The sequence below is a fragment of the Eubalaena glacialis genome, chromosome 2 (assembly GCF_028564815.1).
Source record: "Eubalaena glacialis isolate mEubGla1 chromosome 2, mEubGla1.1.hap2.+ XY, whole genome shotgun sequence".
Lineage (NCBI taxonomy): Eukaryota > Metazoa > Chordata > Mammalia > Artiodactyla > Balaenidae > Eubalaena > Eubalaena glacialis.
The window spans coordinates 27,912,359-28,055,696 of record NC_083717.1 but is presented as its reverse complement, the minus strand read 5'-3'; the positions used below and the strand labels follow the sequence as shown (position 1 = coordinate 28,055,696).

The following is a 143,338-nucleotide window of genomic DNA, read 5'->3' as shown; positions in this document are numbered from 1 at the left end:
TAGGAATTTGTCTTTTCTTCCAGGTTGTCCATTTTATTGGCATATAATTGCTTGTAGTAATCTCTCATGATCCTTTGTATTTCTGCAGTGTCAGTTGTTACTTCTCCTTTTTCATTTCCAATTCTGTTGATTTGAGTCTTCTCTCTTTTTTTCTTGATGAGTCTGGCTAATGGTTTATCAATTTTGTTTATCTTCTCAAAGAACCAGCTTTTAGTTTTATTGATCTTTGCTATTGTTTCCTTCATTTCTTTTTCATTTATTTCTGATCTGATCTTTATGATTTCTTTCTTTCTGCTAACTTTGGGGGTTTTTTGTTCTTCTTTCTCTAATTGCTTTAGGTGTAAGGTTAGGTTGTTTATTTGAGATGTTTCTTGTTTCTTGAGGTAGGATTGTATTGCTGTAAACTTCCTTCTTAGAACTGCTTTTGCTGCATCCCATAGATTTTGGGTTGTTGTGTTTTCATTGTCATTTGTCTCTAGGTATTTTTTGATTTCCTCTTTGATTTCTTCAGTGATCTCTTGGTTATTTAGTAGTGTATTGTTTAGCCTCCATGTGTTTGTATTTTTTACAGTTTTTTTCCTGTAATTGATATCTAGTCTCATAGCGTTGTGGTCGGAAAAGATACTTGATACGATTTCAATTTTCTTAAATTTACCAAGGCTTGATTTGTGACCCAAGATATGATCTATCCTGGAGAATGTTCCATGAGCACTTGAGAAGAAAGTGTATTCTGTTGTTTTTGGATGGAATGTCTTATAAATAACAATTAAGTCCATCTTGTTTAATGTATCATTTAAAACTTGTGTTTCCTAATTTATTTTCATTTTGGACGATCTGTCCATTGGTGAATCAACTGTCTCTTATTGGAGTTTCCTGTTCTCTTCAGCCAAAACTCAATGTGACAATGCAAGTTTCTGTTGTATGCAAGGCACTAGTACATCACAAGAGATACTAGATGAGCAGATAGACACAGATCCCTTCCTTGTTATTCAGAGACTGCTGTGCATGCAGTGTGGGGTAGAATAAGTGAGTACAAGTCAAATTCCACATCCCTGTACCTTGATGTGGATGAAAGGAAATGCAGATGAGCCAGAGAATAAGTGACATGAAACAGTACTCTTACTGAGAAACTAAGGCTTTGGAGAAGCGTCCAGTGCCAGACCTGGGGAAAGTGTAGACAGCTGGACATCCATGATGCTGAGGAAGCTATCAGTGATTCAGGGATGAATCAAAATTACTCAAGAGCCCATGTGAAGAGGCTCCCAGTGGATAAGGATAGGACAATTGTAGCTTCAGAAAGGATGATAATTCAAATGAGGAAACCCTCAAATATGGTGAAGTCCATGAGTTCAAATGATATTAAGTCGCAACCAATTGCTCCTCTGTGGAGGATGATAGAGAATCCATTCATTGTCCTGAGAACTAGGAAATGTAGGAAAGAATCAAGCATTGATCCTCCCAGGTGGACCCAGTGGGTCATCAAACAGTCGATAAAAGAAGCCATCTCTTTACAATGTTGGCTACTTGTGGGGGAAGGAGGGAGCCGTCCTAAGATAATTGGGCCACAGCAAATGGGCAGGGCATCTCGGGCATAACGGCCAAGTTCTCTTTCTCTATGAAAGACCTGCCTTAGGATAATTCATTAGTCCATATATTCATTTTGTGTGTTTGTTGTACCTATGTTCTATTTTATGATGGAACAATTTTTAGAAAATATGGCAGGCTCTTGCAAACCTATGCAGATAGTTTTCTGATTTTTGTGCATCCTCCAAAAAAAATGTATAATTCACCTGTGCCTACAGTTTCAGCTGGACGTTCCTTCTCTCGGCTGTGCTATGATAATACTTTCTGTTGTTTCATCAGTCAGCAAGGTCTATCTTTTCCTTCCTTCACCCGGGAACTTTCAAATTCTCCCACAGGGAGGAAGAACTCATGGGACCTTTATTTCTTCGGGCTGATGAGAGCAGAGTCATCCCTTGACAGGCCTGGGCTTAGGCGGCCTCGTTTTACAAGACCGCCCTCAGCAAATGGCCAGCTGCCCTGTTCCCAGCCTTCACCTTGATCATTTTGTCCCTTTGCCCCCAAGTAACCCAATACCAGTCTTCAGAGTACATGTGTTCTGACTGAATCCTCGCCCTTGAGTCATGCTATGTCTCTTGGCTGGGTGTCATTACAAAGCCACGTCCCCACCTCACACCCACAGCACAATTGCACCTCACAAAGGACCAAGGTCAGCCCCACAGCCCGCACTCCGAGCATGAGGGCGTGATGATTAAAAAGAAGATATTCTCATTGGAAGGAGATTTAAAAAAGGGACCTTTGTCTCTCTAACAGAATGGTACCAGAATGGTACCATCCTCACGTTGGAGGATAATGCCATGGCACCTATTATCTATGAAAGAAAATTGAAATGTGACCACCTGGCCCATGGTTTTGACCATGAGATCATTCGAGGTCATACCTGAGAAACTTCTAAGACCTCGTGTGTCTAACCGCGGGGCCCAGAGTGATTATGAGCAGCAATAGGGTCAGACTAACTTCTTGCCAAGTTAGATCGCAACTGCGGACGCTGTGTTTACTGCACAAAAAGTATAGCCATCTGCTTGAGAGGCCTGAGAACCTGCTAACAGCGTTGAGGGAAATCGGAGGAAGCCGGCCTTGTGGGCGTTTGGGGCGAGGAGAAAAATCGAGGGACAGAGCGGCTCCAGCGACTTCCCGGAGGCCACGCAGCTCTCGCCTTAACAAATAGAACCTCCGGGTTCGGGCGCGGAGCACATTAGGATAAAGTGAGATTGTATTTGCCGGCCTCTCCTGATGCTGCCTGTTACTGCCACCTCCAAGGGACAGAAGGCATCCGCCAGTCAGGTTATGACCTGTGATGTTGAGATTTCTCTCCTTCCTGTGCTTCCAGGATTTCATTTCCAATCTCCTGGTTCTAGGAGAATGGAATCGTTTGTTTTTCCTGACTTTACTTTCCCTCCTTAAGTATAATGTTTCGTTTCCTTAATGACAATTTGCAGCTTTCTTACACATTTTGCCCAAACAGTTTTGTCTTATAATCCACATTTTCCTCCCTTCCGGGCAGAACGTTTTTCATACCCATGAACACAAAACCTCACCTACGTGAGCACTCTCTGTAAGCAGAAATCTGGGGTGCTGCCCTAACAAATCATAAACCTAGACTTAAGAGAATTCTGTATTAAGCCACTTCTTTTTAATTGAAGTATAGTTGCTATACAATATTATGTAAGTTACACGTGTACAATATAGTGATTCACAATTTTTAAAGATCATACTCCAATTAGAGTTATTATAAAATATTAGCTATATTCCCCATGCTGTACAATACATCCCTGTAGCCTATCTTACACCCAATAGTTTGTGCCTCCCACTCCCCCACCCCTATGTTATCCCTCCCCCCTTCCCTCTCCCCGCTTGTAACCACTAGTTTGTTCTCTATATCTGTGAGGCTGCTTCTGTTTTGTTATGTTCACTAGTTTGTTGTATTTCTTATATTCCACATATAAGTGATATCATGCAATATTTGTCTTCCTCTGCCTGACTTATTTCACTTAGCATAATGCCCTCCAAGTTCATCCACATTACTGCAAATGGCAAAATTTCACTCTTGTTTATGGCTAATATTCCATTGTGTATGTGTATAATATATATATTACATCTTCTTTATCCAGTCATCTGTTGATGGACACTTAGGTTGCTTCCATATCTTGGCAATTGTAAATAATGCTGCTATGAACACTAGGGTGCATATATCTTTTTGAATTAGTGTTTTGGGGTTTTTTGGATATATATGCAAGATTGGAATTGCTGGGTCATATGGTAGTTCTATTTTTAGCTTTTTGAGGAACCTCCATACTGTTTCCACAGTGGCTGCACCAGTTTACATTCCCACCAACAGTGCACGAGTAAACTGTTACTTTAATGTGTGATCTAGAAGAAAAGGAAGAAACATGATCCGAGAATGCGTGACAAGGAAATCTGGGGAGAGGCGGGTGAGTGGACTTCGCTGAAGGGGCAAAAATGTAAAGATGTTTGTGTCCCACGTGAACACCCACCAAATGGAGACCTCAGCAGAGGAGGATTTTAATTCTCAAGTGGGTAGGATTCCTTGGTCTGTGGGTACCAGCCAGCCTCTTTCCCAGCCACCCTCATCTTTGCCCAGTGGGCTCCTGAGCACAGTGGCCGAGGTGGCAGGGATGGACTTCCCTCCCCAAGGCTGGTCTGGCTACGGCCACTGCTGAGCACCCAATCAGCCAGCAGCGGAGACCAACACTGAGTCCCCGATATGGCACCACTGCCCAGGGGAGGCTGGTTACATTGGACCACTTCCCTCCTGGGAGAGACAGCCCTGTGTTCTTGCTGGAACAGACACTCAGCGGAGATATGGACTAAGCAAGCCTTCCCTGCATGCAAAGCTTCTGCCGAAACTACCATCTTCAGGCTCCCAGGATGTGTCGTCCATATCGTGATGCTCCAGAGCATTGCGTCTGATCAAGGAACTCACAGCACATCCAGGGCAGTGTGGTGACAGGCCCTGCCACGTGGACCTCACAGGTCTGACCGTGGGTCTCCCTGCCCTGGGCGTTCCAGGCAGCATCACACTGTCCACCTCACTGATGACAGCACGGCCAGCAGGACCTGTAAGCGGCTGACGGCAGGGTCTCTGGAAACCCTGATAAGTCTCAGGCCTGGCAGAGGATGGATGATAAGCCTCACAGACATCCCTGGACTTGCAACGTGACGAGGTTTCTGGAGCTCTAGAACCCGGGGCTCACCCAATTACAGCCTCCAGGACAAAGGACTGTAAAGGTGCATCATGCAATTCCCACCAGTGGGACAGAGACAGGCCCTCGGAGGCCTCTTCCTGTTGTGAAGACGGCACACACAGCGTTTGCCAAGTCGGGGGCGGGGACGGCGTCCATCCCTGGGTGGCGTCCACAGCGAGTGCCTCGGGCATTTCCCCAGGGTCCCCAGGGGCAGGCGCTGTCAGAGCAAGCACACGGACCCCTAGGTCCTCATAAAGGTCACGTGGTGTCGCATGGGCCCGCTTGGTGTTTGAGAGCAGCCCCTGGAGGTGTGGGGACCCTGGAGCCTGGAGGGCGGAGCTGCCAGAGGACCTGTCGCCAGGTCCCAATTTGCAGAACTTAGCTTCACGTGGATTCAGTATGAATCTGAAAGAATGACTTTAATGTGTCTTCAAGACTCATCCACCCAGAATTGACTTCCAAAGGACATTCAATAATTTATTCACCAAGAACTGATTTTACACTACCAAGGGCCACTTCCGGGGCACACAGGAGTGAATAACAGAGCCTCTGCCCGCAGGTCTAGGATCACATGAGCAACGTAGCACCTGAGGCTCATGGTTTGAATCCCTAAGGTCATGTAGGGCTAAATGCTCAATGGCTCCTCCTTGAAACTTTGACCAAGGCAATTATTTTTCAGTGACCATAAAAATGCAACTTCAATCTAGGATTTTTAGACTTCCTGGAAAGTGTACCCAATGATAGTTGTATTATTAGCAGAGATGATTATCTAACAAATTGGGAAATCATCTTGTGTAGTTAATTTATGAAGAAATTGCTTTCAGGAACTGAAAGTATGATGTCGGCATAGTCTAAAAAAAATACATCAGGACAAGAATGCTAACATTGAAAGAAATAATGGTAATCTCTGTTTATTATTGTGGTAAAATATACATAACATAAAAGTTACCATTTTAATCATTTTTAAGTGTACATTCAGTGGCATTAAGTACATTCACATTGTTGTACAAACATCACCACCATCCATCTCCAGAACTTTCTCATCTTCCCAAATTGAAAATCTGTCTGCATTAATTATCGACTCCCTGTTCCCCCCTCCCCCAGACCCTGGCCCCCACCATCCTACTTTCTGTCTCTATTACTTGACTCCTCTAAAGACCTCATGTAAGTGGAATCATACAGTATTTGTCTTTGTGACTGGCTTATTTCTCTTAACATAATGTCTTTAAGGTTCATCTATGTTGTAATACGTGTCAGAATTTCCTTCTTTTTTAAGACTGAATAATATTCCATTGTGTGTTTATACCCAATTTTGCTGGTCCATTCATCTATTAATGGACACTTGGGTTGCTTCCATGTTTTAGCTATTGTGAGTAATGTGACTATGAACATGAGTGTGCAAATATCTGTTTGCGTCTCTGCACTCCATTGTTTTGGATAAATATCCAGAAGTGGGATTCCTGGATCATATGGTAATTCTATATTTAATTTTTTGAGAAGCTGTCGTTCTGTTTTTCACAGGGGCTGTACCATTTTACATTCCCACCAGCAGAGCATGATGGTTCCAATCTCCACAACCTCACAACACTTGTTATCTTTTGGTTTTTGTTGTTGTTTTTTGTAGTAGCCATTCTAATGTGTGTAAATGGTATCTTATTGTGGTTTTGATTTGCATTCCCCTAAGGATTAGTGATGTTGAGCATCTCTTCATGGCCTCATTGGCCATTTGTATATCTTCTTTGGAGAAATGTCTATTTAGGTGCTTTTCTCATTTTTTATTTGGTTTTACTTTTTGTGTTGAGTTAATAATGTTAATCTCTTAACATACATCAAGACCCTATGATGACTTTCCAAATATTCACTCATGAAAGATTTTTATTTAAAAACTTCTCCCAGGGAATTCCCTGGCATTCCAGTGGTTAGAGATCTGTGCTTCCACTGCAGGGGGCATGGGTTCGATCCCTGGTCAGGGAAATAAGATCCCTCATGCTACGCAGTGCAGCCAAAAAATAAATAAATAAAATTTATAAAAAATAAAATAAAAACTTCTCCAAAAAATCTTAGCTAGGAGTTATGAAAGCTTACCTTTATCCAGGGAGAATTATGTAACCTCAAGCAAGTTCACATGAGGTAATTTAACATTCAGTGCAGTAAATGCTTAATTCCCTGTGTATAAGGTCAAAACTATGAAACAATTTTTCTGTGACCAGAAATGCCCTTTTTTGTGATATAATCAAGACAGGAACATTATCTACAGTGGTCTCTCCTGATTCCTCAAAAGAACACATTTTCTAAAACAAAGCCTGGGGTTCAAGATGGTGGAGTAGAAGGATGTGCGCTCACTCCCTCTTGCGAGAGCAATGGAATCACAACTAACTGCTGAACAATCATCCACAGGAAGACACTGGAACTCACCAAAAAGATACCCCACATCCAAAGACAAAGGAGGAGCCACAATGAGACGGTAGGAGGAGCACATTCACAATAACATCAATTCCCATAACTGCTGGGTGGGTGACTCACAGACCGGAGGACACTTATACCACAGAAGTCCACCCGCTGGAGTGAAGGTTCTGAGCCCCATGTCAGGTTTCCCAACCTGAGGGTCTGGCAACGGGAGGAGGAATTCCTAGAGAAACAAACTTTGAAGGATAGCGGGATTTGATTGCAGGACTTTGACAGGACTGGGGGAAACAGAGACTCCACTCTTGGAGGGCACACACAAAGTAGTGTGCGCATCGGGACCCAGGGGAAGGAGCAGTGACCCCATAGGATACTGAACCAGACCTGCCTGCTAGTGTAGTATGGTCTTCTGCAGAGGCGGGGGGTGGCTGTGGCTCACTGCGGGGACAAGGACACTGGCAGCAGAAGCTCTGGGAAGTACTCCTTGGCGTGAGCCCTCCCAGAGTCCGCAATTAGCCCCACCAAAGAGCCAGGTAGGCTCCAGTGTTGGATCGCCTCAGGTCAAACAACCAACAGGGAAGGAACCCAACCCCACCCATCAGCAGACAAGCGGATTAAAGTTTTACTGAGCTCTGCCCACCAGATCAACACCCAGCTCTACCCACCACCAGTCCCTCCCATCAGGAAACTTGCACAAGCCTCTTAGATTGCTTCATCCACCAGAGGGCAGACAGCAGAAGCAAGAAGAACTACAGTCCTGCAGCCTGTGGAACAAAAACCACATCCACAGAAAGATAGACAAGATGAAAAGACAGAGGGCTATGTACCAGATGAAGGAACAAGATAAAAACCCAGAAAAACAACTAAATGAACTGGAGATAGGCAACCTTCCAGAAAAATAATTCAGAATAATCATAGTGAAGATGATCCAGGACCTTGGAAAAAGAATGGAGGCAAAGATGGAGAAGATGCAAGAAATGTTTAACAAACACCTAGAAGAATTAAAGAACAAACAAACAGAGATGAACAACACAATAACTGAAATGAAAAATACACTAGAAGGAATCAATAGCAGAATAACTGAGGCAGAAGAACAGATAAGTGACCTGGAAGACAGAATGGTGGAATTCACTGCCGAGGAACAGAATACAGAAAAAAGAATGAAAAGAAATGAAGACAGCCTAAGAGACCTCTGGGACAACATTAAACGCAACAACATTCGCATTATAGGGGTCCCAGAAGGAGAAGAGAGAGAAAAAGGACCAGAGAAAATATCTGAAGAGATTATAGCCGAAAACTTCACTAACATGGGAAAGGAAATAGCCACCAAGTCCAGGAAGTGCAGAGACTCCCAGGCAGGATAAACCCAAGGAAAAACATGCTGAGACACCTAGTAATCAAACTGACAAAAATTAAAGACAAAGAAAAATTACTGAAAGCAACAAGGGAAAAATGACAAATAACATACAAGGGAACTCCCATAAGGTTAACAGTTGATTTCTCAGCAGAAACTCTACAAGCCAGAAGGGAGTGGCATGATATATTTAAAGTGATGAAAAGGAAGAACCTACAACCAAGATTACTCTACCTGGCAAGGATCTCATTCAGATTCGATGGAGAAATCAAAAGCTTTACAGACAAGCAAAAGCTAAGAGAATTCAGCACCACCAAACCAGCTCTACAACAAATGCTAAAGGAACTTCTCTAAGTGGGAAACACAAGAGAAGAAAAGGACCTACAAAAACAAACCCAAAACAATTAAGAAAATGGTAATAGGAACATACATATCGGTAATTCCCTTAAATTGAATGAATTTAATGCTCATTCAATTGAATGGATTAAATGCTCCAACCAAAACACACAGGCTCGCTGAATGGATACAAAAACAAGACACATATATATGCTGTCTACAAGAGACCCACTCCAGACCTAGGGACACATAAAGACTGAAAGTGAGGGGATGGAAAAAGATATTCCATGCAAATGGAAATCAGAAGAAAGCTGGAGTAGCAATACTCATATCAGATAAAACAGACTTTAAAATAAAGAATGTTACAAGAGACAAGGAAGGGCACTACATAATGATCAAGGGATCAATCCAAGAAGAAGATCCCTTTAACAATTATAAATATATATGCACCCAACATATATAAGCCTCAATACACCTCAATACATAAGCCAACTGCTAACAGCTATAAGAGGAAATCGACAGTAACACAATAATAATGGGGGACTTTCAAACCTCACTACACCAGTGGACAGATCATCCAAACAGAAAATTAATAAGGAAACACAAGCTTTAAAAGACACAATAGACCAGAGAGATTTAACTGATATTTATAGGATATTCCATCCAAAAACAGCAGATCACACTTTCTTCTCAAGTGCGCACGGAACATTCTCCAGGATAGATCACATCTTGGGTCACAAATCAAGCCTCAGTAAATTTAAGAAAATTGAAATCATATCAAGCATCTTTTCTGACCACAACACTATGAGATTAGAAATCAATTACAGGGAAAAAAACGTAAAGAACACAAACACATAGAGGCTAAACCATACGTTACTAAATAACCAAGAGATCACTGAAGAAATCAAAGAGGAAACCAAAAAACACCTAGAGACAAATTACAACGAAAACACAATGATCCAAAACCTGTCGGATGCAGTAAATGCATTTCTAAGAGGGAAGTTTATAGCAATACAAGCCTACTTCAAGAAACAAGAAAAATCTCAAATAAACCATCTAACATTACACCTAAAGGAACTAGAGAAAGAAGAATAAACAAAACCCAAAGTTAGCAGAAGGAAAGAAATCATAAAGATCAGAGCAGAAATAAATGAAATAGAAACAAAGAAAACAAGAGCAAAGATCAATAAAACTAAAAGCTGGTTCTTTGAGAAGATAAACAAAATTGATAAACCATTAGCCAGACTCATCAAGAAAAAGAGAGAGGACGCAAATCAATAAAATTAGAAATGAAAAAGGAGAAGTTACAACAGACACTGCAGAAATACAAAGCATCCTAAGAGACTACTACAAGCAACTCTATGCCAATAAAATGGACAACCTGGAAGAAATGGACAAATTCTTAGAAAGGTATAACCTTCCAAGACTGAAGCAGGAAGAAACAGAAAATATGAACACACCAATCACAAGTAATGAAATTGAAACTGTGATTAAAAATCTTCCAACAAACAAAAGTCCAGGACCAGATGGCTTCACAGTGAATTCTACCAAACATTTAGAGAAGAGCTAACACCCATCCTTCTCAAAGTCTTCTAAAAAATTGCAGAGGAAGGAACACTCCCAAACTCATTCTATAAGGCCACCATCACCCTGATACCAAAACCAGACAAAATACTACAAAAAAAGAAAGTTACAGACCAATATCACTGATGAATACAGATGCAAAACTCCTCAACAAATTACTAGCAAACAGAATCCAACAACACATTAAAGGGATCATACACCATGATCAAGTGGAATTTATCCCAGGGATGCAAGGATTCTTCAATATATGCAAATCAATCAATGTGATACACCATATTAACAAATTGATGAAGAAAAACCATATGATCATCTCAATAGATGCAGAAAAAGCTTTTGACAAAATTCAATACCCATTTATGATAAAAACTCTCCAGAAAGTGGGCATAGAGGGAACATACCTCAACATAATAAAGGCCATATAGGACAAACCCACAGCAAACATCATTCTCAATGGTGAAAACCTGAAAGCATTTCCTCTAAGATCAGGAACAAACAAGGATGTCCACTCTCACCACTCTTATTCAACATAGCTTTGGACGTCTTAGCCATGGCAATCAGAGAAGAAAACGAAATAAAAGGAATACAAAATGGAAAAGAAGAAATAAAACTGTCACTGTTTGCAAATGACATGATACTCTACATAGAGAATCCTAAAGATGTCACCAGAAAACTACTAGAGCTAATCAATGAATCTGGTAGAGCTGCAGGATACAAAATTAATGCACAGAAATCTCTTGCATTTGTATACACTAACGATGAAAAATGGCCAAGAGAAATTAAGGTAACACTCCCATTTACCATTGCAACAAAAAGAATAAAATACCTAGGAATAAACCTACCTAGGGAGACAAAAGACCTATATGCAGAAAACTATAAGACACTGATGAAAGAAATTAAAGATGATACAAACAGATGGAGAGATATACCATGTTCTTGGATTGGAAGAATCAATACTGTGAAAATGACTATACTACCCAAAACGATCTACAGATTCAATGCAATCCCTATCAAATTACCAATGGCATTTTTTACAGAACTAGAACAAAAATCTTAAAATTTGTATGGAGACACAAAAGACTCCGAATAGTCAAAGCAGTCTTGAGGGAAAAAAACGGAGCTGGAGGAATCAGACTCCCTGACTTCAGACTACACTAGAAAGCTACAGTAATCAAGACAATATGGTACTGGCACAAAAACAGAAACATAGATCAATGGAACAAGATAGAAAGCCCAGAGATAAACCCACGCACCTATGGTCAACTAATCTATGACAAAGGAGGCAAAGATATACAATAGAGAAAAGACAGTCTCTTCAATAAGTGGTGCTGGGAAAACTGGACAGTTACATGTAAAAGAATGAAATTAGAATACTCCCTAACACCATACACAAAAATAAACTCAAAATGGATTAGAGACCTAAATGTAAGACTGGACACTATAAAACTCCTAGAGGAAAACATAGGAAGAACACTCTCTGACATAAATCATAGCAAGATCTTTTTTGATCCACCTCCTAGAGTAATGGAAATAAAAACAAAAATAAACAAATGGGACCTAATGAAACTTCAAAGCTTTTGCACAGCAAAGGAAACCATAAACAAGATGAAAAGACAACCCTCAGAATGGGAGAAAATATTTGCAAACAAATCAATGGACAAAGGATTAATCTCCAAAATATATAAACAGCTCATTCAGCTCAATATTAAAGAAACAAACAACCCAATCCAAAAATGGGCGGAAGACCTAAAGAGACATTTCTCCAAAGAAGACATACAGATGGCCAAGAAGCACATGAAACGCTGCTCAACATCGCTAATTATTAGAGAAATGCAAATCAAAACTACAATGAGGTATCACCTCACACCAGTTAGAATGGGCATCATCAGAAAATCTACAAACAACAAATGCTGGAGAGGGTGTGGAGAAAAGGGAACCCTCTTGCACTGTTGGTGGGAATGTAAATTGATACAGCCACTATGGAGAACAGTATGGAGGTTCCTTAAAAAACTAAAAATAGAATTACCATATGATCCAGCAATCCCACTACTGGGCATATACCCAGAGAAAACCGTAATTCAAAAAGACACATGCACCCCAATGTTCATTGCAGCACTATTTACAATAGCCAGGTCATGGAAGCAACCTAAATGCCCAATGACAGACAAATGGATAAAGAAGATGTGGTGCATATATACTATGGAATATTACTCAGCCATTAAAAGGAACGAAATTGGGTCTTTTGTAGAGATGTGGATGGATGTAGAGACTGTCACACAGAGTGAAGTAAGTCAGAAAGAGAAAAACAAATATCGTATATTAATGCATATATGTGGAACCTAGAGAAATGGTACAGATGAACCAGTTTGCAGGGAAGAAATAGAGACACTGATGTAGAGAACAAACGTATGGACACCAAGGTGGGAAAGTGGCGGGGGGGGGGTTGTGGTGCTGTGATGAATTGGGAGATTGGGATTGACATATATACACTAATATGCATAAAATGGATAACTAATAAGAACCAGCTGTATGAAAAAGTAAATAAAATTCTAAAATTCAAAAAACAAAACAAAGCAAAAAAAACAAAACCTGGCAGATTTTTTTCCTAATTATCCTCATAATGGTGTTTCTGTCCAGCCATTTGTACTGTAGCTCTTCAGAAGCTGGTTCATGCCGTTTCACAGTCTGTTACTCAAGCCTCCCAAGCTCACCCAGGTGGTGAACAGGGGAGTGGACACTAAGCCTGGTCAGCTGGGATGAAGTCCTCTGCCCCTCCCATGACATCGCAGAGCTCTGAGCGCGACACTCATTCTGTGCTTGTCATTCCTGCCCCTCCCAGCCCATGAAGTACCACCCCCGTCCTGTCTTCATAAACATGTTCAATGTTTGTGAAAAGGCCAGCGTGCTCCAGAGAAAGAGAACCAACAGGATATACTGATATCTTTTTTTTTATATGTATATATAGAAAGAGATTTATTTTAAGAAATTGGCTCATGTTATTGTGGAGACTTGGCAAATCTCCCTCAGGATGGGGGAGGCCAGAGGGCTGGAGACAAGAGCAGAGTTGCAGCTGGAGCTCAAAGGCCATCTGCTGGACAATTCCCTCTTGGTCCAGGGAGCTCAGTCATTGTTCTATCCAGGCCTTCAACTGATTAGACAAGGCCCACCACACAAGGCTGGGGGGGCACCTGCACTACTCAAGGTCCACGGATTTAAATGTTAACCTCACCCATAAACAGCTTCACAGAAACATCAAGAATGTTTGACCACATTTCTGGGCACCATGGCCCTGCAAATGTGACACATGGAATCAACCATCATAGCCAGCTAAGAAAACAGTCCCGTCAGAGAAATCACCTACAACAAGGGGGAAAATGGAATGTAAAAGCAATACCCACACAAACGTGGATACACTGAGTTGTCTTTATTTATTCACCTATTTCTGTGGCCTCTGATTTTCTTAGCTGGACTGAATGACCACAAGGAAACAAGCAGAAGGGCATTTGAAAGGAAAGGAAGGCTCAGAGTTAGGAACCACCCAAAACCCACATCCTTTAAAGTGTGATCCAAGATGTTTTTCCATCTCGGAAATGAGTCTTGCTTCCCCTCCCCTCCCCATTTCTAATTTAATTTTCCACAGATTCAGGAAGTGGGAATTAGAAAGGGAAGAAGACAGTGCTGGTCCCTCATCCAGCTGCGTGGGACGAGACAGGAAAAAAAACTCAGTTCTGTCCCCGGCTGCAGTGAGAAGTTGTGTAAGAACAGGAGGAATTGGGCAGTCCGGGATTGGGATGGATGCTCCCGCAGCGCCAGGCAAGGATGCTCGTCTGATTTAGTGCTCGCTCTCTGTGTAACATCACTCCCTGAGCAGCCGGGGTGAGGGGAGACGGGGTCGGGAAGGGCAGGGAGAAAGGGACGGGCACTGCTCACCGTTACACGCACCTCAGCCAAGAAATCCACACAGTAAAGCCACATCTTGCCTTCGTAACATCTGGAAATGAGGGAAAGTCATTTTCAGCCCCTAAAAGGGGTGGGGCTGCCCAGAGCCGGCCAGGCTGCTCCACCGCTTCAGTAAGACGCGCATGTCTTGGGTGCAAAGATACCCAAGCTCAGCGTTGACATCTCACTTGAATATTTATTTTTTTAACCAACTAAACCTATTTCTTTCATTTTCTGTCAGCTGCTCTAGAAGGAGAGGAAAAATGAGAAGGACATCCACAATTGAAAGCAAAAAAAGACATGGAAATTGGGCATGGACCAACCTTCCAGAGTCTTGTAGATTTTGTGTGGACCTAAGCTGTCTACAAACCATACGATGATAGACTGATGCTGCCCCCCAAAGATGTCCATGCCCTAATCCCTGGAGCCTGTGAGCGCAGGACCTAACGGCAGAAAGGACTTTATAGGCGTGATTGTGTTAAGGCTCGTGAGATGGTGAGATTATCCCGGGGGATCAATGTGATCACAGGGGCCATCATGGGAGAGAAACCAGAGAGAAGCAGCTACACTCCCGGCTTTGGAGAGAGACGGGCCCTCAGCCACGGGAAGCAGGAGCCTCGATGCCGGGAAAGGGAAGGAACAGGCTCTCCCAGGGCCTCCAGAAGGAACCACCTGCCGACTCCTTGGTTTTAACCCCGTGAGACCCACCCTGGACATCTGACCCCCAGAACTGCAGGATATGAAATGTATGCTGTTTTAAACCACTGAGTTTGTGGTCATGTGTTACAGCAGCAAATAGGAAACTGATACACTCACCTGATACCAAGGAGGAGCTAAACAGCTTCCCACGATGATCTGGGCACAAACTAGACCAGAGCGAGGACTGCGAACACCTTGGAGTGAGCCTGGTGGTGACCTCCAGCCGCAGCAAGTGCTGGAAGTGACTTGGGTTGGGAGCAGACTGGACACAGCACCAGCTCCACCAGCTGCAATATCGCGGTACCCGTAATACCTGTCATGGTTCTGTGGCTGCTTACCTGCCTCCTGGAGACTCGCTCCTGCCTGAGAGGCAGTATTGTACTGTGGTTGACATCGCCAATCCAGGGCCAGATCTGAGTCCCAGACGCACCTCTTCCTAGCTGTGCAACCTTGGGGCTTATTACTTAACCTCTCTGTGCCACGATTTCATCTTCTGCAAAATGAGGAAATTAATGTGACCTGTTGTAGGGTCAAGTTTCATTTTCTATCGGGGAAAATTGCTCATTCCTCCAGGACTGGGGAAAGTGGCTAAAGGCATCCTGGAAGTTTCCACCTCCCAGGCACTGGTTCCAGAAACAAAATGCAGAATAAACGTGACACTCCTCAGAGGAGTAGCTTCTCTTGAGCAAGCATCACTGACCCTATTTACAAGTTCCCCGGGTCAAAATGACACTTATCCCATCATCTCGCACAAGGGCCCCGGGAGGGAGCCAGGGTCAAAAATATTAATAATTGTAATAACGGAAACAGAGATTTTGTTCTTGCTGCCAGATTTTAGTTGGCTCTACATTGCCATTGTATTACATTTAAAATGTAAAAATGGTAAATTGTTATAGTCTATCCTAAAATAGCTCCATCCGCATGTTTCCCATTAAGCCAGATGTGTAAGGTTTACTGGGCTTCACTCTCATTTAGAACATCAGATAATAGCAGTGAACAACAATGACCCAGAACACCAACATTTAAATAATTTAGAACCTAAGGGATTGCTTACAGAAAGATAAAGGTATTGATTCTTTACAGACATGAAAGAAGTGCTTCGTGACTTGAAACATAACCTACTGCTTTGATTCCTTTACAGTCTTAACCACCAACATTAAGTTCTAGAAGAAACAAGAACACTTACCTTACTGGTTAATTGAACACTTACCTTACTGGTCAAATTGCTGAACGCGCATCCAAATGGAATGTGTTTCCTACCTGAAAACTAATGACACAACCGATAAACCATTAGTACCTAAAACTCCGTGTTGGGTGACGGTAGCAAGTCAAGTTTGCGACGGCTCCGACCTTGGAAAGTAACTTACAAACTAGTATTGGATATGATATGTGCATATTACAAAGTAAAATATAATCACCAAAAAGCTGCACAAATGTTAATGTAGCTCCGGAAGAGGAAAACGGATCTTGGAGGATAAGGGGGAGGTAGACTTAAATCACCTTATAGAACCTAAGATGCAGTGGTCTTTCCTTGGAACCTGTCAAAGAGTGAAAATATAAATTGCTGCCATCGATAAATAATGTGTTATTCCACAAATACTTTGGAAGATATTTTGAACGTGATCAGTGATGTGTCTGGGGAGGAAGAAGAGACCATCAATATGGTACCACTCCTGCTCATCCACACCCAAGAGTGTCTGTTGCCCAGAGATGCTGCCCCTGTCATTTACGGAGGCTGGTGGATTAGAAGAATGGATATCTCATGGCTCAATTATTTACGTGCAAGAAGGTAGTTTCCAAAATTCCTTGCTTTTAGCCATACTTTTTTCCTACTCTTTTTGCCTTATTAATACTTAATCAGTTGTTAATTAATAGCTACTTCCAAAGGGCTACAAAAGCCCAGGTGCCATGCTGGATGGTTAGTGCACTTTCTCTCATTATGTCAGTAGCCTGACAGGTTGGCTTATTCTTGCTTCACAGACAAGAAGACACAGGGGCAAAGGCAGTTAAATCCGTTTCTGAAGTTCACCCTGCTAGTAAGTGGCTCAGCTAGATGCCAACCAGACTCTGACTCCAAAGCCCAAGCTCATTATCTCTAAATTATTATTATATTTAAAAATATGTTGGGCTTCCCTGGTGGTGCAGTGGTTAAGAATCCGCCTGCCAATGCAGGGGCACAGGGGTTCGAGCCCTGGTCCGGGAAGATCCCACATGCCACGGAGCAACTGAGCCCGTGTGCCGCAACTACTGAGCCTGCGCTCTAGAGCCCGTGCTCCGCAACAAGAGAGGCCACCGCAATGAGAAGCCCACGCACTGCAACGAAGAGTAACCCCCCGCTCGCCGCAACTAGAGAAAGTCCGCGGGCAGCAACGGAGACCCAACACAGCCAAAAATAAATAAAATTATTTTTAAAAATTAAAAATAAAAATTTAAAAAAATAAAAATATGTCATTGGTTGTATGGGGAGGTCCTTGAGAGCGGCCGCAGAGCGTGTAGCTGCTGCTCGGGCCAGACTGCCCACACCTGCCCCTCCCGGCGGTGGTCGTGGGCAGAGTCACGGAGGTCAGTCGCTCAATGCCCTTGTCTAGTTAACGGGGACTAACAGGACCTTCCTCACAAGGTTATGAGGATGATCATAGGAGTTAGATATGCTTAAAGGGCTTGGCATAGCGCCTGGCCTGGGGCATCACAGTCGTTGGGAAACTACTCAGCACGGCGCATCCCAAGACCACACTTAAGTTGACATCGTGTGACTGCGACCCAGGACTTGCTGTGCTGAGCTTCTTCAATAAAAGCTCCCCAAACGGGGCAATGTTATTCTGAATTGTATCATATTAGTATCTGCACAGTATTTGTTGGGTGTGACTTATAAACATAACCAACACAAGGGGAAAAAAAGATTGCAAAAGAGCAAACTCATGAGTTTGCTTTCTACCCTCGATAATGGATACAGCCCGTGTCTCCTAGCACAATGTGGAGCCCTTGGGAAAAGACCCTTAAAGGATATAAATTCTTTCCTGGGTCAGTAAGTATGACAGATATTTAGGAAAGACTCTCAGTTATCTCAAGGTCAAATATATGAGGCATCTTCGTTTAACAAAGTAGAAAAAAATGAAGATACAGTAAGAGTTTTAGTCGGAAGTTCCTCTTTGTCACAGTGTAATTTTAAAATAGCTTTGTTTTAATAAGAGAATTTGAGGAACCTGGAGGCATCGAGTGAGTCAAAGTGACCCTTTTCCTCCAAGGATTAGGAAATGTAGTGAAGCTATCATTCTCCTGTCCTTTCTGTGTAACTCTGAATTCCATTTTATCACTGTGACTAAAATAGTAAAGCTGAGAGTGTGAACCTTCAATGTTGACATTCTCAGCTTCCCCTTCTAAAAAAATTTAAAAACTTGAAATTAATAAATAGCAAAATTCCCAATGTTCTCAATGATCACATCAGAACCCAACCACTCCTTTAAACATTAGACTGACTGTTCCTAAGATTTGGGGCATTTTGTGTGTGTGTAGTTTTTTTTTTTATAAATTTATTTATTTATTTATTTTTGGCTGTGTTGGGTCTTCGTTTCTGTGCGAGGGCTTTCTCCAGTTGCGGCGAGCGGGGGCCACTCTTCATCGCGGTGCGCGGGCCTCTCACTATCGTGGCCTCTCTTGTTGCGGAGCACAGGCTCCAGATGCGCAGGCTCAGTAGTTGTGGCTCACGGGCCTAGTCGCTCCGCGGCATGTGGGATCTTCCCAGACCAGGGCTCGAACCCATGTCCCCTGCATTGGCAGGCAGATTTTCAACCACTGTGCCACCAGGGAAGCCCCTGTGTGTGTGTAGTTTTAAACCAAGTCATTCTTTTAGGACTTTTTCCCCTCCCCCCATTTTAATATTTAATAAATCAATTTTTCTATAAACATGGGAACTTCATGTCCAGAAGGAAAGCTCAGCTCCAAAAGGCATTCATCATGATTCAGCATCATCTTAAAAAGATTCCTCAGAGGACTCAGAGTAATAATTAATTCATGTCTCTCTAAGGCAAATATTGCCTTCATTAGACCCAGAGAAACACTTAGGGCTGAGTAATGATGGTTTAAAAAATAATGCAGTGTATTTATATAACACAACTTCCTCAGCCAGAAATTGTCTTCCTGAAGTCCAGATTCTTTAAGGGGGATGTTAACATGAGGCTTTGCATTCCTTGGCACCAAATTCTTCACTGCCAACAGCCAAAGTCAACCCAGGACATCTAGAGCAATTCATTTAAGTGGAACTTCATGAAAACAAAAAACAGCAAATTATTCACCATACTCAATAGAATACGAGCCATAGAGACATTAAAGCGACTTTGGTTCTATTTACTCAGAACTTCTCGATAATCAGGGATCACCTTTATCTACTGTTACTCAGGAACATTCTCTCCTGGTCAAGGCTCTGGGTCCCACTTAACTCTCAGACCCCATCAAACTGAGAAGTCTACTTCTCCTTTCAAGGTTTTTATTCCAAAATGTAGTCTGTGCCAATAAATATGTTCCAAGTATAGTCTGTATATCCAGTTGATTTGTGCTAAACTGTGCTCCTCTCTGATATGTTCTGGAAGATTTGGGACATGGCTTATAGGAATAATGCATCTCTCATCTGAGTGTGTGCCCTCTGTTCCCCTTGGAGGATTTGTTTTCTTCTTTCTGCTGTGGCAACGGGTGTGGGGTTTCAAGCTCATTTTTACTAGAAACCACTTTTTACCTAGAAGAGGAATTAAGAATGAGCCCTTTGTTTGAGTAGCACTGTGACGTGTCCTATGTGATAACACCAGACTCTCTCTCTCTCTCTCTCACACACACACACACACACACACACACACCCCAGTACTATTCAAGAACACCGCTGTTTATTTCAAGCTCAATGTCATGTGTGTTAAACACAATTATAAAGCATCTGAGACTTGATTATATTTACACTTTGGCTGACCAGATGTATAATGAGAACCATTCACTAGAGGACTCTACGTAACATTATTGCTTTAGCATTACAAAAGAGAGTTTCAACATAACCATGATGAATGACTACTTTTTTTAACAGGACAACACCATCTGTGCTGAGAAGCGGTCAACTTCTGAGTAAGGGAGATTTTTCAGCAAATTTGAAATTTAAGATTCTGAAATAAAATACTGTTTGTCTACATTTACAAGTGACTGATGCTATGCATTTATTGTAATAAATTCATGGCTGTGTAAGTTATTTCCTGCTAAGGGAAAATATTTTGTACAGATATATTATCTTATAAATGCTTAAGCAATAATGAGCCATTTCATTCTCAGAGCAAATCTGTTGGAGCATAAGATACAGAGTTCCATAGCCTCAGCCTTAAGCATTTCTGTTTGAATTTAACAGAGCATCCGTATTTTAACATCTTACAGAATGCATTGCTCACATCTTTCTAGTCTCATTTGTACATATTTCCCTTGTGAAGAAAGAAATACTTTCTAGAGAAATTTTAAAATTCAGGTTTTATTATTATTCAGGGATGGCGGGGCCAACAGGTCAGGAGACCCTGTCCTTGACAAGATGGTTTTCTCCTTACAGCTCCAAGAGGAGAGGGCAGGCCACACCAGCAGGGCCATGAGGGGGGCACCAGGGTAGGTGGGGAGGCAGAGGGAGGGGGGATATGTGCATGACAGCCAGGCATGGAAGGGCAAGTAGGCTTAGGATTGGCTACTTTGAATAATTTCGGTGGGTTCTGACTAGAAGGGGCCAGTTGTCGGATACCTGGCCCTGGGTGACTAGGGCGGGGGGAGAGAGGCTGGGCATCTAAGAGCTCAAGAAAGGGGAGGTTTGGGGGTTGGGCTCTGAGTTGGTTGGTTTGCAGACAAAAGGCACAGTCCCAAGCAAATCCTTTCATACGTCTAGGGATCAGCTACGCTGGGGGGTGCCTAGGGTGGTCATTTCTTCCAGGTACCTAAAGCCCCATATGTCAAAGTATCGGGAAAAAAGCATGCTTAACACAATAAGGAAGAATGAGCGTATGAATCAAAGCCGGTAAGGATCGCATCATTTCAGAGCCTTGGGGAATAAGGCTTCCAGAAGAAAGGAGGAAATGGAATTTTAGTGAATGGCAAATGGCAATGATACACAAGCCCACAGCCATGGAGGTACCGGAGGGGAAAACAGAACAAATTAGCAATTCAGGATAGTGAAAGTATTTGTATAATGCAGTTTAGAATCTCAGACTCTAGAACATTCATGTAGATTCATAATGAAGGTCAGTACATCAGAAGCCACAAATATCAAATAGTGAGGAATAAAAAATTTTGTTTTCTATCACTCTCTCATAAAAATAAAACAAGTAAAGGTAGATCATGAATACAAGATGGTAACCAAATACCATCTGTTCAAATATAGATAACTCTAAAATTATGGTTTATTTTTAAGGCTTTGTTTATCAGAAATTAAATGCTGGGGAAGGACTTTTCCAGAATTGCCAGCTAGATTCATGTGACCCAGTGTCCAGGGTCCAGGATCAAGGGCCTGGCTGGGATGGAGGGTGGACAGGGTCCCTGGTGGGTGAGAGCCCGGCTCTGCTGTCAGGCTGTGTGGGTTCTAGTCTTGGCTCCTTCGTTACTGCTGTGTGGCCACCTGAAAGTTTGTAGCCTCTCTGAGACTCAGCTTCCAAAGTGATAAAATGTGGGTCCTGAGATCCCTGCTTTATAAGAGGGTGATGAGGGTTAAATAAATTGTTCAAATTGTTCAAACCAGTGTCTTGCACACAGCATGTGCTAAATAAACTTCAGCTCCACTTATATGGCAATAACACAATTCTAAAACCCCTGGGAGATTGCCTGTGTGTTTTTAACTGTCCATCAGGTGATTCTATCCTGCGATGAGCAGATTAACTAATGAAGAAAGGGCCATGGTGAAGGTTCCAAGGTCAGAGTGAAGGATGCTGCAAGATCTGAAACCAGAAAGAGGAGAGAAACCAGCAAATTTGTGCCCATGAGCCCAGCATTGCACACGTGATCTCATCCAATGGCTTGGTTACTGCTGATAAAATCTAGGGGCTTCCCTGGTGGCACAGTGGTTGAGAATCTGCCTGCTAATGCAGGGGACACGGGTTCGAGCCCTGGTCTGGGAAGATCCCACATGCCGCGGAGCTACTAAGCCCATGAGCCACAACTACTGAGCCTGCGCGTCTGGAGCCTGTGCTCCGCAACAAGAGAGGCCACGACAGTGAGAGGCCCGCGCACCGCGATGAAGAGTGGCCCCCGCTTGCCGCAACTAGAGAAAGCCCTAGCACAGAAACGAAGACCCAACATAGCAATCAATCAATCAATCAATCAATAAACCTTTAAAAAAAAAAAAACTAAAAATCTCCAAGGACCAAAAAGAAAAAACAAAACAGTGAAAGGTGGTCCCAGGGGTCTTCTATAGATGTTTTTGCCTAGATGTAAAAGCGCATTTTCTAGTTCTCATCTTTGTTTTAATTATTTTTTGACTGCGTTGGGTCTTCATTGCTGCATGCGGGCTTTCTCTAGTTGCAGCGAGCGAGGGCTACTCTTCGTTGCGGTGCGTGGGCTTCTCATTGCGGAGGCTTCTCTTGTTGCGGAGCACGGGCTCTAGGCGTGTGGGCTTCAGTAGTTGCAGCACGTGGGCTCCGTAGTTGCAGCACGTAGGCTCTAGAGTGCACGGGCTTCAGTAGTTGCGGGGTGTGGGCTCAGTAGTTGTGGATCATGGGCTTAGTTGCTCCGCAGCATGTGGGATCTTCCTGGACCAGGGATCGAAACTGTGTGCCCTGCATTGGCAGGTGGACTCTTAACCACTGCGCCACCAGGGAAGTCTCCATTTTCTAGATTTTATGGAGAAGCAGAAGTGGTCACTTTCCAGGGAAGGAAATTCTGCTCATTTGTGAAGTCAAGACAACTTTCCGCTTTCCTGGGAACTGTGCAACCATGATGAATTGTCCCTCTTTTTTATCAATTTCTAACAATTACCTTTTTCCCTTTGTACCATGAAGCACATTTTTTAACATTTTAATATCTCCAACTCAGGATCCATAGTACAACCAGAGGCCTTTTTATTTGTTTGTTTGCGGTCAGTACACAAAATAGTGCTTCATTGTAGAGCAGATGAAAGTTAAGAGTCAGTGAAATGCAATTTGACTGTTGTGACTCATAAATGAACACAGCCAGTTTACAAAAATAAGAAACTGAAACTTCAGCCAAATTTCCTCAGAAAACTTGTATCGTGATGGGTTCAAAACATGCTATCATCCAGGAGAAAAGAGCAAAATAAGACTCACACTGCTTCCTTTCAAGTGTCTCTATCAATCCTAAGACACCCCAGGAATGTGGCACTGGGGAAAGGACAGACACACGGATCAATGGTAGAGCACAGAAATAGAGTCACACTTATATGGCCAATGGATTTTCAACAGAGGTGAAAAGGTGATTCAATGTAAATGGTGAGTCTTTTCAACAAACGGCTCTGAAACAGTGCAGCATATTCACTGCACATGAAAAGAAAAAAGGATAAAACTCAACCCTTACCTCATACCACATACAAAAATTAATTGTGAAATGGGGTTAGATAAAAAAATATCTTAGAGATGGCACCAAAAGCACAATCATAAAACTTCTTAAAAATTTATGAACTGGACCTCATCAAAAGTCAACAGCTTTGATCTTCAAGGTAAAGGCTGGAAGAAATTATGTGTGAAACATATACCTGACAGAGGACTTGTATCTACAGTTTATAAAGAGTTCTCACAATTCAATAATAAGAAAACAAACAACCCCATTGAAAAGTGGGCAAAAGATTTGAATAGACCCTTTGCTAAAGGTGATACACAGATGGCAGATAAGCATATGAAAAGATGCTGAATACCATTGGTGGTTAGGGAGATGCAGTTTAAAACCAGTAGGAGGTACTTCTACACCCCCTCAGGAGGGCTAAAATGTCAAAGGCCGACTCTGCCAAGTGTTGGCGAGGATGTGGAGCAACTGGAACTTCACACGCTACTGGCGGGGCTGTAAAATGGTAACATGGTGTGACCATTTCGACAAACAATTTGGCAGTGTGTTTAAAAATTAAACATACATGTCCATATAACCCAATCATTCCCCTCCCAGGTAATGACCCAAAAGAAATGATAGCAGATTCCCACACAAAGCCTTGTACACCAGTGCTTACGGCAGCTTTATTTGTAACAACCAAAGCCTGGAAATAACCTCAACAGCCATCAACAAGTGATGTCCATACAATGGAAAACTGTTCAGTAAATAAAAAGGAAAGAGCTATGGATCCATGCTACAGCATGGTTGAATCTCAAAATCATAATGCTCCGTAAGAACAGCCAACAAAAATAAAGTACATAACACATTATTTCATTTGCATACATTTCTAAAAAATGTAAATAAGTCTACAGTGACAGAAGGCAGCTCTTTCTGTGAGGTTGGTGGGGGTGAAGGAGAGAGGGCTCAGGGAAACTCTTGGGGTGATGGACACCCCATCATGTTCTTGACACACACAGGTCCGAACTCATGAATTCATGTTATCAATAAGTGAAGTTTACTGTGCTTCAATGATGCCTCAGTGAAGCAGCAAGAAAGGAGAAAAGGACAAATGCTATCAGAACAGCAAAGAATCAAACACATTTTGTCCTTTTTAAGCCTCAAAAATATATGATAAGGCTTTACCTTCGAATTTGAAGGTAGACAGATTCATATAAAATACTGAGCTCAGAGGTACTTCTATAAATCTTACTGTCCTAAAAAAAAAAAAGAATAAATTCTGAGTTGGTTACTATTTATTTCAAATCCACACTACGTCTGAGGAAGTGCTTTGTATTGAAGGGAGAAACACCACGTTACCTAACGGGGACCCATTAATCCCTGACTACGTGGGAAATAAATTCCTTGGAAATAAATGGATTTCAAGTCTATTCGTTAGGGAAATTATTCATTCTCTTCTCATTTTTTATTGAGGTATAATTGATGCACAGCTATAAGAGGAATACATTCTGGGGATCTAATGTATAGCATGGTGACTGTAGTTAAAACTGTATTGTGCACTTGAAATTTGTTAAGAGGAGCATTTAAGTGTTCCTCTAATTTTTTAATCAGGGAATCTATATGACTGTCGAAAGGGCTGACTAAGTCTCCACATCCACAGTTCTGGGGCCATCATGCGGAGAGGAAGAAGAGCCCAAACGTCAGAGGTCTGCATGTATCTCTGTTAGAGGAAGAACAGGGTAAAGATGGAAAAGGCTGTAGGGGATGGCAGTTGTCTAAAGCTTAGGGGTCTTCTATAAAAGCTTAGTGATGAAATTGCTTCTCACAATTTAATACGCATAAAATCACCTGGAGAATGAAGCCTTAGAATCCGCATCTCTAACAGGCCCCAGGGATGTAGATTCCCAGGGCACAGACCACGCTTTGAGAAGCAAGGCAGTGAGGAGAGATGGAAACAAATTCCAAAGGGTTTTTTTTAATATCTTGAGATAAATCCAAAGAAGAATGTAGTATTACATCACACACACACACACACACACACACACACAGTTTCTCTGACTGCAGTGAAAAGCTTTGGCTAAGCTTAGATCTTAGTGTTCCCAGCCAGACCGAGCTGGGTCAGGAGACAGAATCTTGCCAACTCTCCAGAAACCAATGAAATCCCCTCTGCTTGTTCAGGATTTTACTTTCTCAATATTCAGTCATGGTACCACTTATATAAAGCTTATTTATTTGAAACTGATTTTCAGGTATGTATATATTCTCTAAATTCCAACTTGTACTAGGGAGCAGGGTAAAGATGACGTGTCTAGATTCCTGTTATTCCCAACAATAGAGATGGAAATGCACACGCAGCTCAGCTCCCATTCCAGAATGAAGGTTCAGGTCCAGCAGCACCTGGGGCACTGGGTCCCTGTGGGACGCTGAGCGAGTACAGCCCCGTCCTCAAAGAGCCTGGCCCTGTGCTGGACAAAGGCGCTTAGGATGAAGGGGCATTTTCCCCTGTGGACACGGATGCCACGTCATCCTGCTCTGTGTCCTACTAAGTGGCCCTGTGGGGCCTGGTCCCAGCCTTCAAAGAGTAACAAGAAGACACCCAGCGGGAAAGAAGGGCCGGAGGGAGGAGGAGAGAGAAAGAGAACAGATGCACCATCTCCCACATCCGTGCGGGATTTCCAAATGATATTTTTAACAGATTTACTGAAATATCATGCACTGAAACCATGTTTTACAAACCATGAATCCCACAAAGAAAGGAGTCTTATGTGACTGTCACACCTCTGGAGTGTTTCACAAAACAGCAGTTTTCCTGCTAAATGTGATGCATTCATATATTTTCTATCTTCCTTCTTTGCATTAAAGGAAACACCGTGGTCGCCACCCCCCGAAGCTGATTCCATCGCCCAGACGCAGGGGTCCTACCACCTGCAGCGGACTTGCCAGCCCTTCCCTGCTGCCTGAAAAGAGGCCCCGAGTGTCCTGGCCTTGTGACCACGGGGGCTGCAGCTCCGGCCTGTCTAAATGTTCTTCTTCCGCCCGTCCCAGCCTCTGGAATCTGCGCAACACTGCCCCAGATAGACTCCTCCGAAGGGGTCCAGGGCAGGCTCACAGCTCCAGGGTTTGGCCATACAAGGAAGTCCTGGGCAGGGAGGGCGGGGAGGACGGGGCTGACAAGGCCTCCTTGGCAGTACACACCATCTTGCTCCGGTATGTTTTCTGGTGGAAAGTCAGAGGCTCTCACTGAGTGACACCTCCATCCCGCTTCTCCCCCCAAAAAGAGTAAAGTGAACCACAGGGTCTGGAGGGAGGAGAGGGTGGTGTATTAATTTCAGCACCTCACTGCCCAGTACTGCAGAGGTGACAGCCCGGGTCTGTCCTGGCCCCCAGGGTGAACAGCAAGGGGTGTGGGGACAGCACTGACTCCACACCCCCAGCGCGAGGACCGTCTCTCCCATCTCCAAGGTAACCCCAGGGGCAGCCCCCTGCCGTCTAGACGCTCAGGGTCCCTCCCCAGTCAGCACCTGCCCAGCTGCCGGCCACTCTCCCCACCTGCTCTCCCCCCGCACCTGCGCTCTCCCCCGGCACCTGCGCTCTCCCCCCACCTGCCAGCTGCTTCTCCTCCAGCTCCCCTGATACCCTTCCTGGCCACCGCCCAGCATAGCACCCACACAAAGCCTGGCTTTCTCCCCACTCACATCCTTCTTTCCCATGGCCTCGGTCTAGAACATTCCCAGCCCTTACCTGTCCCTCTAGCCACAGGTCACATCACCACTCCTGGAAGCCGGTTTGAAGGCCCTAGGGACTCTGCTGAACGCTCCAACACGCTACCACACATTATGGTCATCCTCCCTGAGCTGCGGACCCGGTGCTGGCTCCGCGACCGTGGCAGAGATGGGGCATCAAAGAGACAGCAGGTGAGTAGGAGGCGGAGGAGGCCAAGTCCCAGGGAAGGGGTGCAGGCCTGAGGCTGAGTCCTTGGGGAACGTCCCTGATCCTGGAAAACAGGCTAGCGCGTGGCTGGGAACAGAACGCAGGGTGACAGCTCCCCCTGCTTCGCCTCCTGAAAGCTGGGGACGCAAAGGAAGCTTGTTTAATCTCCTGGTGTGCGTGTGTGTGTGTGTGTGTGTGCGCGCGCGCACGTGTACCTTTGTCCACACACGCATATATAGCAATGCAGAGAACAAACACGCGTCAGGGAACAATTGACTTGAAGGAGCCTCAGGGATCCATAAACACAGTCTAGAATCAGCCGCCTCCAGGGAAGACTTCCAGGAGCACGTTTCATGGAAAGAAATCTGAGGACCCATTTGCTAATAAAATTGGAGTCATTCCTGGACCATCACCAGGACACAGCTAACGAGATGTGAAAACAAGCTCCAGACACAGGGCCTCATTTTCAAAATGGAGAGTGAAGAGCAGAACAAGAACAGCCAGAGGATGGCATGTTCTAGAAGGAGAGCTGCAGCACCAGCTGTACCAGCCCCTCTCCAGAATGCTTGTGGTGCAGGGGAGGGTGGTCTGGATAATCGGCCCAGGCTCTTTGGGCAAGAGTGATGAATTGTTCTTCTCTCTCTCTCTCTCCCTCCCCACATTCTCCATTTCACATTTTGGTAGAAAATTCCCATCAGATAATCCATCATCCTTTGTACTCATTCCATTTATACAAACTGCCCTCTGGTCTGTACACCAGCTCCTAATTCTTCTGCCCACCTGGGAAAGCCCACACTGCTCGTAAGAGGTCCTGTTGTATTATTTCTATGACTCCAAAACACTAGAATATAAGAAAAAGTCTGTAAAACCCATTAACCAAAAAGTGGGACCTGACAGAATCTCAGCATTTCCTTATTTTTTATCTATTTTATTTGGTTCCAGGTGCCAGGAAGCTCACAGCCCAGCAAGCCCCCAGTATGGTAGCCACACTGAGTTTTAATACACATGCATATTCCATTTCATCACCTAAACTTTCCACTTGCATCTGATTCACCTTACTTTGGTTGTGTCCTTTATTTTTTTTGGTTGCTTGACTTAAAAAAAAAAAAAATCTGAGAATAAGTTTAAAAAGACAGTTTCTGAACCCTCCACTGAGGTCAAAATCTTGGAGACAGAGTGGAAGACCAGTAGTCAAGCAGCCTGAGACCAGCACCTCCTGTGCCAGAAGCGGACAGCCAATGGGGGACAAAGGTTTCTGTGTGCGGCTCCAGTGGAGACAGTCTGGGGAAGTATTAATAAATGTGTTCTAGCCAAAGAGGCCGAGGTCAGGTGAGGCAATGACAGAATGGGCTCATTCCTTGCCCACCTGGGGGCTGGGTGTGAGGTCCACAGGGTGGGGGAGTGAGAGCTGGGATCCATTCGATTCCCTTCGTAGGAGAATCTGAGACTCCGACACACTGAGCAGGGCAGACCTTCATCCCCACATCCGCCCTGTGAGTGCTGGCATATTGAAGATGCTGTTTTGAATATTGGTACTTAACCGAATTGTCAGTAACCCCCATAGCTAGAGAACTATCTTCATGTTCCTAGTGACCAGTTACATTGTCTCCAGAATAATTTTGTCTTCCTTGCTAATAGCAGTCCTCCTTCAGGCTGTTTCCTGCCCTACTTATTGGGTCTAAACTCCAAGCCCACAGGTATTCTGAGTGAATCAGAACATGGCAGGGCAAGGTGCATCCCAGAAGGGGCTTCAAGTCCCGTGAATCAGTAATTCTGAGTTAGAATATGTTAAACACCATGGAACAGATTGCATGGGACTAACCAGGGTTTCCCAAATGTTCTTTCTTCCAGAATCTCTGGGACACAGGACACAGGAGGCACCAACCCAGCGTAATGAAAATTAAAACAAAAAAATTTGGATGCAGGAGAAACCTTGAGATTCATGCTTATTATCTGGCATTTTATTCTCCACAGAGCAAGTCTAAATGCTAAGGTTCTCATTGTAACTGTGAGGGAAGGAGACCCAACTCTTTCTAAAGAGCATGAACCCACGAACAGAAATCATTCCTGAAATGCTTGACCTTCTCTTCATTTACATTCACCATCATTATTTGTGTTCTATTTTAATGTTAATTCATGTAAAATCACAACCAAAAAACAAACAAAAAAATCCAACCCACAGAGGGTTTTAGGAGGAGGTATTAGGAAATAGCACCATAGAGTTTAGAAAAATATCAACAAGAAGCAACCGAGTAATTGGTTTCAAAAGCTGTTTTATTGGCTGGCTGTTTGGACAGACAGTTGGTGACATTCAGAAGTTTCAGAGAAGCTGTAGTAGAGGAAAGAGGACTTCAGGGAGTCTGAGGGAGTGCGAAAGATGTGGAAGGGGGGGAGTCGCAATTTTAAACATTTTTGGTGGTTATCGTAGCACAGAAGCAGGACGGTAGCTTGAGTGAGGAGCAAACTTAAGGAATGTTGTGATTTTGCTTTCTCTCTCTGGCTCTGTCTGTCTCTCTCTGTTTCTGTCTGTCTGTCTGTCTCTGTCTCTCTCCCCCCATCTCTCATCTGTCTGTCTTCGCTGTGCAAACTCTCTCCACCTGATGATCCAATGACCCCAGAAACGGTCCTTCCCATGGGCTCTGGCACTAAAGGCTGGGGTGGGAGTGCCTGGAGGGCCTTCGTCCTATGGCCCTCGGTGACCTGGACAGAGGAAAGGAGAGAGCCCTCTAAGTGACCTGGAGAGCAGCTCCAGTGACCGGCTGCCCTCAGGGCCCTGGGGGATGAGGGAGGGGCAGGGCCATGGACTCCAGGGCAGAAGGGACTCAGATCACCTCACATGACAAAAAGATCAGCCCCGACTGCTGTAGAAATGCCTCATGATTGTGGAAATATGGCTCTAAGTGAATGGCCTATGCCGGTAAAAAGGTTTTATAGACAAAAGAATAGTCTGCTCCTAAAGAGGATCAAAGGACCACGTCATCAGTGGAGAGACAGCTGGAGCTCTTAAAGTGATGCTTTCCAAACAGCATCACAGGGGAGGGGAGGGGTGTTCCCCCCAGACTCAGGACTAAGACCCCAGTGCTTCCCCGGGAACAGGCCCCCGGTCCCCATCTGGCCTGGGCTCGGCTTGGGCTCTGAGATAAGACAAGGTCCCAATGGTGAACGGTGAGCAGCCAGAGGGAGGCTGCTCGGGAGGACTCAGCTTTCCGCCGCTTGGACCTGTGACCAGGCTCCATCCTCTGTCCTCGGCTGTGGCCTGGTCAGTCACCAGACTCATGAGTCCCCTACACTGTATGCAACATGCAGGGGGTTGTGTGTGTGTATATATGTACATTCGGGTAGAGGAAGACATCTGTGGCTTATATGGGAATCTAAGAAGTTTTACACCCAAAAACGTTCAAAACTCCTGCTACATGCTGGCATTGCCAATCACACACGCATGGTCCACGTGTGCCTGTCTGCGAATTGAAAAAGCACTATTGTTTATAGCTTTGGTTTCGGATATTTCAGCATGTTTGCCCTTGAATGTTGGCCATGAAGCACTTCGATTCTGATACAGAAGTAAGGGAGCTTTGAGAACTTGTCGTCACTACAAATTCAAACGTGTAAATGCCATCAGGGACACACGACTCTGTATAGACCATATGCAAATTGGTATTCAGATTTAGCATCTCACAACTAAAACATAGAATGAACATATTTAACCTGAGTGTATGTACTAGTCAGGCTCCTCCAAAGAAGCAGAACCAGTGAGATATATATATATATACATGGAGAGAGAGAAGGAGGACAAATTCACCCTTCCTCAGGCCCTCAGCGGGTTGGCTGGGCCTCACACCTCCACATCAGGGAGGGGATCTGCTTCACTCAGTTCACTGATTCAAATATTAATCTCATTGGAAACATCCTCACCATCCCATCCAGAGACAATGTTTTGCCAGCTATCTGGGCACCCGTGATCCAGCCAAGTTGACACATAAAATTAACCATCACATGGCACACTGCTAAAATCATCATAATTTCCTTTCTTAACTGGGAAATTCCTGTATAACTCATTTTTCAACAGACAGCCATCTCTCCTATCCTCTGTCTTCTGAAATAACCGCAATTACGGAAGTTCCTCTGAAAGAACAGGTCAGTTTCTTCTGCCTTATCAGCACCTGCGCTCTCCTGTTACGAGAGAAGTGTTGAAATTTTGAGGAAGTCTCCATTAATCAACTTTCACCAACACAGGAGAAGGAAATAGTTGTGCTGTGAGAGGGTCCAGTTCACATCACCGATGACATTTCCTGGAGGGGTTAAAACTTTTAACGGCCACATACTTTGCAGAAATAATGAGATGGGCTTTCTTTCCATTTTCTTTGGAAAGTGTTTAAATATTGACTTTAATTGGTTCAGGACAACATGACTCTGCGTCAAGGTCTTGGAGGGCATCCAACTCTTTTATATATAATTTAAAGTGTAGCTGCTAGATATAAAGCAGAATTATTTCTCAGTTTGGACAAAGACACTGAAAGACAACTGGCGGACCGGGGGAGTTGAAGGCAGCGTTTCCTTGTTTAGCAAGTGGTTGCATTTGTTCTTGGGCTTTGTAAAGTCTAGGGAAGAAGGACAGGGAAGATGAGGCACCAGGAAAAGGGAAGATGGTTATGGAGCTGTGGTTGTAGGTTAGCTCAAAGTCAGCTCAGGGCTTGGGACGGAAGGAAACTGCCAAGATGAGGGATCAGATGAGACTTCGGACCCCGGCCGATACCTTGTTGCAGCTTCTGAGACAAGGAGCAGAGAGTCCAGCAAAGCCCTGGGATGATATTCCCGTGATGTAAATGGATGCTCATATAAGCCACAAAAGCTTGGGGTAATTTTTTAGGCAGCAATGGAGAACTAAGGCACGTGGCATGTCCTGCTGGAGGTAAGCTGTACCCTCCACATGCCCTGCAATTCTCCTTCTTGTATCAGAGAAGCCTCTTCTAAGGCCAAAGTTAAAACAAACAAACAAACAACCCCACCACCAGCTGAAGAACTACTAAAATGCATGTACTGCAAAAGAAAAAGAAGGGAGAGATGACCATGTCTTTCCATAGTTGCTGCAGCCGTCTGTATTTTACACCCTGATAGACTGAGCGATGGGTCAGAGCTCATGGGCCTAACTGGAAAGAATAAGGAATTACCTGTCTGAACCACAATGCTGCCTAAAGAGACCTCAGCTTTTGCAAAACAGACATAACCTTGGTGGTCTGACAACTCTAAATTTTATTGTTTTTAATGAAGTATAATATTTTATTCCAAAAACAATACTTGTTCATTGGAGAAAAAGACAATACCTATAATAATAAGAAGAAAAGAAATTAAAATATCTAAATTTATTTACATCTAAATTTTTGCTCGTGCACGCGCGCGCGCGCGCGCGCACACACACACACACACACACACACACACACAGGTTCACTGTATTTCTGACCCTGCTTCTTCATTTATTAATATATCCTGAATATACTTCCATGTAAATGGATATTTATCTTCATAACCATACCAGCAATAGAAAACTACTTATATATTTGTATCAAAATTTACTTAACCCATTGTTTGGACTCTTAGTTTGTATCTATTATTTCCTATATGACAGACAACTCGATGACAAATGGCCAATCCTCTAAATTACAAAAATATCAATTTTATAAGAAGATAAAGGCCTTTTGGCTAAAATAAGATTCAGTGTGTACCAACTTTGGAAAGTGTAGAATGCCCTAGAAAGGGATGGATGATTCTACAGCACAAATCCTGGGCCGGGGAAACCTCTGGGCGGAGCTGCAGAGCCTGGCTCCGCCCTCCTGCGCCGGGAGAATGAAGGGCACCCCGGGGACACCTTTAAGATGCCCAGTATCTTCTCAGCATCACTCGCTCAGGCTCAACCCGTTAGAACAGGTGCTCTCAGGTTCTGCAGTCATCAGAATGCGTTGGAACTTGTTAAAAATACACCTTTTCTGGCAGCACTCCCAGAAACTGGACTTCCGTGGTTCTGGTGGAGAGGGAAAAACCAGGCCAGGCGACTCAGATGACCACGGGTGTTTAGAATTTGCTCCATTACCTCCGGCCCAGAGCAGAGATCAGATCTCTGGCCTTGTCCACAGCAGGTATTTGTTTATTTACTGCAATAAATTTTTGATGCTCAGAGGGATGAACAGGAGGATAAGGCAAGAAAGAGCCCGGCTTAAGTGCGCGCACCCCCTCCCCCTCCTCTGTCCGGGGTGGCCCGGAGTAAACAGCTGTCAGCCGACCACAGGCTGCTCCGGGTGGATGGGACAGCCTTGACTTAACCTGTTTTCCCTCTGTATCCACCTGACGCACATCCGTTGCGCATGTAGTAGGGGATACTGTGCCGTCCCCACCAGGAACTGCTGATGCGGCCGCTTATGAAACTTTTTCCTGGGGATGACCCTACCCCAAGCTCAGCGCTGTGTGCGCCGCAAGGCCGCGCCCGGAGAAGCATCCGTCCGCACATCCGCGGCTGCAAACCAGCCTAGATTAAGCTCCCGGAAGAGCCGGCTCCTTGTTCATCCATCACCCAACGGACTGGACGTGAGCGCCTCAGTCCCGGAGCTCCCAGCGGAGCTGCGAGCATCTGGCTGGCGACACAGGACACCGCGGTTTCCTTCGCAAGCACTCGGGTCTTATCGCCCCGCCAGGACTTTCCTGCCCTTCTCCCGCCCCTTCCATTCTCAGCGCCCGGCCTGGCGCCAGGTGTCGCCAGGGTGCCCGCGCGTCCTCTACGGCCACGTTCCTTCTCCTCCTCGTGCGGCCAGAGCCTCTCTGGGGACGGAACCGGCGCTTCGTCGTCGCCAGCCAGCGACGCCCACGTTCGCCCACCGGCTGGAGGATACGCTGGTGTGTCCTTCCTCCCTCACCTCAGGCCTGAGGAAAAGCTGGGGTGCCCCCGGCTCCGAACGCCGCCCCCAGAAGGAATCTTGCGGGAACGGGCGTGCGCCTGCGACGGTTCGGTCCCCGCAACTGCCGCAGGCCCGGCGCTCCCACCTGCGGCGCTCCGCACCCCCGCCCCAGTTTACTGCGCTCCCCGCGCGTGATGCTGCCACGCTCCCACAACTACGGTGATCCAGCCCACCTGTAGCGCCCCGCCTTCCCCCTACTCACCCCACCTGCTGCGCTCCCCAGAGACGCTCCCATCCAGCTGCTGTGCTTTCCCCCTACCTGTCACGCTTCCCCCTCTCGATGGTGCTTTCCCCTCCCCCACCAGGGATGCTCCGCCCACCTGCGGTGATTTCCCCACCCACCTGTGGTGCTTCTCCTTCCCTCTGAGGTGCTTCCGGCTCGTAACGCTCCTCCCACCTGCGATGCAACCCCCCCAAGTGGTGCTCCCTGCAGGCCAAGCTCCCTCGCCCGCGCGGCTCCCTGAAAGCTGGCGCCCCCGGTCCCGCCTGCCCCCCCGCCCCCGCGCCCCTGAGCCCGCCCTTGGCCGCCCATTGGCGCGCGCCGCGCGGGCGGGGCCGGCCGTTCCAGTGGCGGCGGCGCGGGAGGGGCGCAGTGCCTGCTGAGCACCCTCCCGAGCGCGATCTCCGGCCTGCTCGCCATGGGCGACCACGACGTCTCCCCGAACCCCAAGGGCTCCTTCCGAAAGTTCCTGGAGCATCTCTCCGGGGCCGGCAAAGCCATAGGCGTGCTGACCAGCGGCGGGGATGCCCAAGGTGCGCCACCGCCTCCCCGGGTCCCGGGCCGGAGGCGAAGGGTGGGGACTAGGGAGAAGGGATGTGGGGGTAACCGGGAGAAAGGATGGGGGTACCGGGGAGAAAGGATGGGGGTGCCTGGGAGAAAGGATGGGGGTACCGGGGAGAAAGGATGGGGGTACCGGGAAAAAGGGATGGGGAGCAGGGACCAGAGAGAAAGGATGAGGCTCCAGGGAGAAGAGGTGGGGGAAGCAGAGAGAAGAGAGGAGGAGAGCGGGTACCGGGGATAAGAGAAGGGTGGGGGAGAAGCCCCGCGCCCAGGAACCTCGGGGGTACCTTCCTGTGGCGGGAGCGGGTGCGGGCCGTGCAGCCTCAGGAGTCACTGCGGAGTGGGGGGCGGGGTGGGAGGGAGGGATATGGCAGTAGGATCCCTTACCAGGAAGGTCAATTTTCTGCCTCCACGTTTATTTTTTAAATTGCGACTGGCTACGGGGTCGCCTGGACCGCGCTCGGAGGTCATTTCTCTTCCGAGTCGTAGGATGAAGCCAGACGCCCCTCCAAAGCTTGGCTACAGCGCGGCCACTTCCGATGCCGCGGCTCCCACCCCAGCTCCGTCACCCACTCCCCACCCCCAATGTCGTAGAAAAAACCGCTGGGTCCCTGCGACGCGTCTGCAGCCTCGCGACCCCCGCGCGGCGCGGTTGGCGTCCCCGCTGCTGTCCGGCGGGATGCGGCGGGGGGCGCACGGGGGTCCCTGCCCGGGGTTGCCCGGCGGCCCGGCACCACCTCGCGTTTCCGCTGGGAGATTTTAAAAACGGTTCTCCTCCGCTCTAATCTCCTGTCCCCTTCCGGCTCGTCACCAAACTGAAAGCTGAAATGGGTCACTGGGCCCTCCCCGCCAGCCTCCCCTGGATGGGAAGGAACAGGAAGCGGGGACTCCGGGGCGTCACCAGCCCCGCAAGCGCGGACTCCAGCAGCCGCCCCCCACCCCCAAGCGTGGAAGCTGATTTCGGGGAGAAGGAGACCCAGGCTCGGTGCCCGTGTACACACTAAGAGAATATTTCAATGTAAAGCGAGGGTGACACAGACGTGCCTCGGGCCCCTAGCGCTGGGCGCACATGGGGGCGCAGGGGTTCCGAGACGCTGGGGTTTCCTGATCCCGGTGAATCCCTGGGTGGGGCGAGCCAACCGCTAGAAAGTAGCAGGGCTGTGCTCAGGCGGCTGGGTCCTTGGAGCCTGAGGATCGCAGGCCGGAGACGCCTCTCGAGCTAGGTTTTGGTTTTTATTTTACCTTCTTCCTCCTGTCCCGGATGAGTTGAAAGGCTCTGATGCCTCATTTTCACCAAACACGGTGCAGGGATGCTTAAGTGTTGGGCCCGGCGCCCTCGCCTGCCGCCCACCCTGCCCGTGACCTTCCCTTCGCCCTTGAGCCGGGCGGGGCCTGGGGGGGTGCGGCAGGTGGGGCGCTGAGGCTGCAGCCCCGCCCGCCGCGGGCGCGTACGTGATGCCTGGCCAGTCACCGCCCGTGCGCCCCGCGCCCTCGACCCTGGGCACCCCGCCTGCGGCGGGCAGGAGGCATGGGGGTCCCCGGCGCGTGGGTCCCTTGGAAGCCCCTCCCTGTCCTATTGAAGGTGGCGCTCGCGACATCAGTCACTGTCGCAGCCCCACAAGCCTGCCTTTGCGTCAGCGCGAGGCAGGGCTGATCTAATTTGGTATTCTAGTAAACTGGCCCCTGGTATAAACGTTGAAGAGAGAAAATGTTGTGATATAAACAAGGCTGGGGTTGGGGAAGTGGCAGAGTGAAATAGATGACATCGTCCAAGTTACTTAAATGATGTGCCGATGGGGTCTGGCGGGGTCGCGGTGGGGCCGAGAGAGGCTTCCCCGTCAAAGGGCTTCAAAAGCACGTGCCTCTGGAGACGTGGGCTAGCCCAAATTAGGAAGCATCTTGAGTGACTCTTACCCCGGGCTTGGAAAGAGAATAAATTGTTGGTACAGGAAAAGGAACTGGTCTCTTAACCCTCCAGGCTCAAGGTCAGAGTTTCAAGGTCATTTTAGAATTAAGGTGCTCTGTCTGTTGAAAAAAATATAGGTCATTCTTTTGAGTTCTTGTCCAAAAGTCTGCTCAACTACCTGGTAGCTGGTGCAAAGGCAATTGAGGTAATGATGCAATAGACAGAACCAGCGTTTTTTCTGCTACTGATACTTACCTGCTACTTATCTCTGCAGCTTGTGAGCAGTTATGAATAAGAGGTCAGTAAGTCCACACCTCTTCTTGTCAGTGGAAAAGATACTTTGAGAATCAAAATTATATGAGAACGTGGCTTGGTCAGTGTATTGTCAGGTTAATGGGAGATCGCCTGATGCTCTGAACTGGCACATCTGGGTGGTCCCTGGAGAGCCCACCATGGCCAGGCATCTGGGCATTTTCCCTCAGGCAGAGCTGAGGCTGTAGTCTCCATTTCTTCTTGGACTTCATGGCAAGAGACACCTCTTTTGATCCTACCTGAGACTTGACTGAACAGTTGAATGCATTTCTTTCCAAGAAAAGTTCACCTTAAGATGTGCACCCAGGGGCTGGTCTCGGTAGGCAGCAGCAGACTTACAGCCCCTTGGAAGAGGTTATTCCTAGAGATGCTGTCTGTTATACCCCCTATCCTTTTACCATCTTATCTTGACTCTAAATGGTATCAGTGCTTGATTTTCCCTGAGAGAAGAGAGTTTTGCTCACAGCTAAAGACCAAGGAGAACAATCACAAGTCTTAATTTCAGGATAGTTTTCTAATCAGATGTGAAATTATGGTAAAATTCCATGTTGAGATGACTATAGCTTCTAGTTATTGAGCTCACTTGATGTTCTAGGAGGTTTATGGTTCTTATCTCCAGGCCTGATTACCTGGCTTCAAGACACACACACCTTCATTTCAGAGGTGGGGAGAGAGGCTCAAGGGGAGAGAAGTAAGCTCATTAAGGTGGCAGGCTCATAGGTGGCCCATGGTAGGATTTAAATGAAGTTCTGTGAGGTCTCAACCCCAAACACTTCTCAGTAAGCCCTGTTTTTACGGTTGCAACAACTAATTAATACCCAGAGGAGCAAAGCCTGGTTTGCTCAAAATTATGCAGATGATTTTTTTTCATAACACCAGAATTTTATTTGGTAAGGCGGGTGGCATTTTCTTTCCATTTTGCAGATTAAAAAATCAAGAAGTATTTAAATAATTTGCCCCAAATCAAATATTTTTTTCTCAAATTAGAGACAAAAAAACTTAAAATTTTTTAAAGACTCAAGTGGAATTTAAGATTGTGCTTTACAAATTACATTGGAAAACAGGACCACTGTGTGAAATTCCTCATACTAAAAATACATAAACTATTTAATTGGTAGAAAATGCCTTAATGATTTCTTCACTAAGTTAATGAAGAGGTAAATTATAATCATCTAAAACAAATAGTGAACCTAAAATTTCAGATAGATATTTAAACATGAGACAATAGCTACCCTACTTATTAGTCAAAAGAAATGGAAGATATTACATAGATTATACAGATGATTTTTTTTTTTGTACAGATGATTTTTACACAGCTTTGATAACAGAAAACGCGTTTGTACAGCAAGAGCATTGGGGTGGCTAAATTGACGTAACACCTGTTACCAAAGTGATGAAATGCTTGTTTTCCAGTGGAATTTGTATAATATGATTATTGAACAAAATAAAAATCCCCCAGCTATATTCCTGAATCCCCCAGCCCTGGCCATTAAGGAAGACTATTTCTAAGACTAATTATTGTTTTTTTTCATTCTTTGGGTTGCTTCCATTGTCACAAGGAATGTCTGCAAGTTTAAACTGATTTTCACTTTAACTAAAAATAAGTTCCAGGTCAGTGGACAGACTTACCATGACTAGGTACTCACCCCCAAGCAACATTATGTCACATGCCAAAAATGACTCATTGTCTTAGACACAAATTGAGGGCTTCTGGAGGGCCATGTGCAGCTGAGAATGCAGAGAAATGGACCCAGAGGGTAGACTGAACAGGAAAGCTGAGTCCTTTTTGGCCTGTGGCAAAGTAAGCATGAAGACATTGTTTGCAGAAAGCTCACATAGATGGAGTCTGTATAAGCCTTTCCACTAATAGGAAGAATTAGCCATAAAAAAGAATGAAATAATGCCATTTGCAGCAACATGGATGGACCTAGAGAGTATCATACTAAGTACAGTAAGTCAGACAGAGAAAGACAAATATCATATGATATCACTCATATGTGGAATCTAATTTTTTTTAAAAAATGACATAAATGAACTTATTTGCAAAACAGAAACAGACTCAGATTTCGAAAACAAACGTATGGTGACCAAAGGGGAAACGTGGAGGCGGGGGGAGGGATAAATTAGGAGTTTGAGATTAACACACTACTATATATAAAATAGACAACCAACAGGAACCTGCTGTATAGCACAGGGAACTCTACTCAATACTCTGTAATAACCTATATGGGAAAAAGAATCTGAAAAAGAATGGATATATGTATATGTATAACTGATACACTTTTCTGTACACCTGGAACTAACACAACATTGTAAATCAACTATACTGCAATAAATTTAAAAAAAAAAAAAAGAGTGACTAACATCGAGTGACCATTTGCTTAGCAGTAGGCACTAATGCTTCTGCGCAGTGGCTCATCTGTTTCACGCACGAGCAAGTGAGCTTGGAGGTGAACTGGCCAGGCCACGTGGCTGCAGTGAGAAGGGGTGGCCCAGGACATATGTCCATTCACCAGGGTGTGCCCCAGCACAGTATGGGGCACTCGGCAGGTACCCAGATGTTTGCTGCATGTCTCCCTCCTGGGATCTCACCGAGTGTGGACCACTTCCTTCTGCAAAATGGTGGGCGACTAGATGTTCTGGCTGTCTTTTCTCATGAAGTCTTTTTTTTTTAATATGCTTTTTTAAAATTAATTAATTAATTTATTATTTATTTTTGGTTGCATTGGGTCTTTGTTGCTGTGCGTGGGCTTTCTCTAGTTGCAGCAAGCGGGGGCTACTCTTCGTTACGGTGTGTGGGCTTCTCATTGCGGTGGCTTCTCTTGTTGTGGAGCACGGGCTCTAAGCGCGTGGGCTTCAATGGTTGTGGCGCTCGGGCTTTGTTGCTCCGTGGCATGTGGGATCTTCCCGGACCAGGGCTCGAACCCGTGTCCCCTGCATTGGCAGGTGGGTTTTTAACCACTGCACCACCAGGGAAGCCCTCTCATGAAGTCATTTTGACGAATTAAACCTTCACTAATCAAAAGCACTCTTTTTTTTTTTTTTTGGCCCCGCCGAGTGGCTTGCGGGATCTCAGTTCCCTGACCAGGGATTGAACCCGGGCCAGGGCAGCGAAAGCCTGGAATCCTAACCATTAGGCCACCAGGGAACTCCCACACAAAAGCACTCTTTTATCTGCAGAGCTGTATCTGGGAACAACTAATGTCTCAAGATTAGAACTTAAAAACCGTCCTCAGAAATGTGCAGTACTAGTCAACCAGAGCTGGGTGCTGGTTGGTTCTCCCCTGAACACGTGTTTCTTGAACACAGCATCTGGGCCCTGCTTGGGTGGGTTCCTCCCATGCCCACCCAAAACTCTGAGGGCCTGAGAGCCCAGTAAGATGAGAACAGTGGGCATCTCACCTCACACAGCTCTGGGGCCCTTCCTGTCCCTGGCTCTGAGCACTTATATTCTGTAATGGGATCTTTCCCACTGACAATGTAATCATTAATTTAGCAAAACTTATTGGGTCGAGGAGGCCGTGCACTAGAATGCTGGTGTTCACCCCATGGGTACCGTGGAAAATCCATGCAATTGCACCCTTTTCTAGGAGTGCAAATACTGTTGTGTGACACACTCAGATGACCTTTGGAAACTAGACATTTTGTCATCTTTCCAAAAAAGCATGTTTTCCCCCTCGGTTCCAGAAAACTGAAAGCTTTGATACAGGACTCAAACCTTTTATCCGGGAGAATTGGGGCTGTTTGAACACGGATCTGATGGGGTGCCAGAAGCAGTTACAGTAGAAATATGGGGATAGGGTAGTGACATGTTACAGGCAGACATAAGGGCACAGATGTATACCCGCCATGATTGCAATCATGTTGGAAGGTGTCTCTGCGTAAAGAACAGATGGCTTTATGTTAAGAAAATAGCTGAGTCACCTTTTCGAGTTATTCTTTGCAGCGAGCTCTGTATGGTGGTGTATTTTATTTGTGAGAAAGCATCTTCCGAGGCCCCAGTTTCCTCCCACCCTCTCTTCCGCATGTCTTCACCACCACACGCTTAGGGTGTTGGGAATCACAGCCGTTGTGCTGTCAGGACAAGAGGCAGCATAGTGTGTGGCCGAGCGGCGTCCTGAGCATGAAGGGATTTCCTTACAGGGTCCGGCTCTGCTCTCCAGTCCTGGTGGGACAGGGCCTGCGATTGTTGGTTTGCAACACGAAGTGGAATCACGCAATCCCTGTCTTCTCCCCCCTCTTTTTTTCTTCCCTTCCCCTTCCCCCCCTTCTCCTGCCCCTAAGACAACCTTGAGTCTCAAGCAGGACCTGCTGGAGAGAAAAGGCAGCACTACTCAGGCCCAGGGAGGCCCTGCTGCCCCCGAGGGCCCTCAGCCTCCTTCTTTATCCTGGATGCACACAGCTGCCCGAGGATCTGGCTGAGATGCAGATTCTGATTCTGTGGGTCCAGGGAAGGCCTGACAATCACACCCGCAGCGACGGGTCCCTGTGGTCGGCCGAGGACCTCGCTGGAGTCCTGGGTCCAGGATGCGGTTCAGACCATCTGATGTTTCCTGTGATGGTTTTCTGGTGAGGATTCTGACGGGGAGATCAGTGAATGGAGGCCCCTTTTGTAAAGGTGTGAGCAAGTGGTCGGGCAGGGTTCTTTTGATTACAAGTGTTGAAGGGTGGCCAGGGGGACCTTGAGCTGCCATCCCTCCTTATTTTTTCAGCTCTGGTCGAATATTCTCAGGTTTTGTTTTCTTTCTCGTTAAGTCATCCCCCAGATGAGTGACAGCCTCCTCGGCCAGCCTTAGGCTGATGGTGGAGCCCCTTCTCCCAGGGACGGCCACCCCCCACCCCGCCACGGGAGGGGGAAGGGGTGACCAGCAGGAAGTAGCCAGGAGCAGGCAGGGCTGGGAGAGAGTGGCTGGGCCAGTGTGGGGGGCGGGGATGAGGCCAGGAGGGGCCACGGGGAGGACTTTGGACTTACCTCTTGTGACCTGAAAGCCACCTGGGTGCCAGCTGCCTCTGATGAGGGCGGCTTTGTGGAGAGAGGAGGGGAGGGGTGGGGAGGGGCCCCAGTGTCCTGAGGAGCAGGGCTGGGCCGTGGAGGGTGGGTTGGGGGTGGGCTGTGTCAGTGGAGCCTCAGGCTGGAGCTGGTCCACGCAGCAGGAAGAAAGGCCGAGCGAGGAGCCCAGGTGGGGCCAGGCAGGTTGGCAGAAGGACATTCTTGACACAATGTTCATACCAGTGAATAGTGGGAAAACCAGCGGAAAATCGTCACAGGGAATGAGCTGCATTAGGATCCCGGGTGGAATATGCATCGCTTCACGCTGGTAGGTGTGGCAAGATAAACACACGTTGTTGGGGGTTAAAAGCAGGTTCAAGATCGAAGGAAATGGCAGAGACGAGGCTTATGTGTGATTGTGTCATTTTAAACTAGTCACCACGTTTGGAAATGTAACAGAAACAGGTGAAATTAATTTAAGCCTCTTATTCAGTCCAATGTTTCAACCCATTGTCAATACAAAGGTTGTTAATAAGCTGTTTCATATTCTTTTTTCCATCTTGAGCTTTTGAAATCCAGCGTGCGTCTGACCCAGTGCGTGTTGGTGTAGTCGGTGGGGATCCCAGTGGACGGAGGTCTAGAGGGAGGGGTGTGTGAGGCGCTCAGGTTCAGACGGTCCCGCCTGCATGTTCATGTCACAGTCAGGGGCCACGCAGGGGACCTCTGGCAGCGGTCTGGTGCCCGCAGTGGCCCTGGGCCTGCCGTAGTCCTCCTTCCCAGACGTCCAGATGGCCACTTGGCCAGCCTGCGTCACCGTCTTCCATTCTCTCCCAAAGGGCGCGTCTCAAGGCGGCTGCTCCAGCTCCCCACCAATGGCTGCTGCCCCTCTGCACACCCCCATGGCAGCCCCCAGCCCTGCTCTGCTTTCCTTCTTTCTCCTCCGCCTCTGGGTGAAATGTGTGTGTTTGTTGTGTGTTGTTTACCGGCTGCAACAAGCCCCACCAGGGCCACGACCTTCCCCTCTTTTGTCACTGCATCGCCCGGCAGTACCAGCAGAGAGAAGACACCCCATCCGTGTGTCCTGGATGGACGGACGGATGAATAAATGAATGATTGAACCCGCTCAGAGATTTATGTCACTGACATCTAAGACAAGACTCGGTGATTTGGACCCTGCAGGATGATGAGAAACCCCCGGTTGGTAACTGATTCACAGGGGATCCAGCATCCCGACACTTTCTCCTGAGGACGTTTTTCCCCTCCCACACCTGAGTTATTAAACAAGGAAGCTTTATGGAGAACATCGGTAGCAAGAGCAAGATAAGGTGCGCTTTAAGTTTGTTTTCTGACCTATGCTAACATCCTCGCTTTGGTACAAAGGTGAAAACTCCATATAGTCAGGGAGAAACCAGTAAGAGGATTAAGCACCAGATCTTATTTTTCAAAAGGGAATTTAAATATTGAAATTAGTCAGGGAGTGGTTATGAGCACTGAAAAATATGCAGGGGAAGCAGCTCAACACGGTCCTAAAGGGCTAAGTAAGGAGGTTTATTAGACTCTTCAGACCACATAGGAAGTAAAACAAAGCCCCAGTTATTTTATTGGAATCAACACAGTCCTTGTTTCTTACAAATTACTTGAAGTTTAAATTTTATCAGAGGGACTTCCCAGGTGGCGCAGTGATTAAGAATCCGCCTGCGAGGACAGGAATAAAGACACAGACATAGAGAATGGACTTGAGGACACGGGGAGGGGGAAGGGTAAGCTGGGACGAAGTGAGAGAGTGGCATGGACATATATACACTGCCAAATGTAAAATAGATAACTAGTGGGAAGCAGCTGCATAGCACAGGGAGATCAGCTCAGTGCTTTGAGACCACCTGGAGGGGTGGGATAAGGAGGGTGGGAGGGAGACGCAAGAGGGAGGGGATATGGGGATATACATATGCATATAGCTGATTCACTTTGTTATACAGCAGAAACTAACACAACACTGTAAAGCAATTATACTCCAATAAAGATGTTAAAAAAAAAAAAAAAAAAGAATCCGCCTGCCAGTGCAGGGGACAAGGGTTCAAGCCCTGGTCCGGGAAGATCCCACATGCCGCGGAGCAACTAAGCCCATGTGCCACAACTACTAAGCCTGCACTCTAGAGCCTGTGAGCCACAACTACTGAGCCCGCCTGCCACAACTACTGAAGCCCACGTGCCTGGAGCCCGTGCTCCACAACAAGAGAAGCCACGGCAATGAGAAGCCCGCGCACCGCAACGAAGAGTAGCCCCTGCTCACCGCAACTAGGGAAAGCCCGCGTGCAGCAATGAAGACCCAACACAGCCAAAAATAAATAAATAAATAAATGTTACCAGAACAGAATCTCAGGAAACCTTTGGGTCCACGGCCTCCCTGACCTCAAGGAAGAAGTTATCTTTTTTTTTTTTTAACATCTTTATTGGAGTATAATTGCTTTACAATGGTGTGTTAGTTTCTGCTTTATAACAAAGTGAATCAGTTATACATATACATATGTTCCCATATCTCTTCCCTCTTGCATCTCCCTCCCTCCCACCCTCCCTATCCCACCCCTCTAGGTGGTCACAAAGCACAGGAAGAAGTTATCCTAATGACTATCTTACGTGCATGATGCTTTAGTAAGAACCTATTTGACAATATGTCACATCAAGAAAACAATATAATTCTCTTCTTTCTAGTGCACCTAAAGTAATTTTCTCACATTTTCCACTTAGCTGCTCCCTGGTTCTTTCAAGATTTGTTTATTTTTGGTTCCCTTAGCAAGTCTGCACATTCCCTGAGGACGAGGGTTTTAATTTTTGCAAGCGATGAAGAGGTTACTTTCCAAATACTAAGATTCTCTCTTGGTGGCAGGATGATGGTTTCCCATGGAAACAATTATGGAAGTTGTTTGAACTCCCGAGCCTGGCTGCCAAAATAAAACCAAAAACAAAAGGAAGGAACCCAACTATGTCTGAACGTTTACTGAAAACAGCAGCTGGAGTGCCCTGTGCTCTCTGTGGACAGTCCAGGACAGGACAGCATCCAACAGAACCAGAAAACCGGCACTGCTCACCCAGGAGGCCCTCAGACCCCAAATCATATGTCTGAATCCCAGTCTCGTGTGTCCAAGAGGCTGTCGGTGAAAATTGGCCTTTCCTGTGTCCTTGGTTTCTGTCCTCTGGGCCCTTCCTTGAAGGCACCCACCTGTGGGCCCAGCACCAGATAGCAGCTCTGTCCTGTTCTTCCCAAATTCAAGTGGAGAGCCGGCCCCTCCCCAAACAATTACACAAGAACTGGGGCCCCATGGGCATTTTTTTCTCCAAGTTTCCTTCCTACTAGAGGGAATTATAACGGCTTTTAAGTTAAAATAAAAGGAAGAGTAGGGTTTACACTCCAGCTTTGCCTTTTACAAGTTTTGTTCCCTCGGCTCTTAATTTATCCACTTAGAGCCTGACTTCCTCATCTCCCAGGAGGACCCAGGCCCCGCAGGCTTTCTGGGAGCATCAGCTCAGGTGTTCAGAGCACTCAGCCCTGGTTACCACTGAGAATAGCTCCTCTCAGGCCCCAATCAGAAGGCGGCCAGCTCCGGGCTGCCGGGAAAGGCAGCAGGTGTAGCCAAGTTACCTTAATGACCCTTGAATAAAAGCCTTGGGGGGTTGGCGCTGAGGCTCAGACGCGCAGAGCCTCCTCGCCTGGGAACTTGGGAGAAATACGGTGCTCAGGACCCTCCCTGACCTGGGACCCACCCCCACCCCCACCCCCACCCCCACCCCCACCCCTAGGCCTGCTGCAGGCTGAGGGGGGACCAGCCCCGAGGGGACAGGCCGCTTTCCCAGGTGAGTCCAGGTCAACCCCATGGGGCAGGGGAGGAGTTCAGGCCCCAGGCCTGCTGTGAAGGTGGTCAGAACTTTCAGGCAGGGGTCACCCTGGGCATGTTTTTCTTCCACACGGGGCCCCCTGGGGTCACCTCTGGATTGTGTCCCACTTGTCGTTCCTTCTGCCATTTCTCCTCCACTTGCACTTTCTAAAATCCCCCAACTCCTCTTTATTCATGCCTTTATGAAAGCCTCCCCCCCCCCACCCGCCAGAAATGAGGTCTTCAGAAGCACGTGGGGGAGGGCGGGGGCCAGGGAGTCGGCGTTAACCGTGCGCTTGCGTCCTGGTGATGGAGGGTTGGTAGGGCTCCAGCGTTTGGTGGTCAGTCTCTCGATTCCAGGGCCACAGAATAAAGTCCTAGAATCGCGGGGTGTGTGGGAAGGGGCCAAGAGGAGCTCGTTTATCCCTTCGGTTAAGGCCTGAGAGCTGAGGCTGCCTGCATGAGATGCAGGCGTGTCGCCCAGGTGGGAGCAGTGAAGGCCAGTGAGGAAAGGTCGGTGGGGAAAGGCCGGTGGGGAAGCCTTCCTGCAGGTGCAGGAGCCCCGTCCCTCCCTCCTGGAGGTTGAGAGAGGGCGGTTCCGGGACGTGGTGGCAGTTCTGGGGGAGCTGCAGTCCTGACGTGTAGACGGGACATCCAGGTGGGACTGAGCAGGTAGGAAGAGCCCGGGGGGCTGGAGATCTCACCTGAAGAACTTGGTTTTACGAGCACAGGCCCTGGGGGATCCAGGGAGGAACCTGGGCGTTTTTGAGTTTGAGAAAGAGAATGCTGATGCTAACATAGAAAACATCTCAAAAAATTGTGTGAGATTACAGCTGGCACAAGGAGAGTGCGTCTACAGGGTGTATGCACTGGGTTCCAAAGGGGCGGGCATGGGAAAGCAAGACACGGCCTCATCTGTGTTTGTTTTTTTAACCGTGTTTTTCAGAGTTTTAGATTTTAGAGCAAAACTGAGGGGAAGGTCCAGAGATTCCCCTCTATCTTCTGCCCCCACCCATGCAGACCGGCCCCCGCCATCAACATCCCCACCAGATGGTCCATTTGTTGTAACTGATGACCCTACATGGACACGTCATCCTCACCCAGAGTCCATAGTTGATATTTTAGGGTTCACTCTTGGTGTTGCCCATTCTATGGGTTTGGACGAATGTATAATGACGTGTATCCATTATTATAATGTCGTACAGAGTAGTTTCACTGCACTAAAAATCTGTGCTCCACCTGTTCATCCCCCTCCCCCAACCCCCGACAACCATTGATTTTTTTTTTTTTTTATAATTTTAATTTATTTATATTTTTTTTGGCTGTGTTGGGTCTTCGTTTCTGTGCGAGGGCTTTCTCTAGTTGCGGCAAGCGGGGGCCACTCTTCATCGCGGTGCGCGGGCCTCTCACTATTGCGGCCTCTCTTGTTGCAGAGCACAGGCTCCAGACACGCAGGCTCAGTAGTTGTGGCTCACGGGCCTAGTTGCTCCGTGGCACGTGGGATCTTCCCAGACCAGGGCTCGAACCCGTGTCCCCTGCATTGGCAGGCAGACTCTCAACCACTGCGCCACCAGGGAAGCCCCCGTAATTTTTTTTAATAAGAAGAATATATTTATAAATTACTTGTATAATAACAAAAGAGGAAAAGCTGCTTTACTCATTCTGGCCATAACGTGAATAATGTTAGAGGGAGATGGTGGATTCAGGGGAAATTTGGGGAGGGAAATGGCAGTTTTATGGGCAGGAGCTGTGGAGGGTATCAGGAGTATCCAGCTTGTGCAACAGTGAAAAGTTTTGCTGATCCGAGTGAGAGAATACAGGAAAAGGAGAAAATGATGCAGGTGAAATGATTTATTGCATCTTGAAATGCTGAGTTTGAGGGTATGAGAGCCACCAATGAATCAGTAGGTCATTAAAATCCTTCGTGTAATAAACTAGGTTTGAACATGAAGTGGTGAGACTACCAAATACATAATGTCTACGTGTGTGTAGATGTTAGATATACATTTAACATGGATTTATTTCCAGTTTTTCCGGCTCCGTGAACACTGTAGCCTTGTAAAATTGTCACGTTTCAGAGGCAACAATCTCATTCCAGATTTCCAGACCTGGCTCAATGTAATTTGAAAATTTGTAACCATCTTCTGAGCAGGTTTACCATCCAAATACATACAAATTTAATCTCCTTGTCTGTGGAGTATATTCCCTGGGACCCAAGGTGCCTTCATTTGTTTATTTACTTTACCAGAAGTACCACTTACTGTATGGTCCACGTTCTCCAACACCTTTAGTCCTGATGTTTGTTCCCAAAATTTAAATTTATGAAGGAGGCTGATTAGAACTATTGGAGGCCCAGGAGCAGTTAGGCTGGATGCCCAGGTGCTGCATATTCTGAGGCTCAGGGCTGCATCCCTAACGAGAGGAACGGTCCTCCCTTCTCACTGCTCTCCTGATGGCCTTGCTCATCAGCTGATATGATGATACAGGGTTTCACAGATGTGAAATCCTGACCTGTTCACGTAGGTCTAGACTATGGGGGCTTCCCTGGTGGCGCAGTGGTTGAGAGTCTGCCTGCTGGTGCAGGGGACACGGGTTCGAGCCCTGGTCTGGGAGGATCCCACATGCCGCGGAACAACTGGGCCCGTGAGCCACAACTGCTGAGCCTGCGCGTCTGGAGCCTGTGCCCCGCAATGGGAGGGGCCGTGATAGTGCGAGGCCCGCGCACAGCGATGAAGAGTGGCCCCCGCTTGCCGCAACTAGAGAAAGCCGTCGCACGAAACGAAGACCCAACACAGCTAAAAATAAATAAATAAAGTAGCTGTTAGACTATGGTCCATCGCACAGTTGGCTGCCCCAAAACAGGGCTTCAGTGGAAAGCAAAATGGGGTGTAGCAGTTTTATACAAGGATACATTGCACTTTTAATTTCCTTCAAGGCCCTCTGGGGAAGTGTGGAAGATGGCCTAGATTTATCTTGATTAGGTATTATTTATAGTATACTGGTTTAATTTGATCTTTCTTTTAATAAAATTGCATGATTTATATTTAAGGCCACTGACTAAATTATTTTCTTTTACACTAGTAGCTGGTAATAATTTTTCATCTCCTCCCCAGACCAATGGCCTTTTCAGGCCTATTTTCTTTGAATTTGGCTACCTATAAACAAACATCTCTCCTCTCTGTTGTTTTGCAATTGGATGGAATCAACCTACGAATTCACACCAAATTGAGGTCGCTCATATTCCGAGTGTGTTTACAGCGATGTTCTAAACAAACAGTGCTCCAGGCTCCGTTCATCTGTGGACGAGGCCACAACATGCTGGTCCCTGCCTTGTACTTTTTTCTCTTCCTCCCTGCACTAATCCTGGAGGTTTGTGTTGTGACCACTTTTCATAGGAGGGGCCGTCTGAGAGGTTACACGGTTTCCCCACCATCACAGCTAATTAAATGGCAGCACTAGATTCTCCCCAGCCTCCTCAATAACTACTGTCCCTATTCCTTTGCAGGTATGAACGCTGCTGTCCGAGCTGTCGTGCGCATGGGAATATACGTGGGGGCCAAAGTGTACTTTATCTACGAGGTCAGTGTCATGTCCCCTTCCCGCTTTCTCTCTCAGGAATCGCTGCCTCGTACTCACTGGGGGCCTCATGCCTGCCTGGGGCTGCTGACTGCAGGCGAGAGGCAGCAGGTGACGGGCACACTTGGGTACCAATAGGGGAGCCCAGGTACCAGGAGAGGTTACACCCCCGGTCTAGATGCATGTCTGTGAGATTTGTATTAGGGAGCAAGGGGAGAAAGGTGATGAAACGGGGCTCAAAATGCCATTTTGATATCCACCTAGTGTTCTTGTAGGATTAATGATATCAAACTGGTTGTATTTGTAGTTCTCATTCCTTATAGAAGTGATATAGTCACTAAAAATGGGGGCTGAATTTGAATAAACATTAAGCTGAATGGGGGGAAGAGCGGCCACTTTGGGCTTTTCATCATTAATGTAAAACCCAGACCACCTCCCTAGTATCTCTTTATGCCTTAACTTCAAAATGAAGCATCTGAAAGCAAACAGATGGCCCATTATCTCCTGCTTTTGAGGTCCTGGCAGCTTAGAAGTAAGTTGTGTTTGGAGGGAAGGCACCCATACAGCTTGGACCACATGATTTATTTCAAAAACTATTAGAAAAAATAGCATATTTAGTTTTTAAATTTATAAAACAGAATAAAGCTTAAAAAATGGAAATAAGAGAATGGTTTTTTTAAATTGCTTAATTCTTCCAAAATCACTGTTAGTGTTTTATTCTGATTCTTCCCAGTGTAATACATGTGAAATACTGGAAGGAAATATATACATTATTAGCACCATAGCAAATGTATTTTGTATACTATGTTTTTTACCTGCCAGTATGTTATGACAGTTTTGTATGTGTTAACGTACATTCCACAACTATCGCGTAAATGTCTGTGTAAAATTCCATCAACCTGATGTCTCATCATTTACCTGACCCCTCAGCAACTTGATCCTTGCATTCCTATGCCACCAGAAATATTTAGGTCACTGCCCATTTTTCAACTATCCTAACACAGCAAGCTCTAGATTAATATTTGAAGCTGTTCTATGCTTTGTATCGTTGCTGTGATCCCAGGATACGGCGTCCGCCGAGTTAAAAGGGGGTGGTCGTCCTAACGGGTCTCAGTGTGTCTCGCCAAAGTGATTTCTTTGTTCCATCCCAGGCCCACGCCGGGCACACAGGTGGCACCAACCCTGCCAGTTCTGTGTGTGCGGCCCACCTTGCTGAGAGCTGGCCAGGGCTCCAGAGTCTGTTTACTGAGTCATTTTCTCTACTTGAGAAGTAGCTGCTCACAGATTTTGCTCGTTGGTCCTAATGACCATGTGTTTATCGTTTGCGGGAAAGATGGTTTTTCCTGGGCTTAGGTTTGCTTTTTATTTTTTTATTATTATTTTTTTTATTATTATTTTTACTTAAACAGAAAGTCACAAAAATTATAATCATCCTCATCAGTTCACTCAGTCCCATGTAATTAATTTTTTTTTCATCTTGATCTTTTATTAGCACTTTTATGAATTCATCAGTTTTCCATTAGAGTTCTGAAAATGCTTATTCATTCAGTTCTGCAGTATAGTCAGTTACCAGAAACCTGTACTTGTCAGAGTCTTTTCCATGAATTCCTTGAAGATGAAACCCTTTTATAGGAACATTTTTGCGAAAGCATCAGAGTACACCCAGAACTGTCTGTAAATGACAAAAGACTTAAAAATGACCATGGTTAAAGATTTGATAAAAGTTCATAATAATGCAATTGACAAGGAAATTTAGTTATTTCTGAGATATACATTTTAAAGTAATAACTAGAATTATGACTTATAACATTATACCAGAACGTATAAGATTTTTAGAAATTTCATGTAATGACTGAAACATTTATATTAACATATTTCCATACAAATAACCCAAAGAAAGTTTAGTATTAGTTGTTTTTTTGTTTGTTTGTTTTTTTATACTGCAGGTTCTTATTCATCATCAATTTTATACACATCAGTGTATACATGTCAATCCCAATCGCCCAATTCAGCACACCACCATCTCCACCCCACCGCGGTTTTCCCCCCTTGGTGTCCATACGTTTGTTCTCTACATCTGTGTCTCAACTTCTGCCCTGCAAACCGGTTCATCTGTACCTTTTTTCTAGGTTCCACATACATGCGTTAATATACAATATTTGTTTTTCTCTTTCTGACTTACTTCACTCTGTATGACAGTCTCTAGATCTATCCACATCTCAACAAATGACCCAATTTCGTTCCTTTTTATGGCTGAGTAATGTTCCATTGTATATATGTACCACATCTTCTTTATCCATTCGTCTGTCGATGGGCATTTAGGTTGCTTCCATGACCTGGCTATTGTAAACAGTGCTGCAATGAACATTGGGGTGCATGTGTCTTTTTGAATTATGGTTTTCTCTGGGTATATGCCCAGTAGTGGGATTGCTGGATCATATGGTAATTCTATTTTTAGTTTTTTAAGGAACCTCCATACTGTTCTCCGTAGTGGCTGTATCAATTTACATTCCCACCAACAGTGCAAGAGGATTCCCTTTTCTCCACACCCTCTCCAGCGTTTGTTGTTTGTAGATTTTCTGATGATGCCCATTCTAACTGGTGTGAGGTGATACCTCATTGTAGTTTTGATTTGCATTTCTCTAATAATTAGTGATGTTGAGCAGCTTTTCATGTGCTTCTTGACCATCTGTATATCTTCTTTGGAGAAATGTCTATTTAGGTCTTCTGCCCATTTTTGGATTGGGTTGTTTGTTTCTTTAATATTGAGCTGCATGAGCTGTTTATATATTTTGGAGATTAATCCTTTGTCCGTTGATTCATTTGCGAATATTTTCTCCTATTCTGAGGGTTGTCTTTTCGTCTTGTTTATGGTTTCCTTTGCTGTGCAAAAGCTTTGAAGTTTCATTAGGTCCCGTTAGTTTATTTTTGTTTTTATTTCCATTACTCTAGGAGGTGGATCAAAAAAGATCTTGCTATGATTTATGTCAGAGAGTGTTCTTCCTATGTTTTCCTCTAAGAGTTTTCTAGTGTCCGGTCTTACATTTAGGTCTCGAATCCATTTTGAGTTCATTTTTGTGTATGGTGTTAGGGAGTGTTCTAATTTCATTCTTTTACATGTAGCTGTCCAGTTTTCCCAGCACCACTTATCGAAGAGACTGTCTTTTCTCCATTGTATATCTTTGCCTCCTTTGTCATAGATTAGTTGACCATAGGTGCGTGGGTTTACCTCTGGGCTTTCTATCTTGTTCCATTGATCTATGTTTCTGTTTTTGTGCCAGTACCATATTGTCTTGATTACTGTACCTTTGTAGTATAGTCTGAAGTCAGGGAGTCTGATTCCTCCAGCTCCGTTTTTTTCCCTCAAGACTGCTTTGGCTATTCGGGGTCTTTCGTGTTTCCATACAGATTTTAAGATGATTTGTTCTAGTTCTGTAAAAAATGCCAATGGTAATTTGATAGGGATTGCATTGAATCTGTAGATTGCTTTCGGTAGTATAGTCATTTTCACAGTACTGATTCTTCCAATCCAAGAACATGGTATATCTCTCCATCTGTTGGTATCATCTTTAATTTCTTTCATCAGTGTCTTATAGTTTTCTGCATACAGGTCTTTTGTTTCCCTAGGTAGGTTTATTCCTAGGTATTTTATTCTTTTTGTTGCAATGGTAAATGGGAGTGTTTCCATAATTTCTCTTTCAGATTTTTCATCATTAGTGTACAGGAATGCAAGAGATTTCTGTGCATTAATTTTGTATCCTGCAACTTTACCAAATTCATTGATTAGCTCTAGTAGTTTTCTGGTGGCATCTTTAGGATTCTCTATGTATAGTATCATGTCATCTGCAAACAGTGACAGTTTTATTTCTTCTTTTCCAATTTGTATTCCTTTTATTTCTTCTTCTTCTCTGATTGCTGTGGCTAGGACTTCCAAAACTATGTTGAATAAGAGTGGTGAGAGTGGACATCCTTGTCTCGTTCCTGATTGTAGAGGAAATGCTTTCAGGTTTTCACCATTGAGAATGATGTTTGCTGTGGGTTTGTCATATATGGCCTTTATTATGTTGAGGTAGGTTCCCTCTATGCCCACTTTCTGGAGAGTTTTTTATCATAAATGGATGTTGAATTTTGTCAAAAGCTTTTTCTGCATCTATTGAGATGGTCATATGGTTTTTATTCTTTAATTTGTTAATATGGGGTATCACATTGATTGGTTTGCATATATTGAAGAATCCTTGCATCCCTGGGATAAATCCCACTTGATCGTGGTGTATGATCCTTTTAATGTGCTGTTGGATTCTGTTTGCTAGTATTTTGTTGAGGATTTTTGCATCTATAGTCATCAGTGATATTGGTCTATAATTTTCTTTTTTTGTAGTGTCTTTGTCTGGTTTTGGTATCAGGGTGATGGTGGCCTCATAGAATGAGTTTGGGAGTGTTCCTTCCTCTGCAGTTTTTTGCAAGAGTTTGAGAAGGGTAGGTGTTAGCTCCTCTCTAAATGTTTGATAGAATTCACCTGTGAAGCCATCTGGTCCTGGACTTTTGTTTGTTGGAAGATTTTTAATCACAGTTTCAATTTCATTACTTGTGATTGGTGTGTTCATATTTTCTGTTTCTTCCTGCTTCAGTCTTGGAAGGTTATACCTTTCTAAGAATTTGTCCATTTCTTCCAGGTTGTCCATTTTATTGGCATAGAGTTGCTTGTAGTAGTCTCTTAGGATGCTTTGTATTTCTGCAGTATCTGTTGTAACTTCTCCTTTTTCATTTCTAATTTTATTGATTTGAGTCCTCTCCCTCTTTTTCTTGATGGGTCTGGCTAATGGCTTATCAATTTTGTTTATCTTCTCAAAGAACCAGCTTTTAGTTTTATTGATCTTTGCTCTTGTTTTCTGTGTTTCTATTTCATTTATTTCTGCTCTGATCTTTATGATTTCTTTCCTTCTGCTAACTTTGGGTTTTGTTTATTCTTCTTTCTCTAGTTCCTTTAGGTGTAATGTTAGATGGTTTATTTGAGATTTTTCTTTCTTGAGGTAGGCTTGTATAGCTATAAACTTCCCTCTTAGAACTGCTTTTGCTGCATCCCATAGGTTTTATTTTTTTATTATTATTATTTTTTTAATTTATTTTTGGCTGTGTTGGGTCTTCGTTGCTGCGCCGGGCTTTCTCTAGTTGCGGTGAGCAGGGGCTACTCTTGGTTGCGGTGCGCGGGCTTCTCATTGCGGTGGCTTCTCTTGCTGCAGAGCATGGGCTCTAGGCGCGCGGGCTTCAGTAGTTGTGGTGCATGGGCTCAGTAGTTGTGGCTCGCGGGCTTAGTTGCTCCGCGGCATGTGGGATCTTCCCGGACAAGGTCTCGAACCTATGTCCCCTGCATTGGCAGGCAGATTCTTAACCACTGCACCACCAGGGAAACCCATCCCATAGGTTTTAGATCGTCGTGTTTTCATTGTCATTTGTCTCTAGGTATTTTTTGATTTCCTCTTTGATTTCTTCAGGGATCTCTTGGTTATTTAGTAACGTATTGTTTAGCCTCCATGTGTTTGTGTTTTTTATGGTTTTTTCCCTGTAATTGATCTCTAACCTCATAGCATTGTGGTCAGAAAAGATGCTTGATATGATTTCAATTTTCTTAAATTTACTGAGGCTTGATTTGTGACCCAAGATGTGATCTATCCTGGAGAATGTTCTGTGCGCACTTGAGAAGAAAGTGTAATCTCCTGTTTTTGGATGGAATGTCCTATGAATATCAAGTCTATCTGGTCTGTTGTGTCATATAAAGCTTCTGTTTCCTTATTTATTTTCATTTTGGATGATCTGTCCATTGGTGTAAGTGAGGTGTTAAAGTCCCCCACTATTACTGTGTTACTGTCGATTTCCTCTTATAGCTGTTAGCAGTTGGCTTATGTATTGAGGTGCTCCTATGTTGGGTGCATATATATTTATCATTGTTATATCTTCTTCTTGGATTGATCCCTTGATCATTACGTAGTGTCCTTCCTTGTGTCTTGTAACATTCTTTATTTTAAAGTCTACTTTATCTGATATGAGTATTGCTACTCCAGCTTTCTTTTGATTTCCATTTACATGGAATATCTTTTTCCATCTCCTCACTTTCAGTCTTTATGTGTCCCTAGGTCTGAAGTGGGTCTCTTGTAGACAGCATATATATGGGTCTTGTTTTTGTATCCATTCAGCAAGCCTGTGTCTTTTGGTTGGAGCATTTAATCCATTCACGTTTAAGGTAATTATTGATATGTATGTTCCTATGACCATTTTCTTAATTGTTTTGGGTTTGTTTTTGTAGGTCCTTTTCTTCTCTTGTGTTTCCCACTTAGAGAAGTTCCTTTAGCATTTGTTGTAGAGCTGGTTTGGTGGTGCTGAATTCTCTTAGCTTTTGCTTGTCTGTAAAGCTTTTGATTTCTCCATCGAATCTGAATGAGATCCTTGCTGGGTAGAGTACTCTTGGTTGTAGGTTCTTCCTTTTCATCACTTTAAGTATATCATGCCACTCCCTTCTGGCTTGTAGCGTTTCTGCTGAGATATCAGCTGTTAACCTTATGGGAGTGCCCTTGTATGTTATTTGTCATTTTTCCCTTGCTGCTTTCAATAATTTTTCTTTGTCTTTAATTTTTGCCAGTTTGATTACTAGGTGTCTCAGCATGTTTCTCCTTGGGTTTATCCTGCCTGGGAGTCTCTGCACTTCCTGGACTTGGGTGGCTATTTCCTTTCCCATGTTAGGGAAGTTTTCGACTATAATCTCTTCAGATATTTTCTCTGGTCCTTTCTCTCTCTCTTCTCCTTCTGGGACCCCTATAATGCAAACGTTGTTGAGTTTAATGTTGTCTCAGAGGTCTCTTAGGCTGTCTTCATTTCTTTTCATTCTTTTTTCTGTATTCTGTTCCTCGGCAGTGAATTCCACCATTCTGTCTTCCAGGTCACTTATCTGTTCTTCTGCCTCAGTTATTCTGCTGTTGATTCCTTCTAGTGTAGTTTTCATTTCAGTTATTGTATTGTTCATCTCTGTTTGTTTGATCTTTAATTCTTCTAGGTCTTTGTTAAACATTTCTTGCATCTTCTCAATCTTTGCCTCCATTGTTTTTCCGAGGTCCTGGATCATCTTCATTATCATTATTCTGAATTCTTTTTCTGGAAGGTTGCCTCTCTCCATTTCATTTAGTTGTTTTTCTGGGGTTTTATCTTGTTCCTTCATCTGGTACATAGCCCTCTGCCTTTTCATCTTGTCTATCTCTCTGTGAATGTGGTTTTTGTTCCACGGGCTGCAGGATTGTAGTTCTTCTTGCTTCTGCTGTCTGCCCTCTGGTGGATGAGGCTATCTAAGAGGCTTGGGGAGGGACTGGTGGTGGGTAGAGCTGACTGTTGCTCTGGAGGGCAGAGCTCAGTAAAAGTTTAATCCACTTGACTGTTGATGGGTGGGGTTGGGTTCCCTCCCTGTTGGTTGTTTGGCCTCAGGCAATCCAACACTGGAGCCTACCTGGGCTCTTTGGTGGTACTAATGGTGGACTCTGGGAGGGCTCACACCAAGGAGTACTTCCCAGAACTTCTGCTGCCAATGTCCTTGTCCCCATGATGAGCCACAGCTCCCCCCCACCCCCCGCCTCTGCAGGAGACCCTCCAACACCAGCAGGTAGGTCTGGTTCAGTCTCCCCTGGGGTCACTGCTCCTGCCCCTGGGTCCCGATGTGCACACTACTTTGCGTATGCCCTCCAAGAGTGGAGTCTCTGTTTCCCCCAGTCCTGTTGAAGTCCTGCAATCAATTCCCACTAGGCTTCAAAGTCTGATTCTCTAGGAATTCCTCCTCCCGTTGCCGGACCCCCAGGATGGGAAGCCTGATGTGGGGCTCAGAACCTTCACTCCAGCAGGTGGACTTCTGTGGTATAAGTGTTCTCCAGTCTGTGAGTCACCCACCCAGCAGTTATGGGATTTGATTTTACTGTGATTGCGCCCCTCTTACCATCTCATTGTGGCTTCTCCTTTGTCTTTGGATGTGGGGTATCTGTTTTGGTGAGTTCCAGTGTCTTCCTGTCGATGATTTTCCAGCAGCTAGTTGTGATTCTGGTGTTCTCGCAAGAGGGAGTGACAGCACGTCCTTCTACTCCGCCATCTTGGTTCCTCCTCCCGGTTTGCTTTTTAAAACTGTGCTTCTGTGGGCTTGGGGTTTGTATTCATCTGATTTGGGCAATGTTGAAACAGTGGGTCTTATCAAAACCTTTCCATAACTATAGTTTTGTCGTTTTCTATTTGGATGTGTTTAGGGTCAAATTGCCCTTGTACCTGTCTGTCCTGGGCCTCACCTGGCAGCCATGGCCCCACCACTAACATGGAGGGAGCACGTTAGCCGCCGTGATGAGCTCGCATACCTTGCTTCTTCCCTTTCCTCTGACCTTGAAGCTGATTCTCTTCCTGCTGCTGCTGGAGAGTGTGCCTGGCATACAGTTTCCTCTGCCTTTTTGTTTTATTTTACTTTGGGGAGGGGTTGCTCTGCCTTAGAAATTGAGAGAAGGCACCCCAGCCTGGCCTGATGAGTGAACGTGCTTTAAACATCTGAGGGTGGAGCACCCTTAGATCAGGCTTTTCTGTTCCGAGTAACAAAATGCTTTCAGACTCACAGTAGACGAATGTCCTTAGGCTTCCGGTTTGCAGGCTGTTCCCCAGGAAACCTTTGATCACCTGGCCCACTGCCCTTCTTGTTGCCTTCCTGGTGGGGGTGCAGTTCCATCCCTACAGTGACTCACTTGATCTTCAAGACCACCTTGCAGGTCCGGGAGGGAAGGGAAGGAAGTCGGTTGAGTTACTTCACTGAAGAACCGGACTGGTTGTGGGCGGTTCACTTTCTCTGCGTCACTTCTCGGCACTGGCGGGGCTGCGATGGGAGCTTACACCCCCATCAAACCAGTGATGGGGGCATGTCTCACCCCCAGACATTGGTGGCTTGGAGACAGTTTTTGATCGCCCCGTTATTAGGGGGCTCGTGGTGCCACTGGCATCTCGTGGGCCAGGGATGCTGCTCAACATCCCACATCGCGCAGGATGCATCAGGGATGCCGAGAGTCGGTGATGCCCTGCCTTAAACCAAGGGCCGCATCTGTGTTTGGCATGAAAGTCAGTAGGAGGGGTGGGGGGGTGAGGCATCTGTGGGTACTGGAAGCAACGTAGTGCCTGGTCAACTTTACATCATCTTTCTCAGATCAAAGAGTTTGGTTGTTTTTGTTTTGTTTTGTTTTTAGTTTTTTATTGGCACTGTGTCCTGCAGCTGTGTCTGTATTCTGGGGACATTTTGGTGTATTTTGACTCATACCTACCAGACTTTGCACATTTCAAAATGAAGGAATTGGGGGGGGTTGTATCAGGTGGGCCTGAGCCTACCAACACTTGGACTCCCTTTTAAGAACATTTGGGCTCACTTTGGAGATCTCTCGACACAGAGGAGCCAGATTTATTCCCACGTTGCCAACCAGAAAGGGCTCCTGGGCCCACTTTGCTCATGGGTAAACGGGGATCTTATTCCTGATGTCCTGGGGCCGCACTCTTCACGTCCTCTCAGGATGAGGGTGAGTGGAGGTGAGGGGACGGTCGGCCAGTGGGAGCCCCGCTTCCTGCCCTCCCTCTGGTGGGCCGCAAGGCGTCCTGAGTCTGAACAGATACACCCCCTTTAAGGGAGCAGGGAATTCTGTGGTTCCTCCGTCAGGAAGATGCCAAAGAGAACCCTTGTGTGGAGTAGCATCGGAGTGATTCTGATTCTCATGAAAACCGCTTTATGGGCATCTCAGGGCATCCAGCTGAGCACAGCCTTTGTGGGTCGGTCCTAGGAATGGTCAGAACTTTGAGGTTCGTATGTTCTGGAGGGAAATAGAAACAGCCTAGAGGTGGACACAGTTGAACCGAAATCACCTGTTAGGAGGTGATGCCGTGCTTCTCGTGACACCCCTCCCCCACCCCAAAAAGAGAGTGATTCTAGTGAACGGGGCCTGTTGTTTACGTCCCCATGGAAGGGGGTCCTCAGTGTCAGCCTTGCCTCAGGGCTCACTCAACCCAGGGCCTGGGCACTGACAGTATCAACATTATCTCTCTAAATCCAATCATCCCTTCACTACAGGTGTAACGACTCTGCATCTGTAATTCTGGAATCCAAAAATCTCTAAAATCTGCCAGTTTTTCCCGAACTCATTTGGGCAGCAATCCTTGGTGGAGCTGCATGTAACCCGGACTCGCCCTCTAGTGTGACTGTCCCCGGGGCGGCGGGGTGGGGGCGGGGGGGCGAGGAGGGGAATGGGGAGGCTTGTTCACGCTGCTGACGGTGCCAGGTGACACGTAATGTCCGTACTGCTTCTTAAAATCCCAGCCTTCCAAATTCTGGCACACCTCCCGCCCCTAGGGTTTGGGGGAATGATTGTGGACCCACCTATGTAGCCGATGGCTGGGAATCAACACGTTAACCTTCTGGCCCTGCTTCCTCATCTGTCTGGTGAAAATCATATTTGCCCTTCCTGTACTTGGAAAAAGTCTGTGCACAAACCGGGCAAGGAGGCCATGATGCTACAGGTGCCTTCGGCTTCTCTGGTTGTTTCCAGGCGCAGAACGGGGGACTCAGGTGAATCACTTCCCTGTGGACCGTCTCAGGACTGTGGACGTCCACATGTCTGCGGTCTGGGTCACGTCCCGTCGGGCACGGCTTCCTTCCTGGCCGCAGCAGTGTTGGCATCTGCAGCTGGAGGATCTGGGGGGTGGAGGTGCTGGGCTATGCACACTGGTTAGAGCCTCTGCCCATCGGAAGCCAGGACCACCCCCGAGCCCACAGCAGTGACAGCCAGAAATGTCTCCAGACGTCAGCAGATGTCTTCTAGTTGGGGACCACCATCCTATACCCTCTGGGGCTCGAATTTAGAAGACGTTTGGTTTTGTGTTTTTTTTTTTTTAAAGCATCATTTGGTAATTTATCCAACACATTTGTCCATCCCTAGTCTAGTTTCTAAGTTCAGCTAGAGCTTTCCAGGTTACCAACATCAAAACAGTTAAACAGGTCAGCATCAATTATTTAAATGGAGGTCTTTTGGCTTTTTCTTGAGTAGAAAGCGTGTGGGAAGCGTATTGATCGGAAAACACTGGTATTTCTGCTAAAGGTCTGGCACGGGATTTGTTCTGTCTGGCTGCCACCAGGCCTGCTGTAAATCTGGGACAAGTCTACGTGTGATACATGCCAGCCCTTGGGCGCCATTCCGGGGAGAGATGGAGCGGGGTGTGGATTAACCCATTCTTTCCACCTACCAAGCCAGTTGTAGATTTATTTCTGTTTTTTTCCTTTTAAGATAGGGGTTTTCCTTAGAAATTTACAGGTGCCTTCAGCTTCTTGGAGACAGTGAGGGCGAGTACATTACATACCTTTTGCAAAAGACTGTGCTCAGGGGGGACTGTCCCAGGTTTAGGTGGATGAGAAGCAGGGTGGGGAGAGTCCTTAACTTACCTGCTGCTCTGATCTCGGCTACAGAAATGGTCTAGATGTGTTCATTTAATATGCAGGTTCAACATCCTATTAGGTGCAGATTTTCCTGCAGATTAAAAGAAGTCATCATTCTTATTATAGCTCTTTAACTATGACTAACTTAAAAGTCTTTCCTCTTTAAAAGCACTCTTAACGGCTTGGCCCTCCTCAAGCCCAGCAGTGGTGAATATCAGGCCCACCCATCATCACCCATTGAAGAAAGGCTAGGAGTAAAGCATCGTTTTCAGCAGCTAATCTTCTTATTACAAACAACACATTCTAAATGGGTGAGGGGAGTCAGGACTTCCTACTGCGAAAGAACAGGGACATCAGAACAAGATTGGGAGCTGACGTTCTGGTCTCCTCGGCCATCACAGGAGGTCCAGTGAGCGGCTTTCTCACGGGAGCCCTGGGTCCCTCTCGGACCAGCCTGGGATCTGAGCTGCACTTGGTCAGGACCCTGAGCATCCCGGCCTGGCATCCTACGATGATGAGCAAGCTTTGGTTGTCGGTTAATAGACTGGTACCCTGTCTCCCCTCCTGGCCTCTGTTTGCCACAAAGGCACGTTATTTTTCTTCTTGTATATGGTGAACTGCCCACTTTCACAGTTTTTCAAGTGAGAAATGTCACATTGTGACCAAACGACAACAAAAACCCACTTTCCCAGCGAGGGCAGCATGGGCCATCCTGCCCAGAAGCCGAGGTTCCGCTCTGCTTTTTTTTTGAATTTTATTTTATTTATTTTTTATCCAGCAGGTTCTTATTAGTTATCTATTTTATACATATTAGTGTATATATCTCAATCCCAATCTCCCAGTTCATCCCACCACCACCTCCGTTCTTCTGTCTGCAGCCCGGGCTCGTCCCTGCAGGGGATTTAAGCAGGAGGGAGGGAAGGAGACGCAGGTGGCTTTGCTGGGTGTCCTGTGATCCTGGGATGTGTGGGCAGGACAGATGGTAAAGTCACCCACCAGCACAGAGAGCAGGTTAGAAGGTCAACTTTGGGGACGTGTCTGGCTTTGTCACCCCTTTGCTCTCACCTGCGGTTACCACCCTCACCTGCCCCCCCCCAATAGTTCGTGAAGGCCAAGAGAGGTGACCAGAATCGCGTTGTCTCATTTCCTTGAGGTTTTACACGTATCATTTCTGCATTTTAACTTCTTTAAAGACAGAACTCCTTAACCACTAACTGCCCATCTAAAAATAATAACAGTGATGCCGGAAGGTATAGGTAGAAGCTTCGCTGTGCAGCTGGGAGAGAAGCGGTGCCACCTGGCCCTTTGGCTGACATGCCCCTTGCTGGATTGGTTGAGTTCTTTAAATTAATTCACAAAAGGTGGATGACCTGGGGAATGCAGGGCAAGACCTACTTTCTCGGCGGCAGGCTGGCTTGTGCACCCTGGAAGAGTGAACTGTTACGGCCCCGAGCACCCTTTTAACTGCATGCCTGCTCCCTGCCAGGTCCAGCTGAATCCTTCCGGTGTGATCTGGCTTGATCCTCACACCGTCAACATCTGCCTTGGGCTTAGACCGTCTAGTTCTAGGTACCATTTTAGTGCCCAAGTTGCAAAAAAGATCATCTCCCTCCCTGCCTCTGCCCTGCCAGCTGATACCACTAATTAAGTACATAATTCACTGTGAGATAAGAGGGCTGGCTTCTGCGAAGGGCTTTGTCCTGCTGTGACTTTCGGTTTATAACATACCAGGAACTGTGTATTATGAGCTTTGGCTTAAAGAAATCTAATAGCACCAGAGGGCTCAATAAATCATTGGGTTTCCAAAGGCACAAAGTTCAGGGCTGTATCATGACTCGTAGTGTTGTAACCCATTCAGAAGTTTGGAGTTGACCAAATCTCACCAGGGACAAACCCAAAGGCATTTTCCCCAAAGCTGTGAAATTAGCGAGCAGGGGTAACTTGGTTCCCTGGACCAGAGCATCTGTGCATTTAGAACCTAGTGGGGGCCGAGCAGGCTCTGGGTGAGGGAGGAAGTATGTGATCTGAGGTTCTGCGCGTGAGTCTCCTATGCGCTGAATAAACTCATGATTCCCAAACCTTGAAAACCATCAACATGGAGAGCCGTCACCACCTGCCTCTCCTGCACCCACACTTGGCTCTGCACAATATACTTACTAACCCTTGAGCAGTTCAGAGCCAACCTCTCTATGTGCTGGCTCTTAAATCCTATAAGCGAAAAGTTTATTTATTAAGGAATTAACTTGGAAAAGCTTCATTCTGTAGGAAACAAACACAGGTATTTACTTGGAACCCCTGGAGAAGTCTCTGAACGTCAGTGATAACACACTTCAAAAGTGTTTTCTAGATACTGTTATCTTTTTAGCGATTGTTTCCTCTGGTCCTTGGAATGCTTGGCATTCAAACAGAGTTGCTGACTGAAGAATCCAGGATTCGGGAAAAGCATCATTAAGTTGAGAAGACATGGGGACCCATCCGACACTTTTCTGAAACAAAAAGCCAAGACTGAACGGAGCAGAAGCGTCTTACCTGGCTTCAGTGCAAGAACTGGCCTTAAAGCTTCTGTATTTAATTCAACTAATTCAGTGGGCTGTAAGTAGAAAGGACTAGAGGCGGGCTATTAGACTTCGTCTCTTTGAAAGTAATCAGAAAAATGAAGCCAAAGTTGCCATCAGGCAGAGTTAAAATACCAGTAATTTTCTTTCACCTTCACCTTTGTCTTCAATTGGTATATATTCCGAATATCTTTTTTAAGTTTTATTAAGGTATAATCGATATACAAAGGACTGTACATAGTAAATGTGTACAGTTTGAGTCTGGACAAATGCAAACACTAGTGATACCATAATTATATATCGATATATACCTCCCAGAAAAAATGAAAATAAGATAAATTAAAAATTTTTTAAAAGCCAACTTTGTTATAGTATAAAACTGTAATTTCTCTCTCAGAAAAAAATAAAAATGAGATAAATTAAAAATAAAATTTTTTAAAAAGCCAACTTTGCCATAGCACAAGATCGTCATTTCCCTCTGGGTCTTTAATTTTAAACAATACACCTGAGATTTCTTAGAAGAGCAAGCCACCCACAGGTGGACTAGCTCTTACCCTATTTAGAACAGATTTAACAAATGCCTATAAATACCCCTACAAGTGGCATCGTCTCCTACATAATCAGTTGGGAGACTGTGCCTGTTTTGCTCAAAACAATCCCAGACAAGAAGTCAAGATGTTTTCAGAGCCTCTGGCATGTTCTTAGACGGATCAGCGCTGGATTTGATAAAACCAGCCGAGGGTCTCCTGGGGTCACCTTATGAACCAGGACCAACGAGACAGTGTTACCTTTGGTCCAAAACTAAGCGTGGCTTCCAAGGTTTTATGGTTTGCCTTTCTTGTGTGAATCATAGAACTGGCTCGGAAGGCAGATCTTGAAACAGAATTTGAGACAGCATTTTGGGCTCTGGCTGCGTCAGAATGAGTGTTCAACCTTCTAAGGAGACTTGAAAAATCTCTGAATTTATAAATCATGGTACATTTGTGTAAAACTAGTCTCCCTCACTTAGTAACATCTTCTATGTTAGCAAAAGACAACTTAAAACTGTAGTTGGTAGTTATTCTTCAGATGTTCCATGGGCCTAACAACTTCACAAGTTACAGAGTGCATGAGTCATTTCCTATGACCCAGCCCATGGGCGCAATAGAGAGCTGCTTTGAGTGCAACCCTCGCAAAATCATCCACTTTCTTAGTCACGTTCTTTATTGTATGTATTTAGGCTACACAAAATAAGCAGATTGTTTCTGGAGAACATTTTACTTCTCAGGATAAGCGTTACGGTTTGTAGAACGGTTTGCCACGTTCTCACTGTAGGAGCAAAGGGATTTGCAAATGTTTTTATTAAATCCGTATTTAAATTCTCAGAAATAACCAAGGGAAAGGAAATGTTTCCATTCCCCACAGGGCAGATATTAAGCAGCTAACCGTCCGTGGTGTTTGGCTGAGGAGCAGGTGCTGCAGGAATCATCTAGAAGTTGGTGCTGTCACCTGCACGGCTGACACAGCCCCACGGCAGTCCCTGACCCTGTAGCTATGTCGACGTCATCCTTGCAAGCATCCTTGTGAGAGACTAGGGGACTGGTTCCCTAGTCTCTTTATTTACCTAGTGGCTGAGTGTGCAGAAATCTCCCCGGTGGCTATCAGTGTGAGGGCATTAGAAGATTTTCACTTTCTGTTTTGTCAAGGCCTTCGGGTCAGCCCAGTTCCCATCCTGCTCTGCCAGAGTCGGTCTGGGTTCGTGCCGGCTGTTCGGACTGAATTACCGTCAAGTTTCCTCTCATTCTCAGAAGCACTTGGGTTTGGATGATTAAACATCACCCCTCCCCGCAGGGTGCGTTTCAGCACAGCGGTGGAGGGTCTGAAACTTGGCCCCAGGCCCCGGGGCTGCTCGCCTGCTCCTTCCCTGCCTCCCAGGCATCTTAGAAACGAAAGTCCACTGACTGGTTTGTTCAGTTGCCCTGTGCATGCAGGGTGAGCGTCATTCCCACCAGGGGCCTGGGAGTCTGGAGGAGGGAGAAGTCGTTGAAAGGGCAGCCCTAAGGCCACATTCTCCCTCTCTCTCCTGTCTATCCTCTGCCAGTATCTCTGATCCGCGTCACCTGTCACCTACCATCGGTTATCTGTCCACCACTGTCTAGCTGTCTATCATCTGTCTGTCTACCTATTTTTAATATTCTGTGGAAAGAAGCTCCCTGGGGGCCACTTAGGAGAGGACCTGCTTTTGCGCCCGCTCCTGGAGCGGCAGGGTGGTCTGCGGGCTAGCCCGTCCCAGGTAGCTTACATGCCGGGATGCAACTTCAACAACACCTCTGATAAGCACTCCCTCTCGGGGGATGGGGGTGCTGGATCACATCACACTCACACTTGTCACCCTTGCCCTCCACGGCAACAGCCACACCAGGCTCGGTACTTTAAATGGAACAGGCTAAAAATGTACACCATCTACGGTTTCCAGAAAGAAGGGAGATGGGGACAGAAAGATAAAAGTGATCTTAGAGTTGGACCGAGGTGTGTCTGGAGGAAGTTCCACTGCTTCTCCGTGAAGGCCAGGCTGTGGGAGTCCCTGTCCCAGCCCGTCCTGAGGCCGAGGGAGCATCTGTCACGTGTGTAGCACTAGACTGTACACACACACATGGGTATAGATGTATTTCTATACAATATTGATATTATATGTATTATAATTATATATAATGTGTGTAATATAATTATACTGTATATAATGTATGATATTTATTATATATAATGTATCAATATATAAATACATATGTGCATGTGTGTATAGTCTTGTGTTAATATGTGTGACAGCTAGGAAAGGGAAAGAGCATGGAATCAAATAGAAAAGGGAGAAGCTGAGAGCAGGTTCATTTATAGAATGTACAAAAGTTTATGATATATAATATGTGTATATTATATGTGAAATATATAAATAATAAATGTGTCTATAATCTAGTGTTAGGTTATATAACATAGTGTTATACATAAGAATTATAATGTTATATATCATATATAATATGTATTATATTTTGTTGGAAATTTTACACTTATAAATATGCAATTGATCACCCATAAAGGTGGCTGCACTGTTGATTAATTTTTGCTCCATACTCCATGGGCTGTTTCATTTTTAAAAATCTATATTCCTTTTTTTCCTTCCCTCTTGACTTTCACTAGGCAGGAGATAGGAATCCACAACAATAATCTAATATGATAAACTTTTCTAAATGGCTAATGCCTATTCCTTTTCAGGGGTAAATGCCCTGGAAGTTGAGTCACATAGATAGAGACGCAAATGAACATTTCTGTCATTCCTTTTTTTTTAAAAAAAGTATTTATTTATTTATTTGGCCGTGCCAAGTCTTAGCTGTGGCGCAGGATCATTCTTGATCTTGTACATTCTTTGGGGAGAATGAGATGCATTTAGAGTTGAAATGTAATTGTCTTTGGTCAAATGTGCATCGCCATCCAGATTCACTCAGGGTCTCCCCTCAGTATAGTAAACTGGCACTAGTTGGAAGGTAAGGCAGATGAGGATGGGGTGACATCCAGCTGTGCTTTTAGACCCTATTTTCTGTGTGTGGAGAGTCGCGGATTACCCAGCAGATGCTTTCCTGTACGCGGTGTGATTGACACCACTGCTCTCCGTGAGTTTGTGTTGAGTCACCAACAGTGTTAGGGTAAGTACGTCCCTTTTCAATCTCTCAGGAGCCAGTAGACACCAGGCAAACTATCTGACTCCCCGTGCTACTCTGGATGAGTCTGGGTGGAAATTCCCAGTGTTGGAGTTGAAACTTAAGAGGCTTTCCCACAATGTACCACTTGGAAGGAGCACTAGTATTACGCTGTGTCTTCTCACCATGGGGCTCTTAGGAATTTGGATTCATTGTCATCGGAGTTTCCATTTTACGTAACTCATGGATCAGTTAATGTCTCAACACAGTTGAACCCAGTCTTAAAAAGATGTTCCTTCCCTCCCCCAGGGTTACCAGGGCATGGTGGATGGTGGCAGCAACATTGTGGAAGCCGACTGGGAAAGTGTCTCCAGCATCCTGCAAGTGGTACGTGCTGAGCTTCCATCCTGCTTCTTTCTCTGAGTAACTCTTTGGTTTGAAACCTCTTGTGCTTATGCTCCAGTAATACCTACAACAGATTAAAGTGCTGCCTGGCGTCACTCTTATCTACTCGCATGGAAAGAAAACATTCTTAATTTGCCATTTAATTAAATTTTTTAAGAAGCTCTACACCATGCACACTGAGGAATTATCCTTGCAAGAAAAAGTTACATGTGATGGCTAGTGGCACTTGAAGGGGAGCTGGTATCTTTTTTTAGAGCGGTTAACGTTGAGGCAGTTTTGGTTTGTTGGTACTGTGTGTTTAGTGGCAAATCTCCTTGCCTGTTGGGTTGTGGGAGTCATTTGGCATCAGTGTAACAAAGCATGGGAAAGATCCCGACTGGCAGCCTGCAGGGGCTGTGGATTTAGTGGGAACACAGCATCCCTTTTCTGCCCTGACCCAGACACGGCTGATTTCCTTGGTGTGCACAAGGATGAAGTAATCACCACTTCAGGCGAAACAGTTGCTCACGTGGAACTCAAAGGAACCTCTTGCCTGAATATTTCATGCCTAATAAATTCCTGGAACAATGTAGCTTAGTGAAGACTCCAAGTCAGTTGAGAAATAAAGAGATTACATGGAAGGAATGGACTTCATGAAAAGCTCTTTACTTGCGATTTGATCTTTTGAAATGTATGTATTCACGTGTTACTCATGTTGAGTATTTTTTTAATTGAAAGAAAAGAGATCGGTCTCTTTTCCCTGAAGGGATGAAAAAATATGGTATATAGATATAAATGGAATATAATTTGGCCATAAAAGAGGAAGTCCGGCAATGTGGTCCGGCAATGTAGGACAACATTGAGGACATTATGTTACGTGAAACAAGCCAGACGCAGAAAGACAAACCCCACATGATCTCACTGATACATGGATCTAAAAAAGGCAAACTCAAGAGAAACAGAGTAGAATGGTGGTTGCCAGGGACTGGGGGGGTTGCAGAAGTGCTGGTCAAAGGACACAAGCTTCCAGTTATAAGATGAATAAGTTCTGGATCTAATGTACAGCGTGGTGACTGTAGTTAACACTACCGTATTATATGCTTGCAAGTTGCTAAGAGAGTAATGTTCTCACCACACACACACACACACACAGACACACACACAGACACACACACATAACCAGGTGAGGTGATGGAGGTGTTAATTAGTTTGATCGTGGTGATCATTTCACAGTGTGCACCAATATTGAGTTATCATGTTCTATACCTTTAAAAATATTAACCATGCTGTAGTATATATTTGAAAGTTCTCACCACAAAAAGGTAGCTATGTGGATTGATAGATGTATTAACTAACCTTATGGTGGTCATCATTTCACAATATATACATGTATCAAATCATCACAGTGTGCACCTTAAACTTACAAATGTTGTATGTCAGTTGCATCTCAGTGAAGCTGGGGGGGCGGGGGCGGATGCTAGTGGGGTGTGAGTTGAAATGCCGGTCACAGACTCATAAGTCTGCACTTGAGGCTTTTTGCTCTACTACTCCTGGGAAGAGGCTGAAGGAAGGTTGGACAACCATGGATACTTAGGTAGAGTAATATCCGCAAAAAATCAGGACATTGTCATCTGAATTCAAGACAGGAAACTCACGTGTGAGGAGAGCATTTCCACTCTGCTATGGTGATTGTGAAGAAAGATAGGAAATACAAGTATGGTTGGGGTGTGTGTGTGTGAGAGAGAGAGACGGGTGTCCTTCTTTGCAACCCGCTCGGTCCTGGGCTGCATCCCTGGGGCCCTGTCCATGTTATCTCCTCAATGTTTATGGGTTGCTCACTTCCCGTTGATAGAAATTATGTGACCCTCTAATCGCTCTTGGTCAAATCAAAGTCCAGAGGACTGGCTTATCTTTGCTCTGCACCCTGCACCTTCTACCCAGGCTTCCCGGTGCTGTGCCAGGTCCTGACGTCGCCCCTGTCACACTGACCGTCATCATTAACCCAGGATCACTTCTGCTGATGGGCACCTTGCTTTATGAAGCGGGCGTGCACTTGGAAGGTCATGCACAAACTGAAGTTTTATCAGTGTGTGCAGGGTTTGTGTAAAGGCATCCTGCATTTTTCTAAATACAACTAGGGATCCTTTGCTTTTGAAAAACAAAGTATGAAAAATCATGATTTCTCTCTCCCAGAAGTTTGGATCATCCAACTAAGATTTAACCTTGAAAAAGGGGTGTGGGCAGGGAGGGGTGGGGCAGATCTCATGCAAAAAATAAATCCCTTTGGCTCACAGATTTCTATTTTGCTGGCACTTGTGGGGAGCCCTGACTAACAGAAGGGGAGTCTTATTACCTGGGGCCGCTGGACACGGTGCTTCTCTGGCTGTGGCTGTTGACCGGCCTTGGGCCCGTCTTAGGCTCAGAGAGTGTGCGGGGTCCCACCCTCCCTGTGCTGCGCAGCTTCCCCACGGGACGGCTGTTGTTACCTTGCAGACTCTTCTGCTCTGCGCATTTAGCTGATGGCTGCCGTTCATCCTTGTTTCCGTCCCCTACTCTGTTCCCCTTGGGAATGATGCAGCGTCTTTAGCCATTGAATTCTGGGATAGAGCTCAAAATGGGAAAACTCTAAACTTTCACAGTTGATTGATTCAAAAGATGACGAGGGAAACCTACGCTTTGAAAGTCCTGTGTTTTTACATCAGCACTCACATGCGCCAATCTGTCCAAATGGGAGGAAATAGATAAACACGGTTTTATTTCTTTTCCAGGGAGGGACCATTATTGGCAGCGCCCGTTGCAAGGACTTCCGTTCTCGGGAAGGCCGCTTGAAGGCTGCTCATAACTTGGTTCAGCTGGGCATCACCAACCTGTGTGTGATCGGCGGGGACGGGAGTCTCACCGGGGCCAATATCTTCCGGAAGGAGTGGAGTGGGCTGCTGGAGGAGCTGGCCCGGGAGGGTGTGTCTCTGTCTCCGCGCACATTACTCTCGTGGGGCTCTGTCTCCCCCATTCGTCTCCCCATCCCCTCAGAGAGCTTTGAGTGCCTACATTCCGCCTGCTTAACTGTCCCAGAGGTATTTGCTGCTGGTGACGATGCAGATCTTACAGTCGCCACCTCAGCACTTATATTCGTGCCTCAAATAATAACAATAACGATAATAAGAATAACATTCATTCCACCATCCTACATGCCAGGCACGGCTCCACTTTTGACATAGGTGGTTTTGTGCACTGCTCGTGACAACCATCTGAGAGGGTTTGTATCGATCCCCACTTTACAGAGGAGGGTCAGGGGCTCGAGGCGAAGCCAAACAGCCGTGAGGGTAGCTCCGGCTCACACCTGTTCTCAGACGCCCGTGGCTGCCCCCCACCAGCTCCCCTGGGGTCTTTCTATCAGTTGTTGCAAGACTTGAATTTAGATGGTAACGACCTGCTGCTGGATGGTCCTTTATCGTAGGAAAGGATTTTCGAGAAACCTATATATTCTGTGGTTTTTGTCTTTTAAACGTGTTGTTACAAAATTCCACTTTAATATAAAATATGGCCAGTGGAAGCAAATTGAACTAATAGCAACCTTATGAAAAGCATAAACTTGAACTAAAGCGATGACCCCAACTTCTGTGACGTCTGTTTGGGGAATGGAGAGGGGCTGTCAGACGCCAGCAGCAAAGGACTTAACGATGTCTCTGCACCGTGCTCTGGTGTAAGGCAGGCGTGTGGGGTGGTAACTCAGGAGAGGGATAGCTGCCTCCCCCTTGACCTTGACCTTTCTGGTCCCATTTAAGGAGCTCTACCATCCCCGGTGGTCTTTCCTGAGAGCACTAAGTAGATCTCTACCAACTAATTAGCCCCCATGGGCCTGTAAGGAATCAGTATACCAGTTGTACAATATTCTTTGAGACTTAGATCTGGGGTGGCGACGTGTCTTATTCGGATCCAGGCCGTTTTCCAAGGCCGTTGCCAGACAGAAGTCAGATTGTATCCACCGATTGCAGCGTGCGATCCTTCCTTCCTTTAATTTTTACACCTGGGTCAGTGTTCTTGTCTGGGTGTCAAATGACTGCTCCTATCTTGTCCCCAGCTCCACCTTTGTGTGGCTTTTCCCTGTGTCAGTATGCAGGATCAGGTCGCGTACAGATCTGATGCAGTGGGTAGGAAACCCGTGTCGAAGCGTGCATTCCACCCCCCTCCCCGCGTCATCCTGGGCGTGCGGTTTGTCCCCCCACAGGCAAGATCAACACGGAGGAGGTGCAGAAGCACGGGTACCTCAACGTGGTGGGGATGGTGGGCTCCATCGACAACGACTTCTGCGGCACCGACATGACCATCGGCACGGACTCTGCCCTGCACCGCATCATCGAGGTGGTGGACGCCATCATGACGACCGCCCAGAGGTGGTGGCCGTGGGGACCCGGCGGGTGGGCGGACGGGCGGGCGGCCCTGGGCTTGAAACATGGGCTGCAGAGACCTCAGTGCCCGCTCTGGAAGGTTCCACAAGCCTTGTCACTTGATATTAGAAACAATTTTGTATTGGTTTACTTTTTATTTTCAATTTTCAAAAGTCACTGCTTCCCAATTGTAAAAGAAAAACGTGTTCATTGGAGAGAATTTAGAAAAAAGAAAGAGACAAAGTCAGCATTACATAAAGTCCTACCCAAAGCTCTCCTGCAGGAATCGCAGAAAGTAAAGCCCCGAGTTTGCACAGCTGTCATCAGAGCTGGGCGAGCATCCCCCCGTTCCGCTTCTCACCTGTGGATTTCCCAGCATGTAGATGAGGCAGAGACCTTCTGTCCCCGTGCTGTAGACTCACGGCAGAACCTTTACCATAATGCCTTCTGTGGAGCCCTTGGGTTTCCGAAGCACTTTCACGAAAGCCACGTTGGAGAGAAAATGGAACACGTGCCGTGTGTGGACCTCACTCTGTGACTGTCATGTCCTGCCTTGCTGCGGGCAGTCTCCAACCCACGGTTGTGGCCTGAGAAGCAGCTGACGCTGCCCAGCAGAGCCGTCGTCTTGGGAAGAGCACACACACGTGTCCTGGTAGCGTGAGCGTGTCTGGCACAAGCACACCTGCTATAAAACACAACCGGGAGGTGCTGTTCGAGACCGCAGCCCCTTTGCTCGAAAGAGCTTGAAACACACTCACAACAGCATTTGCTTGTGTAGAAAGTGGGTCATTTGCGGGGCAGCTCAGGTACCTGCTGTAAATACAAAGCAGGCTTTTCTGTCTGCTTTTCCTGCTCTTCCCGGTGGTGCTAAGTGGATGTTTCCTTTATCTCTTTTCCAGCCACCAGAGGACCTTCGTCCTGGAAGTTATGGGGAGGCACTGTGGGTACGTACGTGCGGATGTGACTGGGATGGAGAGGACCCCTAGCACAGTCCCTGCGGGGCCCCGCACCCTAGCACGAAGGTTCCCGAGGAGCCAGCCGCCTCCTGTCTGCCGGGGCCGGCCCTGAGCTCCGGGTGCCCGGCGCAGGCCCACGAGGTCATTGCTGTCTCCGTGCAGGTACCTGGCCCTGGTGAGTGCGTTGGCCTGTGGGGCCGACTGGGTGTTCCTTCCGGAATCTCCACCAGAAGAAGGTTGGCAGGAAAACATGTGCATCAAACTCTCAGAGGTAAACCCACGTTTTGCTTCTTTTAACTGCTAGCGATTCTGGTTGCACTGCCCCGGCTGTGATTTGCGGTGGCCGTTAGCATGTTCGGTTTGGACGGTGTTTTAGACAGGTGACAGCTTTCTGCTCAAAGTGGCTTCAGGCTGGTTGCTGGGGGCTTCGACCCCTCATGCGTCCATCCACCTCCCACTGTTGCAAAGAGTGATTCGAGGGAAAACAGCTGAAGCTTTTGTGTTTCTCACGCAAAGCAGCAGCTATAGCAGTAAACAGAGGAGGTGATGTGAGAGCCCAGGGTCTGGGGAACATGGTGCCTCCCTGACCCCACGTAACAGGGATGGGAAACCTGTGTGTTGACTCCATCCGAATCCCCCATCTTGCCGTGTGGCACACGTGGTGATAGCTCCTTCCGCTGCGGGGTCCCCACCGTGCTGGCCTTGCTGTGGGTTGGGCTGCTGTCTCCTCTGAGCCAGGCTTTTCCTTCCTTCTGTCTGCGGATTGGGCTTGTGTTTCACCCCGTTGATTATCAGTGTTAGGCAGATTTCCTCCAGTTAAGGCTTCTAACTAAGACATGTGAGGCCTCGTAGAAAACAACGGTTAGCTTTCGGGACAGAAATCCCAATGCGTATGGAATTTCCCTTCTCTTATTTTCATAACCATCTTATCGCTGTTCCATAGGCAAAAAAGTAAACATATGGCAGAGGCTAATTATCGTTGTATTCAGCAAACACGTAAGCATTGCATACAACCAGGACCCACGTTTCATAAGACATGGCCATTGCCTTCAAGGTGATGGGTTCCAAGAAAGGAATTCCAGCAACAAATCAAATAAGCTTTGCTGACCCAGAACCTCTGTAAGAAACTGTTGGTAAAGCTGTCCTTTTACTACGGAGAATCATGCACCCTTTTGAGGCTGGAGCTCTAGGCTGCAGCAGGCCAGGGGCACGTCCCAGGGATGACTGTGACCACTGAAGTAACAAACGAGTTCATCATCTCTTGGTTCTGACCTGGGGACCTGGGCAGCATGCTGTGCCGGCCAGCTGGTATGGGAAGGTACGTGGCTGGTTGCAGGAGTCGAGCACTGGCCCTCCTGTTAGGCAGGTCCTTCATCGTGGCGCTGAGGACATCCACTTAATTGCCATTCCACGGGGCATTACTTGAGGGACGTGCCTGTCCCTGCATCTGTCCCTTCTCCGCCCGAGTCCCTGCCCTCGTTGACGATGACACTGCACAGGCCAAGGTCTAACGCCCTTAGAGAGCCGGAAGCACCCTGGATGTGAGGAAGCGCCTGGCTGGTCAGAAGATCAGCAGTGAGGCCGTGGGGCTGATTTTTAGGTTTCTCCATTATTTCTGTAACTGTATGGTCTTATCTGCAAACCTCCTTGAGTTTCAGGCATTGTAAAGTGCCCTGTCAGCTAGGACGTGTTTGGATCCCCCCTTAAGCGTTGGCAGAGTTAAGACTAATGGCTTAAGCTCTCTTGGGTGGAGACACTCGATATTGTAGTGCCTGTCATTAATTTTTATCGATTATCAGTGTAGCACTGTGAGAGTTTCTCTAAACACCTTACCGGATAATTGGCCCAGGAAGCAAGCCCCAGAGCATCCCCCAGTCATGGGCATTTCGGTATAAAGTTGGAAATGACTCAGGGGCATCAGAAGTCCCAGGGCTGGATCCTGGCTCTGCCACCCACGGGGCAAACGATATTTGGACAGACGACCTCCCCTTCATGTCCCAAGTTCCTCAGCTGTAACTTGGGGTCATGATGCTGCTCCTTAGAGATTTTGTGAGGATTCAGTGAATGAGTGACTCCATCTGGGTGGGGGACCAGGAGGCAGTCAATGAACTACACAGACAAGCTGACTGTCTTCCCACCGGAGTGGATAGGTGACCCCATTATTTTTTTTTTTTTTTATAAATTTATTTATTTATTTTTGGCTGCGTTGGGTCTTCTTTGCTGCTCACGGGCTTTCTCTAGTTGCAGCGAGAGGGGGCTACTCTTCGTTGCGGTGCGCGGGCTTCTCATTGCGGTGGCTTCTCTTGTTGAGGAGCACGGGCTCTAGGTGTGCGGGTTTCAGTAGTTGTGGCTCATGGGCTTCAGTAGTTGTGGCTCGCGGGCTCTAGAGCGCAGGCTCAGTAGTTGTGGCGCACAGGCTTAGTTGCTCCACAGCATGTGGGAACTTCCTGGACCAGGGCTCGAACCCATGTCCCCTGCATTGGCAGGTGGATTCTTAACCACTGCGCCACCAGGGATGACCCCGACCCCATTATTTTTTTTTAGCCACTTTGGAATATTGTATTTTATGGATGAAGTATGGCTATTTGGCCAATTCTATATTTGTGGACCAGTCATTACTTCCATTTTTGCTCTTTCAGTTGATGCTAAAATAATCATTCTTGTTGTCGTATCTTTATACCTTTTAGAAAGTACTCTGATTAATAAGTTCTTCAAAGTGTAGCACATTTTGGGACTTCCCTGGTGGTCTAGTGGTTAAGACTCTGACCTTCCACTGCAGGGGGCACTGGTTCGATCCCTGGTTGGGGAACTAAGATCCCGCATGCCACGTGGTGTAGCCAATAAAAAAAAAAGTGTAGCACATTTAATATCTATCAGAAACCAACAAGACAGCATGTGTGTTTGTGATGCAGGACGGGCCGAGCCCCCCTTGGCTGACATCCTCAGGTGCTGCCCACTCCGGGCTCACCGCCCCACACAGCTCACACCCCCCCACAGGAGGGTCCTTTATTGGGGACTTGATGGAGATCAGACTCACTGAGAGTGAATTGGGGCATCGCAGGATGCTGGCCGTGAGCCCGGGGGCACCGTGGCCCCCAGTGTTGGACGCTGCCAGCCTGGCTTTTCCTGCAGGGCGGCTCCGACCCCGCCTGGGCCCCACATTCCCCTCTGTGCCCCTCCTGCCCAGGCCTGGGGCTGGCGCTGCCCATCACAAAGGCGAGAATTGGTTTTTAAGCACTGATTTTTATTCTCCATTATTTCTATAACTGTATGGTCTTACGTGCAAACCTCCTTGAGGTGAGGTGGCGGGAAGCTCTGCCTTCTGGGGGAGTTCTCGGGCCTGGTTTGCAGTGGAGACCCCCCCCCCCTCCCCGGAGAGCCCAGCCTCGGAGCTCATCCCCGTCCGGGGGTCCAGGTCAAAGGCACCGGGGGCCGGCCTCCGCCTGTGGTGATGTCACAGCAGCTTCTGCGTCTGCAGGCCTGTCCCGCCTGCTCACCTAGGGCACCTTGACCTGCCCGTGTCCTTAGGAAACACCGCGTGTGAAATCAGGTGACCGTTTCTCCCTGGAGAGAGGCCGGTTCAGGTGGGGCAGAGGCCCTTGTTGTGTCGTTAAGAATGGTTTAGGCATTTGAGGATTTCATCTTCTGTTTCCTTAGAACCGTGCCCGGAAAAAAAGACTGAACATCATCATTGTGGCCGAAGGAGCCATCGACACCCAAAACAAACCCATCACCTCTGAGCAAATCAAGGAGGTGAGTGTCTCAGGCTTCTCACCCCCTGAGCCTGTCTAGAAACGGGAGATTTAGACACCCCGGGCAGGGCGGCAGTCTGGAACCATGCGCTATTATTTAAATACTTTTTGTTCTTCTTGCTCGTTAAAAATATGTTCATAATGACTCATAACTTTATTGGCATCAGAATCATACAGCTCCTGGCTTCTGGAAAGCCCCTGCCTCTGGAATACTGTTGGGAATATTCCCAAAGGCCCCGGGCTCCCCCGACAGAGACGGAGGAAATGCGATCGGGTGGGGTTAGAAGGTTCCAGCTCTGGGTGCCGGCTGCCCAGGAGCTAGGAGGTCAGCAGAGTTCCCTCTCCCACTGGAGCATCAGCTGAGCATGGCCTTACTCACAGAGAAAGCCGCTCGGCTGGCCTTAGTCACTGCTTCTCCGCCCTGCATGGAGGCCGACCCCGCAGTCCTGTTGCCCGAGTCCTGTTGGGCTTGGTCGGCGGGTGCTGGCTTGTCTGGCCCAAGAGGGATCTGCTGTGCTCCCCGGTTGCCCAGGTCACTGGGCAGGTCCTGGACACAGTGCTGGGGAGACAGACTCAGGCTCTGGTGGAAGCCACCCGTCTGGGCAAAGCACATCATCACCTTGGCTTTGCAAGTTGGTTTCTCTGATGCCTTTTACGTATTCCCTGACCAGCTTTTCACCTGATTATCAAAATATCTGTGAAAGTCATCTGCCAGTATTTATAGAAGTAATCAATACAGTCAGGGCAAAGATATTCCTTCCCACTTAATTGAAGTTGAGATTGGATTGTGGAATATTAGAGCCAAAAGGGACCATGGAATTCCTATGACCCAGCCCCATCATTTTTATAAAGTAAATGAGGGCCAGTCAAGACAGGTAGCCTGTCCCGGCCACCTGGCTGGGTTCACCTGGGCCCTGGACTGAGGGGACGCTTTGATTTTACTGTATCATGCTTTTCAAATACAACCTTACAAATTCAAGGTGGTTTCAGGGAAATGTTTATATTTTTACAAAGTATATGCTTGAAATACAAGCTATAGAAACAGTGTTTTTTAAAAATCGTGTTACTTATGTTCACTTGGGAGGTAGGAGCACAAAGGTTTTATTTGATGATAAAAGTATTCTTTAAAAAATATTAATTTCAGCAAGCCGTTAAACATTCTTTCAGGAAGTGAAATTTAGAAACTAGAACATTCTTCAACACAGATGTGTAGAAAGGGGAGAGAGACCTTCCCCTGTTCCCAGCCCCCGTCCCTAGAACAAGCTGATGTGCTCGGCCATGTCCTGTGTTTCCCCTCAGCTCGTGGTCACACAGCTGGCTTATGACACTCGGGTGACTATCCTTGGACACGTGCAGAGAGGTGGGACGCCTTCAGCCTTTGACAGGATTTTGGTAAGTGAGGCTGGAAATGGTCAGGCATCGTCACAAGGAAAGGAACACTTCTGGGATCACAAAGGGACCAGTCTGCTACGAAGACTGGGTGATCTTGAGTAGAGCCATCGGTAAAGGGCATCTCTGCCCACAGAGCCGGGTGGCTTGTCCCTAGGGTGCTACGGCCCGTAGTCTCATAGGGAGACCTGCTAGCCGAGGGGGGTTCCTAGGCCCCTGGTGACCCAGACACTGAGGGACCCTGCCAAACGTGGGGGACAAACCCAGAAGGTGGAAAGGGGGTGTCCACAGGCAGGTTTCTAGAAATGGACCCAGGGACCACAGAGACCCAGAGTCCAGTTCTCGGTTTCCTGCTCCACATGCCTGTGACCCCCCCGCCCCCCAGCGTGCCGGTTCTTAGCGGAGTTGATCTCTTTGTTGGAGGCGGGTTAGAAGTAAGCGGGAAGGGCTCTGAGTGACTAACAGGGACTCGGTGCAGGAAGAGCGAGGGGGCCTTGAGGACGGAGGCGCTGAGAACGCGGCTGGTCCCGTCTGAACGAGGGGGGCCTCTGTCTGTGGGCGCCGGGCTGGTCTCCGGGCGGGCACAGGGCCAGCTCTGACCATCGTGATGTCATTACCAGGCCAGCCGCATGGGGGTGGAGGCCGTGGTCGCCCTCCTCCAGGCCACCCCCGAGACCCCGGCCTGCGTGGTGTCGCTGAGCGGGAACCAGGCGGTGCGGCTGCCGCTGATGGAATGTGTGCAGATGGTGAGCGCGGGGCCGGGCCCCGCCCAGCACAGGGGGGGTGACCTTTCCCAGCACGGGGGGGTGACCTTCCCCAGGTCCCAGGGCCCCCTCCCTGGGCCCGTGACACTGAGCACGCGGGCCCCCTCAGAGAGTCTAGTCTGTCGGGAGGGGGTGTCCTCGGGGTGCCCGGGCGCTTCCTGTGAGCGGGTCAGAGAGGCCGGAGACGGCTCTGCAGGGACCGGGGGGATTCTCGGGGTGGGGAGGGCACCATCCGGCTTCTCCAGGGTCAGCTGCTCCCGCCCTCCCGTCCCCGAGGCCCTCACACCTGTCATGTGACACGGGGATGGCCGACTCGGGGGACCCCAACATGCGCCGCCTCCTCCGGGTGTGGAGCGCAGGCCGGTGGCCACGGGGAAGCGGGGGATGGTTTTCCAGTTGACCGTCCAGTAGCTGCGGTGGCCGTGGAGTTGCGTTAGGAATTGTTACTATTTTTTATTTTTCAAAGTCTATTCACGACTCTCATTTTATTTGGTCTTCCCGGTGGCTCTGAGGTGTATGTATTTTATAACATGTACAGAGAGGTAATTAATTAATTAAGTCACAGGACTTTTTGAAAGTAACCCCTTAGAAACATACTTTCCAAAAGCCAATGGCAGTAAAGGAAGTCTCTGCGTGTGTGTGCATGTGTGTCTGTATGAGGGTGTGTGCATTGTGTGCGTGTGTGTGCATGCGTGTATGAGGGTGTGTGCATGTGTGTATGAGGGTGTGTGCGTGTGTGTGCATGTGTGTCTGTATGAGGGTGTGTGCGTGTGTGCATGTGTGTCTGAGTGTGTGCATGTGTGTATGAGGGTGTGTGCATGTGTGTGCATGTGTGTGTATGAGGGTGTGTGCGTGTGTGTCTGTATGAGGGTGTGTGCATTGTGTGCATGTGTGTCTGTATGAGGGTGTGTGCATGTGTGTGCATGTGTGTCTGAGTGTGTGTGCATGTGTGTGCATGTGTGTATGAGGGTGTGTGCATTGTGTGCACGTGTGTATGAGGGTGTGTGCGTGTGTGTGCATGTGTGTCTGTATGAGGGTGTGTGCGTGTGTGCATGCATGTGCATGTGTGTCTGTATGAGGGTGTGTGCGTGCGTGTGCATGTGTGTCTGAGGGTGTGTGCGTGCGTGTGCATGTGTGTCTGTATGAGGGTGTGTGCGTGCGTGTGCATGTGTGTCTGTATGAGGGTGTGTGCGTGTGTGTGCATGTGTGTCTGTATGAGGGTGTGTGCGTGTGTGTGCATGTGTGTCTGAGGGTGTGTGCATGTGTGTGCGTGTGTGTATGAGGGTGTGTGCATTGTGTGCACGTGTGTATGAGGGTGTGTGCGTGTGTGTGCATGTGTGTCTGTATGAGGGTGTGTGCGTGTGTGCATGCATGTGCATGTGTGTCTGTATGAGGGTGTGTGCGTGTGTGTGCATGTGTGTCTGAGTGTGTGCATGTGTGTGCATGTGTGTATGAGGGTGTGTGCATTGTGTGCGTGTGTGTGCATGTGTGTATGAGGGTGTGTGCATGCGTGTGCATGTGTGTCTGTATGAGGGTGTGTGCGTGCGTGTGCATGTGTGTCTGAGGGTGTGTGCGTGTGTGCATGCATGTGCATGTGTGTCTGTATGAGGGTGTGTGCATTGTGTGCGTGTGTGTGCATGCGTGTGCATGTGTGTCTGTATGAGGGTGTGTGCGTGCGTGTGCATGTGTGTCTGAGGGTGTGCATGTGTGCATGCATGTGCATGTGTGTCTGAGGGTGTGTGCGTGCGTGTGCATGTGTGTCTGAGGGTGTGTGCGTGCGTGTGCATGTGTGTCTGTATGAGGGTGTGTGTGTGCGTGTGCATGTGTGTCTGTATGAGGGTGTGTGCGTGCGTGTGCATGTGTGTCTGTATGAGGGTGTGTGCGTGTGTGTGCATGTGTGTCTGTATGAGGGTGTGTGCGTGTGCGTGTGTGTGCATGTGTGTCTGTATGAGGGTGTGCATATGTGTGCATGTGTGTGCATGTGTGTATGAGTGTGTGTGCATGTGTGTGGACTGTGAGGCTGTGGCTCAAAAGAACAGAACGTGGAATGATGAGCAGCAGTTTATTGTGAGCACATTTCTTCTGTCCAGTGTCTCTCTGTCCGTTTTGAGAGAGACAGCCAGTAGGTACCACTAGCTTGTCCTTGAACGACCGTACGTCGTGGTGCCTCAGCCAGACTGTTCACAAGGCCACAGCCAGCCCCTCGCTGACCACTGCGTGCCAGTATCTTCCTAAGGGCCTGCAGCATTGGCCACCACAATGACAGTGGAAGTAGGGGCATTTTCCTCACCACACAGAGGAGGAAGCTGAAGCTCAGAGCAATGCGTGACTTGCCTGGGATCCTGAGGTTGAAGGGGGGCCGGTGCTGGTCCCGAAGCGCTCCGCCCCCCGGGACCGTCTGCCCCCCGCCCCTGCCACAGCGTCACCTGCGTCCTCCGCTCCCCAGGGACAGGGGTGGTTCTGTATGTTCTTTCCTCACCAGCGTCAAATGGGGATTTTTCAGAGCCTGGCCTGAGAGATCCGCTTCCTTCTGGCCTCGCTCTCATGGGCCGGAATCCCTAAGATTTCAGGACCCGCTTACTCTGGCAAGGCTGGTGGTCCCACCTCGTCCTTTTCTACGAAGCAGCCTGGGTGGGCGGCCTAGGCTTCCCCCCATAGCCAGGCAGTGCAGGCTCGCTGACCCCAGGCTGCCGGCTACAAGGTTGGACTTGAAGGGACCCGGATGGAAGGGCCAAGCTGGTTCCAGGTCCCTAGCCTGGATCTGAGGATGCACCGTCTTGACATGTTCTTTCTTCCTTTCGTTATTTCCTTAAAGACCCAGGAAGTACAAAAGGCGATGGATGAGAGGAGATTTAAGGACGCTGTGCGACTCCGAGGAAGGTGACTCTTCTGAAAAAAACTGTTTTACTGGGAGCCTTTGTTCATCAGGCCTGGTGTTAGAATGTGCCTCCAGGCGGTGCTTGTTCTGTATCAACATAGGAAGTCAGAAATTAAGACAGTATGCAGTCCAGGCACTGTTCCTAAAGGTCGATGGTCTGGGTGACTAATTACAGAGAAATTTGTTTATTTTTTGGCAGGGTCAGGGGGTCGTTTAGAAGCTGATGAAATTAGGATAGAGAGTGGCATGTGGCTGCTAGCATTTGGGGAAAGAAACTTGCTGCATCCTAAACGCCCCTGCCCCTCGGCCCCTTAGAGGACATCCATTCCAGTCACTGGGAACACCCGAGGCTGCCTTTCCTGAGAGCCCGGACACAAAGCTGGCACCTGCGGGCCATCTGCGTCCGGCACAAGTGTCCTCTTAGGCCCCTTCTCCCCAGATGAGCCCATACTGCTCCGTCCACATTCTAACCTTTGGTCTGACACCGTCCTTTTCTTCTAGGAGCTTCGAGAACAACCTGAACACCTACAAGCGGCTCGCCATCAAGCTGCCGGACTCCCAGATCCCTAAGGTAGGAGACGTGGCGGTGCGCCACGTCCCCGCCTCCGGCAATGCCTGGGTCCTGCTCTGGCCTGGGTGCCCTTCTGCCCTGGCCAGTTTGGGTCTCGGCTCCCAGGAGACCACCCCGCGCCCCGCCGACCCTTTCCTCCTGCCCCCTCCCACCTGGGCGACTCGGCTTTTCAGTTCCGGCGCCTGGGCCCCGCGCTCAGCCCTTACGCTCCGGCTCCAGGGTGCAGCGGGGCGAGCTGTATCCGCCGCGGCCCGCACACACCCACACGCCCCCCCTCCCGACTTACAGAGCAACTGCAACGTGGGCGTCGTGAACGTGGGTGCGCCCGCTGCCGGCATGAACGCGGCCGTGCGCGCGGCCGTGCGCGTGGGCATCGCCGACGGACACAAGGTGTTCGCTGTGTACGACGGCTTTGAGGGCTTCGCCAAAGGCCAGGTGAGTTCCGGGGGCGCCTGGCGAGGGAGGTCCTTGCTGAGAAGGCAGATTCCGGATTTCTCAAAGGTGGTAGGGAGGGCCTCTCTGGGGTCCGAGGACCCGGGCATTAGGTGGGAAGGGGAGCACGTGCACACGAGGCTGCAGTGAGGTGTGCATGGGATGCCGTGGGTGATGCGCAAGGCCGGCGCGCTGAGCACCCACTCCGCTAAAAACTTAGGGAAAAGATTAGCTGCTTGAGTGCTTACTGAATACGCTTACTGCTCCTCCGCGATTTACTTATGTTAACCCATTTAAATCTCTCAGTAATCCAAGATACTATCCCCATTTTCCTAATGAGAAAGCTGGTGCGCCGAGACTTAATTCACAAGACCAAGGTCATAGGATGCAGGGTGCTAAACACGTGGTGAGGCTACAGACACTACACTCTCAGCCGGGTGTTTCCTGGTCCCCTCTCATCCGAGGTTTTCAGTTCTGCGGTTTGTTACCTGTGGTCCAGGAATATTAAATGGAAAATTCCAGAATAGACAATCTGTAAGTTTTAAATTATGTGTCGTTGTGAGTAGCGTGATGAAATCTCCAACTGTCAGCTCTGTCCTCCCGGGACATGAATCATCCTCTCGTCCAGGGTATCTGCCCGTTAGTCACTTGGTGATCAGATCGACCCTCATGGTATGGCAGTGCTTAAGTTCAGGTGATCCTTACTTCACTTAATCACGTCCCCAAAGTGCAAGACGGGTGATGCTGGCAATTTGGATATTCTCTTACTGCGCCTATTTCTAAGTTAAATTTGATCCTAGGCATGTATGTATAGGGAAAGATGGATATGTAGGGTTCCAGCATCGATGGAACGTGACTGGGGCTAAAAAGACGCAGGGGAGGAGGTTGGAGTGCCATGGGCGTCTTCACTGAGGCCCCCCAGCCAGTGCTGCTGGGAGGTGACCCCTGACCAACGTGTGAAGGGCTGAGCAAGTGCCCTTGGGGACACCGGACCTAGGTCTCAGGCAGGGCGGACGGTGCAAAGGCCCTGAGCTGTTGGGGGGTGGGGTGGGAGGGGCTCACGTGACTGCAGCAGAGGGGCGAGGGGGAAGGAGGAAGGGGGTGAAGGAAAAGGAGGCGAGGGCCGGATGGTTTGTAGGTGATCCTAAGGGGTCTGGCCTTTGTTTTGAAAAGACAAGAGGGTTTGGAGCAGGAGCGTGGTGCATTCTGACAGATTTCCATAAGAGGAAGGAGTAGGGGAGCAGGAGAGTAGTTGGGGAACTTCTGCAATAGCCCAGGCAGGATGCGGGGGGGCTTGGTCCGATCTGGCGACGGCGGAGTCCGTGAGAAGTCTTCCATGGTCTGGGTGCATTTTGCAGGCCTGGCCAATAGGATTTGCTCTAGTACTAAGTATGCACAGGTGTAAAGAAAGGAGGCAGGAATGAGTTGCAACTGATGGACATGGGAGATCTGAGAGGCGCTGGAACTTGGATGGAGTGGGAGGTGCCTAGTGAGCAGGTGACACCCCGTGCGGGGCCTTCAGGAGACCTGGGCGAAGATGCGTGTTTGGAGGCTGGTGATATTCCAAACTGTGGCCGCCCCGAGTGTGTGAGTGAGGGGGAAGGGAAAGTGTTTTGCTGTTATGGCTGTGGGGTGTTGTGCAAACACCTAGTGGGCATTTATCGGTGCTCGTAGGTGGTTCTCAGTTTTTAAGAAGTGTTTTTTTAATCTTAGTTTAATTAAGAAAACTGTAACATTAATTTTTCTTTTACTTCGCAATGGTGGGATTTGGCTAACTAAAGCATGCCTCTAATAGGCATGGCGGGGAACAAGATGCAGGGTCCTTCCTACATGCGGGGGGCTTTGCCTGTCCGTGTTCCTAATTGTTGAGCCTTAGAATCTGGTTCAGGCCGCAGCTCATTCAGCCTTGAAATGAAAGCCGTTTCCTAACATTTCTCAAATCCTTACAGACACGAAGCCTGTCAGAGGTGCGGACATCTGAGCTGTTTTTAAAGCTCTCTAATTCCTTTTTCTTTTTCGCTACAGCTGTTTCTTTCTGTTTGCACATTAGATAAAGGAAATTGGCTGGGCAGATGTCGGCGGCTGGACCGGCCAAGGCGGCTCCATTCTTGGGACAAAACGGTAATTCTCCTGTCTTGATCCTGACCTGAACGTTCTTGCGGAGAGCAGCTGGTGCAGATGCTGCTGCTTTAAGTTCCCGTAAAGGAACCCAGGGGGAATTGGTTCACGTCCTGGCTCCGGTCCGGGAGAGACCCGGGTTGTGTTTTGGGGAGTTGATGAGATGTGGCCTTAAAAAGAGACAAAACAGGGGACCTAGGAATGGCTTCCTCTGATAATTCCTTGTTTCCATTGATTTGAAGAACCCAATGGTGGCAGAAACCCCTCATCTCGCTTGAGGTGATGCAGACAGGGATGTCTGAGCTGCGGTGACCTTGCTGTGTAGACAGGATTGATGGCGGCTCAGTGTCGTGGGGACTGCAGGCCTGAGCCGCCAGGTCCCCACAGCCGGAGGGAGGACCTGGGGGGCTCCACACAAAACCATACGTTTCTGAAGTGAAGCCGCTTCTGTTCTCGGGCACAGCCGGGGATGGGGTGTGTTCCCGAGGCGCTGATTTAATACGAAGCTGTTTCTTCTCTGACCTCAGGGTGCAGCCGTCACTATGTGGCACATTTTAACGTGGAAAGAAAGTACTTGGTACTTAAGCCTAACGAGTGTTGCGCTCTGTATGAGTGTTAGCCTGTTTGATGCCCAGGGGAATCGTCCCAGCCTCTGTCCTGCTGTGAAGCTGGGTGCCCGCGTCGCCCAGCAATCTGTGGAGCTGGCCTAGTTCTCCAAAGCTCTTTTGGTCCCGTCTCCCCCCAGCGCCCTCGGGGGATGGTGTTCTGACAGCAGAGCTCCAGTTAGGAGCCAGGGCCCTATCGGCTGCCTCCTAGGCCTCTTCCGACCAACTGTAATGCCTCAGCATAGTCTGCTTCACGCGCCCCACCCCGGGGCTGCTCTGGGGTGGCTGGAGGGGCCAACTGGCAGCGTATTCTCACGATGCTTAGACGCTGGCAGGGACCCTGTAGTCGACATCATGACCACTCATGTGCCCTGGCCACCCAGGCCCTATGACTTCTCTACATCCACCCCAAGTATAAACCCCTGATTCCCCAGACAGCACAAGGGAAAGATCGGGGTGGGTGCTGGTCTCCGGATGGGGCCCGGCTGACTATCGTTCGTCTCTTCCACTTGCCGGCCGCGTTTGAACAGGTGGTAAAACGGGACAACATGAGCAAGTGTGCGTGGAGGTGACTTTAAATGAGCTTAGATGGGGTAAGGTACATGTACTCTGTACGTGACTCAAAAACTGGAAGTTTCCATCCAATTATCGTTGTGAACACTTGAAAGCTTTTGTGGTTCATTTTTTTTCCTAACCAGGCAGCAGGGTTCTTTGAGATCCAGGTGTTGGACAGCTGCAAAGTTTCTTCCCCTTTTCTTTTGAAAAGACCCTCTTTTGAGACCTGACTGCTGGCCACTCTGCCGCGTGGGTCCCCAGCCCCTCTGTCCGCCAGCAGCGTGGATGAGGGAGTGGACATGCCCCTGCCCCTCGGTGCCGTGCAGCTCAGCCTCGGAGGGTGGGGCACCAAGGGGGTCCTGCCTGACCGCCCCTCCCTTGAACCGTCCCCAGCACCCTCCCTGGGAAGTACCTGGAGGACATCGCCGCTCAGATGCGCATCCATGGCATCAACGCGCTCTTGATGATCGGTGGATTCGAGGTACGTTCTGCTCCCCTGCTGGCTGGCTAGCGCTGTCGGTTTGGGTGGGGACCCCGTGCCGGCTCCCGTAAGCATCGTGCCGTCTGTCCCTCGGTGTGACCGGGGGTCATGCAGCCTCGGGCCCAGCGGCCACTGAGTAATGGTGATGCAGAGAATGAGAGGCGGCAGCACTCGGGGACAGACACTGGCCCAGCTATGTAAAGGGACTCGATCGGGAAGCGAAAGCTCGACTCCGTGTCTGGGGTCCGTCCGCTCAGGGAGTTCTCACCTCTGTCGAGTCTGTAGAGAAGACCTTCTCTCTTGAACTGGAAGCCCATTGGCTATTCGGAGAGGAGGGCAGTGATGGGGCCAGATCATTATCTTTTAACTACATGTTGGACTGTCCACCTTCATTTTTGATATTCAGCCGAGATCAGTCCCATGTTGACCTTTCTGTTTCCTTTAAAGAAAATGTGAGAACCTCAAACAGTCAGACTCTCACCCGTGAGCGGCTTAGTCTCACCCCGATGGGACGATGCCTGCAGCCTCACCTTGGGCGCAGCGCTGCCCGTGATGGCGATGCGTTTCCCTCCCCGCCCCCGTGCCATCCCCACAACCGCACACACTCATCTGCAGGCCTACCTGGGGCTGCTGGAGCTGTCGGCCGCCCGGGAGAAGCACAAGGAGTTCTGCGTCCCCATGGTCATGGTTCCCGCCACCGTCTCCAACAACGTGCCCGGCTCCGATTTCAGCATCGGGGCAGACACCGCCCTCAACACCATCACCGACGTGAGTGTTGGCAGCAGAGCAGGTGCCACAGACACTAACCCAGGGCGCGTGGCCCACTTTTATCTACCTGTGCACTCGAGACAGAACCAGGGCGCTAGGGTGGTTTGCTGAAAAGTTAAAAAAAAGAAAAAAAAAAAAAGGTCCAGTGGTTAAGACTCCGCGCTTCCAATGCAGGGAACGCGGATTCGATCCTCGGTGGGGAACTAAGATCCCACATGCTGACGCAGCCAAAAAAAAAAAAAAAAAGAAAGTCTGACAATCACCGATTCGGCTTCCAAAGATCTTTTGCCACTATTTTCCTGTGCCGCGGCCAGGGTGACGTCATCTGTAGCGCGGGTAGTTTTGGGTCACAGTGACGTGGATATTCATTTAAATGCCTTTTATTTTTTTTGGCTGAGCTAAATTTACCAAAAGTCTAAAACACATTATTGTGATAAATCCTGGGTCCACTGGCCCGTGCTTTGATATTCGAGGGTAGAAGCTGGACTAAAGATTTTATAATTTTATTCATTGACCTGAATCCTCTTTTAAACCATCGTATTACTTTTGGTTTCGGCCGATAGCCTCATCCTCATCTTCCCCTTTGTGGACTGGGACGATAAAGCACATCGAAAATAATATGTTATTTGAATGTGTTTTTGGTTTTTTTTTTAGCCAAAAGGCCATAACAAAACACAGAAATACCTCTTAATCATTGTATTTGTAAATCACGCTTGGGAAATCACACTGGAGTTTGAAGATCAGTATCTAACACAGAATGCATCACTCCCTTTTTAAAAAAATTCGGCATCTAAAATTTTTCAGTAAATTCTCACATTTTATTTTCCTTGCAAGACGTAGATCTTGTGACTGTTTTTCTAAGCTTTTTTCCTTAAACCCATGGCATCAAATCTCTCTCTATAGTACTGGTAGATAAAAGAAAAGCTTTTAAAATAGAATTTACGTGGTAAGCAATGCTTGTTTCTTGCTTTCCTGAGCCTCTTAAACTTTCCGCAGTTTCTTTACTAAAAAGCCCTCCAGTGTCGCCTGTGTCCCCACGCTGGACCTCCTCACCCGCGTCCCTGCCCTCTTGCCTGCCGCTGCTTGTGCCTCCCCGGTGACACCGTCTGTGCTTTCGTTGCTGTGGGACTAATTCAGCTCCTGATCGATGCTCAAGCTCTGAGTTGAAAGGTCATGTCTGTCGCAAAATGAATGTCATCGCTGTCTTACTGCTTCTCCTGCATAGCTGGATCTGAATCTGCTCACTCCACGCTTGCAGTAGAAGCAACGGAAGTTCATTTCCTAGTTGTCACCTAACTAGACCCCCTTGGGGTGGCGGGGACCCGGGGAGTGGTCGTCGGTGGGTCCTGACCAAGGTCGGTGCTCCCGCCCTGTGATGTTTCACGCGCCCTCAGGCAGGACGGGATTCTCCCACTTTATAATTCCAGGCTCCTCTGCTACAAAGCATGATTTTTCCAGGTGATAAAGATTTCTTACGTGTGTTGTTGAAACTTTGAAAACCAGAATAAGTCCAGGGAAAATTCCAAATGATCCATCCTGCTTCCCTTCAAGGGATTTTGAGATTATTACGCGACCCTTTACATTCAGGTTTTTATTCATACAAGTTTCTCGGAGCCGGGCTCACAGTTGTAAAGTGGGCAATGCCTGTCCGTGACTGGGCCAGGGCCGTCCTTACAAGGTGGGTGGAAGTGATGCTCCGAGGGCCTAAGTAGGGTGTCTTGTTGTGGTTCATGAAGGATGGTCAGGCGGTGGTCAGGATGAGCCTCCCCAGGCCTGCTCAGTGGGATCCTGGAGCTGGGGGGACAGAAGGCCGGGCTGGCGTGTTGAAGTCTCTGGGTTTCTCCCAGGGTTGTGTGTGTTAAGCCACAGTGAGGTTGAGTCTCTTAGGAGGCCTGGGTTCGGGCTGGACCTCGGCTGGGCCGGACACTTACAAGAAGTGGGGCAGCAGGCAGGACCGTGCTGGGGGAGGGGCCTGAGGTGGCCAGAATGTCCCCAGGGCCTAGGGTGAGGACCCCGGGGTGGCCTCATGTGGTCAGCTGTCACATCCTCTGGACACTTAACCGCTGTCCTCTTGTCACCTACTCCTTGTCAGCCTGTGCGCTGAGCTTACAGACATGTCCCCCGAAACAGATGCTGAGGGATTTAATGCCTCGTAAGGTCCCGGCATCTCTGGGGCAGAGTTAACGCCTCAGGGCAGGTTTTTAGGGACTCCACAGGGTGAGGCTGTGCATTGCATCTACTCCTCAGAACCAGCACGCTCGTCCCCTTCAGAACCACAGCTGAAGCGACCTCGGGGCTGCCCGGGCCCCGGGAGGTGGCCGTGGCTGCAGCTCTGCTGGTGGCCCTGAATTACGTCGGTGTGGGTGGCACAGCGTCGCCCCCAGGACCTCGGGCTCACGTCCTGGACAGGGTTTTCCCCGGGCCCCCAGTGTCCCTCCCGTTTTCTTGGAGATCAGAGGAAAAGCAGGGGAGTGATGGTGACCAGAGGGTGGAGAGCACCTGCAGGTGTAGAACCGCCGTCAGAGTTCAAGGTGCCGGCGCCCCTGTCCGCCCGCTACGCCGTGCGCCCCCTGACCCAGAGTGTCCCGGGGGCGGGGGTTCAGACAGCCCAGGAGTCCGTCTAACTGTGGGGCTCACGTCCGGATCCGGGCGGCCCTGCAGTGGTCCTGAGCTGCACTGGGGCGGAGGAGGGTCCGTGTGGGGACTGGGAGCCAGGCCGGGTGGAGGGAGCGAGAGGCAGGTGAGCAACCCCCTGGAGCCCCTCACCTTTCTCCCGGCCACTCCCTGGACTAACCCCCCGCGGTCCTCCATCCACGCGTCCTTGGGCTGCAGCCCCCCGAAACCCGGCCTGTTTGGGACTCTAGGGAATGGATGGGGAGAGGAGTAGGGGGTGGGCAGGGAGCACAGCCCTCTGGGAGGCCTGGGTCCATCCTGCCTGTGAATTTTCCTGCAGAAGGCACCCCAAGGTGGTTTTAGGCGGGAGGAATAAAGACGGACGGGGCGGAGGCCCATTGGGCACACGTTCTGCGGAGCATCTGGCCGTGTTTGGAGCTGTGGCTTCAGGGACCCGGGTCACTTTGACTAACACTGAGGCGGGGGATCCGGACCCAGACCTGTGCTTGAGAAGGCCCGCTTCTCTGACATCTGAGCCCAACGGTTTCACTGGGATCCCAACCAACTCGGGGCTCAGGGCACCCAGCGCTGCTCTGTGTGAGATTCACAGGGCCCCGAGGGGAGGGGGCTCCCCAAGCTCTGCCTTCAGGGCTGTGGCAGCTGGCACTGCGTCTCCTCTGTGGGTCCCAGCAGACTGGCCCAGCCCCTAAGCTCTCCCCCAGCGCCCACCCCCAGTGGCTGCCCTCACCTCCTCCCAGATGCCAAGAAGGGACAGGCTGTTTCTCCAGCCCTAACCCAGCGCCGCCCCGGCCCCCGCTCTGCTGCCCGCATGCCTGGCCCCCTGGTGTGCCGGGTCCTGAGCCCTCACCTGAGCCTGCATCCCGAGGCCCCCAATTCTGTGTCTCCCCTCCTGCACTTCATGTCCCCCCACTGCTGGGTCCCCCCTCCTGCACCCCAGGCCCTGCACTTCTGAGTCTCTCCTCCTGCACCGCATGTCCCCCCACTTCTGAGTCTCCGCTCCTGCACCGCACGTCTCCCCACTGCTGGGTCCCCCCTCCTGCACCCTAGGGCCCCCACTTCTGAGTCTCCCCTCCTGCACACCATGCCCCACACTTCTGACTCTCCCCTCCTGCACCCCATGTCCCCCCACATCTGAGTCTCCCCTCGTGCACCACATATCCCCCCACTGCTAGGTCCCCCCTCCTGCACCCTGGGCCCCCCACTTCCAAGTCTCCCCTCCTGCACTCCATGTCCCCCTACTGCTGGGTCCCCTCTCCTGCTCCGCATGTCCCCCCACTGCTGGGTCCCCCCTCCTGCACCTCAGGCGCCCCAATTCTGTCTCCCCTCCTGCACCCCATGTCTCCCCATGGCTGGGTCGCCCCTCCTGCACTTCATGTCCCCCCACTGCTGGGTCCCCCCTGCTGCACCCCATGTCCCCCCACTGCTGGGTTCCCCCTGCTGCACCCCAGGGCCCCACTTCTGAGTCTACTCTCCTGCACCCCATATCTCCCCATGGCTACGTCCCCCTTCCTGCACACCATGTCCCCCCCTGCTGGGTCCCCCCTCTTGCACCCCATGTACCCCCACTGCTGGGTCCCCCCTCCTGCACCCCATGTCCCCCCACTGCTGGGTCTGCCCTCCTGCACCCCATGTACTCCCACTTCTGAGTCTCCCCTCCTGCACTCCATGTCCCACTACTGCTGGGTCCCCCCTCCTGCACCCCAGGCGCCCCACTTCTGTGTCTCCCCTCCTGCACTTCATGTCCCCCCACTGCTGGGTCCCCCCTCCTGCACTCCAGGACCCCCACTTCTGAGTCTCCCCTCCTGCACTCCATGTCCCCCCACTGCTGGGTCCCCTCTCCTGCACCCTGGGCCCCCTACTTCCGTGTCTCCCCTCCTGCCCTTCATGTCCCCCAACTGCTGGGTTCCCCGTGCTGCACCCCAGGTGCCCCACTTCTGAGTCTCTCCTCCTGCACTCCATGTCCCCCACTGCTGGGCCCCCCTCCTGCACCCCAAGCCCTCCACTTCTGAGTCTCTCCTCCTGCACCCCATGTCTCCCCAATTCTGAGTCTCCCCGCTTCCTCCCCATGTCCCCCCACTGCTCTGTCACCCCTCCACCCCAGGCCCCCCACTTCTGAGTCTCCCCTCCTGCACTCCATGTCTCCCCACTGCTGGGTCACCCCTCCTGCACCCCAGGTCCCCCACTTCTGACTCCCCTCCTGCACTCCATGTTCCCCCACTGCTGTGTCCCCCTCCTGCACCCCAGGCCCCCCACTTCTGAGTCTCCCCTCCTGCACTCCATGTCCCCCCACAGCTGGGTCCCCCCGCCTGCACCCCAGGACCCCCACTTCTGAGTCTCCCTTCCTGCACGCCATGTCCCACCACTGCTGGGTCCCCTCTCCTGCACCCCATGTCCCCCCACTGCTGGGTCCCCTCTCCTGCACCCTGGGCCCCCCACTTCCGAGTCTCTCCTCCTGCACTCCATGTCCCCCCACTGCTGGGCCCCCCTCCTGCACCCCAAGCCCTCCACTTCTGAGTCTCTCCTCCTGCACCCCATGTCTCCCCAATTCTGAGTCTCCCCGCTTGCTCCCCAAGTCCCCCCACTGCTCTGTCACCCCTCCTGCACCCCAGGCCCCCCACTTCTGTGTCTCGCCTCCTGCACTCCATGTCCCCCCACTTCTGACTCTCCCCTCCTGCACCCCATGTCCCCCCACTGCTAGGTACCGCCTGCTGCACCCCATGTCCCCCACTGCTGTGTCCCCCCTCCTGCACCCCATGTCCCCCACTGCTGGGTCTGCCCTCCGGCACCCCAGGCCCCCCACTTCTGAGTCTCTCCTCCTACACTTCATGTCCCACCACGGCTGGGTTCCCCATCCTGCACCCCAGGCCCCCCACTTCTGAGTCTCCCCTCCTACACCCCATGTCCCCCACTGCTGGGTCCCCCCCTGCACCCCAGGCCCCCCACTTCTGAGTCTCCCCTCCTGCACCCCATGTCCCCCCACTGCTCGGTACTCCATCCTGCACTCCATGTCCCCCTACTTCTGAGTATCCCCTCCTGCACCCCATGTCCCCCTACGGCTGGGTCCCCGTCCTGCACCCCATGTCCCCCCACTGCTCTGTCCCCCCTCCTGCACCCCAGGCCCCCCACTTCTGAGCCTCCGCTCCTGCACCCCATGTACTCCCACTTCTGAGTCTCCCCTCCTGCACTCCATGTCCCACCACTGCTGGGTCCCCCCTCCTGCACCCCATGTCTCCCCACGGCTGGGTCGCCCCTCCTGTACCTCTGGCCCCCCACTGCTGATTCCCCCCTTCTGCACCCCATGTCCCCCCACTGCTGGGTTCCCACTGCTGCACCCCAGGTGCCCCACTTCTGAGTCTCCCCTCCTGCACTCCATGTGCCCCCACTGCTGGATCCCCCTCCTGCACCCCAGGCGCCCCACTTTTGTGTCTCCCCTCGTGCAGCCCATATCCCCCAATGCTGGGACCCCCTCCTGCACCCCAGGCCCCCCACTTCTGAGTCTCCCCTCCTGCACCGCATGTCCCCCCACTTCTGAGTCTCCGCTCCTGCACCGCATGTCTCCCCACTGCTAGGTCCCCCTCCTGCACCCTGGCCCCCCACTTCCGAGTCTCCCCTCCTGCACTCCATGTCCCCCCACTGCTGGGTCCCCTCTCCTGCACCCTGGGCCCCCCACTTCCGAGTCTTCTCTCCTGCACTCCATGTCCCCCCACTGCTGGGTCCCCTCTCCTGCACCCCATGTCTCCCCACTGCTGGGTCCCCCCTTCTGCACCTCAGGCTCCCCAATTCTGTGTCTCCCCTCCTGCACCCCATGTCTCCCCACGGCTGGGTCGCCCCTCCTGCACTTCATGTCCCCCCACTGCTGGGTCCCCCCTGCTGCACCCCATGTCCCCCCACTGCTGGGTTCCCCCTGCTGCACCCCAGGTGCCCCACTTCTGAGTCTCCCCTCCTGCACTCCATGTCCCGCCACTGCTGGGTTCCCCCTCCAGCACACCATGTCCCCCCTCCGCTGGGTCCCCCCTCTTGCACCCCATGTACCCCCACTGCTGGGTCCCCCCTCCTGCACCCCACGTCCCCCCACTGCTGGGTCCCCCCTCCTGCACCCCACGTCCCCCCACTGCTGGGTCTGCCCTCCTGCACCCCATGTACTCCCACTTCTGAGTCTCCCCTCCTGAACTCCATGTCCCACTACTGCTGGGTCCCCCCTCCTGCACCCCAGGCGCCCCACTTCTGTTTCTCCCCTCCTGCACTTCATGTCCCCCCACTGCTGGGTCCCCCCTCCTGCACTCCAGGACCCCCACTTCTGAGTCTCCCCTCCTGCACTCCATGTCCCCCCACTGCTGGGTCCCCTCTCCTGCACCCTGGGCCCCCTACTTCCGTGTCTCCCCTCCTGCCCTTCATGTCCCCCAACTGCTGGGTCCCCCCTGCTGCACCCCATGTCCCCCCACTGCTGGGTTCCCCCTGCTGCACCCCAGGTGCCCCACTTCTGAGTCTCCCCACCTGCACTCCATGTGCCCCCACTGCTGGGTCCCCCCTGCACCCCAGGCACCCCACTTTTGTGTCTCCCCTCCTGCACTCCATGTCCCCCACTGCTGGGTCCCCCCTCCTGCACCCCAGGCCCCCCACTTCTGAGTCTCCCCTCCTGCACTCCATGTCCCCCCAAGCTGGGTCCCCCATCCTGCACCCCAGGGCCCCACTTCTGAGTCTACTCTCCTGCACCCCATATCTCCCCACGGCTACGTCCCCCCTCCTGCACACCATGTCCCCCCCTGCTGGGTCCCCCCTCTTGTACCCCATGTACCCCCACGGTGACCCACTTCTGACTCTCCCCTCCTGCACCCCATGTCGCCCCACTGCTAGGTACCCCCTCCTGCACCCCATGTACTCCCACTTCTGAGTCTGTCTTCCTGCACTCCATGTCTCCCGACTGCTGGGTCCCCCCTCCTGCACCCCAGGCACCCCATTTCTGCGTCTCCCCTCCTGCACTCCATGTCCCCCCACTGCTAGGTCCCCCCCTCCTGCACTCCATGTCCCCCCACTGCTGGGTCCCCCCTCCTGCACCCAAGGGCCCCACTTCTGAGTCTACTCTCCTGCACCCCATATTCTCCCCACGGCTACGTCCCCCCTCCTGCACACCATGTCCCCCCCTGCTGGGTCGCCTCTCTTGCACCCCATGTACCCCCACTGCTCTGTCCCCCCTCTGCACCCCAGGCCCCCCACTTATGAATCTCCCCTCCTGCACTCCATGTTCCCCTACTGCTGGGTTCCCCCTCCTGCACCCCAGGCCCCCCACTTCTGAGTCTCCCCTCCTGCACCGCATGTCCCCACACTTCTGACTCTCCCCTCCTGCACCCCATGTCGCCCCACTGCTAGGTACCCCCTCCTGCACTCCATGTCCCCCCACTTCTGAGTCTCCCCTACTGCACCCCATATCCCCCCACTGCTGGTTCCCCCCTGCTGCACCCCATGTCCCCCCACTGCTGGGTCCCCCTCCTGCACCCCAGGCCCCCCACGTCTGAGCCTCCCCTCCTGCACCCCATGTCCCCCCACTGCTGGGTCTGCCCTCCTGCACCCCATGTACTCTCACTTCTGAGTCTCCCCTCCTGCACTCCATGTCCCACCACTGCTGGGTCCCCCCTCCTGCACCCCAGGTGCCCCCCTTCTGTGTCTCCCCTCCTGCACTTCATGTCCCCCCACTGCTGGGTCCCCCCTCCTGCACCCCAGGCCCTCCACTTCTGAGTCTCTCATCCTGCACCCCATGTCCCCCACTTCTGAGTCTCCGCTCCTGCACCACATGTCTCCCCACTGCTAGGTCCCCCCTCCTGCACCCTAGGGCCCCCACTTCTGAGTCTCCCCTCCTGCACACCATGCCCCACACTTCTGACTCTCCCCTCCACCCCATGTGCCCCCACATCTGAGTCTCCCCTCGTGCACCACATATCCCCCCACTGCTAGGTCCTCCCTCCTGCACCCTGGGCCCCCCACTTCCGAGTCTCCCCTCCTGCACTCCATGTCCTCCCACTGCTGGGTCCCCTCTCCTGCACCCTGGGCCCCCCACTTCCGAGTCTCTCCTCCTGCACTCCATGTCCCCCCACTGCTGGGCCCCCGTCCTGCACCCCAAGCCCTCCACTTCTGAGTCTCTCCTCCTGCACCCCATGTCCCCCCACTGCTGGGTCTGCCCTCCTGCACCCCATGTACTCCCACTTCTGAGTCTCTTCCTGCACTCCATGTCCCCCGACTGCTGGGTCCCCCCTCCTGCACCCCAGGCGCCCCACTTGTGTGTCTCCCCTCCTGCACCCCTTGTCCCACCACTGCTGGGTCCTCCCTCCTGCACCCCAGGCACCCCATTTCTGAGTCTCCCCTCCTGCACTCCATGTCCCCTCACTGCTAGGTCCCCCCTCCTGCACCCTGGGCCCCCACTTCCGAGTCTCCCCTCCTGCACTTCATGTCCCCCCACTGCTGGGTCCCCCCTGCTGCACCCCATGTCTCCCCACGGCTGGGTCACCCCTCCTGCACTCCATGTCTCCCCACATCTGAGCCTCCCCTCGTGCACCACATATCCCCCCACTGCTGTGTCCCCCTCCTGCACTCCATGTCCCCTCACTGCTAGGTCCCCCCTCGTGCACCCTGGGCCCCCACTTCCGAGTCTCCCCTCCTGCACTCCATGTCCCCCCACTGCTGGGTCCCCCCTCCTGCACCTCAGGCGCCCCGCTTCTCTGTCTCCTCTCCTGTACCCCATGTCTCCCCATGGCTGGGTTCCCCCTGCTGCACCCCAGGTGCCCCACTTCTGAGCCACCCCTCCTGCACTCCATGTGCCCCCACTGCTGGGTCCCCCCTCCTGCACCCCAGGCCCCCCACTTCTGAGCCTCCCCTCCTGCACCCCATGTCCCTCCACTGCTGGGTCCCCTCTCCTGCACCCCATGTTCCCCCACTGGTCTGTACCCCCTCCTGCACCCCAGGCCCCCCACTTCTGAGTCTCCCCTCCTGCACTCCATGTCCCCCCACTGCTGGATCACCCCTCCTGCACCCCATGTCCCCCCACTGCTGGGCCCCTCCTCCTGTACCCAATGTCCCCCCACTGCTGGGGCCCCCCTCCTGCACTCCATGTCCCCCCACTTCTGAGTCTCCCCTCCTGCACCTCAGGCCCCCCACTTCTGAGTCCCCCCTCCTGCACCCCAGGTCCCCCACTTCTGTGTCCCCTTTGACCGCATGGATGCACGTTCCCTCTGACCCCGTACCCATCCTGCTTCAGGCTCTCCACAGCTCGCTGGGCTGTTGAAGGAGCGCTATAGCTACCCTGAGTTTTGTGTCCTCATTTGCGTGGTGCCTGCCACTATTAGCAACAACGTCCCAGGCACAGACCTGAGCGTGGGCTGTGACAGCGGACTGAATGTGGTCATGGAAGTAAGAGCTGCTGTGTTTGCCGTCGTGGTTTGTTTCTTTGCCGCAAGAAGACAGCCCATCAGGTGGAACCCGTAGGGTCTGTCTTTCCCCCTCAAGGAGAAACGGAAGGGGGACCCCATCCGATCTTCCAGGACAAATGAGCCCAGTTTATCGTCAGCTCAAGTTTGCGTCACTTCCCACCCAGCTTCTCTTTCTCTGGGAGGGGGTGTGGTGAGCCCGGGGGGTGAGCCCACCTGTTCCGACTAAAAATAGGCTGTTCCATGGGTGCTCTGGGTGATCCCTGTTCCTGCACCCCCTGGACCAGAGGCCTGAGGTGCCTCCCAGTGTGGTGAGGCTGCTGCCAGGTCCCCAGGTGACGAGCTGGCCGCGTGGTCTGCTGGAGGAGACAGGACATGGAGCAGGTTGGGGCGGGGGAGTGTAGACGGTCCCGAGGGGCGTGAGAGTCCAGCCGCCTACGGGCCACGGGGAGCAGACGCCCTTCCTTGTGGTGTGAGGGCGCTGCCCTCGGGGGCTTCACCCGCAGCCCCTCCCCTCCGCATCCGAGTGGGGGTCCAGCAGCGCAGGTGTCACCCGCGTTCTGTCTGCGGGGCCAGCGCCTCTGAGCCCCGCCCACCCGGCTTCTGCTCTGGGGCGTGTCCTGCCCCATCAGGCCCCCCCGCCCCCACAGAGGTTCAGAGCCCTCTGTGCTGGAGGGTTCTCACGCTCAGCTGGGCACAGACCGCTGGGAAAGAGCGGTTCAGTGCAGGCCCTGACTGCAAGGCGGGGGGAGGCCGTCACCAGGACCTCTGCAGTCCAGGCCGACGGGCACGTCTGGGGCATTCTGCTCCCCAAGATGGGGGCTCTGTGGGCCCAGCACTTAGCCTCCCCGCTTCCATCAGGTAGCCCCGGCCATAGATGCTGGTGGGGGACGGGCATCCCCCCCCACTCCCCCGCAGGGCGTTGTCTGTACCTCCAGACGCCCGCCCTCACTGTCACCCTCCCGCCCCTACCTGGCACGTGTCACCCGCCACCCGACCTCACCAGCCGCCTGTGCCTTGTGGATGGGAACCCCCAAGGGGGTGCGTAACTGGGCGCCGAGGTGTCCTCGTGCCCGAGCCCATGGGGCTCTTTCCCATCTTAACGCCCTTCCAAGCGCCACCTCATCTTTTCACGTTGGGCTTTATGTTTACAGCACCCACGTGGCAAAATGTGAGCAGTTCTGGGACTTTGAATAACTTGAGGATTTTCCTCCAGTGGAGAATTCCCGGGGATTTTTCTTGGGGAATCCTCTGTCCCCGCCAGAGGGCGCCAGCGCTGGGCGAGAGGGGATGTTCCCGCAGCGGCCAAGGCGGCAGGGCTGGTCCGGGCCGGGCAGGGGCGTCGGCCCTCCTGGATGCCCTCCTCTCACCCCAGAAGTCAGAGCCAGCCGGCCCTGTACCACCCACCAGGGACTGGGGCACGCGGTCCTGCGGCCTCTTCCGTGCCAGCCCTGCTCTCGGTAATTGGATGAGACGCTGCTGGGAGGACTTGCTATTTTTAGATCAAGTGAACTCAAGCCTCAGACACAACCTGGGTGAATGAGAGAGTTGACAGGCGTTTAAGCGCCTGGCTCCCCGGGGCTCCCAGCCGCCCAGGCCGTGTCAGCTGTCAGGTGCCCGCGGTGGCTCCCTCTTCACCGTCTGAGTCAGGCCGAGACGCAGGTACTCGCCTCGCAGGAGAGGGGCTTTGCCCTTAGGTGGTTACAGAGCTGCTCTCTGCGTTAGTGACGGTGACTCTCCGCCTTCAGTGTCAGGCTGGGTCAGGAAAGGAACCCACGTGACCTGCAGCTCTGGGAGGAACCTGTGCACCCCCCAGCCCTGAATTCCTCTGAGACAAAGACCAGGCAGGGAGGTTTAAGTGCTTGAAGGCCACGTAAAGGAGCCCGTGGAAACCCTCCCGCCCCCTGTGACCCCCACACTGCCGGGCACCCGCATCCCCGCCTAAGTACCAGGAAGACAAGATGGTCGCCTTGATGCGATTTCTTCTTCCCATCTTGGCTCCTGGAGAACGCGGAGCTGCCCACCGGCTGAAGCACGCACTGAATTTTGATTAAATCAATCTAACTATTTGGGGAGGGTGATGATCCATCAAACACATTGAAAGTATAGCCAGGAATGATGGAAGGGAGCCTGTGTTTGTTCATCAAAAAGCTCCTTCACGTTTAACCCGAGGCACTGGAGTGAGGACCTCCCATTGGTGGTGTTATACTTTGGTGCACAAACCTCTTTTCCCCGAAACGTGACCCCTGGTCTCCCAAGCCCCCACCCCCACCCCCCATTTAAGATTTCACTCTGGACTCAGAGCTGTTCGGACTGATTTAGGGAACCCTGTACGGTTACCCGTGACTGGTTGATGGATGGGGCAGGATGCTGCCTGCTTTTCTTTCTTTCATTGTCAGACACTGAGCGCTGACTGTGCGATTCCCGTCTTCATGGGATTTGCGGTCTAGCGAGGAAGGCACCCCACCCCCGAATCAGAGAATTACTCAGTTGCAGAAACCTGTACTGTGGTGACTCCTGTGGAGAGAGGCCTCGAGGTGTCACCAGAGCCCCTGGCATGAGGGGACCTGCAGTCCTGGCGACCACGCATCCTGGATTTCATTCCCACATAAGGGCTCAGTCTCAGGTTCCAGGCACGAGGCCCTGGGTGTCTGTGGGGGCCGCAGTCCAGCCCCCACGAGCAGGCCGTGAGAGGCCCCTGGGGCGGGCGGGGGGGCTGGTGTGATGCTCCTGAAGGGCTGAGCGAGGCCAGATGCGGACACGAGCGTGTGTGGTGGACAGACCAGGGCAGCGGCCTTGCAGGCTCCCCCGAGAGAGGACGGCGGCTGGACGGGTTTCTGTGTCCCCGAGGGCCCGGTGCAGGCACTTCCTGGGAGGGGGCGGACGGCCATCTGTGTATCGGCGAGTCTTCCGGGGGCAGGTCTGGAACCATCGTCCGGCTCTGGGGAGAGGTGCCCCACGGGAGATAGTCCAGGGATAGACTGAGGACAGCCAGATCCAAGCGTCCTCGGGGCTTTCCAGGAGAAAATAAAGCAAGGGATTTGCCCGCTGCCCGAGCCCGACAAGCCCGGCAGTGCAGCCCCGCGAGGCCGTGGGCAGAGGGCGCGGGGGCCCCAGCGCACCAACCAAGGTCAGGGCCGGGCTGTGGGGTGTTGTCCCACGTGGCCTGACTGTGTCTTTCTGTGCAGACGTGTGACCGCATCAAGCAGTCGGCCAGTGGGACCAAGCGCCGCGTCTTCATCATCGAGACCATGGGGGGCTACTGCGGCTACCTGGCCAACATGGGGGCGCTGGCTGCCGGCGCCGATGCCGCCTACATCTTCGAGGAGCCTTTCGACATCCGGGACCTACAGGTACGCGGACACAGGGCCGGGGGTGCTGCCGCCTGATGGGTCGACAGAGGCACTGGTGATGCGCCAGGTTCGGGCCCCCCCCTCCCCTGGCGGCGCTCACGCCAGTGACGCGTTAGGGCTCTGTCCGCAGTGACAGGGTAACAGCAGGAACAGACACATTTCAGGGCACCTGCTGCTCTTTAACCCAAGCTTGTAAGTTTCTGTCTGTTACACTCTTGTCTATGAAGCAGTTATCGCCCTTCCTGGGAAGGCCCCACACCCACAGGGACGCGGACGTGTTCAGGGGGCCCGGTGCTTTGCCGGCTTATGGCTACGGATGTCCAGGCTGTGGGGTACACACAATGGCCAGAGCTCGGGTGTCCCTGTGTGGCTGAGTGGGGCGAAATGTGCAGCAGCTGGAGGACAGCACCCCTGCCTGGAGGAGCCCCTCGTCCCCTGGGACCGCAGGACGTAATGAGGGTTGCCCGGCGCCCACCGGGGAGGCTTGACCAGGCAGGGACGCAGCAAAGTAGGTGTTTTCAGCTAAAGCCAGGACAGGAAATACACCCACTACCTGCAGCGTGCTTCTTTCTAAAAATGTTTGCTTTTGTGTCACTCTCTCCCTTTCTTGCACATTTCCTTTCTCAAGACACAATAGTCCTTCCTTAGAAAATTTGTGCACCGATTTGAGTCTCTAGGTTTCTCCTGGCCTGAAAATGCTTGGTAGGCAGTTTTGCGAGTTTCTGTATAAAGTCAGATAACAGGTATTTTCCTCTGAGATAGAAAACACTGTCATGGAAATGGATAAGGAGCAGTGGAGGGAAGGTATCAGCTCTAGGCGAGTACATGGAATACACACACTGATGTGTTCAAGGGAAACCGTTCATCTGGGCAAGCGTCTCCCATGGACGCCATGTGTGGCACTGACTCAGTGACACCCCCCTCCCCCTGCCGTGGCCGTGGGCTGCTGGGTTACAGGTTCCCTGGCGTTTGTCACTAGCTGATACATCACTCGTCTGCTGTCCTCTCCGCTACGAGGTGAACTCGGAGCAGCTGCCCCGACTTCCCCGCTGCCACTGTCACAGGGCCGGACAGTACCCGGCACACAGTAGGCACTTAACAAAAGTGTCCTGTCTAAGGGAACACTCTTTCCTAGTCCAACGTGGAGCACCTGACAGAGAAGATGAAGACCACCATCCAGAGGGGACTCGTGCTCAGGTAAGGGGCCTCTGGCTGCCCCCAGCTGAGCCCCGGCTGCTCAGAAAGAACCCGCTTCGCCTAACCCCCCCCGTGAGCGGCCACTTCTCTGCACGATCTCGCTCTGAATCCTGCAGAAATGAGCGGAGTCATTGTGCTGCTTTGTGTTCAGACTTGCAGGCATTTAAATAATTGGACGGTAATTTTTAAAAATTCATTTTTGCTGTGTAGTCAGTTTTCTTGTTTAAGATTCTGCAAGTCATTTCTTTAACTAAGCCGCTGACCTTGATAGAGAAGGCCGTGTGCAGCGGGCGGGCAGGATGGGAGCGAGCTGCCGTGTGTTTCAGGAACGAGAGCTGCAGTGAGAACTACACCACCGACTTCATCTACCAGCTCTACTCAGAGGAGGGCAAGGGGGTGTTCGACTGCAGGAAGAACGTGCTGGGTCACATGCAGCAGGTGGGCCGCGGGCTAGGGAGGCGGCCAGATGCCTGTGACTTTTCTCAGATGGGTGTCCTATTTTAGCCATTTTGGAAAAAAATGTGTATTCATGGGTAAATTCCAAGATGATTAAAATCAACATCTGAACTGTGTTATTGTTACACCAGATACCACCAGCCTCAGGAATCCTTTCCACTGTTTGTGATATTTGGGCAGATGGGCTTTTTAAGGAAAGCCATCCACTTTCATATAAATAGTGACACCAGTTGAGTGGATAGACATTCAAATTAAGTACTTGATTCAGTATCAGGCCTTATTACCCATTTCAATTGGAATCTCAGACAGATGATACTTCTTTGAGATTTGCATCAAATTGGAGCGATTTGGGAAGAATCTTGGGGTACACATGTAAATGCACCCAGACGACAAGGCAGGCGCCGGGCGTGGAGGGACCCGGTCCCCTGACGGCAGGCCTGTCCATCACCACCGCTCAGTCCTGTGTCTTAGGAACTTGTAGCCCAGGGCCCATTAATGCACTGAATCCCCTGAAACTACATGATGGACTGACTGGTGGGCATGTGTGCGCCTTTGTGAAAGCGAGCCCACACAGTTGATCAGATTCTTAAAGGAACTGTGACCACCCCTCCCCACCCCCATAACCTACCCCAAAACAAGGTTAAGGAATCCTGCTGAAGATTCTAAAATAACAAAGATGCTCGTTGACCCGTTGGTTGATTAAAAGCCTCCTCCTTCGGGGAAGCACTGAGATGCCTCATGGGCTGGGCTTTGGCTGCAGGAGTTATGGGGTTTGTTTTGGTTGGTTTGGTCCCAGCCATATACAAGGAGATAGAAATATGCAACAAAACCCCCCAAAACCCATATTTACAAATCTGAGTCTCTCAGAAATGTGATGTGAATTTTGTTAAATAGTCATTTTAATTTCTATTCCATTAAAAAAAACTAACAGTCAGAAAGGTGTCGCTGTGTAACTAACATTCAGGTAATTCTAACCACCAACAGGGTGGGGCGCCTTCTCCATTTGATAGAAACTTTGGAACCAAAATTTCCGCGCGAGCCATGCAGTGGATCAGCAGGAAGCTGAAGGAGTCTGCGGGGAGAGGTACCAAGTGGGCAGCGGGTGGCCGCAGCGCTGGGGGGCCGTGCTCTGGGCCCCCGTTTCTCCCTGGCTTCCACCCGGCCTCAGACTGCACGGGACAGAACCAGCTCTCACTCAACTCTGTGGCTGCTGCTTAAGACTCAGGTTATAATTAGGAATAAAAGTAATTAATGACACAAAATGCTCATTACTGAGGGAGGCAGTCCAGTCACGTGGCAACATCTGTCTTCCTTTAATGGAAGACTGCCAGCTCGTGAGGGCTCCGCTAGCAAGGCCCCAGATGGGAGCTTTCCTGGCTGTGTTTCTTTGCCTCGTGGACGCTCTGAACTGGCTTTTACTTAAGATACTTGGCTTCTTCATTGATTCCTTACGGCCTCTCTTTTTGGAGAAAATGACAGAGGATGGGGAGGTGCCTGGACTATGTCCTCCTTGGCGGGTCCTCCCTCCACGTTTGACTCCGTCCCACTGGCAGCAACCTTGGGATTTGGTGATGTCATTCCCCGGCTCTCCTTCAGGGTTTCACTTTGTAGGATTAAACCTTCAAAGGCTCTGGTTTTGTGGTTTAGGTGAGAGAAGCAGAGTGCGTTTCCCTGACCTGCCTCTGATGCGGCTGTAGGGCCAGCTTCTGAGACCATCGCTGTGGCCCATCTTTGCCCTCCCGCCACCCGGCCGGACCAGGGCCTCTGGGTCCCGCCCTGACCTGGGAGTGGGCCGGTTCTCCAGACCAGTCTCACCCACCCCAGGCTCGCCTGTGGGGCGCGATCCCCTCCCTCCCTGGGCCACACCCGATGGACCCATCACCTTTGAAGTATTGCTGTGATGCTGGGTGGGACTGAGACAGCCCCCCGGCCCCCCCCCCCCCCCCGCCGTGGCTGTAAGTGGCTAAACCTCTAGGTTATGAGGGAAGCGCCAGGCCCTTCCTGCCTATGGATCATTCTAGAGGAATTTTTAATATAAGGAAGTCCATATTTTATATTCTGTCAAAGTCACATGTTGCAGACGTGTGTCTCCCATTTGTGGCAAACCCTGTCATTTTCTGCAAGGTTATCTTTTAATGAGGTGCTCTTAATTTTTTTAACATTCATTTTATTTTTTTAATTTTTTTTTGGCAGCACTGGGTCTTAGCTGCGGCACGTGGGATCTTTCGTTGTGGCGCGCGGGCTTCTCTCTAGTTGTGGCGTGCGGGTTTTCTCTCTCTAGTTGTGATGTGTGGGTTCCAGGGTGCGTGGGCTCTGTAGTTTGCAGCGCGCGGCACAAGCTCGGAAGTTGTGGTGCCTGGGCTTAGCTGCCACGTGGCGTGTGGGAACCTAGTTCCCCAACCAGGGATCGAACCTGTGTCCCCTGCATTGGAAGGCGGATTCTCTACCACTGGACCACCAGGGAAATCCCAAGTGCTCTTAATTAATTTTAATGTACCCAATTTTTTTAACTTTGTCCTTGAAAATTTGAGCTTTTTGTGTTACTAAAATATTCACCTCTTACATTTAGTTCTTTAATCCACTTGAACTGATATGCAGTTTAAGGTGTAATATTTTCCATGTGTACAGTTGAGTGCCAGTCATTGAAAAATCTATTTTTTTTTTTCCACCCTGCAGTATAAACGCCATCATAGATCAGGTATCCAAAAACATAAGGGACTATTTCTGGATTGTTAGGTTGATGTTTTGGCATTCAGTTACCGATCCGTGCCAATGTTCCAGTTTTGTGAACAACTACTAATACCTAGTAGGGCAAGTCCTACCTGGGCCTTCTTCCAGTTTTGGCTATTCCTGGCCCTTTGTGTCAAGGTCCATCAATTCTGTTGGATTTTTTTTTGGGGGGGGGTGGTGGTTACATTTAAATATAAATCATTTGGAGGAAGAACTGACATTTTTAAAGTATTGAACTTCTAACTCATGAACATTTAATCTCCATATATTTAGGCCTTTTGTTATCTTATTAAAGCACTGTTTTACATAAAGATCTTGCATATCTTTTGATAAGTTTATTCCTGACTTAGTGATTTTAAAAATAAATTATTGTATGGGACTTCCCTGGTGGTGCAGTGGTTAAGAATCCCCCTACCAATGCAGGGGACACGGGTTCAATCCCTGGTCTGGGAAGTTCCCACATGCTGCGGAGCAACTAAGCCCGTGCGCCACGAGCCTGCGCTCTAGAGCCCGTGAGCCACAACTACTGAGCCCGTGCGCCTACAGCCCGTGCTTTGCAACAAGAGAAGCCACTACAATGAGAAGCCCACGTGCCACAACAAAGAGTAGCCCCTGCTCACTGCAAGTAGGGAAAGCCTGCGAGCAGCAATGAAGACCCAATGTAACCAAAAATAAATTAATTTATTAAAAATATATATTATTGCAAATGGTATTACAGTTTCTTATAGTTGGTGTACAGAAATACAACTCATTTTTGTACTCTGATTTTTGCAATCAGTAACTTTCTACACACACTCTTAATTCTAGTAATTATTTGTAGATACATTTTTTTTCTTTTGGTTTTTATTATCCACACATATGGCATCTGTATACAACCTTTTGGTTTTTTCCTTGATACTTTTTGTGGGTGTTTGTGTTCCCTCCAGAGAAATCCTGACATAGTGACAGCAGAAATCCTGTCTTGTTCTCGACCCTAATGGCACAAGGAATGCCTTCAATGTTTCATGACTGCGAATTCTTACTAATATTTAACTGAAGTCTTTCTTTCTGCAACTCATTATTTGCTGATGGTCTTTGATAGTTACTGGATACCTCTGATGTTCATTAAGTAGTTTTTCAGTCGTGAAGGCTATAACACTTTTGAGTCGAATGAGACAGTCACTTGAATTTCCTTCAGCCGACTTGCTAGTGCTAAGCCCACCTTGCTTTCCTGGGGTGCGTCCCCGACACCCCCGGCTGTGCATGCTCTTCTCACTGCAGGCTGGCCCCATCCGCTCTGTCCCTGTCCATTGTGGGGGGTGGGCAGCCTTGTTCTAGCTTTTAAGAGGCCAGGGGTTCCCCGGGGAGAGCATTTCTAAGGCAAGTTTTGTTGATTTTTGGATGTTTGCTAAACCTCTACCTGCATCCCAGCTCTACTTTCTGTGCAGGGAAAGCTGACGGCTGAATTTCTTCAGTGTTTATAGACCTGCTGGTGTTTGTTCCTTGAATCTGTCTTTTATTTTCCACGAAATTCTCAATTCATCTAAATTTTAATAAAATTTACCATGAAAATCTTCGTAATACCCTCTTTTCTTTTCAGTGCCTGCAGCACTTCGTCCTCCCTTCACTCCAGACCTTGGTTATTTGTGCCATTACCTTGACTTCACCCCCTCATTTTCTTACATCATTTTCTGTCTTATAGGAAAAAGATTTGTAAGTGACGATTCCGTCTGTGTGCTGGGAATAAGCAAAAGAAACCTGCTCTTCCAGCCTGTGGCCGAGCTGAAGAAGGAGACGGACTTCGAGTAAGTGCACGGGGCCCTGTCGGAGGGAGGGAGGCCCGCTGGGTGGGGGTCCCAGGCCCTGCTCAGCCGCCCCTCCCCCTCCTGCAGGCACAGGATCCCCAAGGAGCAGTGGTGGCTGAAGCTGCGGCCCCTCATGAAGATCCTGGCCAAGTACAAGGCCAGCTTCGAGGTGTCGGACGCGGGCCAGCTGGAGCCTGTGCAGCCCCGTGGCCCCGATGAGCCTGCCACCATCTAGATGCCCCACCTGCCCGTTTTGTAACGTTTAAGTTATTTATGAGCACTTTACGCGAGCATCGTCCAAGTGAACCCTGAGCGCGGCCCGCCTTCCCCGTCCCCTGGCCCCCGGCACGGGGTGTCAGCAGTGCTGTCTTCTGTGTCCTGCTTCACAAACTGCGGATCCCGCAGAATTAAACGTTTGCTAAAAGCCAACCACAGTGCCCGGTTTCTTTGTTTTCTAAGTGGGAGTTGAAAACCTCAGGGTGTGTGAGTGGCTCTCAGGGTTTTGTCGGCAGATACAGGCACATGTTTTCTGGGGAGCCGGGAGACAGACAGACAGGCAAGGACAGAGGCACCCGGAGGAAAGAGGTGGCACTCTGACTGGCTGGCAGGCGCGTGGGTGACTCGCCAAGTGCACTAGGAAGGCCCTGGACCAGGGCACCAGGTAAGGTGATACCCCCCCGGGGGGGGCGGGGGTGGATGCGCACCTGAGTCTTTAGACATGAGCTCCTCTGCCCCAGCTGTGCGCCTGGAGGAGGAGGGGATTCAGTTCCTTTCAAGGCAGGGCCGGCAGTTTCCTTTCTATATGACAGCCTGACGGGGTGGAGGAGTCAGATCCCGGAGTCAAAGTTGATGCCGTTCCCCAGCCCCGTGTCCTCCAGGCCCGTCCACTGCACCCGCTGCTCTGCTGCCTTGGTACGGCCCCGCCGCTGGGGTGAGTAGAGAGCAGACGTCGGGACACCTCTGTCCCTCCCTTTGCTCGTGCATTTCGCCATAAAGGCCCTAAAAACTGCTTTAACAAAAAGTGATTTAAAATAATAATGACTATAAAGCATAGGTAGGTCAGAGTCACCTTTTATTTTTAAAATATGTGTTCTAAGATTAATAGGTAAAATAAGCATTCATAGCATTAGACAGTCTTAAAAACTATAATCTGGGCATCTCTGGCACTTAGTGCATGATTATTTCAGTTAATTTCTTCGTGATCACTCTATTTCCTTCTTCAAGACAGAAACGTTTTCGTCTGACTTGCCAGGCAATACTTCTTAGGCAAAAATCATAAGAATGATATATACATATATATGATCACATATACATATGATCAAGAGTTTTGCAAAAAAATAATAACTTAAAGGTCAGAAAAGCACAGAGCTCAGTGTCAGGAGGCCTAAGGCTGGGCCAAGTCCCATGGAGTCAGGGTCATCTGCTATCTAATCACCCACGACGGGTCCTTGGCAATGCTCGCATTGTCTGGTCCGAGCAGAGCCATGCCATGTGTGCTCCTCCCGGCGCCCAGGTACCTGCAGGTGGACGGGTGGGGGTCACTCAGGCACCAGCGAGGGCCGCAGGGTCTGGGCACTAAACCACCTGGCTCCTACTCACCTGTTGCTCACGTCGACCAGATCTTCGTGGCGGACGGCGAAGAGCTGCTCGCGGTGCGCCTGCTTCGCCTCATCCGAGAGGCCACACAGGAAGCAGTCCAGGCCTGAGTGAGCACAAGTGACAGGACGGAGCGGCATGTGGCCACCTTGGCCCTTTACAGCCTGTTTCCACCAAAGGTCACACCGCTGCCCGTCACGCGCCCACAGCGCGCTCTCCTCCCGACTCGGCTGAGACGCACGGTCGCGTGGAGGCTGGGAGGGCGCGAGCCTGGGGAGCCACGTGGGGGGTCCCGGCTGTTGACACTGCGGCTCGAGGCGCGTCACCCACGCCCGATACCTTTGTCTGAAGGAGCCACCGGAGCGTCCACGGCGGCGAAGACAGAGAGCTTTGCCTCGTTGATGTCCTGCTGCGTGAACCTCCCAGACTTGGCCCAGTCGATGGCCTTCAGGAAGGACTGCAGCGTCTCCGTGGAATGCGGGTCCCTGGAGACCCAAGGAGTCAGACTCACATGTTTGGCAGAAAAAGTATAGGGGACACCCAGGCACGACTTCAGTTCTTCCACGCTTCGGGGTTGTTAATGGCTGTTTTAACAGTCCAGACAACCCAGTACTCTGGAAATTGACATGTGGCCACACAAGCCACCGACACACTCTCTGCAGACCTCGCTTGTCACCCCCACTTCGCCACCTGATCACTGACTACACCACTGTGACCCAGGAGAGCCCGGGGGACCAGCCGGAAGGAACAGAAGACGCTCGTAAGATGCACCCAGACAGCGCAATGATCACCCCTCAGAGGCCAATTTCCGGGGTCCTCCCCTGAACAGAAAGAGCTCCAAGGCCCCTCATTCACACGTGCATGTGGTCCTGAGGACGTCTTGTGGGAAACACCTCGTCTTTCATGTCCCTCGAGACCCATGGCCCCCGCATGACCACATCAGCCCATGTCACGGGACGTGAAGCAGTCGGGGGCAGAGAGAAACCCTCCGTCCCTGAGGTGCCAGAGAGGCAGCAGGGCCACAGAACAGAGACGTAAAAGGGCAGAACAGTCTGGCCCTGAAGACCTAGCCCAGCCCCGGAGAGCTTCCAGGTCATCTCCTTACACACCCTCGTTACCAAACCCCAGAGCTATTTAAGGCCAGGGTTTTCTGTCCCCTCCCGCTGTCCCTAAGGCCTGCAGCCAAAAGGACCTTGCTGGGTGGGGCTACACGCCGGCCCAGGGACAACAGGGGAAGCGTTTTTCTGAAGTTCGCTCCGCGTGTGAGGACACTGGGGCCAGACGGCCCGACTCACCTGTACGAGTAGAGCGTGAAGATCCCGCCATAGCTGAGTCTGGCGCCTCCACCATAAGCACCGCCTTTTTCTCGAATTTCCGTGTGCAAGAATTTAGCTGTCATCAAGCGTGCCAGGATCTTGAGACTGAAAAGATGAAAAAAACGTGAGTTAAAAACAACGCGGCTGGCAGGGCAGTACTGAATATATAAACGCAGAGGTAACCCAAGACGATGGCAAGTGTGTCTGAGTAAGAACAAAATTAGAACCAAGTAAAGCTATACATACATCATGACCTTTTTTTAATTTTAAAATAGAAGCTAGGAGAAAAATGTGAGGAAGATGAACTTTCAGAGGCTTGGGTGAGGGGGTGGGGTGGGACAGGAACGCCCCTCCTGCTTGACCTGCTGCGGCACACGGAACGTTTAGCGGTGAGTGGTCTCCGCGGTGCAGGCGAACGTATGGCCCGTCACTTACTTAAACCTCTGTGTCGCCTGTGCGCTCACGCGTCTACACACGAGGCGTCCTCCCTCAGAAAACACTCCAACAGCATGAGCTTCTAGCAGGGGTCCCACGTCCTCATGGCTTCCATCGTGAGCAGTGACAGCTGCTGCCCCAGCGCAGCCGAGGTGGTTCCGCAAGGACGGCAGCCAGGCCGACCCGACGGGGGCCTCGCCTGCTCACGCCCCACCCCGCCCCCCGACTGGTCTTTCTACAACAGAGCAGGCGACACAGGCTAGAGGGGCCGCGAGTGGAGGAGCGAACCTGAGGCTCTGGGAGAGGGTGGGAACCCCGTGCAGATAGGCCCTGATCCCCCACAGGGACGGGGCTCCACCCCCCACGCATCTTTTTTCAGAAACTTCTGTTATTTCTGTTACGTAAAGGAAATTATAAAATACAAAAGAATGGAAAAAACACCTATGATCCCAGCACCTAGGAGTAGGTACCTCTTGTTTTTGTTTTTGAACCTACATCTTTCTATTCAATATAGAAACACACGTTCCTACTCCTGATGGCCTGGCAGAGCGTGTTTGATTCCTGTAAACACGGAAACAAGCTGACGGAGAAGCTGAGCTGTAATGACACTTCCCACACAGACACCCTATCCCTTGAGCCCGGCGGCAGCGCCGTGCTCCAGAGCTGCTCCGCACCCACCATCAAGCGTCCCCAGCGGCGCCCCTCCCCCTCGCACCTGGCATGGGCCGGGGCCGTGTACGGGGCAGTCCTGATGCACTCGGCTACGTAGTTCACCGGGAACGGGAGCAGGAAGTGCGTCTTCATCGGGCAAGGCTTGAAGTTGGGGTCCTGGGGGCAGAGGCCGTCACCACCGTGTGGCCCAGGGGCCATCTGGGCAGGTGCCCCTGAGTACCCAGACCCCCGCACTGCGACGCCCTGGGCGGCACCGGCCACGTCGCCACACGTAACAGCCAGGCACTGATAACCTCGTCCCGCACAACCTCACCTCAGAGCTGAGATGAAGTATCCTACCCACAACCCAGACTCCCCTGGGACCATCTCATGCCACGCCATTCCCAGACCTTGCTTGGTCACTCCCCCAGGACAAGCCAGGCCAGCCTCCAGAGCCACCAGAGCTCAGGGGCAGCGGGGCGCACGGGAGGGGAGGTGACCCCCACGTGGCAGTGACGTTTAAACAGAGGTGGACTGAACACGAGGCGTCCACACAGGCAGCACCTGGCTGGTCCTACCCGACGGACACCCAGCTGGTGATGGAAGGGCCCAAGGATGCGCAGCGGGCAGGGCATTAAGCAGAAGGGACTCACCGTCACCAGCTTCCTCGTGACCAGGGAGTGCCTGCCAGGTCCCTTAGGTGCAGGTTTCTGAAAGTAAAATGTTTCCCAGAGAAATGAGAAAATGCCCAGGCTCAGGTGAGCAGGTAAGGTACGTTCCAGGAAGTGCACAGAGCTCACGACAAGCGTCAGGGTACATCTGCTCGAGGCTTCAAACTCTGAGGCTGCTGCATCCCCAGCCCAAGTGGCCCTCCAATCAGGAGACTTCACTGCAAGGCTCAAGTGGCTACAGGGGAGCACAGGATCGAAGGCCAAACTACAGGGTTTAGATTCACTGGGTTTCCTGGCCCTGCAGGCAGGCGGGCGGGCAGGGGGCACAACCTCACCTCCACCACGTGCGGGGGCGCAGGCTTCCGCTCCTTCTTACTCCGGCTGAGGGTCCTGAGGAAGTTGTCCACCGAATTCTCCACCTGAGACATCTGCTGGGGCGTAGCATTCACGGAACATCTGTTTAAAAAAGTCTATGTGCAGAAAACCATTACTATGAAAAATAAAATGTTACATTTTGCATAATTAAAACAAAAATAAATCACATACAAAATAATGCTCAAAAGTGTAACAACATTTACATGTAAACGTAAAAACAAAAACCGAATAAAACAGCAGCCAAACAAGGCAACACTACAGCCGTCTTCCTTCACCACATGTTTTCCAGGTACAAAAAAGCCTGTCCCTTATCTCAGTGTCTTACAGACAATAAACAGCCAGTTCTGCTAAACTCTGTGCTCTCCTGAGAACAAGGAGGATGCAGAGACTAGATCTCCAACAGTGCCTTCAGGGCTACAGTATCAGAGGACTGAAAACGTAATTATTGTCTGGAAGAGAATGAACCGGTCATTAAAGTAGAAAAGTGTAAGTAGGCAAAGAACTGCCAAGCTCCCAAAAAACATTTCTCTGTGGCTCTTCTGAACTCTACAGAATCACAGATACCATCATACGTACAGTACACTGACAAATTGTATCCTTTCTGGTTTTGGCCATAAATCCTAAGTCTATTTTGGTTGAAATAACAGGTACCATGACAACAACACTGTGTTCTAGGCTCTAGACCAACTGCTTTGCAAACATGCTCTCCCTCCTTGCCCTAAATCTGCAAAGGACTGTTTCATGGAGGAAACAGAAGGTCCCCGTGGTTAAGTTCCCCAAGATGCCAGCCATGAGTACACGGGCTGCCCGGGAACTAACTGGGCACTGGCTCTGCTGGCCAGAGGCCCCCAACCTCCTGCTGCCCAGATGGTCCGGGAGAGCCTGCTAGTGACTCCCAAGAACTGCCGGGCCAAGGTCCTGGGGCGTGTTCCACGGAGGGAGCTGCAAGCTCATCTAAGGCGGCAGCGCTGGCGGTGAGGCTGGTGCTGCCAGCTCAACAGCCGTCGTCCTCTTTAAGTCTCGTTCGTGTCACAACCTGAGCTGAAGGCCGACCACGTGCAGAGGCTGGTGTTCACCCCAAACTGGTGCACAATTATTCTCACGAGAACCTCTGCGCTTTCACCGTGGCCTCGGGCAAGAGGACCTTGGCGGGGTCTCACTGAGGCTCATTTACGGAACATCCGCTGTTGACTCGTGCAGCAGGGAGTCCACCTGTGGCTCCAGGTTAAAGCAGCCTGCCCTCCTCCCCACCTCCCAGGACACTTGTTCAACTTCTGTATAAAACAGCTCTTTCACTGTTAGAACATCTGGAGTCTAAAACGATTCTGTAGCCTCCACCAAGCGTTTTCTAAAAAGCATCTAAAACTACACTTGGTGACACAGGATGAGGATGGAGTCTTTGCTTAGAAACAAACTGCAGCCCCACCTGAAGTTATCACAGTTCAACAGATGCTTCTTGATGTGCGGGAGCTTCCTCAGGATGGGCTTGATGTCCGTCATCTCTGCGATGCTCTTCATGAGCCTCACCTAAGCCAGAGAACCGACAGGTAGAGATAGACGCGCCTTGGCCTGGACCAGACTTCCCTGACACGGGGTCCCGCGGGGACACGGTGGGGGCGGCGGCGGGGCCAGGTTCTGTGCTCGCGGGGGACGCGCACTTGCTCGGCTTGGGGGTGGGGGAGGGGCTGCAGGCTGGAAGGAGGAGGGTGAGCGAAAAAATTTTCCCCATGAAACTTGGCCAGTTTGAGTTAGCCTTCCTGAGACACGAACAATCTATCACGAACCCTGGAGACCTAGCCGCCCCTGAGCGCGTCACCTGGTCCATCCCCCCGAAGGTCTCCTGCAAGTCCCCCGCGGGCGCCAGCGTCCTGCCTGCCCTGATGGACGCGTAGAGGTGGCCTGCGTCGGGGACCCCGTTGGACAGCTCCTGAGCTGTCATCTTCACCAACACTCGGAAGTGCTCCTCCTCCTCAAAGCAGGGGCTGCGGAGAAAGAAAAGGTAGTAAATGAGACCCAGTCACGCCCCTTCAACAGCAGGGAAATTTGCTAAGTGTAGGTTCTTAGATGATGTAAACCGTCCCTGGAGATGTCATGAGTCCATAGGAGTCACAGGGGGAAAGAAACCAACAACCAACAAAGGCATGCAGCTTCCGCTCTCAGGACCCGGCAGACTCGGGTCTCTGGTATGTCTGGGGATTTACGTCTTTGCAAATACTTACTTGTTAAAGATTTCACTCCACAGATGCATCATGTCTGGTAGGTTTCTATCGAGGCAGAAAGATGAAAAGAGCACACCCTAAATCATGACAGAAGAAAAAGAATAAGGAATTAATTATGATGTAATTTAAAAGAAAAAAAGACGCCGGAGAAGCCAACCCTCACCACCCTGTGCTGAGGAAACAGCTACCTGCTCGTAGGTGTCGAGGTGCGAGTCGTCGGGGAGCACATGAGGGGCGGCAGCCAGGCCCCCCGTCTTCAGGTCCACCTGCTGGGCCAGCTCCCTGTAGTCGAGGCCACCGCAGCCCAGCCTGTGCAGCGAGCGCGCGGAGTCACCGGGGCGGGCCGGGTTCCCATGCGCCGTGTCCCCCCAACCACTGCCTGCCAGCCCTGCAGCTGCTCCCGCCCCCCACCCAAACTCTGCAGGCTGCAGCCGCTCTGGTCAGGTAGTCTTGGGGGTGAAATCTGAAGAACGAGCCTTAAGAAAAAAAAGTCACTTCAACTTCTTTTGTAGGAAACATTCTAATCACTGTTCCTAATGTAAGAACTAATTCAAGCCAAGGCGATGACTGAGTTTTTCCTGAATCCACGCTGCCGTGGAAGGGCAGGCGGTGGGAGCCATACTGATAAAAGCGCAGAGAACTCAGGAAAGGTTCACCTCCTCCGGGGGTGACCCCGGGCCTACGCGTCATATTTAAAGGCTTACATTTTCTGATGAAAATAATCAACTCTTCATAATCTTAAAAAGAACTCAGTTGTTGAGATATAGCTATATCTGTATTACCTTGCGCTCTACATTTATAAATATTTTAATGTACGGTATTTTAGTAAGAAAGTATGATTACCATAAGGAAAATTCTCAACAAATACACCATCCACCTTTCTGTAACACTATGGGATTTGAAAATTAAAATGACTCACTGAAAATTGATTACTGATACACTGAAACCACACACAGAGAAAACATCCACTAATAAATATGCGAAGACGTGCAGAGTTCTATAAATGCGTGTCTTCGCCCCAGAAGGAGCCCCTTACTTGGTGAGGACGTTGCAGAAGAGGGGCACATAGGGCCGGAGCTCCTCGGGCAGGGTGTTCAGACTCGAGAAGGCTCTGAAGTAGATCACGCCATTGGTGGGCTGCGTGCAGTACTGGACGGGTGTGTCCCCAGCTGCAGGAGCAAAGGCACTTCTTTATAATTTTTACCAGTAAAGTTTTAACCCTGTAACCGTCATTTAATATTTTTAAAATGCTAAAGCTTTTCAAGGATGGAGGTTTACATTTTGTATTAGCAAAAAACCACTATTCATTTGCCATAATTCAGACAAATTTCCCTCTTGTACTTTAATTACAACAAAAGCTGAAAGTCTTCAACGCTAATAACCCTTGCGCTTCGTGAAAAACGAGAGCAGAGTAAGAACGTTCTTGGGGTTTTCTAAGCACCCCACAGTACAGCTGCAGTCCAGCCGCCCTCCCCGCCTGCACCCAGACCCTCCTGGGTATCGGCAGGGACTCTGGCAGGCCACTCCCACAACAGGTGACCTCACTTTCACCCACCCCAAACGCAACTCACCCCCTAACAAGTCCTGTCCCCAAACCCGAGGACCCTCATGACCCACAGCACACTGGAACCCACCCCACTCGACACCCCAGGCCTCTGTGGCCCCAGGTCCCTCACAACTGTGTGTTCTACTTTTTACATCCCGAGCGCAGTGTCCTGAACCAGTGGAAGAACTAAGGCATCTACTGATGACGAATTACTTCACTGATTCCTTCCTTGAACACAATGAACTTCACTGATAAACCAAACCTGAGGGGGTTAAACGATCAGTGGGACGTGAACCCCGCTTCCCAGAAGCCTGGGCCAGAGAGGCGGCTTCATTTACATGCGCAAATGAATACATCAGGTGTGGTAAACGGGACGGGCCCCGGGACAACAACAGGCATGTTACACAAGTCAAAGGGATGCTCGCACACAGCCTGAATCCTAAGCTAGACGCGGGAACCAGTGAAGGTGTAAGGCTGTTGTCAGACCTGCTCAGGAAGGAGCAGCAAAGTCACATCACGGCCATGTAGAGAAGCGTCAGCACCACAGGGCATGTCTCCTGTGTCCAGCAGAAGCGAGTGACAGGCACAGACATGGGGGGGATACCGGGAAGGAGCGGCTGCCACCCCCTCCGTGCCCCACAATGTGACACCTAGTGCTGTGGGCCTCTGGACCCCGACTGGGCTAAGGAGCGGGCGTGGGCAAGGGGCCCAGAGGACGCCCGTGCCCTTGAGAACTGCATGAACACACACACAGCGGAACCCGAGGCCTCCCCGCCCCCAGAGGCAGCTCAGCCCTGTCGGACCCACCCGGGGAAAAACACACGCAGGCCCTCGAGTCCACATCTGCCGTCGCTGAGCTGGACTAGGAACAGGGCTTGAACATCCTATGAAGACACCCACTGGTGACCCTCCCCCTGTGGACGCTGAGACACAGCCTAACCCCCAGCCGGGGCACCAAGTTCCGCCACTGACCTGCCAGAGCCACCTCCACCTCCGTGAACGGGATGCGGGGCTCGATGTCTGATACCTTCAACGCGGGCAGACACGACGCGTCCTGAGGTTGACTTTGCTGAGCCTGTAATTCCAAACCTAAGAGGAGAATGAACATCCAGGACGATACTTAGAAGGTCTTACTCGGTTCAGCTCCTATTTGTTAACTTATATTAAAACTCAGTGTCTCCCATGCCAAGCGTGGGGAGCCCGTCATCACTGGTGTTCAGAGGTTTCCCAGGAAACCAGATTTAGAAGCATAATAACCGGCTCGGCAGGCAGCTCTCTTCCTAATTCTCATTCTTAGCGATTTAAGAGAACGATTTTGCTGGGGGAAGGGGGGAGCAGTTTGCTCAAGCAGTTTCCCCTCTGCCCCCAACCAAAATTTTCTACTAGAGACTGAACTAATGGCCTGAAACTTACTAACTTTTGTGCTTGTTTATTCTTATGTCATTTTCACAAATCTCAGCAATACACTTGTGTAATCACATAAAGTTCACAAATTACAAAAATGGGTAAAATACATTTTCTGGGCCTGATCAGAGGGTAGATGCCCCTTTTGTACAGACTGGGCAGCCCGTAGGGAGGGGCCCCAGGCTGCAGCTGGGGGACGTCACGGGGTAAAGTCAGCGCTCCCGCTGTCACCTCACCCCCCACACCCGCCTCCCCGAGTCCCCAGCACCGGGTCCCCAGGCCCGCGGAGGGGTTTCGGCGCAGCTGCTCCCAGGCACCCGCCTGTGCCCTGTGGAGGCCCGAGGACCTGGCTCCCCACGCTCTGAGGAACCCCCTGCACTTTCAAGGCCCCCCCACCTGGCCCTCTCCCTGCAGTCAAGCAGAGCTCCCCAACGCCACCCCTCAGACGCTTCCTCATTCTCTGCGTCTGGCCTCCTGCCCTTGTCCTGGAGAACACGCCTGCCGGCCCCGGCTCAGCTGCTCCCGTCAGGATGCTGCTCTTCTCTCGGGGGGGATGCATCAGGGCAGCAAAGGCTGTGAGCACCCTCTCCTCCACCAGACACAGGCTCCCAACGGCCCAGCCACGCCCCTTCACACGATACACACAGACCCCCAAACTGGAAGATTGTTTGACATTTCCAATAAATTAATCTCCCATTCCCACTTCTCATTGGTGTTCATCTCCAGATTGGACCCTGACTCACTGATTCTTTGCACTGAAGTCCACACTCAAGACTTACTGACTTAACAGTAAATGCTCTAGCACTGTGTCCTACTTAAGGGACTGTGCAGTCATCTGGAAGACAGAAACACACTCTTTAACCAGGCCCTCCATCCCTTCACACACACCTCCACGGCCAGGCCAGATGCCTGACAACTCAGGGAACGCACGGTCTGTGCTTAGGCATGGAATTACCTTCTGTGCCACAAATGGCTATAAGCACAGACGGAAGATGGGTGGGACCACATCAAACTAAAAAGCTTCTGACAGCAAAGGAAACTGTCAACATGAAAAGGCCACGTACACAGCGGGAGAGAAAACTTGCAAATCAAATATTATCTGGTAAGGGGCTAATATCCAAAATATTTAACGAACTCAATAGCAAAATACAAACAATCCAATTAAAAGATGGGCTGAGGACCTAAATGAGCATTTCTCCAAAGAAGCACACAGATGATGAACAGCTACAGGAAAAGGTGCTCAACATCACTCATCAGGGAAATGCAAATCAAAACACATGAGACATCACCTCACACTTGTCAAAATGGCTATAATAAAAAAGACAAGAGATAACAACTGTTGGTGAGGATGTGGAGAAAAGGGAACCCTTGTGCACTGCTCGTGGGAATGTAAATTGGTGCAGCTACTATGGAAAACGGTATGGTGGTTCCTCAAAATATTAAAACCAGAACTACCATATGACCCAGCAGTCCTACTCCTGGTTATTTATCTGAAGAAAATAAAAACACTAATTTGAAAAGATATATGCACACCAATGTTCACAGCAGTACTATTTACAATAGCCAAGATATGGAAACAACCTAAATGTCCACTGACGGATGAATGGGTAAAAAAAGATGTAATACACACACACACACACACACACACAGACACACACACACACACACACACAATGGAACACTACTCAGTCACAAAGAAGGAAATGCTGCAATTTGCAACAATGTGGATGAACCTTGAGAGTATTATGCTTAGTGAAATAAGTCAGAGAAAAATAAATACCTATGATCTCACTTATAGGTGCAATCTACAAAATAAAAACACAAAAAAGCAAGCTCATATATACAGAGAACAGACTGGTGGTTGTCGGTGGGGGGAGGAGAAATGGACGAAGGGGTCAAAACTACAAGTTTGCAGTTCTAAGTAAGTCCTGAGGGTGTAATGTAAGCACTGTTACTAAAGTTAGTAATACTGTATTGAGATTTGAAAATTGCTAAGACGATAAAATTTAAAAGTTCTCATCACAAGACAAAAAACTCTACATGTGGTGATGGATGTTAACTAGACTAATTGTGGTGACCATCTCACAATATACAAATATATCAAATCAGTATGTCGTACATCTGAAACTAATACATTATGTCAGTTATTCCTCAATTAAAAAAAAAACTTAAAAAAAGGAAGATGGAACTTGTCAATTGGCACTCACAAAACGGAAGTTTATCATATTAATCACAATTAGCATGTTAAATTTATGGAAGACATTTGTAGCAACATGGATGGACCTAGAGTTTATCATACTAAGTGAAGTCAGACAAAGAAAGACAAGTATCATATGATATTACTTATGTGTGGAATCTAAAATATGATACAAATGAACTTATTTACAAAACAGAAACAGACACACAGACATAGAAAATAAACTTCTGGTTACCAAAGGGAAAGGGAAGAGGGATAATTAGGAGTTTGTGATTAGCATACACACTACCATATATAAAACAGATAAGCAACAAGGTCCTACTGTATAGCACAGGGAACTATATTCAATATTTTATAATAGATTGGTTCAAGATGGCGGAGTACAACGATGTGCGCTCACTCCCTCTTGCGAGAGCACCGGAATCATAACTAACTGCTGAACAATCATCGACAGGAAGACACTGGAACTCAACAAAAAAGATACCCCACATCCAAAGACAAAGGAGAAGCCACAATGAGACGGTAGGAGCGGTGCAATCACAGTAAAATCAAATCCCGTAACTGCTGGGTGGGTGACTCACAGACTGGAGAACACTTATACCACAAAAGTCCACCCACTGGAGTGAAGGTTCTGAGCCCCACGTCAGGCTTCCCAACCTGGGGGTCTGGCAACGGGAGGAGGAATTCCTAGAGAATCAGACTTTGAAAGCTAGTGGGATTTCACTGCAGGACTTCAACAGGACTGGGGGAAACAGAGACTCCACTCTTGGAGGGCACACACAAAGTAGTGTGCACAACGGGACCCAGGGGCAGGAGCAGTGACCCCATAGGAGACTGAACCAGACCTGCCTGCTAGTGTTGGAGGGTCTCCTGGAGGCGCGGGGGGGTGGCTGTGTCTCACCGTGAGGACAAGGACACTGGCAGCAGAATTTTTGGGAACTACTCCTTGGCGTGAGCCCTCCCAGAGTCTGCCATCAGCCCCACCAAAGAGCTGGGTAGGCTCCAGTGTTGGGTCGCCTCAGGCCAAACAACAGGGAGGGAACCCAGTCCCACCCATCAGCAGGCAAGCAGATTAAAGTTTTACTGAGCTCTGCCCACCAGATCAACATCCAGCTCTACCCACCACCAGTCCCTCCCATCAGGAAACTTGCACAAGTCTCTTAGATAGCCTCATCCACCAGAGGGCAGACAGCAGAAGCAAGAAGAACTACAATCCTGAGGCCTGTGGAACAAAAACCACATTCACAGAAAGACAGACAAGAAGAAAAGGTAGAGGACTTTGTACCAGATGAAGGAACAAGATAAAACCCCAGAAAAACAACTAAATGAAGTGGAGATAGGCAACTTTCCAGAAAAAGAATTCAGAATAATGATAGTGAAGATGATCCAGGACCTCGGGAAAAAGAATGGAGGCAAAGATGGAGAAGATGCAAGAAATGTTTAACAAACACCTAGAACAATTAAAGATCAAACAAACAGAGATGAACAATACAATAACTGAAATGAAAAATACACTAGAAGGAATCAATAGCAGAATAACTGAGGCAGAAGAACGGATAAGTGACCTGGAAGACAGAATGGTGGAATTCACTGCCGAGGAACAGAATAAAGAAAAAAGAATGAAAAGAAATGAAAACAGCCTAAGAGACCTCTGGGTCAACATTAAACGCAACAACATTCGCATTATAGGGGTCCCAGAAGGAGAAGACAGAGAGAAAGGACATGAGAAAATATTTGAAGAGATTATAGTCGAAACTTCCCTAACATGGGAAAGGAAACAGCCACCCAAGTCCAGGAAGTGCAGAGAGTCCCAGGCAGGATAAACCCAAGGAGAAACACGCTGAGACACCTAGTAATGAAATTGACAAAAATTAAAAACAAAGAAAAATTACTGAAATCAACAGGGGAAAAATGACAACATACAAGGGAACTCCCGTAAAGTTAACAGCTGATTTCTCAGCAGAAACTCTACAAGCCAGAAGGGAGTGGCATGATATATTTAAAGTGATGAAAAGGAAGAACCTACAACCAAGATTACTCTACCCGGCAAGGATCTCATTCAGATTCGATGGAGAAATCAAAAGCTTTACAGACAAGCAAAAGCTAAGAGAATTCAGCACCACCAAACCAGCTCTACAACAAATGCTAAAGGAACTTCTCTAAGTGGGAAACACAAGAGAAGAAAAGGACCTACAAAAACAAACCCAAAACAATTAAGAAAATGGTAATAGGAACATACATATCGGTAATTCCCTTAAATTGAATGAATTTAATGCTCATTCAATTGAATGGATTAAATTCTCCAACCAAAACACACAGGCTCGCTGAATGGATACAAAAACAAGACACATATATATGCTGTCTACAAGAGACCCACTTCAGACCTAGGGACACATAAAGACTGAAAGTGAGGGGATGGAAAAAGATATTCCATGCAAATGGAAATCAGAAGAAAGCTGGAGTAGCAATGCTCATATCAGATAAAACAGACTTTAAAATAAAGAATGTTACAAGAGACAAGGAAGGGCACTACATAATGATCAAGGGATCAATCCAAGAAGGAGATATAACAATTATAAATATATATGCATCCAACATAGGAGCACCTCAATACATAAGCCAACTACTAACAGCTATAAGAGGAAATCAACAGTAACACAATAATAATGGGGGACTTTCAAACCTCACTACACCAGTGGACAGATCATCCAAACAGAAAATTAGTAAGGAAACACAAGCTTTAAAAGACACAATAGACCAGAGAGATTTAACTGATATTTATAGGATATTCCATCCAAAAACAGCAGATCACACTTTCTTCTCAAGTGCACATGGAACATTCTCCAGGAGAGATCACATCTTGGGTCACAAATCAAGCCTCAGTAAATTTAAGAAAATTGAAATCATATCAAGCATCTTTTCTGACCACAACACTATGAGATTAGAAATCAATTACAGGGAAAAAAACGTAAAGAACACAAACACATAGAGGCTAAACCATACGTTACTAAATAACCAAGAGATCACTGAAGAAATCAAAGAGGAAATCAAAAAATACCTAGAGACAAATTACAACAAAAACACAATGATCCAAAACCTATCGGATGCAGTAAATGCATTTCTAAGAGGGAAGTTTATAGCAATACAAGCCTACTTCAAGAAACAAGAAAAATCTCAAATAAACCATCTAACATTACACCTAAAGGAACTAGAGAAAGAAGAATAAACAAAACCCAAAGTTAGCAGAAGGAAAGAAATCATAAAGATCAGAGCAGAAATAAATGAAATAGAAACAAAGAAACGAATAGCAAAGATCAATAAAACTAAAAGCTGGTTCTCTGAGAAGATAAACAAAATTGATAAACCATTAGCCAGACTCATCAAGAAAAAGAGAGAGGACGCAAATCAATAAAATTAGAAATGAAAAAGGAGAAGTTACAACAGACACTGCAGAAATACAAAGCATCCTAAGAGACTACTACAAGCAACTCTATGCCAATAAAATGGACAGCCTAGAAGAAACAGACAAATTCTTAGAAAGGTATAACCTTCCAAGACTGAAGCAGGAAGAAAAAGAAAATATGCACAGACCAATCACAAGTAATGAAATTGAAACTGTGATTAAGAATCTTCCAACAAACAAAAGTCCAGGACCAGATGGCTTCACAGGTGAATTCTATCAAACATTTAGAGAAGAGCTAACACCCATCCTTCTCAAACTCTTCCAAAAAACTGCAGAGGAAGGAACACACCCAAACTCATTCTATGAGGCCACCATCACCCTGATAGCAAAACCAGACAAAGATACTACAAAAAAAGAAAATTACACACCAATATCACTGATGAATATAGATGCAAAATTCCTCAACAAAATACTAGCAAACAGAATCCAACAACACATTAAAAGGATCATACACCATGATCAAGTGGGATTTATCCCAGGGATGCAAGGATTCCTCAATAAACGCAAATCAATGTGATACACCATATTAACAAATTGAAGAAGAAAATCCATATGATCATCTCAATAGATGCAGAAAAAGCTTTTGACAAAATTCAACACCCATTTATGATAAAAACTCTCCAGAAAGTGGGCATAGAGGGAACCTACCTCAACATAATAAAGGCCATATAGGACAAACCCACAGCAAACATCATTCTTAATGGTGAAAACCTGAAAGCATTTCCTCTAAGATCAGGAACAAGACAAGGATGTCCACTCTCACCACTATTATTCAACATAGTTTTGGAAGTCCTAGCCATGGCAATCAGAGAAGAAAAAGAAATAAAAGGAATACATATTGGAAAAGAAGAAGTAAAACTGTCACTGTTTGTAGATGACATGATACTCTACATAGAGAATCCTAAAGATGCAACCAGAAAACTACTAGAGCTAATCAATGAATCTGGTAAAGCTGCAGGATACAAAATTAATGCACAGAAATCTCTTGCATTTATATACACTAACGATGAAAAATGGCCAAGAGAAATTAAGGTAACACTCCCATTTACCATTGCAACAAAAAGAATAAAATACCTAGGAATAAACCTACCTAGGGAGACAAAAGACCTGTATGCAGAAAGCTATAAGACACTGATGAAAGAAATTAAAAATGCTACAAACAGATGGAGGGATATACCATGTTCTTGGATTGGAAGAATCAATACTGTGGAAATGACTATACTACCCAAAGCAATCTACAGGTTCAATGCAATCTCTATCAAACTACCAATGGCATTTTTTACAGAACTAGAACAAAAAATCTTAAAATCTGTACAGAGATACAAAAGACCCTGAATAGCCAAAGCAGTCTTGAGGGAAAAAAACGGAACTGGAGGAATCAGACTCCCTGACTTCAGACTATACTACAAAGCTACAGTAATCAAGACAATACAGTACTGGCACAAAAACAGAAATACAGATCAATGGAACAGGATAGAAAGCCCAGAGACAAACCCAAGCACCTATGGTCAACTAATCTATGACAAAGGAGGCAAGGATATACAATGGAGAAAAGACAGTCTGTTCAATAAGTGGTGCTGGGAAAACTGGACAGCTACATGTAAAAGAATGAAATTAGAACACTCCCTAACACCATACACAAAAATAAGCAAAAAATGGATTCGAGACTTAAATGTAAGAGCGGACACTATAAAACTCTTAGAGGAAAACATAGGAAGAACACTCTTTGACATAAATCACAGCAAGATCTTTTTTGATCCACCTCCTAGAGTAATGGAAATAAAAACAGAAATAAACTAATGGGACCTAATGAAACTTAAAAGCTTTTGCACAACAAAGGAAACCATAAAGAAGATGAAAAGACAACCCTCAGAATGGGAGAAAATATTTGCAAACGAATCAACGGACAAAGGATTAATTTTCAAAATATATAAACAGCTCATGCAACTCAATATTAAAGAATCAAACAACCCAATCCAAAAATGGGCAGAAGACCTAAATAGACATTTCTCCAAAGACAACATACAGATGGCCAAGAAGCACATGAAAAGCTGCTCAACATCACTAATTATTAGAGAAATGCAAATCAAAACTACAGTGAGGTATCACCTCACACCAGTTAGAATGGGCATCATCAGAAAATCTACAAACAACAAATGCTGGAGAGGGTGTGGGGAAAAGCAAACCCTCTTGCACTGTTGGTGGGAATGTAAATGGATACAGCCACTACGGAGAACAGTATGGAGGTTCCTTAAAAAACTAAAAATAGAATTACCATATGACCCAGCAATCCCACTACTGGGCATATACCCAGAGAAAGCCATAATTCAAAAAGACACATGCACCCCAATGTTCATTGCAACACTTTTTACAATAGCCAGGTCAAGGAAGCAACCTAAATGCCCATCGACAGACGAATGGATAAAGAAGATGTGGTACATATATACAATGGAGTATTACTCAGCCATAAAAAGGAACGAAATTTGTAGAGACGTGGATGGATCTAGAGACTGTCATACAGAGTGAAGTCAGAAAGAGAAAAACAAATATCATATATTAACGCATATACGTGGAGCCTAGAAAAATGGTACAGATGAATCGGTCTGCAGGGGAGAAATAGAGACACAGATGCGGAGAACAAACGTATGGACACAAAGGGGGGAAAGTGGCGGGGGGTGTGGTGTGACGAACTGGGAGACTGGGATTGACATATATACACTAATACGTAGGAAATGGATAACTAATAAGAACCTGCTGTATAAAAAAATAAAATTCAAAAAATATTTTATAATAAACTATAACGGAAAAAAATCTGAAAAAGAATCTATAGCTATATCTGAATCACTTTGCTGTACACCAGAAACTAACACAACATTGTAAATCAACTATACTTCAATTAAAAAAAAATTTATGCAAGAGCTTAAAATGACTAACTCTTTGTATGTCTAAAGAAGAATTCAGAGATTATAAATAGGTTACAAGTTGACATTGTGTCTTTACAAAATTATATCACCTCCAACTTAGCATGATCAAATGGAATTACTTACTTTTCACTTAAAGTCAAATCCACCTCCTGACAAGCCTGATAAATTCTTCACGTAATCCCAGCCAACTTTTGGGGGGGGCGGGCAGGTTGGGGGGTGTATATGTATTTGTGTGTACTGTGTGTATGTATACATATATTAATAGACTTCATTAACATATAAGTCACATACGATAAAACTCACAACTTTAAAGATACAACCCAATGGATTCTGACAAAGGTATCATGATGCGGAAGGTGCCGCCACCCCAGAAGGTTCCCCGCAGGTAATCCCTGCTGTGCTCCCAGACTCACCGGCCTGTCACTAGAGCATCGCCATTTCTAGGGCTTCAGGTAAATGAACCTGTTCCACAGGTGTTCCTTTGTGCCCCTAACTTCACTTAGCACAATGCTTGGAGACTCACGGATATTGAGTGTATCAGTATTTTGGTCCCCTTTATGGCTGAGCAGCATTTCACTGTGTGAATATTTCACAGTATTTCCCTGTGTGGACACCACGTGGGTGGAAATGAGGCTGGCTCAAGTTCTGTGTGGACCGATGCTTTCCTTCTCTTGGGTAAACGCTCAGGAGTAGGATCACCGGGCTTTACAGGCAGTGCAGGTTAGCACTGGAAGATACCACAGACCTGTTTCTGTGCTCACAGCGCCTGCACCACAGGGACCGGGGTGGGGGGTTCCATGAGGAGCTCAAGGCCTGTGTCGCCCCGAGACCTGCCTCTCTCCTGAACCCACAGCTCACACTGTCCACAGGGCCCATTTGCAGTTAACCATGTACTGCAACACAACACACATTTAGTGGCCAATTACAGCCCCTGGTATAGAGAAGGCATTTGTAAAATCTGTGAATGAATAAACCTTATAAAGCCACCTCTTTTCCGGTATGCTTGCCTTCCTGCTGAATCACAGGGTGGATTTTCTAAAAACAGGGTCAATCCTACTGGGGTTGAACCCACTGCACCAAACAGAGAACTCCGTAGGCACCCAACAGAGGATTGTTGGCTGAAACGACACTTATCCCTAAACAGCTCAGTGGGGTTGGGTGAAGGCGAGGGAATTACCAGGCCTGACCTTTTTCATAGATTTGCTGCCTGTCTTCCGGGGAAAGAGAGTTGACCTTTTGCTTCAGTTTTTCTGTTTCCAGCTGCATTTGTTTCTCGGAATACCTGTCGTCTGGTTTCATTGATAAAGTCAACTTATGCTGATTATTCTGCAACAAAAAAACCAAATTAAAACAAGATTTTAACATGTCCAGCACCGAGCCAGCCTCGAGCAGGGTGCTCTTGGCCCTGCAGTTCCGTTTCCCCGTTTCACACAGCCACGACAACAGAACTCGCCCCAAAGGGCTGTGTGCGGAAAGCCTGTGAGCCACACGCAATCCTTGAGGTCCACACGCAATCCTCGAGGTGCATGTGCTCTGCGGGGACCACGTGCTGCACACAGGCCGGTGCTGTTACACGACCACTGTGGTTACTACGTCTTAACCACAAACGCGTTGACATTCAACGTTCCCTTTACACGTTGGTTGTACAAAGAAACTGCTTGCACTTTTTAATATTATAAACCTTTGGCTTTAGTCTAAATCGAAAATAACGTAGAATAAAGTAATTTAATTTTTATCTAGCCTTCATTATACTGTTAACTTCTCAAAGGCTGGGACTAAATTCTGCACTCAGTATTTTATAAATTATGAGGACAAAACAGATGTTGCCCTAACGTGAAAATAAATGTTAGGTGACTTAATGTGCCCCTGATTTATGCAGCCTCTAGAAACACACGCACACAAAAGGCTCACCTGTGACACTACACAGAGTGGGAGAATTATAGCACGACAAGCACTTCATGCGAAACAACTCGTAACTCAAGAGAGACTGCTGGCCGAATGGCCCCAAATGCTGGTGCACAGGAACGTGGCTCTCACTCATGGCAGGACGGTGTCGTCCCCCCACCCCCCGACCCCCGGGGCAAGGGAGGTAGACGACATTCTGTCCTATCAGTGACCATCCACCAAGGAACACACACCAAGCACAAAAGCCCACAAATCTGTGGAGACACACAAGCGAGCACCAGAAGACGCCTTGGTAAAAACCACCAGAACGTTTACACATTTAGGTGACTCTTCTCGTATTCTATGTATCCTATTACCAAAACACGACAAAAACACGGGCAGATGTTTTATTATACACAAAGCTACACGCATTCATATGTAAAAAAGCACATGCACATATTCATATAAAAACCAACCTGCCTAAGAATCTGGAAAATTGAATTTTTAAAGCTAATATGACCATTTACAATTTTAATAAGTAAGAAATTATGTCACCTGTCTATTAGCAGAAAGGGACTTACACAGTGTACATTATATTCCTAATGTTCCCTTCATTGTTATAAAATTCAACTTCAAAACTACAGACATAAATCCTCCAAGTTTCTTACCTTAAAATACTGTTTTACTTTTTCTTGCAAAAACTTTGGATTTTCCTCCAGGCACTTCCGGAACCGAGCCACCTGACTCCCGAGCTTGAGGAGCTCCACAGGGTCCCCGTCGTGATTCCAGCAGGAAGCTATGTACTGCAATGGGGGTCACGACATGCGGCACGTTACCTGTGAACTCTGCATCGGCTCAGCCAACATCCAAGCCTGTCTTTTCATTAAGACTCAGTTTCTATATTTAAAAATACCACAGAGTTCATGACAAAAATTAAGTCATTCTTTGGCTAGAAGAAGGAAAACTAAACTCATTTTATGTGAGTTTTTTTCCTAACAAATTAAAAAGCACAGGTTCAAAAATTACTTTTTGGAAAATATAATTACTAATAGTTATCATAAATCCCTATCCGTTTAAAGCACTCTGCATAAATCTATTAAAAAATAAGACATTGAAAAGCTAATGAAGTAAGCTAGTAAAAAGACAAGCAATGTATTATTAAAATTAAATTAACAGTAATTTTATATCCGATCCGAAACACCATAACTTTCAAGGTTCAAATGAAAGATGCTGTGAATAACAATCTACATTTTCGAGAACCACTAATTATAAAGGTAACAAAAAAAGAGAAATCAGGTGTTTGAGCAATACACACAGACGTCAGGGCGAGTCCAAAGCTGACAGACTGGTGCTTCATCTGTATCTCAATTTTATGAAGTAACGCTTCGATTCGATCATCTTCAAATCCTTTCCTATAGAAACACCAAGAACTCAGATGTTGAGAAGAAATCCATGTTCCTGAACAAGGCAGCTCCCATGAAGGAGCGTGTGTTCTGTGACGTACAGTGCCCCCTGCACTCAGGAGGGGGGACTCCAGCCCAGCCCCACAGACACCGCACGTACTCGATGATGTCATCCAGTGTCCTATCCACGAGGTCCCGGACTGTTTGAATGTCCTTCTCTGCGATACCCTGCAGGCCCACGCTGAAGTAGGCCTCCCGTGTGCAGCCATTGTACCTGGGATACAAAAGCACGTAATGCGTTAGAATCTGTACAGCCTCCATCACTCGTTTATAAGATGCTTTACTGAGATCAAATCCTCTACAGGACACAGGCAAGGACTCCCCCATGAGAAAGCCAGTAAAGCAGCGTCCTCGGGTATTTGCTACTCAGATACAACTGGTCACATTTACATTCATGTCCTTTTAACATTTCTAAAAATCACCACAATTTAAATTTCAGATTTAAGGCAGAATAAATCTAGAGAGTTTTACAAAATCTTAAGATTTCAAAGAATATTTAATGGCCTGATTTTTAAAACAGGCAGCAGTATGCCATTCTGAGATCTTGGACGAGCTACCTTGTTGGGTTTTGTTTGTTTGTTTGTTTTGCCAAATGTCCCCTGCAGGGGACACAAACAGCTTGTCCTGGAACCATAGCTGGGGCGGGAAGAGGGCCGTCCTGTGACTATGGAATGTGGAGCATCTACACCCCTGACCCCCGCCCATGAGCTGCCAGTTGTGACAACCTAAAATGTGTCCAGACATTGTGAAATATCAAAATTGCCCCTAATCGTGGACTAATGATCTGATCTGATAATAAAACGTACCCAACGTCAGGGGAAAAGTCTGTGCCGAGTCCAGATTCAATGAGGGCTTTGTAGAAGGGGGAGTTGGGGCCACTGATCAAGAGTGAAGACAGAAGGCTCAACGTGAAGGCTTCAGATGTGTCAGTGATGCTTCATTTATAAAAACGGGAGGGGGGAGGAAAAAAAGGGAAACGGTTGGCCCTTATAAATGTTTTCAAAATTATTAAAATCACTACTAAATTGACACTTATTTCCCCCCAAAACTGAAATTCTACTAGAAATTCTTGCATTTCAATCTCTATTTTAACAGTTACATGGGTAAAGAGAGTAGTTTTTGATTTTCAAAGCTCTCATATGCTGGGATTCTGGGGCTCCCAAACCCTGAGGCTAACAGAGCTGCACATCGCACACTATCACATGACAGGGTGCCCAGCACTCTGACACGCACTGTTTCAGTATAAACGCACCGCCCACACGTAGATGAGAAACACACAGGAAACGGGGCCATTCGGTCAGGCTGTGCAGCTGCAGAGGGCAGACACCGACAGCGCGGCAGGACCCCTTCCTGCCCGCACGCCCTGCGGGCCCAGGCCTCTGGGATTACAGTCTCGTGTGAACAGTGTTCTTTCAAGGCCACAGTTCACAGTGCTCTTCTCACGCGCAGAGGCATCCCTGACCCCAACACTAAACCCAAACCATCCCAGACGTTGTTACAAACACCCCACACCTACCACTGCTGAACTCCCGAATTCTTACCGCCCACTCACTTACGCCTAAGTGGCGCGTCCTCCGCCCCCGACCTCCCAGGTACCCCGTCCCCACTGGGTCGGCAGCGTGAGCTCCACACACACTCACTCTGGCAGGAGGAAGCTGACACTGATGGTCGTCTGCTCTGAGGAGCCCGCGGCCAGCGAGTCCGGGGCACACGTGACCTGGAACTCCCTCTGGAAGAGGACAGAGCGTGTGTGAAGGGGTTCAAACAAGCACAGGTTACCTGATGTATAAAACGGTCCACGGGATACCTTTCACTAGATTAACTTTCCTCCCAAACAAATAACTGCTCTTCAGGCTTGAGAAGCTGTTACATACATGGCACAGCCCACGGCATCTGAAAACCCTATTAACACACGCCCGCGCCTCCATGTCACGTATCTGACAGGCCTGGTGACACTGATGACTCTGGACCCGGCACTTACAGGCTTATCCCAAGGCTTCTGGGCTGGCACTGCGGTACGTGGCTTGATTCTCTGAAATTTACTCAGTGCTTCTTCATGAATTTGTTTCAGATGCTGTTCTAGCGGAAAATTACCGTAAGTGAAGAACCTGAAATTTTGAGAGAATACCTTAGTTTATTTTAGGTTAAAAGATTAGAAATCAACACAGACAGCTCTGTATGGACTGGAGGGTGTGCAGGACATGACAGCCGGTAACACGCCAGTTTCCACGCTGAAGTGAACTTCACACAGGAACACCTTTTTTCACTTAATTTAACCACAAACACCAAAGAGGCTTTTGCTCTTTTTACAAGATGTGGTTCAAACAAAACACAAATTGTACAAAAGGGATTAATTAAATGTAGTCTGACAAAAATTGCTCTTCATTTTAAATCTACTATAAAGGTGTTTCAAAAACCAAATAAGTTGCACATTAAAATATTTAAGACCTTAGCTACAGTAACACAATAATCCACCTAAGACTACCAAACAAAATTTAATTCACAAACTTCAAACTTAGGCTACAAGTTTCAGGTCACACATGTTTTTAAGACAACATATTATTCCTCGGGCATAAAGAGGACAATGACAGACTTCATCTTTGTAACAGAATGCTGTGTGAGCTACGATTAAGGACTAGGGAAGTAGCATCCTCAAGATCCCGTCGCATCTCCCACTCGGAATTTAGAATGTGATAATCCAGTGGCAACAAGCACCCCTGGTGCTGTCCAAACACAGTCTCTATATGCCCGTCTGCATTTAGCTCCAGAACTCCCTGGAGAAAAGGCCAGCTACGGACTGGGAGCAGGCTGAGCCTGGATTTGGGGCTGGGGCAGAAACCAATGAAGTTACTGAAGACTAAAGACCTTCAGAAAGGCAGGATGACTGTCAAGGAGCTTCCTTAGGCCACAGTGGGGCAAATTTGAGCATTAAAATAATTTATTTTAATTTCACTTGATCACACCTTAAATATACACATATATGAAAACATTTCCATGAGGTTGTGATGATATTTAAAAAAATGAAATAATTCAAACAAGACTAAAAAAAAGTCCTTTCTGTCGTCATTGGAGGAGTGCCAGCCCCCAAAACTGGACAGCCAAGGAAAACCTCACTCCCACTGCCCACCCCCCGCCTTTCCCGGGAGAACCGTACTTCAGGGTAAACTCTTCTTTACAGAAACCCAGCCAATAAATATAGAAGAAATTACAGAATTCTTTAGAAAATTTGCAAACCCTATCACAGGAACTGCTCCGGGCAACAATTATCACTGAACATAAGAGCCGCTCCCAGGCTGTGAGGAGCTTGAATATTCTCGGGGCCAGCACGTCAACCCAGCAGACGGCCTGGGTCCGCAGGGGGAGCGGGGCTTTCAGTGGAGGGAGGTCGCCATCACCATCCCACCAGCCCTGGCATCCCCGCTGGGTGCAGCAGGCATGCAGGCATCACCTACGAGGGTGCAGGCAGTCTCTGGACCCAGGTCCAGCTCTCAGGAAACACAGAAGGACGTCCGCCGATACCAAAGAAGCGGCGAGACACCCCAGGAGGCGAGAAAGTCAAGCGGGGGCCTGGCCTAATGTCTTCAACTGGTCCATGAGAATGAGGAAGGGGCACTGTCCCACTAGAAAGGGTGCTTAGGAGACACGGTGGGGAAAGGCAGTTTGTGGGCCTCATCTGATCAAACATTTCAGGGACAACTGGAAAATCAATTTGGGCTGAGGTATAGGTGGTTCTAATAAATTATTTTTTATTTTGTTAAACGTGAAAATGGTATTATCTTACGTAAAAGAACATCCTCGAACATATCTACGTGTATCCATGTGTACCTACGTACACGTCCAAAGGATGAAGCTACGCGGTAAGTGTACGGAGTTCGTTGTTCTACTCTCTACACTCTCCTGGATGCTTTAGACTTTCCATAATTTAAATTTAAAAATTTTACACTTAAAATAATCTTGCAAGTATGACTTTACATGAACGCTTAATGTATTTGCAAACACGGCTATTAGTGTTTTACTATTAACGATATCTTACACAAGCAATCTATCAGGAAGTAAATCTCTGAGGTTTAATGATGCAGCTGCCACTTCGGGGGCACCTCTCCAGGGACCGTGTCAGCCTGCGAGGAGGACCTGCCAGCCTCCCCTGTCACCCCCTCAGCAGAAAGCTGAGCCGCAGAGGAGGCGGGCGGGCAGGCTGGACCCTCACCGTGCTGGGCATGTGAGAGTTACCGCTGCAGACCCGAAGGAGTGTTTAAATGCACATAATTGTTAAGCAAACCTTTCCAAGCTGAACTGGAGAGAAGCATGACAGTGCAAGGAAAGCAAACACCTGGCACTGAGTTTCACAAGGCAGAGTCACCTGGCGTTGCTGGGGTGGTAGTGTGTGGCGTGGAACTGTCTGAGCTGCTCCCACGTGAGGTCTGGGATGCACAAGGGGTCCCCTCCGGAGACCACTGAGTACGTGTGGTCGGGAAGCAGGCGGCTCTGAACGTGCTGCGAGAATATCCTCTCGTTATCTGTCTTCAAGTAAAAGTACACGTGTACGTGAAGACCAACGCAGGTACTGTTCGTGTAATTCAACAAATCAGCCACGTCCTGGGAGCACACCCACCAACATCCCGCAGGACAACTGTTCCCGTGGTACATGACGCCGCCCACCGATGCATCTTTCAGCCATGAACTGATGTTAATTAAGGTGTGTATGATGTTTTTTCAGGTGTGGTGCTACCGCACACTTTTAAACCCTACAGTAAAGTGTACGCATAACTTTTACATGCACCGGGAGCCAAAAAATCCCTGTGACCCGCCTTACTGAGACATTCACTTTATGCAGTGGTCTTTACTGATAACTTGATTTGTAATTAGATCTGTAAACCCCACCGTATACTTGGGCAAGAGAGAGTGGAAAAGACAATGTCTCGGGATCATCAGGAACGCGGTCTTCACCTGGCTGAGCCCCTGCAGGTCACAGGGCACTGTGGCTCCCACACCACAGCTGGGAACTGCTGTCCAGCTCGCTGTCCTGCGGCCCTGCTCACGGCACTGCGCCCGCTAATTCCAGTTCTCACAGTGAGAAAACTGTGACATGGCAGGATGCCAACTAGCTACCTAGCCTATTTGTACTTCAACACTTTATATAGTAAGATAATTTAACCCAACATGAAAAAGGAAAACACTCACAAACGCTCCCTTCATTTCGTTAAAGACGACTCCTTTAAAGACCAAGGGCGTCTGGGGGTCATTGGGGTCCTCATGTTCTAGTCGCCATCCTTCCTGACTAAAGAGTAACAAACAATTACATGGGGACGGTGACTCTATCACTAAGGTAAAGATCAATTAACCAATCACAACATACCAGAAATCCGTTTCCCGCAAGCAGGGAAAGAAGGCTGCGTCCAAATACACGGATAGGAGGTTCTGGAAGTCCTTGGGGTTTTGTGTGGAAAATGGGTACAGGGTGTAATCACTAGCTGGACACAATGAAGAGGGAGATTTTAAATACAGTAGTTCCCACAGGACTCCTCCACCTCAGCCCCATCTCAGCCTCACGGCAGGCCTGACCTGTCAGGGGCACAGAGGCAGCGGCGCCCACTCCGGGTGGCAGGTCTGGCACCGGGGTCACCCGTGGGCCCAGAGGACGGCCTGGTCTGCAGAGCGCCCACTGCGTGTGCCCAGCCGCCCCCGTCGCCGGCCCGTCACTGCCCGGCTTCCTGCAGTCACCACCAACCTAAGCTCCAGAGGCCGAGCTTTACAACATTACTTCCCAAAGAAAATAGCTGTCACCTTTTCCAGAAAAAACTCAGACACATTTTTCTTAAAACTCCAGGTTTTATAATCAACCACAATTTGGCTTTCCCAAATGATTACGCTTCTAACGTCCTCCAGACAGGTAATGGGAAATCTACCCCAGTCTCCTGCGTGCCAACACCCCACCCCCTCCCGCCATCTCAGAAACTGCGGGAAGGCAGGGCTGTGTCCCCAGACCGCGCCTCACCCGTGAAGGCGTTCATGAACGTAGACAGCGACCTGTTCAGCATCTTGAAGAAGGGGTCCCGGCAGGGGTACCTCTGAGAGCCGCACAGGACCGTGTGCTCCAGGACGTGCGGGGCGCCGCTGCTGTCCATGGGGGTGGTGCGGAACTGCACACTGCGGGGACAGGTCCACACCCGGTCAGCCACCGCCTGGCCGTGGGGAGCGGAGGAGGGAAACTCCTCGACTCTCCCTGTTAAACTGTTGAAGGTGCAGTAGATGCTCCAAGCAGAGCATCCAGGCCGTGCCCTCAGGATGCAGCACACACCTGAACAGGTTGTTTCTGTCCTCTCTGGCCAGGTGCAAGTGCTGTGCCCCCGTGATGTCATGGCTGAGTTTCACGGCGGTCAGCGACAGCTCAGGAACAGACGTTACCTGAACCAACGAGGAAAACAGGAACAATTCAACTCGGCTGGAAAGGCGTCCAGGACGGTGACAGTGCATCCACGGCTGCGGGACCAGCTCGTCTGCCGGAGGCCAAGGCAGTACTGGCAGGAACCACCATGTCCAGAGCCCACAGACCAGGCAGGCAGGACCCGGGGCTGAGGACAAGGCACACCTTCTCTCCTCAATGCTCACTGTTGCCTAGGGATTTCCTGACTGCGCCACAAGTAACGCTGGGAAGCAAGCGTTTCCACCCCATCAGGGTGATGAGGCAGTTTGCTAAGACCACACAGCCTGGATTGAGACCCCTTCTGTCACACCAGGCTGCCCCAAACATCAGGCTTTCGTCTGGAATGTCTGTGGTGTCCTCGCACGCTTCATCTCCGGGGACGCTCAGAACAGCCCCGCCGGGAGGTAAACACGGGGATGGACCTGAGCCTGGGGCACCTGAAGGATGCTCTTGGGACTAAACTTTGCTTCTACTGGTTTATGAGTTCCTGGCGGTGAGCTGGGGCTATCGCCAGTTACATGTTCCTAGTGGGAGGGTCCATGAGGGTACAGATCACTCCCCACAGAGGCAAACCCATTCTCACCCCTGGTGGAGGTTGTGTGTGCATGCGTGCTTCTGCAACTTCCACTGTCCTTGGTACTAAAGCAACTGTGTCAAGGCCCCTCTCCTTCAACCGCAGCACCGCGTCATCGTAACCACCACACAGCCGTGAGAGTGACTTGTCTTCGCTGACAACTTACTGGCAGGGCAGAGATTAGAACTCGGGTGTCCTGAGCCTGCTCTGGGGGCCCTGCCACAAAAGCTATGTGCTTCAAGTGTTCTACTGATGCCCACGTAAGTTATACCCATGAAATCATTTATGTCTCGAAATCATTTATACCTCAGAGCTCACAACTGTACTTTGTAAGATGTGATCAATGAATTTAAAACCAGTCTGCCTCTTAAACAGCTTTCACAGTAACTGTTTCTAAAAAGCATGATAGCTTATCATAAACTAAGCCTCTACAAAACTTGAAACATAAAGGAAAAGAATCAGCCTCTGAACAAGGTATTATTAACCACAACTGTATTAGAAATCCCAAGTCCCCTGAGAAGTCTTTAGGGGCCTCACAGTGCTCTCGCCCACAGCCATGAACCCCTCTAAGTGGCTCAAAGCTCCTGGACCCTGCCTTGAACACTCCCTGCCCCTGCGCTGGGCCCGCTCCCGTTGCCTGGAGACAGATGGCGGCTCTCCTTTCCTGCTCCACAAACCCGTCCCCACCCAGCGCCCAGCAGCCCCCTCTCCTGCGTCTTCCTCTTGCTCTCTGCACCTCAGCATGCTGTTCCTTGTCCTGCAGCTGCACACGTGTCCTTCTGACTGTGAGCTGCCTGCCTTTGTTTTCATTAGAGTGTCAAGCACAGTGTGAAACCAGCAACCAGTCAATTATGTGATGTGCATTGTTTTCAATTATAGCATTAAAGAAAAAAATAATGTAAAAGTTTAAGCCAAACAAAGCAATAACCAAATAAAATCCATTTTTACATAAACTTAAGTACCTATAGGCCCACAATCTCTTTTCTATAATCCTGAAACCCAAATGGCTCAAAAACAGAAAGATTTTGCCTAAGTTTGGAGCAAACTCAGCCGATGGTGAAACTTGACCTGAATAGATGTGGGGCCTTCAGTCTTCATTACCAGTCATGACTGATGCAGAAACAAAAACGCGTTCATTTACTTTCTGAGCTCTGAAAAGATGTGAGGCGTCTAGGGGTTCAGGGAAGGGGATAGGGATCTGTACTCATTTAAGAGTCAGAAAATCCCTTCATTTGCAAACTCCGCTCCTTTGAGCACCTGCTGTGAAACAGGAGGAAGGCAGGGCCTGGGGACATAGATGAAAACCCCTGCGGTCTCTGCTCTGGGACCTGACACAGGAAGAGCACACAGGGCCTACCTGACTGACAGTGAAGCTGTGGATCTTCTCTCCGACCCGGTACCGCAGCAGCGCCCTCTCACAGGCCGTGGTGCTCGCCCACCTCCATGCTCCGAGGCTGGCGCTGCTATGTTTAAGGAAAATAATCAAAGTTACATGATTTCCAGGGAGATTGGCTAACATAATTCAGCAACATAATGAAAACACTGTCATGGGATAAAGAATTCAAAGAAAAATGAAAACCTGCATCTTCTAAACACATTCCAGGAAATTTCCATTAAAGTTCTTTCAGTTTTATCTCAACTCATGCAACGTCAACTAATAAATAAATGTTGAAAACCTTTTATTTGTACGTGTCCATAAATAAAATACAATTATGACACCAATTTCCCTTGTGTAAAAAACAACTCATGTCAAAATCACAGTATCCCAATAAACTCAGTCTACAATAAAGTCCCATTACGTACCTTCCAAATGGGTGAAAACCAAAAAGTCTAGTATTACCAGGGACTCACACACAGCCACTGGGTGTGCACACTGAATGGAGACTGCGGAAGAGCACTGGCCTTATTCAGATTAGCAGTTCATTCCCCTGGATGTACGTGCCCTGGAGACCTGCGCTCATGCCCCGGTGCGCGCACCCGTACACACACACACACACACACACACACACACACACACACACACCACACCACCCCCCCCCCCGCATACACCATTCCCAAGAGCCCCAAACCCCAGTGGCCCAGATGTCCAGCAACAGAGAACACATAAATTGTGGACTATTCGGTTGATAAACTTGGTCCTAAGAATGAACGGACTACAACTACATGTATCAAAGACGTGGGCACATGATGCTAAACCCAAAAAAACTACAAAGGACAGACACAATATTAGTCTAAACAGGTACTGTTCAATCAGGCAACGCTGCATCGTGGGAGTATAGATGGATGGTAAAAACACAAAGAAAAATAAGGAGGTTATTTCTGTAAACCAGAAGGGTGATTTCATTTAAGAGGGAGGAGAATTATGACGTATGATGGGTAAGGGGTAATCTTAAACTGGGTAACGGTGACACAGCTTATTTTTAAATAATTTTTCTCTCAACTGCATTATACGTTTTATGATGTTTTCTACATTAACGATGTATCCCCAAAACACTTCTTTTATATAAAATAAGCACAGAATACAGTGACTCATTCAATATCAGGCAATAGTATGGGGATGTTCTACAAACAACCAACATTTCCCTCCCCGATTTAGCCACTCTTAGAATTATAAGCTAGAGGATTTTAACCCAAAACACCAATAAGGGCAGCCCAACAACAGACACCCCCCTGCTCCCTCCCCTGGGCTAACAGCAGCTAAACTCCACCACAAACTCAACAAGATTCTCTGAATTAGCGTGAAACTAAACAACTCATCTTTCTTTAAAACGTAAAATGTTGCGATATTTTACAAACTCAACAAGATTCTGTGAATTAGCATGAAACTAAACAATTCATCTTTGTTTAAAAAGTAAAATATTGTCCTATTTTACAAACTCAAAAGAAATGATACTCATTCAGGGTTTGCAGCTAAACACACTCTTTTTCCATAAACCTTCTCATTAAACACAAAGCTCCTCCACTCCCGGAGGCGCCACTCTCATCAAGGCCGCAGGTAAGTAAGCGCAGGTGCGGAGCCTGAGGCTTCCCTGCCCACAACTACACACAGGGAAATGGAGTTAACGCCTAATGAGACCCGTAACTGCCGCCTAATTTTATTCTCGCATTAAAATCCACACCAAGGACAGTCTTCACCTCAAAAGCCCCGACAACCTGCACGCAGGGCCACCGCCCTGGGAGGCCCGGGGTGAGCGGGGTCAGGCCAGGTCCTCGACGGCTATACCCCAGTCTTTCCTGGCTGCAGCACCCCAACCCTGGTAACTGGACAGGAACTCCCTTCCTCTGGGGGGGAGGCCACTGGAGGGGCTGCTCTGCCATCCCGATGGGCTCTCGGAGCGGGAGGTCCCGGGCGAGGGGCCCCGGCGTGCACGAACCACCAGACGAGAGGGCCGGGGGTGCGGGAGGCCCCAGCAGAGGGGCCCCGGGGTGCAGGAGCCCCCAGGCGGAGGGACCCCGGGAGCCCCAGAACAAGGAGCTGAGGTGCGGCACCCCAGACCAGAGAGAGACCCCGAGGCCTCCAGCACCCGCCCGCCCGCCGGGCTCCCGGCGCCCTCGCCGCCCACCTTCCCTCCCCGCTTCACTTTCCCCTCCCCTTCCTCGCTCCCCACAAACTTCCCCCTTTCCTCCTCCCCGCCCCGCGACCCCCGCTGTCTCTCACCGGCTGCTCAGCCTCCGGAGCACGCCCCCGGTCCTCCACCCGCTGCGCCACATGGCTTGTGACCGGCGCACTGCCGGCCGTGACCCCACTTAACCCGACGCACAGCGCGGGGCGGGACGAGCCGGCCGCCACCCTATTGGTCAGCGCGCAGGGCGACGGCCCCTCCAATAGGCTGGCGAGGAAGGGGGCGGGCCCCGCTGCGGCGGGGCGGGACCCGAGGGCGGGGAGGGACTCGAGGGCGGGGAGGGCGAGGCGACGGAGGGGCGGGGCTGAGAGCCACCAGCAGGCGGAGGGAGGGGCGGGGCCTGCGCAGGGGAAGGGCGGGCGTGTGCAGGGGAGGGGCGGACTTACGCTGAGCCAGGTGAATTGCGTAGTCCTCTGGCCACAGGTGGGCGCTGGTCTCCGGGATGGAGGTTGTGCGTACTCAGGCGTCCATTAGCAGGTCTCGGGCAGTGAAGTGAGAAGGGCGTCCAGCTTCAGGCTCCTGCCGGGTGCCCTAGCCCCGGGCTGTGTAGCTTCGTGGATAAGGTTCGAGGGCTGCATCACCTTCTTTCCAGGGCCACGATTCCATGATGTCATGCTCTTACTTACGAACCGTCCCAACCAGAATATCCCCAGCAAACCGCAGGGCAGCTCCCCACCGGCATCTCGTGCCTGGGGGGGGGGGGGGTACTACACACGTGGCCTTCTCGAACCTCAGGGATTGGCTCCAGGAGGGCAGAGCATGAGTGGGTGGGCCGGCAGGCGGCTGTGGGCTGTCAAGGGCATTTGGGATTAAACACACCTGGGCACGGTATGGGAGGGACTTGGAAGAATGCAGGACCCGAGTCTGACCTCAGTTTCTCAGAGCTTTTGTTTCCTCCATTCTCTGGACTCCCGCATCCCACCCACCCCCTCCCCCATCCCACGACTTCAAAGGGACTCATATCTCCCTGCCCCTTCCTCCAAGCGTTAAAGAAAGAACGCTAAGTAGACAGGTGCAATTGATTTGAACACGAAACGCTTTGACGGCAACGTAAAGGGTAATAAGGCAAGGAAACGTCACCAAAGCCTACAAAAACCTCTCCACAATGCAGAGGATTCAGCAGTTAACCAGTTATTCAGAGGAGAATCCAGCTGAACCAGGACAAACAAGGGTAATGATGAGAAGGTACGGACACAAACATACTCCGTGCAAATAAATACCTTTCCTCTGATGAGAATTTGGGTGATAAATGTTAGACCCACAACATCTCTGTGCTCTTGGGGGAGACAGTTGGGTGTTATTAACCCTGCTGTGATTGTGCAGGAAACTGAGGCACTGGAAGGTTCTAGAATTTTGATCTCTGAAGAATAAATGCTACATAAATCCAGCAATTGCCACTGAGTAGAATGTTTCCACAGAATAAACCTCACTGATGGCTGACCTACACATACACACTAAGAATTTATACATAATTATTTTGAGCAGCACCAACATAATATTAACATTCATATGTAACCTCAATTTACATTAACACAAATCTTTGCAAGGTAGAAAAGAAACATCAAAAATTGTCTATGCAATATCCTGTGTTACAAAAACAGATCCTATGTTATAATGAAACGTTGTGTTAGTAAGATTAGAAAGTGAGCATTCTCAGAATAGACTGTGCCTGGCAAAGACAATCAAGTGAATATCGGAGTGTCATGCGTAGAACTGTGTCTCCCCAAGAAGCTATGTTGAAGTCCTAACCCCCAGAACCTCAGAATGTGACCTCATTCAGAAATAGGGTTTGCACTGAGGTAAACAAGTTAAAATGATAATCCAATATGACTGGTGTCTTTTTAAAAGGAGATAGTTAGGTACCTTGACACACACAGGGAAAGACCACGTGAAGATGAAGGCAAAGATTGAAGTGATGCTTCTACAAGCCAAGGTACCCAAGGATTACCAGCAACACCAGAAGCTGGGGGAGAGCTATGAACAGATTCTCCCTCACAGCCTCAAAATGAACCAATCTGCCAATACCTTGATCTCCAAATTCTGGACTCCGGAATGATGAGACAGTAAATTTCTGCTGTGCTAAGCCACCCAGTTTGTGGTACTTTGTTACAAAGCCCTAGCAAACTAATACCAAGATGTCAAGGTTCTTTTACCTCCAGAAGAAAAATATGAAGTAGTTTAACTGAATATGTTGTTTTCCAGGATTGCATGTCATCGATAAAATGCATGCTTTTGCAAATCCCTTATTTCTGAATCCTTCATAAACAGCAATCAAGTGATGACTGCTGGAAATGCAAAGTAAGTGTCTCCAAAGTTGCCATGAAGGAAAGGTATAAAATGTCAACAGACTCAGGGCTGATAACATGAAATAAGGGGAAATAGCCTCAGACTAAAACCCAAACTGCAATCCTAGCACTTTTTTTTTTTCACTCAGTAAATGTTTATTCTGTGTCACCTGTTTGCAACCACTGAACATTTCTACTGATAAGTTTGCATAAAGCATTTCATCTTTCTGTTGAGCTTGTAAAAACGGGATCGTCTGTAAAGAGAAAGAGGTCCCAATTTTCTCCCAGTTGACTTTCAGCCCTAAGGTCCCATAGTTTTGTCATCTTAGGTCTTAATTTTGACGTTCGTCACACACTGACTTCAGCCTTCTGTTTTATTTTGTCTGTTTAAAATGACCCATTCAGAAATTCACATAATTTGGCAGATTTTGATTTCACTTCTACTTCTAGGTACATTCCCTGATGCCCACCTCTGATGCACATCACCTCTTCCCCTGAAATTAGTTTAACTTTGGGTGTTTTAAGTAGTTGTTTTACAAAACCTAAGATGTTGTTGAGATTCCTCTTGGCTAAAATCCTTAATAATACTTAAAAAAAAACTTTACAAATTTACATATAACTATGAGACAAAAAGGCCAGGATTAATGGTTAAGAAAAGGTACATTAAAATAACAATGAGATATTATCTATCAAATGTAACAGTTTGATAAAACTCAAGGCTAGTGAGGTCTGTGAAGTTACAGGGATCAGGTATTTTTATGCTCTGGGAGCTATACTATATATATTTACGTTTTGGAAAGCACTTTGGCATCATTTATACATATTTTAAATGCATGTACTCATTCACCAGAAATTTCACTTCATGAAAATTACCCTACAGCTATATTCTCACATGGGCACAATGATGTATAAATAAAGATGTTCCCTGCAGCACTTTCTGACTACAACAAATACTGAACAACATACAAGTCTACCAAGAGGAGTTTTCTTAAATAAAATGTAACACATTTATATAATTAAATACTACACAGATAGTAGAAATAGTGATATGCATTATCTTTCATATATCTATATCTACATCTATATCT

The 143,338-nt window shown here is 48.9% G+C and overlaps 2 protein-coding genes across 6 annotated transcripts; one reads left to right on the top strand and one right to left on the bottom strand.

Moving 5' to 3' along the window:
• The first annotated feature begins 35,022 nt into the window (after positions 1–35,022).
• Positions 35,023–107,629, top strand: PFKP (phosphofructokinase, platelet). Its single transcript, XM_061179704.1, has 22 exons — positions 35,023–35,216; positions 49,827–49,900; positions 67,900–67,977; positions 70,743–70,932; positions 72,203–72,368; positions 73,262–73,306; positions 73,481–73,589; positions 76,976–77,071; positions 78,370–78,462; positions 79,080–79,205; positions 82,039–82,103; positions 82,603–82,672; positions 82,961–83,107; positions 85,155–85,225; positions 86,776–86,863; positions 87,479–87,631; positions 100,869–101,033; positions 102,169–102,230; positions 102,557–102,668; positions 103,671–103,770; positions 107,098–107,200; positions 107,288–107,629. The coding sequence occupies exons 1-22, from the start codon at positions 35,102–35,104 to the stop codon at positions 107,433–107,435; spliced, it is 2,376 nt and encodes a 791-aa protein (XP_061035687.1). The 5' UTR covers positions 35,023–35,101; the 3' UTR covers positions 107,436–107,629.
• Positions 107,630–108,272: 643 nt separating this feature from the next.
• Positions 108,273–140,452, bottom strand: PITRM1 (pitrilysin metallopeptidase 1). Of its 5 annotated transcripts, none has more exons than XM_061179701.1 (27): positions 140,352–140,452; positions 137,700–137,805; positions 135,643–135,749; positions 135,340–135,491; positions 134,701–134,815; positions 134,526–134,622; positions 133,705–133,865; positions 131,326–131,452; positions 130,985–131,073; positions 130,151–130,279; positions 129,445–129,558; positions 129,197–129,293; positions 128,550–128,684; positions 127,185–127,323; positions 116,982–117,098; positions 115,500–115,632; positions 114,652–114,772; positions 114,464–114,540; positions 114,061–114,226; positions 113,671–113,771; positions 112,205–112,325; positions 111,852–111,908; positions 111,263–111,375; positions 110,092–110,217; positions 109,136–109,281; positions 108,800–108,902; positions 108,273–108,717 (listed from the first exon to the last, which is right to left on the bottom strand). In XM_061179701.1, exons 4-27 carry the CDS (start codon positions 135,467–135,469, stop codon positions 108,624–108,626), a joined length of 2,808 nt encoding a protein of 935 aa, XP_061035684.1. In that variant the 5' UTR covers positions 135,470–135,491; positions 135,643–135,749; positions 137,700–137,805; positions 140,352–140,452; the 3' UTR covers positions 108,273–108,623. The 5 variants fall into 5 exon arrangements, with proteins under 5 accessions (XP_061035684.1, XP_061035685.1, XP_061035682.1 ...); XM_061179702.1 differs by having other exon boundaries at positions 137,700–137,802; positions 140,352–140,445; XM_061179699.1 differs by lacking the exon at positions 140,352–140,452 and adding an exon at positions 140,001–140,075.
• Positions 140,453–143,338: the final 2,886 nt, after the last annotated feature.

Excerpts from the sequence above, each read along its gene's own strand:
- PFKP (XM_061179704.1), top strand. The coding sequence starts at position 35,102 with ATGGGCGACCACGACGTCTCCCCGAACCCCAAGGGCTCCTTCCGAAAG. Across the intron at positions 67,978-70,742 it reads TCTCCAGCATCCTGCAAGTG|GGAGGGACCATTATTGGCAG; the intron begins GTACGTGCTGAG and ends TTTCTTTTCCAG. Across the intron at positions 107,201-107,287 it reads AAGAAGGAGACGGACTTCGA|GCACAGGATCCCCAAGGAGC; the intron begins GTAAGTGCACGG and ends CCCCTCCTGCAG.
- PITRM1 (XM_061179699.1), bottom strand. The coding sequence starts at position 140,053 with ATGTGGCGCAGCGGGTGGAGGACCGGGGGCGTGCTCCGGAGGCTGAGC. Across the intron at positions 131,074-131,325 it reads AGAAGCCTTGGGATAAGCCT|AGGGAGTTCCAGGTCACGTG; the intron begins GTAAGTGCCGGG and ends GTCCTCTTCCAG. Across the intron at positions 111,376-111,851 it reads TCACGAGGAAGCTGGTGACG|GACCCCAACTTCAAGCCTTG; the intron begins GTGAGTCCCTTC and ends CTCTGCCCCCAG.